The sequence below is a fragment of the Sander vitreus genome, chromosome 11 (genome assembly GCF_031162955.1).
Source record: "Sander vitreus isolate 19-12246 chromosome 11, sanVit1, whole genome shotgun sequence".
Lineage (NCBI taxonomy): Eukaryota > Metazoa > Chordata > Actinopteri > Perciformes > Percidae > Sander > Sander vitreus.
The window spans coordinates 1-104,111 of NC_135865.1; the positions used below are offsets into that span (position 1 = coordinate 1).

At 40.7% G+C, this 104,111-nt stretch overlaps 3 protein-coding genes and 1 pseudogene across 8 annotated transcripts; 2 read left to right on the forward strand and 2 right to left on the reverse strand.

Annotated features, from left to right (window-relative positions):
- Positions 1–22,649: 22,649 nt before the first annotated feature.
- Positions 22,650–58,010, reverse strand: LOC144525920 (actin-related protein 3-like). The gene is made up of 12 exons (XM_078262978.1): positions 57,841–58,010; positions 53,535–53,590; positions 53,068–53,192; positions 49,982–50,092; positions 49,509–49,604; positions 49,267–49,374; positions 48,336–48,479; positions 31,762–31,935; positions 31,134–31,226; positions 29,731–29,856; positions 26,914–26,997; positions 22,650–23,735 (listed from the first exon to the last, which is right to left on the reverse strand). The coding sequence occupies exons 1-12, from the start codon at positions 57,882–57,884 to the stop codon at positions 23,640–23,642; spliced, it is 1,257 nt and encodes a 418-aa protein (XP_078119104.1). The 5' UTR covers positions 57,885–58,010; the 3' UTR covers positions 22,650–23,639.
- Positions 58,011–58,123: 113 nt separating this feature from the next.
- On the forward strand, positions 58,124–61,542 carry LOC144525921 (uncharacterized). Of its 5 annotated transcripts, XM_078262980.1 has the most exons (5): positions 58,124–58,224; positions 58,694–58,799; positions 58,863–59,043; positions 59,398–59,555; positions 59,652–61,542. In XM_078262980.1, the coding sequence occupies exons 2-5, from the start codon at positions 58,797–58,799 to the stop codon at positions 60,429–60,431; spliced, it is 1,122 nt and encodes a 373-aa protein (XP_078119106.1). In that variant the 5' UTR covers positions 58,124–58,224; positions 58,694–58,796; the 3' UTR covers positions 60,432–61,542. The 5 variants fall into 5 exon arrangements, with proteins under 5 accessions (XP_078119106.1, XP_078119105.1, XP_078119108.1 ...); XM_078262979.1 differs by having other exon boundaries at positions 58,124–58,799; XM_078262982.1 differs by having other exon boundaries at positions 58,124–58,799; positions 58,992–59,043.
- A 715-nt stretch (positions 61,543–62,257) lies between these two features.
- On the forward strand, positions 62,258–75,564 carry ddx18 (DEAD (Asp-Glu-Ala-Asp) box polypeptide 18). The gene is made up of 14 exons (XM_078262985.1): positions 62,258–62,405; positions 62,850–63,023; positions 63,110–63,295; positions 64,717–64,852; positions 65,039–65,139; positions 71,700–71,899; positions 72,143–72,257; positions 73,051–73,190; positions 73,300–73,461; positions 73,574–73,726; positions 74,342–74,455; positions 74,637–74,693; positions 74,805–74,982; positions 75,126–75,564. The coding sequence occupies exons 1-14, from the start codon at positions 62,300–62,302 to the stop codon at positions 75,269–75,271; spliced, it is 1,968 nt and encodes a 655-aa protein (XP_078119111.1). The 5' UTR covers positions 62,258–62,299; the 3' UTR covers positions 75,272–75,564.
- On the reverse strand, positions 75,153–100,540 carry LOC144525923 (glycerol kinase 3-like; annotated as a pseudogene). Its single transcript, XR_013502712.1, has 19 exons — positions 100,352–100,540; positions 97,542–97,615; positions 94,836–94,942; positions 94,601–94,678; positions 93,303–93,382; positions 92,850–92,987; positions 92,023–92,132; positions 91,093–91,159; positions 87,410–87,445; positions 87,036–87,103; positions 86,173–86,215; positions 85,973–86,053; positions 85,738–85,816; positions 84,889–84,985; positions 84,198–84,282; positions 81,223–81,343; positions 79,129–79,272; positions 78,498–78,584; positions 75,153–78,329 (listed from the first exon to the last, which is right to left on the reverse strand). The product of XR_013502712.1 is annotated as a glycerol kinase 3-like (transcript).
- Positions 100,541–104,111: the final 3,571 nt, after the last annotated feature.

The following is a 104,111-nucleotide window of genomic DNA, read 5'->3' on the forward strand; positions in this document are numbered from 1 at the left end:
CCTGAAAACATATACCCTGAGCTGTGTGTAACATGAGATGTGATGATGGGGGTAGATGAATCCAGGTCCTGGGGTCAATCAATCAGTAACCCCATTTGCCTCCACAGAGACACGTCCTCTGGAATGTGCCCTCTAACCATATCACTCAGCCAAATGGAACCATGTTTGTTATAACAAATCAGATACTACACGCCCCCTACAAAACTTAACAAATTGAGCCCCTGCAGTATGGCTAACGTAGACTCACGAAAGTTGGTACACATATGAAGCATATCAAGACGTACAAAAAACGTCATTGGAAATATACCCTAAACCCAATAGAAAGTCCGCCATTTTGAATTGAAAGTTTGAAATCAGTGCGATTTCGGCCATTTCCACGTCGTACTTTAACAAACTCCTCCTAGAGATTTCATCCGATCAACTTCAAATTTGGTCTGTGCCATCTTGGCCGTGGCGGGGTGGCGATTTTGTGCATTTCGCCATCGAAACAGGAAGTGGGTGTAACTTTAGTGTACATTGTCCAATTGGCTCGAAATTCTTCAGGATTCATAAGAATCCAACCCTGACGACATCTACAGGCCGATATTTAATCAAAGTCATAGCGCCCCCTAGTGGCAACAGGAAGTAGGCCTAAACGTCAAGGTGCTATACTTTAACTCCTCCTCCTAGAGATTTCATCCGATGGACTTCAAATTCGATCTGTGTCATCTAAAGACCTTAAAGATGAAATGCCATTAAAAGAAAAAAAATTGGTCCAAGGGTGTGGCCGTGGCGGCCATTTTGATTGTTTAGCGATGAACGAGAAAGTGGCTGTAACTACAGTACACATTGACATATCTGCTTGAAATTTCCCACAATCAACAAGAGTCCAGGCCTAAGGACATATACAGGCCAAAATTGACTTTTGGTCATAGCGCCCCCCGCTGGCAACAGGAAATCAGCCTTATATGACAAACATCATCCGATTTACATGAAACTTAGAATGTGTGGTCTACTTGTGATACTGAGCCAACCCCTATACTTTAACCATGCCCATGTACTCAGATCACACCCCCTTTTATACCTTTTGAACTGTTTAAGGCAGAGTCTTGTGTGAGGTATCATTGAACTCAGCAGAGAGTAACTTTTTGATTGGTGATGGTTTGACCAGCCCCCTATGCGTTAGCCATGCCCCTTTTCATAACTAATGACCCGTTTAGTGTAGAGTCTCGTGTGAGGTATATGTGTACAGAGCTTTGAAAGATATTGACTGGATTGGCCTAATGGATTGCGAGGATGCAGATGCTGGCAGTGACTTATTTCTCTTGAAAGTCAAAGAGGTTATCCTCTCTTTCTCCACATGGGGGCGCCATGAGGGGAGAAAGAGGTCTAACTCTCTCCCCTGGCTCAACTCTGCCTGTTGAAAGCTAATGAAGCATAGGGATCAGTTACTGTCATCTTTAATAAACTGACTAGTATCAAACAGTGGTTATGTGACAACTTTCTGCTTCTGAACTCAGATAAAACAGAAACTCTAATTATCGCCCCTGAAAGTTGTATCCCTGAGATAAAGCAAGATATTGGGGACAGGAGCTTAGGTGTGGTTTTTGATTCAGCTATGTCGTTGGATCACCACTCTAAATTATTAGTTAGGAACTGTTTCTTCCAACTGAGAAATAGGCTTTTAATGCACATTAACAAACGAGCACACATCACACCTGTTTTAGCAGCACTTCACTGGTTACCAGTCCAGTATAGAATTCAATTTAAAACCCTGGTCATTACTTTTAGAGCCTTGCACGGTCAAGTTCCTTCATACATCTCTGATTTGATACAGCTACATACCCCCACCCGTAGTCTGAGATCATTAGGTCAGATGCTATTAGTGGTTCCCCGCACTAATTTTAAAACTAGAGGCGATCGGTCATTCCAAGCAGTGGCTCCTAGGCTGTGGAATGACTTGCCTCTCCCACTACGTTGTGTGGATTCTGTCGAATCTTTTAAAAAGCAGCTGAAGACTCTGCTGTTCAAGCAGGCTTTTACTTAGTCAAGGGGCTTTTATGGCTGTTTGTTATGTTTTCTATTTGTATTTCAATTTGCTTGTACTTGTATTGTGACTTCTTGTGTTGTATTGCATTTTATTGTGAAGCACTTTGTGATTTTTATCTGTGAAAGGTGCTATACAAATAAACTTTACTTACTACTTACTCAGAAAATCTATTAATTCTGGACTTAATATAGACAGACTTAACTTTACAGGAGCCTGAAATAAAGTGACGTCCGAATTACACAAGGCCAAAGCTAACTTTTTATTCAAATTATTGAAAACGTTAGAGGTAACAGTAAACAAATATGGCAGAACATAAATAAATTGACAGGGAAACAACCCAAGCAGGAAACTAAAGGCTTGGAATCAAGAATTAACAATCGGCTGGTGAGAGACGCTGTTGTCCTGGCACAAGAGCTTAATTCCTTATTCATTAAATCAATAGAAGATTTGGTGAAACAATTCACATCTTTCGAGGGTTCTGATCAGCAGGTTCCTATTCTATCTGACAATGCTCAGTCCAAATTTTACATCCAAGAAATCACAGAATCAGAAGTTATTGATATCATTATGGCTTTGAACAATTCTAAAGCCAAGGATATTTATGGGCTCAATACTAGCTTTATAAAATCACAATAAAGCTAGTACGATACTGCATTGGCTATGTTCATGGAAAAAATCAAATGTCAGCTAGATAAAAATAGATGTGTTGGTGCCGTATTCCTAGATTTAAAAAGAGCTTTCGACACCGTCAATCACAAGGTGCTGCTATCTAAATTGTCCCGTTTCAAATTTTTCTGCTCAAACTATTAATTGGATTCACTCATACCTGTCTCACAGAGACCAATGCACTGTGGTGGGCGGGACTAGTTCTGCTTACATGGGTTGTCCAGTAGGAGTCCCCCAAGGGTCCATACTGGGGCCCATTTTATTTTCATTATATATTAATGATTTACCTGAATACTGTTTACATGTTGATGTCCAGCTTTACGCCGACGACGCTGTAATTTTTACTGAAGCAAAAAATCCTGAGGAGGCAGCACGTGTGCTTTCAACAGCTCTTACACACACACACACACACACATACAAACATGGCTCAATAGATTGTGTCTTATCTTAAATGCAAAAAAACCTGTTTATATTTGTCGAAGGCAAGGCAGCTTTATTTGTATAGCACATTTCAGCAACAGGGCAATTCCAAAGTGCTTTACATAAAACATAAAGAGCAGGTAAAAATGATTAAAAAAAAAACATTTCTCCGACCACAGGTCGTTTTGGCTCAGGTTACTTGGTGTTTTCGTCACCCATTACAAGATTGCAGTAGTTCTACTAATCACTACGATGTTGCCGTCGCTGCAAAGCTTAGTTTAATCTTGGTAAACCTTGCTAAATCCGGAACAGTTAACAGTCTATTGATAAAGTTCACAGAAATATCTGACAAGTTCACAGACGTTGTCTTTCTTATTGACCTAGTTCACAGACTAAATCTGACCAGTTCACAGACGTGGTCCTTGCATGGATAATCTATTGTCACACCCGTGTTTTTTGAGAGGTAATATTTCAGACATATGTCCATTATCTGTATTTGAGGCTTTCAAATAGCTCTCATAGCTAGAATTTTTTCTCTTCCTCCTCTAAATCCTGTTTTTAATCTGTCACACCCGCGTTGGAGAAATTCTCAGAAATATGTCCGTTATCCGTTCAAAAATACCCCTAGATAAAAGACAAGAATAAAAGTTACAGTGCAGTATAAGAAATTAAACGTTAAAGAGCAGTTACAGAATGTCATACAGTGTCATCAATGCAATTTCAGTGTAACAAATGAACAGTTATTTAAAGAAAGGCAACATCAAAAAGATAGGTCTTTAGTTTTGATTTAAAAGAACAGAGTTGCTGCGGACCTGCAGTTTTCTGGGAGTTTGTTCCAGATATGTGGAGGATAAAAACTGAACGCTGCTTCCCCCTGTTCTGACTCTGGGGACAACAAGCAGACCTGTCCCAGACGACCTGAGAGGTCTGGGTGGGTCATAGCGTAGCAGCAGATCAGAAATGTATTTTGACCCTAAACCATTTAGTGATTTATAAACCAGCAAATGCATTTTGAAATCAGTTCTTTGAGGCACTGGAAGCCAGTGTAGAGACTTCAGTACTGGAGTGATGTGATCCACTTTCTTGGTCTTAGTGAGGACTCGAGCAGCAGCGTTCTGAATCAGCTGCCTGATTTTTTTTTTAGGGAGACCTGTAAAGACTCCGTTACAGTAGTCAAGTCTACTGAAGATAAAAGCATGGATAAGTTTTTCCAAATCCTGCTGAGATATAAGTCCTTTAACCCTTGATATATTTTTAAGGTGGTAATAGGCTGACTTTGTTATTGTCTTAATGTGGTTGTTAAAATTCAGTTCTGTGTCCATGACTATGTCACCCACAATTGTATGTTCACAATTGTTATGTTTGAAATCTTATTATATGTATTTTTCTGTGAAAGACACCAGGTTTACATGTATTTTCAGTTTATACTTTTACGAGTGTAATTATGCACTTACGCCACAAGGGGGATTATCGTTAGGTGAGCTTTAGTTGTAACAACGGCCGAGGCTTCCGTACCTCAGACAGAGGACAGCCTGCTGAACGAGCACAACTAAATTATCCCGTCTCTTCTTTTCCTGAATCAAAACAGGTTAGTGTGTGTTACTACACCAAAATATGTTTCGAAGCACTATAAAACCATTTGGAACATTATCTGAGAAAGTTTGAGGTAGAAAATGTGTGTTTGATTTGGGTTAAACTTGTAATTTCTGTACACTGGCAGAATTTTCCTAGCTCCGGTATGTAGCTAAACGAAGTCACAAGATGGCGGCTGTGATGTCATACTTTAGTTATTTCTACCACAACTCCTTGACATTGATAATATAAGTGTGTATTTGTAAAAAGTTATTGTTTATTAAGGTTTGATAAATGTGTTATGCAGGGTGAAAGGAGAAGCAAGTTAATATGCTTAACTACAGCTAGAATGTCATAGCACACATTAGGTTACAACAATGTTGGTAATATTCAGTACTGTGTGACTTAAAAACAGATTTGTCTGCAATATTCCTCTTCTTTTCCTTGTCCATCTGAAACCGATACTGGCTGTTTTGTTCCTGCCACCGGCCATTCACGCCCCCCCACTCCTCGTCTGCTCTTCCCCCCCAACCACAATAATTATTGGTGACTCCATCACCCAGGATATACGTTTTTTTAATGCTGTCACACACTGCTTTCCTGGAGCCAAAGTTGCAGACATCCTGGCTAAAGCTGTGGACCGGATACCCTCACTCCCGACCTCTATTAAAACGCATCGTGGTCCATTGTGGACATAACGACATGTCCTATCAGCAGAGTGAGCGCACAAAGAAAGACTGGCACTCTCATTGAAGCTTTAAAAAGCACTGGGAAGTTGGTTTTTATTTCGGGCCCACTTTCATCTCAAGGTTGCGGAGTATGCCTTTTTAGCAGACTACTCAACCTTAACAGCTAGCTCCAGCATACATGCAACATCCACAAGATAGGTTTTATTGACAATTTTAATCTGTTTTGGGAACGTGGCTCCCTGTTCAGCAGGGACTGGATTCATCCCAATAGACGCGGCAGCCAGATGCTATGTGAGAATTTGCGACACACCGTGCAGACCCAGAACTTTGACTGTTTGCACCCCGTAAAAACACACACACACACACTCTACCATAAGCTCTCACTCCTTTACAAATAACTGCTAACCCACAGACCAGCTATGGTTTTTTTTTTTCTTCCTGCTTCTTATAATGCAGACGCTTTGCTGCTTGCTCCTGCCTCTGCTTGCATATTTCTGCTGATAATCTTGCTTTTCCTCTGAGAGAAACTATGAGCAGCGGCTCTTGGATACTTATAAATCACTGGACTATACATTTTTTGTAGACATAGTAGGCTATTGCCATATTTCAACATTTTTCTGCGTGAGCGTGGCCTACCAATAGCTCAAGCCTGTCCTGAAGTGACTGTAGCTAAAGCTAATTAGCAGCAAGATGCCTCCCTTCTCCATGGAGGACTACTACAAACTCCTTCAGAAGATTGCAGTTCTGGAAACCAAAATTTACCGGTTAGAAGTAAACGTGGAAGTGAATGGATCATGTGGAAATGACACCACTTTACCATTGACCCAAAACAATGGACAAAAGCATGCCAACACACGGCTAACTAGCACCAGCAAGACTACAAACAAACAGCAGGGCTGTGGAATGGGTAATAAATCAGTGGTCAGTCAAGTGGTAGTCCTCCCTGGAACTCTTTTGGTGCAAAGCCTAAGAGTAAATCATTTTCCTGGGAAATGGGAGGACGACTAACGGGCAGGGCACAGTGCCCTGAGATTTGTGATACGACCGGCTGGCCTGCATTATCATCCAGGCAGAGCGCCTCTTCAACCCCTGTACTCAGTAGGACACAGCTGTGGACAGCTGCAAAAGGGAGAATTAGCAACAAAATGCCTCCCCAACACCTGAGTGTGCAGGTGGAGAACAGATTTGCTCCTCTGCTGCAGGACCCTGGACATGACCTGGATTGCGTCTCGTCGTCACACAGCAGGGTAAGGACTGAGAGCAATTCAAAAAGTAAAAAGCTATAGGGAAAGCTAACGACTGGGCACCAAACTGATTGTGGGTGACTGCTGTAAAAGACATAAAAAGCAGTAAAAACACCACAATACTCTGTTTTCACAAAGACATGGTGTCTGACTTGGCCCAAAGAATCCCGGATATCGTGGCAGCACACCCAACTGTGGAGAACATTATACTGCATATAGGGTCACATGATGTTGTAAAGCAAGAGTCTGAAGTGCTGAATCGTGACTTTATGAATCTGCTGAACACAGTTAGCTCCCTAACCGCGAAGGTGTTTATCAGTGGCCCTATACCGCCAGTCAGAAGAGGAGCTGAGAGATTCAGCAGACTGTTGGCACTGAACAGATGGCTCTCAACTACATGTACACTCTCTGCGGTTCATTGACAATTTTAACATTTTCTGGGACCGCAGACATCTTTTTAAAGCAGATGGACTTTTTCTTAACAAGCCAGGAGTAAAGCTGTTCACCTCTAGCCTACTTTACTTTCTACACCACACATCTAATAATAAATCAACACAAACAAAACAAGAGGAAGACAACAAAGTGCGGCAGTGATCCACCACAGCCCCCACCTGAGCAAAGATTTGACCAACAACATTTGAAACAAGCTTTAACTGATATGTGCTGGGCCCCCCTAACTTAAATTTTATGAGTGAGAATAGAGCGAATAAGAAAGGAGGTGGAGTCGCCATTTTGTTTAATGACTCGTTCCAATGTACTCGAATATCTTATGGAAACTTTGCTTCTTTTGAATATGTGGCTCTTCAGCTAAGGTCCCCCTCTTGACCTATATTTCTAATTATCTACAGGCCACCTAAATACTGTGCATCCTTCTTTGACGACTTTAGTGAACTGCTGTCTATAATCTGTATTAACTTTGACCGTGTAGTTATTGCTGGTGATTTCAACATTCATGTTGACAACCCCCAGGATAGAGGGACCAAAGAACTGTGTTGTATTTTTGAGAACCATGGACTGACTCAGCATGTGACGGAGCCCACACACAACAAGGGGCACATTCTGGACTTGATTATCTCGAAGGGTTTGAACATTTCCAAGGTTGTGGTGACTGATGCTGCTCTCTCTGATCACTCCTGTGTTTTCTTTAATGGCACTATCTCTGTGCACAAAAGTGTCCAAACAAAGTTAATAAGAAAACGGTATATCACTGGCAACACCAGTGAAACATTCATTCAGCTTTTCTCGTCCACACCCACCCTCTCAGGGGTCTCAGTCACTGAGCTTGTAGACAATTTCAATTGTAAAATTACAAATGTTATTGATGCCATTGCTCCCATAAGGTAAAAACTGTCGCTGATAAGAAAAGATCTCCATGGAGAAATGCCATACTGGTAAGAACAGAAAAAAAAGAGTGTTGAAAAGCAGAACGCAGGTGGCAAAAAACTAATCTCCAGGTCCACTACAACACCTATAAAGAGAGACTTCGCATTTATAATTTGACTGAAGAATGCAAATTCTCGGACATTATTGCCAAAAACAATAACTCATGTGCTTTGTTTGCTACTGTCAATAGGTTAACAAACCCTCCAGTACCAGTAGCATCTGAACTTTTATCCACCAAGGCCTGCAATGACTTTGCCACCTTCTTCAAAGACAAAATTCTGAAAATTAGACAAACAGTCAGTGCTTCCGTATTGAGTACAGGGTATGTGTTGTCACAATGTCCAGGCAAAACAAATTCCAATATGACCCAATTTCATATGATTAACCGTAAAAACCTGGCGGACATTATACAACATCTAAAAACCTCCTCCTGCTGCCTTGATATTCTACCAACGGGCCTTTTCAAAAATGTTTCAAATTGTTTGGCTACAGATCTTCTACAGATTGTAAACACGTCTCTTCTCTCAGGTGTCTTCCCACAGGCTCTGAAAACTGCAGTCATTAAGCCACTCTTAAAAAAGAACAATCTAGACACGTCACTAAATGAGCAACTTTAGGCCAATATCAAACCTTCCATTTTTAAGTAAAATCATTGAAAAAACGGTTTCTCAACAACTCAACCTTTTCTTGTCACTAAACAACAGTTTTGATGCCTTCCAGTTGGGTTTTCGACCACACCACAGCACTGAGACAGCTCTTGTTAAAGTCTTTAATGACATCCACTTAAACAGATAGTGGCAAAATTTCAGTCTTGTATTACTTGATCTCAGTGCTGCATTTGATACGGTCGACCATGACATATTACTAGACAGATTAGAAAACTGGGTTGGCATTTCTGGCTCAGTACTAAAGTTATTTGAGTCTCATTTAAAGAATAGGGACTACTTTGTGTCTATAGGGAATTATACATCTGAGCATACAAATATGACATGCGGAGTTCCCCAAGGCTCCATTTTGGGGCCTCTCCTGTTTAACATCTACATGCTTCCACTGGCTCAAATTATGGAAAACAATAAAATAAGCTACCATAGTTATGCGGATGACAAATTTATATAACCTTATCGCCAGGGGACTATAGTCCAATACAACAACTGACTGAACAAATTAACGACTGGATGTGCCAGAACTTTCTTAAATTAAATGATGAAAAAACTGAGGTGGTTGTTTTTGGAGCAAAGGAGGAACGATTAAAAGTCAGCACTCAGCTTCAAACAATGTTAAAAACAGACAAAGCCAGAAATCTTGGTGTAGTCATGGACTCAGACCTGAATTTTAACAGCCACATTAAGACAATTACAAAGTCAGCCTATTACCACCTTAAAAATATAAAGGGTTAAAGGACTTATATCTCAGCAGGATTTGGAAAAACTTGTCCATGCTTTTATCTTCAGTAGACTTGACTACTGTAACGGTGTCTTTACAGGTCTCCCTAAAAAAATTCAAATTAAAAAAATTAAAAAAAAATCAGACAGCTGCAGCTGATTCAGAATGCTGCTCGAGTCTCCACTAAGACCAAGAAAGTGGATCACATCACTCCAGTTCTGAAGTCTCTACACTGGCTTCCAGTGCCTTAAAGAATTGATTTCAAAATACTTTTGCTGGTTTATAAATCACTAAACAGTTTAGGGCCAAAATACATTTCTGATCTGCTACTACACCATGAACCACCCAGACCTCTCAGGTTGTCTGGGACAGGTCTGCTTGTTGTCCCCAGAGTCAGAACTAAACAGAGGGAAGCAGCGTTTAGTTTTTATGCTCCACATATCTGGAACAAACTCCCAGAAAACTGCAGGTCTGCTGCAACTCTGTTCTTTTAAATCAAGGCTGAAGACCTTTCTTTAAATAACTGTTCATTTCTTATACTGAAGTTGCATTGTTGACACTGTATGACAATCTATATAAGCATATAAAGAGAAATTCCTATTTTATCTGCTTTTATATATTTAACTGTTTTAACTGCTCTTCAAATGTTTAATTTCTTATACTGCACTGTAACTTTTATTCTTGTATTTTATGTTTAAAATTTTTAATCTGTTTTCATGTAAAGCACTTTGAATTTCCCTGTTGCTGAAATGTGCAATACAAATAAAGCTGCCTTGCCTTCAGCAGGCTGTGACAGTCTGCTCCGCTCAATCCTGGTTCTCCCGGGCTTCCCTTCCCTCCAGCGGGCCCAGCAGTACGGCCTGGGCCTCCAGCTGCTTGGTGTCGGTTTTGGCTCCCAGGAAGCAGGCAGTGAGCTCCAGATCCTGCAGCCGCAGACGGACTCTGCTGCCCAGCAACTAGTACGTGGGTTTTTTTTGTTTTTTTTCTTCGCTCCATGTCAACTCCGGGGCTCCGTGTTTTTCAGACAACAGCAGTGACCAGAGCTAGTTTGTGTCTGTTAGCTCATAGCTTTAGCGGCAGACTGTTGTACGTCCCGCTGTTGGAATCCTCTACAGTGAAATACAGTCACTACACCGTTTAGTTGTCAGCATTTTAGCCGTGTTTAATCCAGTTACTACTGTAGCTAACGGTAGGCTAACGTTACCTGCTGTGTAACGTGTTATTAGTGTTTACTAGCGTGACATGCAGCGATGTTTCTGTTGCCTCTAACGTCTGTTTTGGAATGTCAGATATTTAAGTGGCACCGTAATCCGCGTTGCTATTTCGTCCGGTAGATACCGGGCACCGGTGCCCTATTGGCACCAGATTTTAACATCCGCCGTTAACGTGAACAGAAAATTGCGTTGCCTGTATCTTTTCACGGCAAACTCACGTGTGAAAAGCGGTGGCACAACAGCTGAAATGGCTCCTTCATAGTATTCTTCAACAAAGGAGGAATGTAGCACAATATGGATGTTATAATTAGATAGTGACAATAAAATTAGTTTTGGTTAAAATCAACAAATTGTAATTAATCGTGATCAATATATTGATCAAAATAATTGTGATTATCATTTTGGCCATAATTGTACAGTACTGTGAATGCTAAAATAGTAAGTATTGTAAATGAAGATACAATATTATGGATAGGTACTGTAAATTCATATACAGTAATAGGGTACTACTGTAAATGGTTATACAGTAATAGGATAACTACTGTAAATGATGATACAGTAGTAAATGCATACTGTAAATGGTTATACAGTAATATGATAACCATGGTAAGTTAATTTACAGTAGTAAATAAATACTGTAAATGGTTATATAGTAATAGGATAACTACTGTAAATATACAGTAATTGTACTGTAAATACTTTTACAGTAAGTTACTGGCATCCTGCTGCCAGTAAGTTACTATAAAATCTACAATAGTCTTTTTACAGTGTAGATAGATAACTGCAGAGCGGACGGACTTCAACGTCTCGCACACGCAGGAGCATCATTAGCGGGAAATTCGAGTTATGCCATTTTGAGAGCAGAGTTCAGAGAAGACAAAGCTTAAGAGGTGAGTTTCTTTTTCATTATCAATAAGTTCTTACGAATTCATAACAGGATGGAGGAGGAGAGCGGAGAGGCGAGGCCTGCCGTAAAAAAAACAATAAAATTGTAATCATCAGCGATGGAAATTCCGTAGCCAAATTAACCCTATGAGGCATTTGGTGAAAAACTGACCCTGAACAGTTTATGTACAGGGTCAGTTTATACTCCTTGAGAGGCCCACCATATGGCATTAATGTCAGTAAAGAAACCCAGTTCTTTAAATCGGCCCCACTGGAGGTATCAGATGAGCTGAGGCAGCAGGCAGAGATGCTCCTTTGACCCACCCCTCTTGTCAGCCAAGAGCTCTGGGCTACTGACGGTGGAAGGGCAGGTGGTGGAAGGGAGTTTTTTTATTTTTTTATTAACTAATGTCAATTTCACCCTATAGGAGACAACTACTGAAGTAGAAATTGGAGTTTTTGGAGGAGATGCTGTCAGTGAGGGGAAAATCAAACTTTTTGACATTGCCGAAGACCTTTGGCATGGAATTGAACAAAAACTTATTGAATGCAAAAAGGTGCCCCTAAAGGTAACTGTTGAATTATGCAGAAATCGGGAAATAGAGGTGGGGGCCTTTGAGGGCAAGGTGGCTGAGTAGCCTATAGGCTAGTTATAATCTTTCCCTCCTTCGCTGTCTCTCTTTGTCACTCTGTCTTCCCCCTGTTCTTTATTGACCCTTTGGACTAATCAATTGTACCATTTAATCAAATGTTAAATTGTAATTTTTTTAAATATTGTAATTAGTTTTTGATTTGTGGGGAGATGGGTAATTTGTTTAAGAATATTTAAGGTTTTGTTAAGTTTTGCATGATTGTGTTTGTGTTTAATTGCTATAGACTGTTATTGTTTGTGCTGTTCAAATGTTTAATAAATGTCATTGTTTTGATTAATATTACTTCAATTTATTCATCCTACTGAAATATTTATATATTGGAAATCCCAATTTTTGCTATCAGGATCACCTGATCCATCTAACTTTTATGCCAGTTTTTTTAAAGGAAATTTCAGGATTACCAAATCCTGTTTACCAGAGCCTTAAATGGAACCAACAGTGTAGCCTACTGGCTTAGCAAAGAACAGGTAGGGAAAATACTGGTGGCCACAAATCGCCATTGTTTGTTTTTAATTCTAATAAACGGAAACATTTTACATTCCTTATTTTGTTATGTTAAATAACAAAACAAACAATACTATCCAATAGTATTGTATTAGATGTGACATGCTTCATATGTTTCAAATATATAGAAATGTATATATCATCAGTAAACATTGATTTTGTCAGTCCTTCCAGTTGCAGAGTTCGCTGGTGCTAGGTTAGCGCAAGTCAACAGTATCTGCGAGCCTGCCATTACACTCTTTATTTGCCTCCACAGTACACCCGAGGCAAATAAATTATAACGCCAGACTATCGATGTAAATGTCTGTTGATAGCATGTTAGAAATAAAACTACCCTTGCATCTCAATGATCGCATTACATTTTGAGGGACTTGTTTCTCAGCAGCTTACTTTGCTTACTTTGTTAGTAGTACTGTGCCGAAAAGTAAACGGAAGGTGTTTCTCAATGTCTCTGGCCTCTGCTTCCCTTCTCTCATCTGCCTCCCTCTGATATCCTCCTTGAGGAGTAGGAGGAATGGTTCCTCGCTCTGATAGTACACAATACTGCATCTAAACTTACTGTCAGCAGGCACAAGTCTGTCAGGTTTACATCCAAGGCTTACTTCAAAAATCACAAGTTACATTAAGATGTGCATTACAATTATGTCCATACATTAATACCCCAAAGTACAATATCTCCCACCTTGTACTTTAAATTTTTTTTGGCCTGGCCGTGGGTGACCCTCCCTCCGATCCCCATCTTCTCCACTGGCTAACGTTACTCGGTACGTAACGTTAGCTTAGACCTCACAAGGCCTTGTGTTATTGTTCATAAGATGTGACATGACTGACACATGCGGGTAGGCCAAGGTGAGAAGAGGGAGATTAGCTAAAGTTAGCCAATATATTAAAAAAAAGTCACATTAGCATTGGAATAGTATTTTTTATTTATTTTTTCTCTCTCTTTCTTACTATTAAAATTATATTTGACTTTCAGTTTTCGTTCCAACAGCCCTACTGTCTATCGATCTGTCAATTTGTCTGTCTGCCTGCCTACCTATCTTGGTCTTTGCAGGCTCAGTGGGAGCAGTAAAACTGGAAAGTCTCATCACCAAGACTTCCTTACTGAAGGATGTTAAACAGCTGTCTCCACAGCACCAGACTTTCTTCCTTGAAGCCTTCCACTCCCTCATCCTGCTTTTCACACCCAAGCACCCTGGGTTTTCATACCTTGGCATGTATAGCAGGTCAGTGCTGTGCAATGGAATAACAATGCCGTATTAGCTTCACTGTTAGCATGTGAAGCTAACACCAAAACTCATCAACTGCTCTGTGTAACCGAAGCTGCTCTTTTAACACCCCTGCTCTGCGCATTCACATATGAGATGATGCAGGGTACTTATTGTTTACATCTTACTTTATACACTTCAAGCTGTTACAGCTAGCTCAGTGGACAGCCTGAGACATGCACAATAAAAAAAAATTGCCTTCTGCATTTGTTTTGCTTTTCCCTCCATTGTACCGAACCGTGATGTCTGAACCGAGGTATGAACCGAACCTTGACTTCTGTGTACCGTTCCACCTCTACTAAACACTGTGGGTGTTTTCTAGTGACGTGATGTGTAGGCTGATCTAATTCAGAAAGTGCTTCTTACAGTTCTCAAAGAGACATCTGACCGACTTCCCATCTCTGATGTGCCACTTTAAATGGTTGTACAAGCAGGGTAAATTGTCAAACGTTTGCCTACATCAGACGCATGTGTGATTTCAAGGTGTAGAGTGTCCGAAAAGTACATGGACATGTCTGGAAACCACAACCAAACCTGAAATTTGCGAGATTACCATGTGTTTTTACATGCTGATAAATTCTCAGAAGCGTCGTTACATTTATATTACACGTTTTGCACACAAATGGCATGACCATTGTGGCAGAAAATGCTTACAGGCCTCACTAACGTTACACTAAATCCTGCAGCAGCCCACCACGAGGCACCTGCAGTAGCAACAGAATAGCCTAGCTACTACCAACCAGTTTACATTCACTTGAGCCTCACACGGGGATGAAACCACAAAATACTGAGAAATAAAAAATAAATAAGCAAGAAACTATACCAATATTACCGTATCAAAAACAAAAGCCAAGTAGTTAAATTGGACGTGGACGGTTCCACCTTCTAATGTTACTGCTAGCTGCTAGCTGTTAAGCTAGCTATCGCTAGCTAACTTCGCTAGCTAACTTCTCAAAGGATATCAGCTGAGCTACTTTATAACTGTTACCAAGGGTTGAAACGACCAAATGCAAATAAACATAGTTTAGTAATATTATGCAAATAGCATACCTAATGTTACACTGTATAAAAGTGACAATATTTAAAACAAGCTAGCTAGCTGCCGCTAGCTAACTATAGGTATACTAGATAGCTGAGTTGGCTAATGTTAAAGCACAAAATTCAGTTCATAATCAGAGCATATGTGTCATGGTTTGTCAGGAATGGCTTGGACCCAAATGCAGTTTAGATGATTTATTAAACAAAAATGAAGTAAATACCAAACGTGTCCAGAAAGCAACAGGCAAAAACTAATTCCAGAACAGGATCTCAAAAACTGGAACTCAGAGATAAAAAGTAGACTCCAGACACAAACACACAGCAAACAGAAACTTAATGCTCCCACACAAAACAAAGACAACACAGAGACTAAATACACAGGTTAACAAGGACCAACAAGAAACAGGTGACACAACAGGTGAAACAAATCAGGGCAGAACAATCAAACAGGTGGGAAAACAAAAGACAGGAAGTAAGCTAGATAGGACAAGGGAGACAAGACAGACTTCAAAATAAAACAGGAAACAGAACATCACGATCATGACAATATGTTCACATTTCAAACAAGAGTCCACAAATGGCTCACCTTATGGTTGCTCTGCGGGTCCAAGATGAATTGAAAACAGACTGATACAGACTACTGATAGATATTTTATCTCCTTCGACTAATGTAACTGTCAGCATCGCCTTTCTCTCTCGTCGTTCTTCTTCTCATTAGTTTTGCCTTTTCCCTCGTCGACGTTATCTCAACCGTTCACGCAGTGCACTTACCCTTTTTTTTAAAAACACACCTCATTCCTATTGGCCATTGTGCAAATGTATTACTGTAAATTGATAAACAGTACACAACTACTGTAAAAAAATAGACGTATTTTTCCCATAATGCTTGGCGGTTAGCAGTAATGTACTGCATTTAATCATTACAGTATATTGATGCCCTTATTGCAGTATAATACTGTTACAATTACGAAAAACCATTACAGTGTATTGTGTATCTATTGTCCTGAAACAGCTCAAAGTTAAGATTTTTTTAATTTATATAGGCTATGTCCTGATGTTTACTGACATGTACTTTCAATGAAATTGTAAGGTCTTTTAAACTAACTTTTTTAAACTAAGTATGCCGTAACGCTTCAACTGTTTCTTGCACCTCAGACGGGACACACACAACATTATCACGTATAAGTCTCTGGCGGCGTTTAGGAAGAGGAATAATCTTGGCAAATGCTATACATCTGGATACGAGATGCCTTTCCAATATGTTGAGATCTGACAGTTCAGGTGGAATGTCAGCAAGCATTAAGTTGTTGGCTACAGCGAGAGCTGGCATAGCTCCATCTTTAAGATGATCATGACAGGTGTAACAGATCCACTCACTCCTTCTCTCATCAGGCACCTTGCAGCGTTCATAGCCTTCATCACAAACAAGCACATACTTGCCTGTCAGGCATGCTGCAACTATATGTGGATTATTGACGTAACTTGACCTTGTGCAGGGGCGTACTTGATTTGGAAACGAGGCTTTATGGCAGACAGTGCAGACATAAGTGGGACCTGCCTTTATTTGTGATCTGGAAACAGATATGGCCTCTTTGATTAAAGAGTTGTCATTTTCTCCGTCACTCTCACATGTTTGTCGATTTATCTGTATTTCCTTTTTATTTTAATTGCATATCTCATTTTAAACAGACTTCTAAACGGAAGGTTCTTATATTGGTCACACATTCTTTGTCTCATTAGTTGTCTGTCTATCTCTAAAAGCTTGGTCATTTGCATAACACTGAGTCATATAGAGCTCAACAGTCCCGCCCCTCCTCTGAGAGACGTTGGGTTCCGTAAGTAAATTTCCCATTCATTTCTCCCATTGACGTCTGGAAAAATCCGTATAGAAAGAGTTTTAGACCATGCCTTAGGCTAACCAGACGGTACGTGACTCATAAGCATACAACGTATCATTTCGAGTAAAAACACGAACAGAAAATCCCCAAAAAGTCAAAGGTACAAGACATTTCAGAGCGAAGGAACTACTCATCCCATAAACCACCGCGCACCACTGAACAAAGGAAGCTAACGTTAGTTTAGCTAACAGCTAATTCAGCTAACCGCTAGCTGAGACAGCATGTAATAACTTTAAAAGACCCTCAAAATAAAACCTGAAAATAACCGTTAAATATATAACGACTTTTACGTCAGCTGTAGCCGGCTTTAGCCAGTGTTAAGTTTGAGTTAACGTTATTTTAGACTGAATCAAGCGGTCAGCTAGCGGTTAGCCGAATTAGCTGTTAGCTAGTGTCGTAAATCCTTGTGACGGATCGTGCAGGCAGACCCCCCCTCCTCACCAGCATGAGTTCCACCAATTAGAGGCATCACTATGGGATTGTGGGATTGTTCCAGATTGTGGGTAATGAAGTACTTATCCAAGACATCGCGAATAAAAGACATTTATCTCAAAACAAGGGTAGTGCCCCATGATTTTTGCCGTTTATATGAGCATGAGTCACCTTAACTACACCGGTGACCAAGGGATATACTAAATCTGTGGCTTCTTGTTTTGATATTGACTCGTTTTGACTGCCGAGGTGGTAGCGACCGGAAACAACAAGAGCTACGGTGAGTTGTTCAAAACCTTTCTTTTGAGTAAACTCTGGGTACACAATCAATGTTCTCAATGCTTTCGTTAAGGTGTAGAGCCCCTGGTGATACTTCGAGCAAAGTCTCATGTTGTGTCGAGCCTTCTTAGTGTTTTAAAAATAGCTATTTTGAGGCTAGCATAAAAGTGCCCCTATTACTCCCATTCAAAAGGCCATTTGACCGAAAAACGTAAATACGGTAAATCTTAAAAGTGGCGCTTCCGTCCTAAATATGCTTTTAAACTAAAGTTTGACTCGGGTACATTCACAAAAGGACCCTAGGTTGCATTTTGGCGAGAGTTACGCTTTAACACCGTTTCAATATCTTCAGCAAATTGAAAACCAATAGTTCAAATACCGATATAGTACACAGGAATACGGTTTATTTAGTATTTTAAGGCACTATGTACTGATGTTCAAATACTGTGCTTTTCTAAGAATAACTATGTTTTTTTTATGTGTATATTTAAGGTTTTGTAAATGCCAGATAGAATTTCTTCAACCATAATATATTCAGAGGTTTATTTTAAAAAGTCTAAAATTCTGAACTTTAAATTGAAGGCCTTAAAACATCTTAAAAACGGCCAGATTTTCATCCGATGTCTTAAATTTCATTTAGTCAGGTCTAAAAAAGTTCATTTCCAGAAATGCTGGCCACAGAAAGAAAAAGTATCGAGTCATAGCCTACAAAGCGGAGCAAAAGCCGTCTATCAGCAGTGATTGTTAGAGTGCATGTCGGAGAATAGCACTGACCGCGAGCATGCACGCCCGCTACACCTGGCGGAAAAGAGAGAAAAAGGAGACGCTGTCTCTCCGCGGGGAGAGAGGGCGCAGCAAGGGTTATTGAGGTAAAAGTCACATCAAATCCGCCTTGGTTGTTCACACTGCGGCCGCATTGAAAAAAATCTGATCTGGGTCTGATTCAGGACCACATATGGAAGTGGCCTGAATCTGATTTGAAAAAATTCAGATCTGGGCTACATTTGAGTGTTCACACTACTTCTGAAGAAGTCTGATCTGGTCACTTGACCCCAAAAAAATCTGATTTGCCTGCAGTCTGAACGTAGCCTATGTAAGTGTCTTAATTATTTATAGCATGACTCCATTCTCCTGTTCCAACATGCAAGGACATAGGGCACTCACTGCTCGAGTAGTACAATGGGAAGTTTAACATACTCTTTCACTAAGGTACTGGTGACATAATAGTAAATACTATACGCTAAAAATATTATACCTGTAGTACCTTTGGTAGAACAGGAGGTGGGAAAAAAAAAGCATGATCGGATGCTACAAGACTACACAGGAGCAGGAGGACATAAAATAAGCTGACAGAAGAGGAGTTTACCTGTTTTCTCCATCCTTTTGAGCTTGTCTGCTGGTCGTGCAGTTGAGGTGCTTTGAGTCAAAATGTCTGGTTGTTCTTCTACACCAAAAAAACATATAAAATCAGTAGTATGTACTTGCATGCAGACAGATACATTGATACCAAAACCCTTACTACTGATTCATTTATCAACTAGTCCACTGATAAAAAATTATGCTCAAACACTAACCCCCAAAACTCCTGGCTCCAGCTTTACATGCTGCATGCTCCTTTGCAGCGTGCAGATGTTAGGCAGTAGAATCTACATTTGCTGAAGGGTTTTTTAACCAGTGGTGCCAGCAGCAAATCTTATTTGTATTGCTTTTTTTTTTTAATTGTCTCCTTTCCCCACTGTATTCCTTTTTTCCTGTACTTGTTCTTGTTATGTCACTCATTGTTTAATAAAAAATACATTTCATTTATTCATCCAAGTGTAATGAGTTGTTATTCTTTAATATATGTGATACTTTGTGTATGGCTTAGTCTTAACATTATCATGGTTGTGTGGTCAACTCCTGCCTCATCAGAAGAAGTGGGCTGGACACTAAATGCTGAATGGACTGTTGCTACTCTGCTTTCTCAATCGTTCTCTGACCACGGGTAAGTGAATCGGAATTACAAGCAAAATCAAGGAAAATACAATAGTCCATGAATCATCTTTGACTTAGACTTAGTTTATTTTTGATGTTTTTGCATTGGCCTGGCGTTGAGCTTCAGGTCCCCGGTGACCCTCGCGTACTATGTGATGTCATTTAACATGAACTGGCACGGGGGGGTGTCCCAGACATGTCAGAACGAACGCGTTTGGACAGGCTAATACAAAATGTAAATAAACTAAAGCCCCTGCAACCCGAAGGACAATACAATACAGTAGCCTAGTGCTACTCATGCTAACACGGACGTGACGCTTTCCCTCCAAAACATAAAAACGTATAGCTTTCAGTTGTCACCCTAACACTCCAAATGTAAAACTGACATTTACAAATATGCAATAACAATCAAACAAGTACATGGGTATGTGTTTTTATTTATATTTACCATTCAATATCGCAATCGCTGCTGTCAGTCCTATAGTAGAACATGACAGCGCTGCATGTTTTGGAACTATACAGGCTTACATGCCACGTGACCACCCCGCTAGCGAGATCAAAGAGTGTCGCAACTCTTACTATCTCTATGGCTCTGGCTGTGTCTCCATAGTTCCATCTTTTATGAAGAAGCTGTAACACATGTTACATGGCAAATAATCTTCTGGATCTGCATGTTCTGAAGGCTGTCTGTAGGTTACTATCTCTGTCTTGTCCCTTCTGCAACACCTCAACCTTGTGAAAGTAATTGCCTTTCCTGCGAAGTTGCTCTAGTATTTGGCGACGTTTCTTTGACGTTGGTGGAAGACATTTAGCTAGGGCCACTTCTTTTTCATCACAATGTTTACACTGTAGATGCTGTGCCATTTTACTTTGTGGTTTTTTGCAGTATACACAGTAATGTTGCCTGTCCCACTTTCGTTTTTCTCCCTTGACACAGAATTTTACAGTAACCTGTGACATACCCTCATTTTCATCCATATTGTCAGCACTGCAATCAGGGTCCGTGGCAATGTTGTCTGTGTTGCTGAGCTCCTTATCTACATCAGTAAAGTGTTTGGTAGCTGAAGTTGTGTCAGCTTCACTGATTCTCAGTTTACCAGATTTCTTCTTGAAAGGTAACTTTGTGTTACAACCTTGAAAGCTGTTTTCATCTTCTGAGGAATCTAACTGTTATGGCTGTCACCGGCACCCTCGTGTGTGTGGATGTAATTGATTGTGCTTGATCTGAGATGCAAAGCAGGCTGTCCCATTCCGTGCTCTGGATTGGATGGACAAGAGAAGTCCCGCCCAGTTCCTGGAGGAGGACGCTGATTGGTATGGCATACCACCTCTACCTGTGCTGAATGAAGGCCACCTCCTGCTTAAATAGCCTGATTGATTGCAGCCCAGTGCAGCTGGACCTGGAAGAACCAGGTGAGAAAGTGGACATATGTTGTATGGGAAAAAACATTTAAAACACTTAAAATATTCCATTCACATTATATTTACATATGCATTTCATGGAGGACTAGGCTCTTAAGAAAAAGAGATGTTGGATTTTCTCCATCTGGTTCAGAGGCATTTTTAGATTAGATTATTCATCATTTAGCTGTATAACCATATCAGTTTCTATCAATGATGTAAATGAAAAAGTTGAAAATTAACAGCAAAAAAAAAAAACATGAATAATCCTGTCTAAAAATATGTTATGGCTTATTTTACCAGTTCAAGGTACTGTATGTGCAGGGGCGGAGCTCAAAATTCTGGGCCCTGTAGAAAGGCATTTTCTATGGGCCCCTCCCTGCATCGACAGCTATTAATTCTAGCATCTTTTTGGGCCCTCGGTACTCAGTCCCCTTTTTCCCCCCAGTCCGACGCCCCTGGGTATGTGTGCTGCAATAATCATGCTTTGTAGTTGCCATCTTTTTTCACAGCAGATGCCTTGAATCTGTTGATAGTTTGTCATAATTGCATGTCTCAATCTGTCTATTTATTTCCCCAAAACTCACAAGACGTCATGATTTATTTATTTAAAAGACATCAGGGTTTAAAAAAAAAAAAATCTGCTTAAGTGCTATCAACTTTTCATTAGGGGCTGAGCCCCCCCAAAGGATCCTAGAATCGCCCCTGAGAACAAACTGGAACTTTCCTGCATATGGTCTGGGAGTGTGAACAGGTGCATGAGGTTTGGAATAAAACAACATCAATAATATCTAATGTGATAGGATGTCGAATTCCTACTGACCTGATTGTTTTGTTACTTAATGACGAGTCTAAATTACACCTGCTTGGGAGACAGAAGAAAATTTGGCTAGCTGGTTCAACCGCAACCAAGAAAATGATAGCTCAGCGCTGGCTCCTCCCACCCACTCACTTTGTATAAAACAGTGGTTGGCGTATTTTTTAGACATAGTTATGCTTGAGCTCTCTACAGCAAGGATTACTATAGATCTATGGAAAAACGTAGCAGCACAAGTATCAGTCCTAATGACCTCAGCATCACAAGAATTAGATGAGAGCGACTAGGCAAGGTGTGATTTCTGTTTTTGTTTATTGTTTATTCGTTTGTTTATCTTTCCTCGAGATTGCAGAGTGTGGGAGAGGGTTGTTCTTGTTCAATTGTGTTTGTCTGTTCTGTATGTTTAAAAATATAAAAACAATATATTGAACAAAAAATGTATCTTAAAAACAAATTAACTCATGGGCCACATCAACTAAGGTGTTGGGCCGCAACATCTAATTTAGATCTTCAAGTAGGGAGATCAACTTTACAGGAAATATAATTGAATAGTAAAATCAATGAAAATAATTCTTCGGGTTGCAGTGGAGGAATCTGGACCTCTGTATTGCTAAAACCATTGCTACAGCCCTGATTAGCTTGAATACTTTATCAAGAAAAAAATTTAAAAAAATGTTTAGTTGCAACTTCTCAAATCTGAGAATTGCATTTCTTTTTCTTGATTCCTTTAGACTTTCCACCGTTTCAATTGTTCAGTCACTTACATACAGTATATTGTATACAATCACAACGGATTGAATAAACAGTGACATGTTTCAGATGAATGCAGCACTTACAAAATAAATAGCATCAGCAATTCAGCAGAAATAAAGCAAAAAGTAAAGACCAAGACTCAATTACTTAGAAACAAATGTAGCCTTTTATTGGAATGTTGCAAGGCATTAAATACACAAATCCCGTTCTTTTAATAATTTGGCATTTAATAATAAAAAACTTAGTCTAACAATACTGGTCTGACCGTCGTTCTTATTCAGTTTCATCTTTATAACCTCAGTAAGTCCTCTCTTCTCTTTAACTGCATCAGAGGTGGACTCCTGACATTGTGTGAAGTGAAAGCAGATGTGAAATAAATGTACTGTATGAAGAATTAAAGGGGAGACAGCAATGACATGTGGGAGAAAACACCTACTCAAACTCAAGAAAATAATGCGTATCAAAGCTGCATCATCTGTTGCTGATCCTGGTATCTATTCTTTTTTTTTACCCCTGATTTCCCAGATTTTACATATAAAAAACTTTTGTATGAAATATAAACAAGCTCTTACCGTGATACACAGACAATGTGCATTTGAAGCTGGGAAAAAAATGCAGAAAATAAAAAGGAGACAATAATATGTTCTAAACTTGTTAAATGATCTCAGCAGTCATTGGATCTTTGCCTGGACTCAAGTTTTATAAACATCAATAATATGTTCTGGTGTCAGGTAAATCACTATCAATGTTTTTATAATCATGCTAGACCTCCACCAATACCATTTTTTATAATTATCATCACCGCTCACTGCATGTTGCAACAGATCCAGCAATGCTCTTAAAACAGTTTTGGCTTACAAACCATTTTCCCTCATTTTAAAAAAAAAAAAAAAAAAAAAAAAAGAAGAAATATAGGAACATTCACAATAAATTTTCCAGCCGGTCTGTGTTTGGTCTGGTCATCTTTTTTTTTCTCCTTTGTGTATTCTGGATCGCCTTCTTGTCCCACACATCCATAGCTAAACAAGTAATTAAAAAGCACAGAAGCCCCACCGTCCCCCACCTCCTGAGCCTGTCCTTTACACAGCCCAACTTCAGCACCCCAACCCGCCACTGTTACACTTCGAAGGTCCAGAGTTAAGACATGACTCCAAACACAGGGTTGTGGCGACAGATGCTCGGCCCGATCTCTTCGTAGTCTTTTTTGGTGTGACAAACCTGGTAGAACTCAGGCTGTGGAAGCACAAATGAAGATGAAGGTGAGTACACACATACACCTACATAACAAGGCAAAAAAACAGAACACATCATTAAAAAAGGTGCATATATTTACATATCTATTATCTGCAGGTAATGTGTTGTTTTCTTTGTTCCGGCATGATGTTTTTTTAAAATTTATTTTAAACAAACTGCCGTTGCTGCTGTTGGGGAAAGTTGCACTTTCTTTGCGCCAAAGGATTTTCTCTGGTGGATCTTCTACCAGACGGCAGATGTTTATGGAAAGCATATGTAAAAGCTTTTAAAGGGTAACTTTGGTATTTTTTCAATCTGGACCCTATTTTCCCAAGTTTTTGTTATGATGGGAACAACAATCTTTGAAATTGCTTCAGTATTAAGAAAAACCGCTGCAGTCGGCAGTGTTTCTTAAAAAAACTGCTGTAACTTTAATGCGCCAGAGCACACCTTCAGTTTCTGTCCACTAAAAGTTCTGTTTTTGCCACTGACAGGCTCAGTTTAAGTGTCTGACAACATTATGAAAGGATCCCTACAGAGATAGAGTTTTAGTTAAAGAGTAAGATGCTTTTTGTTATAATGAAACTGCCCGGGAATCGCCAACGCACCAGACTCCATTTAAACAAACAGTAATTGTGTCATCGTAAAACACACTTCATTCAAAGTCGACAGAAACTAAATAAAACTAAAAGCCATCTTGGTTAGTCTCTCCACTTTTTCAACAATCACCACCCTGGTTTGGTGGAAATAAACCCTTAATTTTCACCCATTTACATGTAAAAAAAAATACTGGCAATACTGGCTCTATACACGCTAAAAGTATTATTTAAATGGAATCTGGTGAGTTTGGCGATGGCGATTTCTGAGCTATTTCATGTTAAACAAAAAGGATCTTACTCTTTAACAAAAAGGTCTTTCTCTGTAGAGATTTCCATAATGTTGTCAGACACTTAGAATAATAATAATCAGAGCCTGTCAGTGGTAAAAACAGCATTTCTAGTGCACGCAATCTGGCGGTGCAAAAATGCCCCAAGTGGTTAGATTACAGCCTTTATTGCTGTTTTGCTCAATACTGGACTCATTTCAAAAACATGTGTTCCCATCAGTCACTTGGACACAAAAGCATGCAATGCATACCATTGGTTTCATACGAAGGTTTCAGACATACTAAAAAATCTCACATACTGTTTTAGCTACTAAATACTATGTTAGTATGGAATTTTGGACGCAGCCAAAGATTAATGGGACTTATACTTCTAGAACCAGTGGCTCCTGAAATAGCTCCTCCCACTTCCCAACTCTATTCTCTATTTCTTTTGTTTCACGACAGCGACCCCTGTCTGTGCCTTTACCAGCGAGAATGATGTTTTTTGTCCACGTAGAGAAAAAATATCTTTACATATGACCATCAAATAATTTCATTTTTAACTGTTTCAATAGACCTCCCATTTATTTCAATGAGACTACTGCGTTGGCACAGCAAAGAAGTTGAACCTGGCTCAATTTTGTTACAACACAATGCACTGCACTGGCCAGTCACACCCATGTTTGTCCTCCTTTCAATATAATACAAACATTTTGAAAATCTAAAAATCACTTTGACATGATTGTTAAGTACAAAATCACTAATGGGTATTTAAGTTAAACTTTAGATAATGAAACTGTAAAACAGAGTTGCAATTAATAAAGTATCTTCATTTGTATGAAAATGTCATGAATGATTATTTCAGGTTCTTAAATATTTACACCAAATGTACAATTTGGGTGGACATATCTACAAATTAAACCACTCAGATGATGATAATGAACTACATTTCTACAAAGAATACAATTTTGGAAGCAGTTAATATAGAGCATAGAGTCTTCTGAGAGACCTGAGAGATACAAAAAACAGCAATTATTCTTATCAGGGACCAATTATATTAAATTTGAACATCAATTAGCCATTTGTGAATCAATGGTCAGAGACATTTGCTCATAGTCATATTTCATGCTGGTAAAATGATCCGCTTTGCACACAAATAACTCATCAAGGGGGGAATATTGAAATGTCGCAACCACCCACACAGCATTAACTTCTGCTCAGTAGGACTAAAATTAAATACACAGCAAATAAGGACTGAACAAAAACGTACTGCATGGCCTTCAATGTAACACAAGATGTAAGCCGTAGTGTTGGTGGTAGGGATGTAACGATACAATCAACTCACGATTCGATACACAATTTAAGTTCACAATACGATTTTCTCACGATTTTTTAAATTAAATGATGAAAAAATATTCCTTTTATTTATATAAACTGTGTAAAAACAACAGATGTGTCCTCTTATCATAACAACAAGCTTGCGGAGCCGGACCAAAATGCATCACTAAGTCCCGGTGTCCATGGTGTCTCACAGGTCAGCTAGGAACCTCTGTGTCTTCAGCTGCAGACTGAACGTTACATCCCAGTGTTGGAATCCTTTCCAGTGAAATACAGACACACTTTACACCGTTTAGCTGTCAGCATTTTAACTAGGGCTGCACGATATGAGGAAAATATGTGATATGCGTTAACCGTAACGACATAACTTGCGATAAATAAACATATTAAAGTGTACTCAGTTCTGCATTACTGCTGCTTTCAGTATTCTGCTAAAATACAAACAACTGTTTGTTGAATTTAAAACAAATGGTAAAGGTAATAATTTCCAAATTTTTTTATTGAATTGAATATAAAAAGGCACCACTAAAAAAAGAGAATGACAGTTAGATTTAAAGTGTTTTCTATTGATATTTTCTTTCAACTAACAACAAAATCTCTGAGTCTCTTTTGAGATGTGTCGCAGCCTTCACGATATGGTTATTGCGGCAGTTGATATTGCGATGACGATAAAAAAATTATATATTGTGTAGCGCTAATTTTAACCGTGTTTAAGCCAGCTAATGTTACTAGCTAAGGGCAAACATTAACCTGCTGTATGTTAACTAGCGTTACGCCGTAGGCGGTTAAGAAAACGTGATTCATTTTTTTATCTCAACCCGTTGTAATCTTTAATCATCTAAATCAATTTTGAACCGATTCACAATGCATCGTTACATCCCTAGTTGGTGAATCTTAAGGTAGATATCCTCCTGTCATAATGTATAACTAATACATGTTGATAAAGCAGTGTGGGTGCATGTTTGAAATACTTACAGTTGATGCTAACATTGATCCACCAAACCACACTGCATATCTCTGCATATGATGAGTGATAACTTGGACATCGATTGGTTTGGGCTGTGGAGGGAGGACAGAGAGAAGAATTGGGGATCGGTAACACTCCACCATCCTGCGAGCTACACTATGGGATGCAATAGTAATGGGATGACATGGGACAGAATGAGGGGGATTTTAAAGACATGACATGGGGGAATCTTAAAACTGTCCACGTTTCACAGATATTATCAACGTATGTTCTATGTAGCAGAGCCAAAATCACAATAACATAGTCTTTCAGGTTGACGATGTAATGCAAGTGTATGTGTCACTAACGATTATTTTCATTGTCGATTAATCTGTCGATTATTTTCTTGATGAATGGATCAGTTGTTTGGTCTATAAAATGTTGTGTTTTCCACAGCTGTTTTGTCCACAACTCAAAGATATTCAGTTTACTGTCACAGAGGAGTAAAGAAACTAGAAAATATATAGATTTAACAAGCTGGAAGCAGAGAATTAATTTAATTAATTTAATAGTTGACAACTAATTGATTCATCTTTGCAGCTCTAAAGACAACCATAGCAGATCTCTAATGGAACCATTTAAAATGTCACACTTAAACATAAAATGCACATGTATGTTTGCATACATACAGTGGGGCAAAAAAGTATTTAGTCAGCCACCAATTGTGCAAGTTCTCCCACTTAAAAAGATGAGAGGCCTGTAATTTTCATCATAGGTACACTTCAACTATGAGAGACAAAATGAGAAAAAAAAAATCCAGAAAATCACATTGTAGGGTTAGGGTTATTTTTAATGAATTTATTTGCAAATTCCTTGGGAAAATAAGTATTTGGTCACCTACAAACAAGCAGGATTTCTGGCTCTCACAGACCTGTAACTTCTTCTTTAAGAGGCTCCTCTGTCCTCCACTCGTTACCTGTATTAATGGCACCTGTTTGAACTTGTTATCAGTATAAAAGACACCTGTCCACAGCCTCAAACAGTCACACTCCAAACTCCACTATGGCCAAGACCAAAGAGCTGTCAAAGGACACCAGAAACAAAATTGTAGACCTGCACCAGGCTGGGAAGACTGAATCTGCAATAGGTAAGCAGCTTGGTGTGAAGAAATCAACTGTGGGAGAAATTATAAGAAAATGGAAGACATACAAGACCACTAATAATCTCCCTCGATCTGGGGCTCCACGCAAGATCTCACCCCATGGGGTCAAAATGATCACAAGAACGGTGAGCAAAAATCCCAGAACCACACGGGGGGGGGGACCTAGTGAATGACCTGCAGAGAGCTGGGACCAAAGTAACAAAGGCTACCATCAGTAACACACTACGCCGCCAGGGACTCAAATCCTGCAGTGCCAGACGTGTCCCCCTGCTTAAGCCAGTACATGTCCAGACCCGTCTGGAGTTTGCTAGAGAGCATTTGGATGATCCAGAAGAGGATTGGGAGAATGACATATGGTCAGCTAAAACCAAAATAGAACTTTTTGGTAAAAACTCAACTTGTAGTGTTTGGAGGGGAAAGAATGCTGAGTTGCATCCAAAGAACACCATACCTACTGTGAAGCATGGGGGTGGAAACATCATGCTTTGGGGCTGTTTTTCTGCAAAGGGACCAGGACGACTGATCCGTGTAAAGGAAAGAATGAATGGGGCCATGTATCGTGAGATTTTGAGTGAAAACCTCCTTCCATCAGCAAGGGCATTGAAGATGAAACATGGCTGGGTCAGCACGACAATGATCCCAAACACACCGCCCGGGCAACGAAGGAGTGGCTTCGTAAGAAGCATTTCAAGGTCCTGGAGTGGCCTAGCCAGTCTCCAGATCTCAACCCCATAGAAAATCTTTGGAGGGAGCTGAAAGTCCGTGTTGCCCAGCGACAGCCCCAAAACATCACTGCTCTAGAGGAGATCTGCATGGAGGAATGGGCCAAAAATACCAGCAACAGTGTGTGAAAACCTTGTGAAACGTTTGACCTGTCATTGCCAACAAAGAGTATATAACAAAGTATTGAGATGAACTTATTTTTATTTTTGTGTTGTTATTTTCCACCATAATTTGCAATTAAATTCATTAAAAATCCTACAATGTGATTTTCTGGATTTTTTTTTCTCATTTTGTCTCTCATAGTTGAAGTGTACCTATGAAGAAAATTACAATTTAAAAATTACATATTAAGTGGGAGAACTTGCACAATTGGTGGCTGACTAAATACTTTTGTGCCCCACTGTACTGAGGGCCCCCTGAACATCCTAAATTCCTAAAATTTGTTTTCATCCATGTCTAGGATATTTTGGGGACGGATTTTCTTTGTTGTAGACAAAAAACTGCTACATAACTTGTGAAAATCTGCATATTTTTCTATTTATTTTCTGGACTCTGATCAGCTACATTCACCGTCTGCTTCTTCCATGCCTGAGGTGGACTTACAGATGCCAGTCAGCTCAGCCTCAGGCTGGATGGCATTTAACATCTCACCACGATCAATCACAGGTACTGCCTTTACAGCGTTAACTGAGCAGGAGGCAGGAGAGACTAACTATACACTTCTTCCCTGAAGGTGAAACATTTTAACTGTATTCCATTTTAAGACTCCTCTGGGTTTATAATGAATACATTTTCTATTGAAAATCAACTAATGCAATGCATATCTTTGCCAACAATAATTGTAGTAAGAAAGGACAAACTTTTAAAGACATGTTCTCTCAGTTTCACTTCTCACACAGTAATTGAGTTTTTTTCGAGCAGTATCGATCTTTACAGCATAGAAATTATAGTATAGTCTCACCTTGAGTTTGCCTCCGCTCAGCTCCTCGCTCATCTTCAGTCGGGCATCAACCGTCCTCTTTAAGTCTCTCTGCAAACGCCGGCCAAAGTCCCTGAACATGGTGGAGCCTCCTGACAAAACAACGTTCTGGGGAAGAAACGGTGATGGGGATTACAAAGCTGCAGAATAAGGAACACATGCGGCTACTGGACAACATTCCACTTTTGTGTGTTAAGTGTGATGGCCACAACTCAGTGATGGGAAATATCACTCGCACTTAGTCCTTTTTTTGTCATTTCAGCCTCTAGTCAGTCAGGAAAAAAAGTACAGCAAGATGGGTATCGTCCAAATTATCAAGACTGACAAAAAGCCCCGACCAGACTTACCAAAGACAAAGCAATTTATCACTTAAAGTGCCCATATTATGAAAAAAAACACTTTTTCTGGGATTTGGGGTGTTCTTTTGTGTCTCTGGTGCTTCCACACGCATACAAACTTTGAAAAAAAAATCCATCCATGCTGTTTTGAGTGACATACGGGTTTCTGAATGTGTCCTGCCATCAGTCTCCAGGTGAGCTGTTCAAAATCGGCACGGCTTGTGACGTCACAAGCCGAAACGAGCTGGCTAACCACAACCGTTAGCTCGTAGCGTTAGCATGCTAACGCTAATGCTAACGCTAGCATGCTACCTCGTTCTCAATAGCAAAGCACTGCTACAACACACACAAGTTCACCATAATCTACAAAAGAACTACTTCCATGTGCGCCCTCATTTAGAAGTCTCCCAGCTAATCCTGCCTTGTAACTGACCGAAGTTGGAGAAACAACCTTTCTTTTACTGTCTATGGAGCTAGCTAGCTGACATGATCTACATCTGAGCTACTGCACATGTGCGAGTGCAATCAAAGATAGTACAGAAGAAGAAGAAAAGAGGTCTCACTCTGTAGCTAAAACAGAGACCAGGTGAAAAGAGGATCTGCAGCAGTGAGAGAGAGCTGTGCAGCACAACAAAAATATGTTTTTTTTTTGAAAATTAAACCATGTAAACCTATTCTGGTACAACCTTAAAATACAATTATGAACCTGAAAATGAGCATAATATGGGCGTTTTAAAACAAATTTGCTAAAATATAAAATTCTCATATGAACAAAAGACAATTCCTTCCTGTATGAAAAAAATAGCCAAGTCACATATAACAGGCCTATGAATCAGTTCACTGACAGGTCTGAATGTTATGTCAGAAATCGTGTGATAATTTCAGCTGTAGTCAAAGCAGGTGTTATTGAATGGTGCAAAGAATTACAGAAATCAGAGCTCATCAATCTGACACCAGACCGTCTTGTGGCTTGTGGATCCTTCAACAAATGTTCACACAGGCTCGTCACAAACAAGCGTGTTGTCACAATGGTGGATGTCCGCTTACCTTATAGAGAGGGCGCCTGACATCAATGGGGCAGTTCTGAATAACCTCGTCCACAACTTCAGAGATAGGTTGGGTGAAGTCAGGGTTGGCAAACTGGGATCGCAAGTAAACAAAGAAAACATGTTATGCTGTGCAGTGAATGACCCAAAGCTATAACAGTAATGATCACACACTAAGATGGGCCTGAGCAATGTGCAACAAAATATCATGGAGGTCAGAGACTTTGTGTATGGAAACAGCTGCCATAAAGGCGCACAACAGTGGAGAGGGGAGATAGCTAAAGGTGGGAAAGATAAATAGATCTGCACAACAAAACAGGGCTAAAAACTAACATTAAAATCCTTTTAACGGGAGCTATTTGGTGTCCAGATCGATTTATTATTTACATGCTATTGTGGTGGAATTGACAAAGGGAAAACTTAGATAAGATCAGATCATTCATAGGTCACAGGTCAGGGGACGAGAATATTTGGCCAGTCTCTAATAACCAAACCTCTTTATGTATGAATGGGTTTGTGTCTCTACAGATTGAGGCAGGCAACTGCATGATAAGGGAATAAGGGGCCTGCCACACTAGCATACATCTCAGAGAGAGATAGACTTAGACTTTGATCGGCAGTGCCCTGACCTCTGGGTGGAAGAAGATCTCAGGCCCCAGGAAGCGCTCGTAGCCCACATCGATGGTGAACTCCTTCTTGCTGATGGAATTGATGCCGGTGTACTGCTTGATCCACTTGGAGCCGTCCGTGTCGTACTTGCTGAATTCTTTGACTAGATCTGGGCACACGTAGCTGAACCGCTCCTGGTGGGCGGAGTAAAGTTGTATAATCAGCTTCAGCATAGCACAGCAAAAAGCAAGCTGACTGTGTGTTAGTAATGCTGGTATATATATATATATATATATATATCACATCAGATATTATTGATGTTGTTTTATTCCAGAACTCATGCACCTGTTCACACTCCCAGACCATATGCAGTAAAGTTCCAGTTTGTTTAGGTTGACAGAACGTGCAATAGGTAGTGGGAATGACTTTAGAGACGTATCTCCAATATGTCCTATGACTAGGGTTGGGTACCGAAACCCGGTTCCACTATGGAACAGGAACAGGACAAGACCCTGTAGCCTGGTGGTGGGGGAGGGAGACAGCCGCCCCAAATTGTCTGCCCTTTCAAACTCCTCCCTGTGTGTCCAGGCCTCTTGGACACCATCCGAGAGAGTTTTCTCCTGTGCAGGACATGCCATAAATCAGGAGAGGTGTTGTATCTCGCCAGAGAAGCAAATATGGTATATTTATATATAATAAAGTTTGAAGGTGGTTGGCATACCAACTCAACAACATTTATTTTGTTGTTACTTGTTATAACTGTTATTTGTTAAATTATTGTAGTTATGTGTTAGGTGACTTAGGTTTACTTATTATATATTTAAGTACTTTAAAACGCTAATATATTGTTCAATTTAAATAATTTTCAATTTAAAAAAACACTCCATAAAAAGCCTTTCTTTTATGTTATTTTTTAGTTTTTCAAGAATCGGTTTAGGAATCGGAATCGTTTTAAAAGTACCGGTTCGGCATCGGAATCGTAAAAATCCAAACGGTACCCAACCCTACCTATGACATATGTTGAAGTGGATCTGCTGGTGATTTGGGTTCTTGGAGCAATGGGAAACGTTGTCCCAAACTGTCTCCCAATTAATTGCATTCCCCTCAGGACTCAGCTCTCGTTCCCATTTCCTTGCTATTGGGAGTTCTCCTATAGATACTTGCAACAGTTTAGCATAGATCTTGGACGCTAATCCTCTCACAGGAAAATCAAACCATTTAATGACTGGGTGCGCCTCAAGACTGTTTCCCCATGGTACTCCATAACATTTTAGGGCTGCATCTTAAGCACAGATACAAGAAGAAGGATGTCCTGGGGACCTCAAAACTAGCTCTTAGGTATGTTGAGTTTTGAAGACCTTTCTCATTGAACAACTGGTTTATAGTATAAATACCTCTGTCACTCCACTGCTTACAAGCAACCAGACATTAAGTGTGTATTGTGCCAAATTGGGGTGTTCAAAAGCCACTTGTTGATGTAGCATAGTTGCTCCTCGACCGGTTTAAAGTTGGTCAATGTGTTGGTGATAATAGGGCCATAGGCTGGCATACACTTTTTTGGACACACACACATGTAAAGGCAAGGTCTTGCAGTCTTAGACTTCCAGTAAGGTTTTGCTCTATTTCTCTCCATGGGACTGCAGATGAGGGGTCCATCCACACTCTGAGGGCCCATAGCTGAAAGGCTCTGTAGTACACTTTAAGGTTGGGGAGGGCCAAGCCTCCCGTGTTTGAGGTACGTTGCAGGGTAGAGTATTTTAGCCTAGGTTGTTTATTATTCCAAATATATTGCCGAATTTAGGTATCAAGTTTCTTCCAGAAATTTATCGGTGGGGGTAAGGGGATCATTGTACTTAAGAAATTCACACAATGAACTATGTTCATTTTAACAACAGCAATGTTGGAGCGTAGTGATGCCGGCAGCGCAGACCAATTGGCCAGATCCCTTTGAACACTACTTAATATAGTTTTATAGTTACCCTGGACAACTCGCTGTAGGGATGCGTGTATGGTGATGCCCAAATATGTAATTTTGCTTTGGGTTGGTATTCTAACACTAATGGTTGATGCCACATGCCTGTTGTTCAATAAAAGAAGATAAGATTTATTCCAGTTAATTTTATAGCCGGAGATTGAGCCAAATTCATTGAAAATCTTAAGAATTTTTGGAATAGAGTCCTCAAGATCAGCAATATACAACAAAATATCATCTGCAAATAATGATATTGAGCTGCTACTGGATTTAATCTGGATATTACAAATTTTATTTTGCCTTATGGCTTGGGCTAACGTTTCAAGAGAGATTGCAAATAGCATGGGGGATAACGGACATCCCTGTCGCGAGCCCAGCTTAATGGGAAACGGCTGAGAGTGCAATCCATTGGTTGAGACTATGGCCGTGGGATTCGCATATAAAGTACGCACCATGTCAATGAATTTGGCCCCCAAACCAAGCCTCTCCATTACTTGCCACAAGTAGTTCCACTCTAGGCCTTTTCCACGTCCACTGATTAAACTGCTGCCGTTGTTAGAGTGCTTTGCAAAAACCTTCCAAGCAGAGAGCCAGGACTTTGGAATAAAGCTTGATATCAGTCCCGATGAGGCTAATTAATAATAAATTAATAATTTTTTAATGCTGATTTAAGTTCCTCTAAGGTTATCGGTTGAACCAGTTCTTCTGCCTCTTCTCGGTCGAAAAGAGGCAAGTTTAGTTCTTTTAGGAACTTCAGGCACTGTGTCAGATCTGGGTTGTAGGAGGACTCATAGAACTTTGAGTAAAAGGATTGAAAAGCGACGCTGATATCCTTAGGATTTGTTGAGATACCTCGGTCTGTGCAGATGCTGTTGATAGTAGCTCTGGATTAGCTTTGTTTTAATTTCAGAGCAAACAATTTGCTTGGTTTACAGCCATTAAAATAGTAATTTTGCCTCAATCTGTGCATTATGAACTCAGCTCTCTTTAGCAGATCATTCAGCTCTGTTCGACTTGTGACATGAAAGAGTTTGTGTAGATTTAGAAAAACAAGTCTTAAAGGAGAATTCAGGCCAATTTTGACGTTAATCTTGATCGCTATAAATATGCGTGTACTTTCGATTGAAATAAACCCGACCTGAATCGGTGCAGGCAACACGGAGAAGCTGCAGCTACGTGTATGAGCTTCCACTGAGCTAAAAGTTGTGTTAATCCATACCTTTGTTGATTTCCTGTTTTCTGGTGAAGTCCACACTAGTCGATTGTCGAACTCTACAATCCAATATTCCAAAATGTATTTTTTCCACAAAAAAACGATTTGCCGTGTTTATGTCCATACTAATGAGAGCAAGGCTGTAAACTGACACCACAGCTGAGCCAGCAGCAGCAGTTCAAAAGTTCAAGAGCTATTGAGCATGCGCATAGGTAACTATAGCAACGGTGGAGACTCAGACAGTGAGCTGAGAGAGAGACGGAGCTTGGAGTTAGATCAGAAGGAATATGAGAAAATGGTTGCTGAGTTTGTGCCTTTCCAAATTGCGGCAACCAAATTAAGAGATATTTGCGCTTGAGCTTTCACCGTCTACCCCTCCGCAACCGGGAGATTTTACAGTTGTGGCTGGTTGCACTTCACTTGATGTGCAAACTCCCTTGCAAACTTTACGTGAGAGAGACTACCATGTTTGCAGTCAACAAAAGCACAAACGGAATGTGTACTGTTATTTTATAAAACCACTGATAACAGCAGGTGTTAGCAATATATTATATAACTGTACAATTTACTTATTCTTACAATTTATTTATTCAACTTTACTTGTACAATATACATATTCTTACTTTTTCCTAATAGAACTGTGCAATTGTTTTTTTTAATTCCTAGTAATGACAATACGAAGTAATACTAGAAATCACAGTATTAGACTCAGAAAATGTCCTCTGCCTCTTTGAATCCCGTGTAACTTCCAGTGGGGTGCCATGCCAAGGCGCTCTCCTCTCAGAACCCACTCTAGAATCACTCGGTAGGCCACAAGTCTGCATTGGCGGGGGGCGCTTTGGTTATTTCACTAACAAAATGGCACATCTATTGCGCCATTCTACAAAAAGCAAATGTACCTAAGCAAGGACAGAGTCACGAAAGCCTGTTGTACTCACTCATTAGACAAATGGCCATCTGGTCCGTCCGGTTTAGGTTGCTTCTTCCAATTTATTTTGGGGACAAAAAACACTTCCAGAAAATCAGATGGGGAAACCTCTCTGTTTGGGCGAAACAATGTCCGTTATCTGGGGACCCATCCAGACCAGGCTGTATGAGATCCCATTCCTTACAGCACAGGCTTTCTTCCTCGGTGGTCATTGCGATACAGTTTCCACAGGAGCACCACCATGTCCCCGCACGTCGTGGCCTTGAAGCAGCAGCCTCTGCCTGCTCCTCTGTTTGTGCCCTTCTCTTGACAAGATCTTGTGACAATAACTCTTCTTCTGGTTCGAAAAGATAACCCCGACCATGAAACTCCAAAAACTCCTCTGTGTGTTCCACATCGGATTGGGATGATCTGAGTTGATATTCTAAAAACACTGACACAAACTCGTTATTATCCCAAAGCTCCGTCTCTCTCTTTCAGCTCACAGTCTGTGAGTCTCCACCGTTGCTATAGTTACCTATGCGCATGCTCAATAGCTCTTGAACTTTTGAACTGCTGCTGCTGGCTGAGCTGTAATGTCAGGTTACAGCCTTGCTCTCATTAGTATGGACATAAACACGGCAAATCATTTTTTTTGTGGAAAAAAATACGTTTTGGAATATTGGATTGTATAAGTTCGACTAGTGTGGACTTCACCAGAAAACAGGAAATCAACAGAGGTATGGATTAACACAATTTGTATGCCTTTCTGTCACAACTACTGCAGCCAGACTCGCTGTGTTCCCTCGGAAGGAATCACTGCACATGGGTAGGCCCTTGTAATGACATTTCTAACATGTTAAGAGGCTAAAAACACATTTAAAACTTGCCGCGACAGTTGCCGTTTTAGCTCAGTGGAAGCTCATACACGTAGCTGCAGCTTCTCCGTGTTGCCTGCACCGATTCAGGTCGGGTTTTTTTCAATCGAAAGTACACGCATATTTATAGCGATCAAGATTAACGTCAAAATTGGCCGGAATTCTCCTTTAAGAAAATGCTCTAACGATTTACAGCGTTCTTCCAACTCCGCTATCCTTGCCTCTCTTTTCCTCTTCAAATTGACCGCGAAGGAGGATGTAAAATCTCTAATAAATCCTTTAGTTGCTTGCCATGTATATGCAGGGTCAGAAACTGAGTTGGTATTAATTGATATAAATTCAGCCAGTTTGGTTCTAAATTATGTATCAAAAGCTGTGTTCTGGAGAAGGGAATTATATCACATATCAACATATTACAACGGAATGTGGTTATCAGCGCATTGTGATCAGACAGAATTGCTGGTTCTATTGCTATCATGGGGAACATTGTCTTAAGCTCACTGGAGCACAACATATAATAATATGATTGTGCATCCTCTAGATATCTGTAAGATGGTGGGATTCCACAACTGCTTTAAACATGTCCGATATGCGTTTTTGGGCTTTCGTGTGATTGACCCGTAATCTATCCTGATTTAAATCAGTACTGCATTCATGTCTCACCCTATGATTAGTGAATATTCGTTGAGAGAGAGCAATTCATTGGTTAGGCGTGGGAAAAAAACTATCATCATATGTAGCCGGTGCATATACCGAAACAAAGGCTATTTTCCTACTCCTTATCGTGTTACATATATAAGATATCCTGCCTGATAAGTCTTTACTGCTTTTGTCTACGGTGAGTGCACATTTCTGCGACAGCAACACGATGGAGCCCTTGGTTTTGGTGTCGTCACTAGATGAGGCAGCAACCTTAAAGTATTTATTTTGTAGACGATTTATATCTCTTTTACGTAAATGTGACTCCTGTATAAGCGCCACGTCTATGTTTTTCCTTCTTAAATAGTCCAGGAATTTAGCTTGTTTGATCGGCCCGTTTAGCCCCCTACTGTTAACTGAAAGGATTGAAAGCTCAGCCATCTTCAAAATTTACACGCATACGTGTCTCGAGTACCCTACCTGATTTTGCTGACAAATCTGTAGCAAAGGGTGAACTGTTAGCTCTGAGCAAGGTGTGAGAAAAAAAAACATAAAAAGTAAAATAATTCCCCTAACCCTCTGAGACTGCAGACCCCCTCCCCTATAAGATGCCTCAAACGCAGTTTGCGCAAAACTCCAGCTCAAAACTCCACTTCCAGTCTTAAGTCACAGGTTAATTGAAACAGGTCTAGTGAATTCTTATGTTAAACATGAACAATATTATAAACACCTTCGAACTATTTCTGGACTAAGCTATGTGAAAAACAGACCAATCTAGTTGGCACAATAAGCAGACGGTCCAGTATCGGTATCGGCTCCAATACTGCCTAAAACACTGGTATCGGAAAGTACTGGAGTTAATGCACCGATCCGATACCATGTAATAAAGCCCTAAAGAAAATCTACGTTAAAGTAGTTTATTTATGTTCTTTTTCCGTTATAACTGACTGTCAAACTGGATAATAGAAGAAAGTTCTGGGGCGTTCATCGTTTGTGTTTGTTCATGTTTCACAAAGAGTTTAACCTGAGCCAGGACGACAACAAAGATAGAAATCATATCACATCCATACAGGGATAGTAGTATACACTTGTTAAAACATAAGTGTGTCATAAAATATATGACACACTGGTATCGGATCGGTACTCGGTATCGGCCGATACGCAAGTTCAGGTATCGGAATCGGTATCGGGAAGCAAAAAATGCTATTGGACCATCTCTAAAGCAGACTATGAGCTGAACAGCCCCTATCCCTCATGTTCTTTCAGTCTATCTTAAATGTTAGCAAACAGACTGTAAACTGACCAGCCAGCATTTATCATGTATTTTCAGTCTGGTTAGGTGTCCCATTAAAAATCGGCTCCGAAACTTACAAACAGCATCCTTAGGATTACCAGCCAGTATTTATCATGTATTTTCATTCTGGTTGTCCCTTTAAAGGTTAGTTACGAAACTTACATAGCGCATCCTCAGGATTCATCATGGTCCCTTTTTTTCAGCCCGATTAAGTGTCCTCAAAAGTATAGATTGTAGACTGAGTAGCCAGCATTCATCATTTCTTACAGTCTGGTTAGATGTCCCTTCAACAGTTAGTTCCAAAACTTACACACAGTGTCCTCCAGTCAAACTCTTTACAGTGGCCCAAATACTGTTAGTCCACAGGTGCTGAGTCCTCAAGTCGCAGCCCTGGCATCAAACGCAAAGTCCCATTGCCGCCCTCCGGTTCCTCGCAGCGCGGGGTGATCCGTGCGTGTAGCGCATCCTCCTCCTCTTCTAATTCCAGCCAGAAAACACTGGCTCCGCGGCTGCAGCGAAGGCGAACTCTCTCCCTCCATGGCTCGCTCCCAGGGCAATGCGGCAGATGAACATGTCCGAGTTGCGTTGTCGGCCGCTGGATTGTAAATGTGACGCAGTCAGATTGGTCCAGTTCACATACCATGATTTCCTGCATCTCAGGTTCTGCCCCGATGTGTTGCTGCGAGGCATTAATTTTAGCCAGTTCTGCGCTGTAGATCACTGATTTAAGCACACTTCTCTCCTAACTTCTAACTCCAAGACCTCCAATCAGTTGCTCCGTTAGCCACCACTCTATTAGCCACCGACATGCTAGCAAATTTCTCTGAATGAGTAGATAGTTTAGGCAACAACAAGACCTGCTTTTTTGTGCCTGCAGGCATTTCGCCGAGTCAACGTGATAACAGACTAAACGATTTGGCGTCGAAGAAAAAGTAATAGACCTGGTTATTTAGTGAAATACGGAGGTGAGTGGCGGAGCTCAGTCTCTTGCAACCATAGCGGGCGCTGGTCACGTGCTTTTCTTGACTTGCATTTTTGGAAATATGTCAGGTCCGTATGTGTTTGTGTTATGTAGTGAATGTGAAAATGAACTGCTACCTCCTCTGTCAGCTCTAGCCACTGAAAAGAAATAAGCGGAGAAATCAGGCCAATTATAAAAACTGGTCAGTCTGACGTGGTGTTGCCTGAGCTCATTACTATTCATGAGCTCGCCCAGTTGCGCTGGGCAAAGGATGCTGATAACCAGGCTCTTATTGGCTTGCTGTTAGCCAATCAGAGTCAAGCAGCTTAGCTTGTTGAATATTAATGAGAACTGGCACAAATCAAGCTGAGTCTTCCTGCAGGCTTTCTATACCACGCTAGAATGGCTTGAAACAAGGTAACAAAGGCATTTTTTCCACAAAAAATGTTACAGAGTCCATGGTAGAACTTCAGACATTACCACAAAGTAATGAAATGCGTGTGGCAGGGCACCTTTAAAATTTGCTGTTTTGAATGCCCACTCTTTATCTAACAAGTAAGTTTTAATCAACGATTTTATTACCCTTTACCACCTAGATTTTATGCTTCTTACGGAGACATGGTTAGATAATAGCAGAAAAAACTCCTTATTGAAGCACCACCCCCAAATTTCAACTTTTTAAAATGTCTCCAGAGTCGGCAGAAAGGGTGGTGGTGTTGCTGCTATTTTCAAAGATACAATTCAATGTAAACAGATTTCACTAGGTGAATTCAAATCTTTTGAGTATTTGTGTACTGTGGTGAAAACCTCATCAAGCGTTTTATTAGTTACCTTATACAGGCCCCCAAAATACTGTACAAGCTTCATTGATGAATTTTCTGAAATTATGTTGATTATATGTACCGATTTTAATTCTTTTATCTTAACTGGTGACTTCAATATTCATATTGACAATCCTAATAATAACACTGCTAAAGATCTCTGTGCCCTGTTTGATACTTTCGAGCCGTCGCTGCATGTAAATGCCCTACTCACACGAAAGGCCATACATTGGATTTGGTGCTCAGTAAGGGTCTTAGCATTGCTGGTGTTAATGTTATGGATCTAGCTCTGTCTGACCAGTACTGCATTTTCTTTGATGCAGTAGTTTCTCCAATGATTCACACACAATCTAAATCGGTCAAAAAAAGGTATATTACTGACAACACCTTCTTATTGACATTCACCCGTCTTATTTTCATGGAATTGGTATCTAATAAATTAATTACAGCAGCAGGGTCTGTAGAAGATCATCTCAAACAGTTTAATTCTGAAATACTCGGGGTACTTGATGTCATTGCACCTGTTAGGACTAAAATAAGGTCTGGTAAACAGAAAGCCCCATGGAGAAATGCCCTGACTAGCTAATCAGAAGAAAGAATGCAGGAAGGCAGAACGAAGATGGCAAAAAATTAAAACACAGATTGATCATGAGATCTACAAAGATAAATTCTGTCAGTACAACACTGTACTACGCAGTACGAGGCAGTCCCACTTTTCTGGAATTATTAATGATAATATTAATAATACACATGTATTATTTGCCACTGTTGATAGGTTAACTAATCCCCCCCATGTAGTCGTGCCCTGACTTTGTCTCAATTAAACAATGTAAGGAGTTTGCCCAATTCTTCCAAAATAAAATTGAAAACATAAGATTCCGTATTAGCTCCACTCTGAGCAGAAACATTGACACTTTATCACCTCATACAAAAGTAATGGTCTCTATGTCTGAATTTATTGCTATTAATGACAAAACACTCGCAGAAATCGTGCAGGTTCTTAAGCCATCCCAGTGATCTCTAGACATCATGCCTGCTAGTTTCTTTAAAAATGTTTTCTGTTTGCAATGGATTTGTTGCTTATTGTAAATGGCTCGTTACTCACAGGCAGTTTCCCTGCATCCCTGAAAACTGCAATTATCAGACCCCTTATGAAAAAGAGAAATCTCGATGCCTCCGTACTTAACTACAGGCCTATCTCGAATCTGATGAAGACAGAGGTGATGACGCTCAATATCCCAAACGCCCCAAAAATACAAATAGAAGACACAAACCTACCCATGACCAACCATTTCACTTACCTAGGCAGCATTGTCAGCCATGATGGAGGAAAAGGCAACGAAATCACAAGCCGACTCAGCAAGGCCCGAAAAACCTTACAGAGACTAAACAACGTCTGGAAGTCTGCCCAGTACAGCACCAACACCAAGCTGAGACTTTACCAGAGCTGTGTCCCTGCTATACGGCTCTGAGTGCTGGCGAACAACTGAAAGCGATCTCTACAAACTGTCGACCTTCCACACCAAAAGCCTACATAAAATAAAGAGAATATTCTGGCCCAACACCATCTCCAATCAACATGACAACATAGCTACCATCATTATGAGAAGGCGATGGAAATGGATTGGACATGCAATACGTAGAGAGCAAGAAAACATCACGCAAACTGCCCTTCACTGGACACCAGATGGCAAACGTAAAAAAGGCCGACCCAAGAATACCTGGCGCAGGACGGTGTAGGGAGAGCTGAAGACCCTAAATCACACCTTTTAATCATGCTTTTATTACTTGTAGGGTAGACTACTGCAATGCGCTTCTTACTAATGCTCCTAATAAGACCATGAAACAGCTGCAACTCATCCAAAATGCTGCTACAAGAATACTCAAACACCAAGAGAGAGCACATTACCCCAATTCTCAAATCCCTGCACTGGCTTCCGGTTAAATTCAGAATCGATTTCAAGGCCTTACTTATTGCTTTCAAGTCTTTCAATGGTCTAGGCCCTAAATATAGGTCTCTCAGATCAGCAGGTACTGGTCAGTTGGTGGTGCCCAGAGTTCTTTCCAAGAGTGGTGAACAGCCTTCAGCCATTATGTTGCCCACTGCTGGAATCAGCTTCCACTGGATCTAAGGCAAGCACCAACTATAACCATTTCTGCAGAGCTTTCAATTAGTCTCGTTTGATGGTATTTTAATTACTTTATTATTTGTTTTTAAACTGTGTTATGCCTTTATAAAATGTTTCTGTCTTCTCATGTATCTCAATTATATATTTTTGTTGTTGTTGTTTCTGCCTGTAAAGCACTTTGAATGACCTCTGTTGAGAAAGTGCTCTATAAATAAATTTGCCTTGCCTTAAAATAAAGTCCTATCTATTGTGACCTGGAAAAATGGAGAGAAAAAAAATCATCTATAGTTTGGGGTTAATTATCAGAAACTAAACAAAGAAAGCTAAACAGAATCAGTGAGTTTATAAAGTAGACCAGCTGCATGCAACATGCAGACCAATAGTGCCACCTGGTGTCCTTACCCATCTAATTGTTCAAACCGAAGTAAAGAAATCCATAAGTCATCACTATCACTAACAAGACTGAAAAGGGACTGGCTAAAATAATGAGCTATGTTGACTACCAGCATGTCCAGATATCATGGACGTTTGCACAGTCACACACAACTCTATCTGTAAAATCTCAGTCCCCCACTGCGATCTCTAAGAAAATGTGTCTCCTATGCAATCCAATTGGTATTTTCATTAGGTGTTTTATTCAAATTCTGTGTGCAAAAAAACAACAAGCTTAAACATAAAATGTGTTCAGGATTTTGCTAAATATTTTTCATCAAGACAGTATAAGTTATATTACGCAGCAGGACTGTATACAAATTAAACACTAACACAAATCTACTTCACTTCATTTCAACCCCCTAAATAAGCAATATGATATGATATATTTATAGATTGCAGACATAAAGAAATCCCAGGGATAACAAGTTGAAGTGAAAACACACATTAACATAAACTTATTTCCAACATGGTCCAAGATGTTAAAGGGCCCATATTATGCTCATTTTCAGGTTCATTATTGTATTTTAAGGTTGTACCTGAATAGGTTTACATGATTTAATTTTCAAAAAACACCATATTTTTGTTGTACTGCACAGCTCTCTCTCACTGTTGCAGATCCTCTTTTCAGCTGGTCTCTGTTTTAGCTACAGAGTGAGACCTCTTTTCTTCTTCTTCTTCTGTACCGTCTTTGATTGCACTTGCACATGCGCAGTAGCTCAGATGTAGATCATGTCAGCTAGCTAGCTCCATAGACAGTAAAAGAGAGGCTGTTTCTACAACTTCAGTCAGTTACAAGGCAGGATTAGCTGGGAGACTTCTAAATGAGGGCGCACATGTAAGTAGTTCTTTTGTAGATTATGGTGAACTTGTGTGTGTTCTTCTCCGGGAACCATCACCTTATCGTGGTGGAGAGGTTTGTGTGTCCCTATGAACCTGAGGGCTGTGTTGTCTGGAGCTTTGTGCTCCTGGTAGGGTCTCCCAAGGCAAAGTGGTCTCAGGTGAGGGGCCAGACAAAGAATGGTTCAAAAATCCTATGAAAAATCGAGGAAGGGATGAAGTGACCCTGCCCGGAGGAAGCCCGGGGCCCCCGTCTGGAGCCAGGCCCAGATGGAGGGCTCGTCAGCGAGCGTCTGGTGGCCGGGTTTGCCACGGAGCCCGGCCAGGCACAGCCCGAAAAAGCTACGTGGCGGACATCTCTCCATCCCATGGGCCCACCACCTGTGGGAGGAACCGCTGGGGTCGGGGGCGCTGCCACATGGGTGGCAGTGAAGGTCAGGGGCCTCGACGGACCAGACCCGGGCAGCAGAGGCTGGCTTTGGGGACGTGGAATGTCACCTCTCTGTGGGGGAAGGAGCCGGAACTTGTGCGGGAGGTGGAGCGCTACCGGTTAGATCTGGTGGGGCTTACCTCTACGCACAGTCTTGGTTCTGGAACCATACTCCTGGATAGGGGTTGGACTATTTTCTTCTCCGGAGTTGCCCAGGGTGTGAGGCGGCGTGCGGGTGTGGGGATACTCACAAGCCCCCGGCTGAGCGCCGCTACGTTGGAGTTTAACCCGGTGGACGAGAGGGTCGCCTCCCTACGCCTGCGGGTTGTAGGGGGGAAAACTCTGACTGTTGTTTGTGCATATGCACCAAACAAGAGTTCGGAGTATTCGGCCTTCTTGGAGACTTTGAGTGGAGTCCTGCATGGGGCTCCAGTCGGGGACTCCATAGCTCTGCTGGGGGACTTCAATGCGCACGTGGGTAATGATGGAGACACATGGAGAGGCGTGATTGGGAGGAACGGCCTCCCTGATCTAAACCAGAGTGGTTGTTTGTTGTTGGACTTCTGTGCTAGTCATGGATTGTCTATAACGAACACCATGTTCGAACATAGGGATGCTCATAAGTGTACTTGGTACCAGAGCACCCTAGGCCAAAGGTCAATGATCAATTTTATAATCGTTTCATCTGATCTGAGGCCGTATATTTTGGACACTCGGGTGAAGAGAGGGGCGGAGCTGTCAACCGATCACCATCTGGTGGTGAGTTGGGTCAGGGGGTGGGGGAAGACTCTGGACAGACCTGGTAAGCCCAAACGGGTAGTGCGGGTAAATTGGGAACGTCTGGAGGAGGCCCCTGTCCGACAGACTTTCAACTCACACCTCCGGCGGAGCTTTTCGTGCATCCCTGTGGAGGCTGGGGGCATTGAACCCGAGTGGACAATGTTCAAAGTTTCCATTGCTGAAGCTGTGGTGAGGAGCTGTGGTCTTAGGGTCTTAGGTGCCTCAAGGGGCGGTAACCCACGAACACCGTGGTGGACACCGGTGGTCAGGGAAGCCGTCCGACTGAAGAAGGAGTCTTTCCGGGATATGTTATCCCAGACGACTCTGGAGGCAGTTGCAAGGTACCGAAGGGCCCGAAGGGCTGCAGCCTCTGCCGTGAAAGAGGCAAAGCAGCGTGTGTGGGAGAAGTTCGGAGAAGACATGGAGAAGGACTTTCGGTCAGCTCCAAGGTACTTCTGGAAAACCGTTCGCCACCTCAGGAGGGGGAAGCGGGGAACCATCCAAGCTGTGTACAGTAAGGATGGGACGCTGTTGACCTCAACTGAGGAGGTAATAGGGCGGTGGAAGGAGCACTTTGAGGAACTCCTAAATTCGACTAATACGCACTCTATGGGAGAGGCAGAGCTGGAGGATGAGGGGGGATTGACATCAATTTCCCTGGTGGAGGTTGCTGAGGTAGTTAAACAACTCCACAGTGGCAAAGCCCCAGGAATTGATGAGATCCGTCCAGAAATGCTTAAAGCTCTGGGTGTGGAGGGGTTGTCTTGGTTGACACGCCTCTTCAACATTGCGTGGAAGTCTGGGACGGTGCCTAAGGAGTGGCAGACCGGGGTGGTGGTTCCCCTTTTTAAAAAGGGGGACCAGAGGGTGTGTGCCAATTACAGGGGTATCATACTTCTCAGCCCCCCCGGTAAAGTCTACTCCAAGGTGCTGGAAAGGGGGTTCGGTCGATAGTCGAATCTCAGGTTGAAGAGGAACAATGCGGATTCCGTCCTGGTCGTGGAACAACGGACCAGATCTTTACTCTCGCAAGGATCCTGGAGGGAGCCTGGGAGTATGCCCAACCAGTCTACATGTGTTTTGTGGATCTGGAGAAGGCGTATGACCGGGTGCCCCGGGAGATACTGTGGGAGGTGCGGGGTGAGGGGGTCCCTTCTCAGGGCCATCCAATCTCTGTACGACCAAAGCGAGAGCTGTGTCCGGGTTCTCAGCAGTAAGTCGGACTCGTTTCAGGTGAGAGTTGGCCTCCGCCAGGGCTGCGCTTTGTCACCAATCCTGTTTGTAGTATTTATGGACAGGATATCGAGGCGTAGTCGGGGTGGAGAGAGGTTGCAGTTTGGTGGGCTGGGGATCTCATCGCTGCTTTTTGCAGATGATGTGGTCCTGATGGCATCATCGGCCTGTGACCTTCAGCACTCACTGGATCGGTTTGCAGCCGAGTGTGAAGCGGCTGGGATGAGGATTAGCACCTCTAAATCGGAGGCCATAGTTCTCAGCAGGAAACCGATGGCGTGCCTTCTCCAGGTAGGGAATGAGTCCTTACCCCAAGTGAAGGAGATCAAGTATATTGGGGTCTTGTTCGCGAGTGAGGTGACAATGGAGCGGGAGATTGGTCAGAGAATCGGCACAGCAGGTGCGGTATTACATTCAATTTATCGCACCATTGTGACGAAAAGAGAGCTGAGCCAGAAGGCAAAGCTCTCAATCTACCGGTCAGTTTTTGTTCCTACCCTCACCTATGGTCATGAAGGCTGGGTCATGACCGAAAGAACAAGATCCAGGGTACAAGCGGCCGAAATGGGTTTCCTCAGGAGGGTAGCTGGCGTCTCCCTTAGAGATAGGGTGAGAAGCTCAGTTATCCGTGAGGAGCTCGGAGTAGAGCCACAGTAGTGGCCTGGGAACGCCTCGGGATCCCCCAGTCGGAGCTGGTTAATGTGGCCCGGGAAAGGGAAGTTTGGGGTCCCCTGCTGGAGCTGCTACCCCCGCGACCCGACCCCGGATAAGCGGATGAAGATGGATGGATGGATTGTGTGTGTTGTAGCAGTGCTTTGCTATTGAGAACAAGGTAGCATGCTAGCGTTAGCACAAGCGTTAGCATGCTAACGCTACGAGCTAACGGTTGCGGTTAGCCAGCTCGCTTCGGCTTGTGACATCACAAGCCGTGCCGATTTTGAACAGCTCACCCAGAGACTGAAGGCAGGACACATTCAGAAACCGTATCTCACTCAAAACAGCATGGATGGATTTTTTTCAAAGTTTGTATGCGTGTGGAAGCACCAGAGACACAAAAGAACACCCCAAATCCCAGAAAAAGTGTTTTTTTCATAATATGGGCACTTTAAATGACAAATCAAATCATTCCTGGTAAAAAGAAAAGAAAGATGGCCTAAACAAGTCTGATGAAAAACAACTACAGTGTAAAGCATACAGTATGTGAAGCATAGTTTATCTGACTGTGTGCACTGTTAGAAACAGGCAGGTTTAATGGTCTTCCTGAAGAGCAAGACTTGAGACTTGTTATCTCTGACAAGGAGGTTATGTTTTCGGCTGGGTTTGTTTGTTTATCTGTCAGTAGGATTACAGAAAAACTAATTTTCATGAAACTTGGTGGAAGGGTGTAGCCTGGTCCAAGGAAGAAACCATTACATTTTGGAGTGAATCCGAATCACAGGACTGATACACAAATTATTTTTTCAGCGAGGGAGGACATTTGTGCTGCATTCAGTGTTGTAGAAATAATTGGAAAAATAAGAGCTTTCCCTGCTCATAGCTTAATCCCGACAGAAAGCCCCAGTGAATTTCAGCCTGCATGCATGTTTTTTTCAGCCTAACATTGTTGAAACAGAGCAGCTGATATTGGTAGAGAGAGAAACAAGTAAGCGGACTGTAAATGACAGCATAATGCAGTTAAGACTCTCACACTGAGCTGAAATGAAACACTGATGATAATATTCTTCTCATATGATATCAGCATAATATCATAGGGAAAGTCAGTATGTGCATCTTCTCCAGATGCTCTCAAGATAACAGAGAAAAGATTAATTTGCCAGTTGTCTGTCACACCACAATGTAAGCAGAAATTTCCAAACATCAGAGTAGCCATGGCCAGCAGCGCGCTGTGTGCCCGAGGGAACACACAATGCCACTGCACTGACCGCCAGTCTAACTGCCGTGAAACCAGAGGCCTATGTGTTGTATCCCACTGATGATACATGGAATTCCTTATGTGACTCCAGTCAGCACCTTCTTGGCAGAGGAAGTGGCTGATGGGAATTGTAGAATTGAACTGAAGACCAACCTTGACTGCCTTGGCCGTCTCCAGGGACTGCTCCGGTGGGATGCCCACCTCCCTCTCCCTCAGAAGCTGCTGTGTGAAGTAGGTGATATCTCGCCCTGCGATGGGAATGTGCTTTATACAGCTGCCAATGACATAACCTTCAGCCTGAGAGAAGCAAAAGAATAAATAGAGAAACAGACAGGAAGAATAAGTATCAAGGCTACAGTTGTTATAGCTTGATATTCTTAATCAGATCGACGTACTGCAAGGACATATCTCCATGCTGATGTGTTTGGCTCCTTTTTTTGAGCATGTTCAGCAGTGGCTACGGACATGCTGACTCAGTCAGCCAACCTCTAAATGTATTCTGCAAGCACATTTCCTAAAACTGAGTAATTCCTTCCAGCCTCTGAAACACTGTGGTCTACTTTGAAACATCAACACTATCCTGTTATTGAGCAGTACACAGATGGAAATGTATTTTCTTTTTTAAAGACACACACTGTTCTTGCACATGGCTGCCCCTGGTGTTTAATAACAGTAAAAAAAAAAGAAGAAGAAAATTCAATTAAATGCTGTTCTGAACAAAGCAAAATAAATGACCATGACTTTCTCAGAAATTAAAACAGCAAGGCCACCAAAGGAATATATATATATATATATATATATATATATATTTTTTAAAGTCATGTCAACTGTGATATTTTTACATGAGATGAATACGTATAAATATAAAAAATCTGTGAAAATGTACTGAAACTGGTATTTCACCACAGTAAATGTCCTTAAAGTTAAAGACCCTACATCCTCTGCCCCACTCCTGAATGGCCAGGGGAGCATACACATTCATGTTGATTGTTCAAGAACTAGGAAGTGCTGTTGTGTTTGAGAGAGCGAGCAGTTGATAGAGCTGTCTTCTGGAGAGGGTGCCTCTCTCGATCTGGAAACTCACCACAGGGATGACGTGGGTGACACCGTCTCCGCTGTCGATGACCGTGCCTGTCAGTGTCCTCTCTCCCACCTGTCTGGACGTCCAGGAGGCTGCCAGAGCAAGCACAGCCTGGCACACACATACGTTCAGAGAAATGTCACACTGATAATATCCTAACTGTATGTTCACATGTACACAGACTACAAGCATGCTGTAACAAATTCCTGTGTACTACTACTACCAGATGACCCAGTATATCTCACCTGCACAGCGATGTACAGGCCTGGTACATTGAAGGATTCAAACATGATCTCGGCTGTGTACTCTCGGTTTTCTGGTGTGTTCAGAGGAGGCTCTGTCTGCAGACGGAGATTAAATAGCACACACACACACACACACACACACACACACACACACACAGCCACAGTACAGTTATTCTGTAACAAAGTGTGGTTAAAAGCAGGTTTTCATTCACCGTTATGTATGAGGATGTAACTAGTGTACGAGCGTAATTAAGTAAGGAGCTTATGTGAGCCCACCACCACAGATAAAAATCTAAATCTAATAACTTGGGCTGCAAATAACAATTATTTGTGCCAACATGTTGTAGTTTACTAGCCCTTGGCCCATGAGCCGAAATGTTAATTTCACACTGAGAGAAGAAGTGTGATTTTTGAAAATGTCCATCAAGAGCAGGAATCCATTTTGGACTTGGGGACATTTTTAAGCCTCTTACCAGGAGGAAGTAGTGGTCCTCAGGCTCAGCCCTCAGGTACTTGAAGATGATCTGCTCCATGAAGCGCTCCATTAGGTCCCAGTCCTCCACAATCCCATGACGGATTGGCCACTGTTGGCACAAAGCTTCAGCTAGTTTGAACACTGCATTGAGTTATGAAGGCATAATTAAAGGCATAGGATGCAAAGCACACACACTGCAGCACGCATACTGTTAAATGAAACACTGCTTGCTGCTGTAAACTGAAAAAAAACTGTAATATTTTAAACTTCCTGTCTATATGGTTTCTCTAGCCACCTATGTTTTTGTGAGATCACTGCACAGTTGACTTCTAAACCCCTGAAGCTGAATATCTGCACTGCAGTCCAACATATAGGTTTGTTCATGCTTATATAACTGCAAAAAATGTTGCACGTGTAGATGCTCTATATGAGCTACAGCTCTTATTGGAAGTTACCATGCTGACTTTATTTATTCATTTCTGGTGACATAACAGTACTTTAATTATGAAATCTGACAACAGGTCCATCAACATAGGACAGTTTCCTCTCTGTTTGCAGGTTAACCCTGCAACAACAAAACTACTAAAATGCACAGCATGTAAGTTGTCTAATGACATCATGCAGTTGGTATGTAGATGGAGGTAGTTCAGTGAACAATGTCCCGAGCTTATTCAATAATGCTTCCTCGAGAATGACACTAGTTTGAGACTTTGAAGCTCCTTCCCAGGTGTCACCAATAACAGTCCTACTATATCTTATATTATGTCTGCATTCATATTAGGTGTTCCAGGGCCCTAAACTGTGTCCCAAAGCCATGCTAAATACTGACTGTATATAGTATATGTACTATATACTAATCTTATAGCATCCTGTTCTTGCAGTTAATATACAAGAAAATCAACATACCTAACCGTTTATACAAACAGAACACAACACAATAAGTGCACCATCAACGTCAATCAAACTGCAACTTTAGAATGGTTTTCCACCATATACAAAATATTTTTTTTGGCTGGACCGCCTCCAATGCTGTATCCAGTTCTTATTATAGATCCATGGCGTGTATGTGGAAGAGCTCAGCCCCGAGTAGGGGAGAGGTGTAGCGTAATGATAAATACTACAGTTTTAGCCGCGGCCCTGTTTAATACCGGGTTTCAGTACCCATCCCTAAATAAAAGGATTGTCCTTAATCATCGCGTTTCAGGCAGTCTTTTGCGATGCGTTTGTCAGGCATGTTCAGATGGTGTACATGGTCAGAACTACTACAGATGAACATTTAATATCTATATTCACATTAGACCTGTAACAATTTGGCCACAACTAAGCATATTGATCCTACACGGTCCAACCATATACTAAGTTTTGACCTAGTCTTGTTCCAGACGTGATTCGCTCACTCTTTTCCTGTGTATGTTGCATTGTAGGAGAATAGTGTAAATTCGTACACAGACGTATGTATACTTTATTTTGTCGCTTTTCAAGAGTGAACACACTGCAAACTTAAAACCAGCTTAAAATTAGTATGTGGTACAGAAGTGGAACACAGTTCTGGTGTTGTGCATGCAGGCTAACTGGCTAACTGGGTCACCTAAAGGGAGCAGAGCCCTCGTTGATGATATTAGCTGCACCTGTGCTTTTTCTGCTATGACAAGTCTACTGTGAGAGGCCTACTGCCTGTACCAAAGAGGAAACTTGAACAACTGTGTGTGCTGCTGTTGTATTATTTTTGTACACCTTTTATAATCTGGAGGGACTTTGTAAAAGATAACTCCAAATTTTGTTCATGTTCTATGACTTTGCTGGCAATTATTCTGAATTGTCAGCAAAGTCATAGAACATGAACGAAATTTGGAGTTATCTTTTACAAAGTCCTATTTTCAAAGTCTTATTTTCATCCAATCTCAATGTTATTCCATATAGTTGTTAGGGGTGGTACAGTTCATGAAAAAACACCCATACCGCTCGGTTCGGAGCGTGTGTGCGTCGCACGGTTCATCAGTACACTGTTAATGTGCACTAACCACTTACTGCTGTAGTGCCCACTTTCGACACCTATGTTAAAACACTTACTGGAAACGACGAGGGGGATGAGCGTGACGAACGCAACACATGGCAGCTGATTGGACGAACGCGTCACGTGGTTCTTGCTACTCCTGAATTTCAAAACAGACTCAAATGGCGTCTCGTTCTGAATACGATCTTGTATTTTACGAAAATAGTTTAGTAAACATTTTAAGCGAGAAATATGCCATACAGTTGTTGAATCTGTCTGTTTTTTTTAAATCGACAAAGGTCAGTTTAAAAGATTTTCGTCAGATTTTGAGAGAGTTTGTGGAGTGATGCTGCTACAGGTCACGTCACATGCAGAAATGTCAAGTGGGAGAGATAAGGAAGGCTGCCCGGAGTTGGAGGATGCGCTAGTGTCGTATAAGTCTGGTGTGTGGGAACATTTTGGATTTCATGTTACCTATGATGACAGCGAAAATAAAACAATAGATAGAACTGCCACTGTGTGCATGTATTGTGCAACATGCATTCAATATGCTAATTTTAGCTATATATCATATGCTGAAGTATATTTCTGGAGTGTTAAAGATTAAAAGAAAAAATAACAAGAACCGTACAGAACCGAAAACCATGACCCTAAAACCGTGATACGACCGAACCGTAGATTTTGTGAACCGTACCACCCCTAATAGTTGTGTCCAACTCACCTAATAGTTCCTACAAATAAAAAAATTCTAAATGATAATCAACGTCCTTTAAAAGCCCATATTGTTGGAGAAATACAGGTTGTTATTGGTCATTCCATTAAATATATAGCACGGATGTTTAAAATATTTTAAAGGTAAATTAGTTTATAAATGGATTCCCACACTGTGATCCTGTGAAAGTCTTTCTCCTCCTTGTTTGGGTAGAAGAAAAACATTCAGCAAAATGGCACCTTTAACCTGCTTCTTGTTTACGAATCACTAAATGCATTACATGTATGAATATATCGATTCTTTGAAGAAACAGAAAACTATCAAACATTGGCTTTGCCAGTGGCTTCTGTGGGTGTGCTGAGCTGTCAGGGTCATGTACCTTAGTGGAATATGACGGCTTGTCTACTGCTTCATCGCCGATGTAGAAATCCAAGTCATCCACCCCCTTCATCATCCTCCGCTGGGCCTGGTCCCCAACCTTGGCTGACTCTTTGATAGCGATACCTGACAAGAAAATAAAGAACTCAATAAAGAGCAACAGTGAGGATAAATCCTTTAAAGTTGTGTACATTGTATTCAGTACATTGTGTTAAAATGGTCAAGAATGATATTTTTTTTTCAGAACTGTGTTGCAAATTATAAAAACTAAAACTTCAAAATCGGATGTGGAAGAGACCTTTAGGTTTTAAACCATGACAGGTGTTGCGAGGAGAATCTCAAGCAAACTTCTTGTTAGAGCATATGACAAACATTTTCCTCTTTTCAAAGATGCATCATGGTCATTGTTAGAGTCACTGGCCTGCTTTGCTGGTGTGAGGTAAATTTAATGCCTGGTGAAATACTCACATGATGGAACGATAAACTGTGGCTCTGTGTTCCCGGCATATCCCAGTTTGGTGTAACTGCAAGAGAAAAGCATCACATTTCATTATATAGAGGCTGCATGTTCTAAACAGACCACCTGCTACTCTGCTGACAGGCACTTCTATGCATGAAAGTTTACTTCAGTAAAGATTATTTTTGGCTGCCATGTCCTGTACTATCGTTTTGATCAATGCCATCGCTGTCTTTTGGTGGATTGGGTGGGTGCCAAAAGCAGCAGCAGCAGTTCTGGAGCTAATGCTAATAGGAGGCCATTAAAAAGAGCCATTCATGTAGTATTGGGAAACTGAAGACTATTCATATTTGTCTAGGGGGGGGAAAAAGATCACTTCTGCATAAACTGAACTTCCTTAACCAAACTAGCTGTATGATGTAAAGATGTTTCTAAGAATCATTATGATTGGGCCACAACATTACCAACATTTCCACCTCCATGCTCATAACATTCAAGACACCTTCAGCTTTAGCATCAAAGACTTTAGACTTTACAGCCTTCTCCATGTCTCTGCTCTGTACAAATGGTGTTTTGTGGGGCACATGCTAACCAGATGTAGTCCCGACTGGGTTAGGCCTAGACAGAACTCTGATACTTCCTGCACACAGGGCCCAAGGGACTGATAGAGGACACTGCTGACGACTGCCAAAGCACTGTGGGCATAATAGGCTACATCCTGGTCATAATAGTGGCTACTTTGAATTTGAACTTTATAAAAGGAAGCAGGAATCAGCAGTCTTTAAAAGAAATGACCTCAGAATGTTATGAGGAAACTTTCAAATAGGCTCCATGTAGGTTATAACAATTAAAACTGTCCCAACTGTGTCTTTCTGGTTTGGTCATCTGCATAGTAAGTACCAATCTCCTGTACAACTTTTTAGATTCAACATGTAACAAGTTTATGAAAGCTTTTACATTTCCTGTCCTGGACACCAATCAAAGGTTTCTTTTTCCTGGATAAAACTCTTACAGTTGCACAGGAAATGGTGCATTTCATTTTAATGTAGGTAACAACAAACTAGTTGTTATTAGTGTAGAGTAACTACAGAAAGGAAGCAGAAATATGAGATTAAGAAGACACAGCACCTACAATGAGTGTCTCTTGATTAGTATCTCAGAAAAAAGGGAAATATTATGAGAGCTGAAAAGATATTCACAACGTAGATTTATGTCCTGCTTTCTTGTGTCGAATAACGTCACCCTCCCATAATGGGAACAGCAATAGAGTATGTTCAAATACAGTAGAAAACTGGGAGAAATAGTTGGCAGGTCCACTTTGTGAAGTATTGCTAAAAATAATAGCCTAATGTATTTCAATTTGTAAGGTCTAAATTCATACTGCCTTTATCATACTGCCGTAATATAGACCTGCCTTGTAACATAGGGAACTTCTCCCACTAGTGACTTAGAGTATCTTCTCATGTCTCTGGGTTTGATATAGGCCTGTTTGCAGGAGTTTGGTCATTGCTACTACTTTGCTTATTCATGAAATAAATGCCATCACCACTTTGACATACGGTTTGGACCCACCTCTTAAGTGAATTTGTCACTTTAATCCAAAAAAATAAAAAGCATGGATTGGCATTCAGGGAGAAGAACAGCAGTCTCATGAAAATAACAACATGGGCGGACAGAATGTAGCAGCAGCACTCTGAACACCTTCATACCACAAAGCAGTCCCAGCTTGTCTACCTCAGCCTGCCTGGACAAGCTTACAATACACCACTTCTCAAAGTGGACATCCTCGCACAGGACAGCTGGAGCTGAGCCCAACAACCAGCTGAACTACTGGAGTAAACCACTTTTTGTAAATTACGATACATATGTTAGTATCTTTTTTTGGGAATCTTACACATTGGTATCTTCAGCTCAATGAATCATCTAATTTTTGCTAAAGGATAATCTGTTGTCTAATGTAGGTCTACTTGTAATTTACTTATACCCATGGTGACTGTGGCTCATTAATTATTACAGCCTTATGTAGTGAAACTTCAACTGTTTGCTTAAGAATTAGCCCACCCAACCCTTTGACTGCACTAAAGCGTGATTTATGCTTCTGTGTTAAATCTACGCTGTGGCTACGTATGTAGATACGTGGAGACACCGACCCTACGCATCGTGCACGTTGCTCGGCTGTGGCTTGGTAGCGTTGCATTTCCCCCGACTCATTTCCAGGTTCTCCTTCTCCATAACATTCAACATCAAATCAAGGAGAGGGTTAACTTCTCCTGCTCCAGATTTCCCACCGTGGTCAGAAAGAACAGGGGAGACACTTTGTTTCTCTCACTATGCCTCTAGAGCCGGGACTCGCTCCGAAGGTTATCGCTGTCACTCTCTCACTCTCTCTTCCACACACAAGTATAAACTTCAGGCCACTTACATAGGCTACAGGGAAAGCTCTGTGTGGAGCCTCCGCACAACCATATATCACACTTAGGCTGCAAAACCTGAGATTTGTAATTTGGAAGCTTGAATGTGACAGTGCAATGCTAGTTTTGCACAAAAGACAACCTAACCGACACTTTACCCAAATCTGGATGAGGTTCTTTCATTGCAGGGTCAGGTAGTCTATTCTAATAATAGCAGCCAGGCTGCTTAGAAGGTTGATATGTAAAAGGAAGTGGAGTTGTCACTGTTTGGACTCAAAGACAGCTGTTGAACTCCCTCAGCACTTTACAACATCTGTCCATAGCTGCTACTCTCCAGCTTAGCTGCAAAGCTATGTCAAAGTTTCCATTTAAAACAACTAATCATGAACCAAATCTCAACCTAAACTGCACTCAGCCTAATGACCAAGCGCTATTTCTGCAAATAAAATGTCCTGTAGTCACTGATACTGGAACATGCGTTATGACTGTAAAGCTTGGCCAGAAAGTAGAAGCCATCTGCTTGATGAGTAGAAACTAGCGCTGGCCAACCTAATTCTCAGCTGCACTTTTACTCAGTTTAAGAGCTGTCCCAGTGCAGATCAGAAGCAGCAGTATGGTTAGCCGCCTTAGGGAAGGAGGGGGATGAGTGGAGAGGTATGCAATGTGAGTAGTAACGAGTTCAAGCCTCAACAAGCAAGCAATGCTGCAAACCACTTTTAGCTCCCAAAAGTAATTTAGCATACCTATCTTGCTAAGTATTTTTTTTTTTTGGGATAATCTGCATGTCTGCATTTGTTATAAGACATTCATCTCCTTCAAAGTGAGAATCACTCATAGAAAAGAATACATACAATGACTGTGTCGGTTCATGTATTTACAGTAATATAATGATGACGACTCAAGAATGTCTTCCATTATTTAAACCATTTAAAAAGAAAAAGCAATCAGGTGAAATTCTACCTTATTCCAGAAGCAGGGAAGGAGGTTTACACACCAATCCATACAAACACTGCTGCAGAAGGAGCTAAGAGAATATCTAGCCCTGTATTATTTTGTCTGCCCCTTAAAACAACATTGGCTGCTAAAGCAGACTCTTATTAGGTCAATACAATTGAGACAATTTCTTTAGGATAATAATCAGTAGCCTGGCAAAGAAGAGAAATTAGAGAAGTTAATCAAAAAAGCATGACTGGGATGCCGAGAAACGACCATATATGGACTAAAAAGCGTGAATGAGGAAGTGTAGGCTGAATAGGAAGTAGTATTGCGCCTGCTCAAATCCGGACTAACGAGCAAAAAGATTTCTGAATTGCACTAACGTTAGCTAATGGCACGGATATCTTCACGAGACACACCAATATGGAAAATCTAGCAAATTAACACAGAACGTTAGACTAAGATACTGGCATTAAGGCCTGCCAGCTCCAAATGAATGAAACCAGCTGTGAGGGAAGCCTTCCTCAGTCAGGTTTATGGCTTGCAACAGCATACATTGGTTGGGTTTTTGCATTCCATTAGACAGGAAGAAAACATAACGTTACCCTAGTGATGAATCCATGCAAATGAAGAAACTAGCTAACAAGCAGGAAAATGAGCATGACAAATATACTGACTCTGCACGGCAGCTCAAATGACCAGACTGGGTTTTTCTCGGAATAAAACCGGTAAAGAGTAATGATATGTCACGGTTAGCTGTTGGTTAGCATATTTTCTCACTGGCTAGCTGTCTGCATAATACACAGAGACAGACACATATATATATATATATATATATATACACACACACACACACACACACACACAGTTGCTGCTGCTGCTGCTGACACTGACAGTCCCTAACCGTACTCAGCCTCTCGATGACACCCGAGCCCCCTGTTTGCACGGCGGTTCGATTTGAACAGCTTACCCTGTGCCGCAGTCGACAACACACGCCGGTAATCGTCCAGCCATCTCTCCCCGAGTCTCTGTTGTTTACAAACGGTTAAATTTGAATGACAGCAGGCTGTGTCGGCAGTCGGCTGGAGGATATGGCAAGCCGTCCACAGGCGGAACCCCTGAGCCCGCACAGTGCCGTTTCCACTTCCGCACTCGGCGACTGGCAGGCAAGATGGCGGAGGCTGTGTGGAGCAAGAGAGCCAACGCAGGCAGGGCTTTGCAGCTATCAATCATCGAGAGAGACTTACTGTCTATGTTTGACATGAACTAACGTTAGGATGTAGTATTTATGATGAAATATTTCTATGATTATAATCTTGTATATTAATACGTACTAAGTATGAACTATATGAAGGTATTTGCTACCTAATTTATGTTTTTAGAGTGTTCTCGTGTGTTTGCTAAAATTATATCTACATTTTGTGGTTTATTTATTTATTAAGATGTTTTTCCAACATGGAAAATATACCGTGGTTTTAGTTTTTTTTGTAAATGAAACTTAAATGAAGATCGAAGATAAAAATCCATGATTACTTATTGATTATTATTATGGAGCGGAGATTCATTTCCGCTTTATCAACATAATTTAAATGGACACTCAAAAACAGTGTTATTATTGTTTGAATAATAATAATAATCCATCATGTACTATAAATATATTTTTCTAATTCATATAACATCATTATAAAAAAAATACCTGGCTATAGCCCAGCATATGCTAAGAGCAGTATAATAATGGTAAATATTAATAGTAAAAAAAAATATATAAATATTGATTATATTTATATTAATAAACTATATTACATATCGCTATATTACTCCAGATCAGTTGGTGGCAGTAATCGCGTCCGTAAATTTACATCCGGCGTAAAGCAAAACTAAAGAAGAAGAGATTATCTTGGGAGTGGGACGTTATCATCATCAACCATGGTAAGAGACTACTGGTGTAAATATAGCTTGTATTATAATAGATAACGAAAGTTTTCTCCACAGACTATGACACACTTTCGAGGTCAGATACGGGGCCCACACTGGGGCCCTACAATGGACAACATGCTGATAGATTTCTGGCGCAAACATGACTGCCTTTTTAATTCCTCGGTTGATTCTTACTATGACAAGGATTTGAAGACCAAGCTATGGACCGAGTTCGCGTTGTCCATCGGAAAGCCTGGTAAGGAAGATGAATGGCGAGACAGAAATACAGTGTAGTTAGTGCTGCATAGAAAACCTGAAGCAATACGCAAGCACGGGGAGTTAGCAGAGGTATGAACCCAGCTAAACTTTACTCATTTTTTGTATTTATGGAATTGGCGAACATGATGTTAAATAACTTTTACAGTCAGGGTTCAACATTAGCACCATCTACTAGCCAAATGCTGGTGCTTGTGAACGAAAAAGTTAATTTTGAACCCTGTTTACAATGTAGTATACACTATGGTTTATCCTTACTTCTTCATTACTACTATATTACTGCTGTTCAGTTACTATTCCGCATATTTTACTCAGGCATATTTTAACCTTGCAGTATCTGATGTCGAGAGAAGATCCAGATCGCTCCGGACTCAGTACGGGAGGGTGCTATGGCATCCGGAAAGGGTCAGCACTTTCCAGCAAAAGATGCTTAGAGAGAAACTTGATTTCTTGAGGCCTTACATAGTTCGCAGGCGAGGCGATTCATATCTGGTAAGATGAAAACGAATGCAGAAAAAAAGCCTGCAGATGCTTCCCTGCAGATCTTGATGGCACACTTTTACGTTTCTGCGTATAATCTTTTTGCAGGAGGATGAGAAGTTTGATGATCGGGATGAGGATGACGAGGAGTTGGAGACTGAAGGAAGCATTGACCACGAGATGGGAAGCTCATTTGGTAGCCCACTGGATGCTGATGTGACGGGGCAAGATCTGGATGATGAACCCCACCCGGCCTCCAGCCTGAACCCTGCTCCACTGCACTTTCCAAACCCGCCGCCTCAAGTTACAGATGTCATGTCTCTGAGCTGTCCCCACCGCCACAACGACGAGGGTTCTACTGATCAGCCTGCCCAAATAGCTGCACACAACATATCCAAACACAACATATTAAACCAGTTTGCAGAGGTTATGTTGGCCGACATGCGTCAGATTAAAGACCCTATGGTGCTAATGAGACTTCGCCGAGATATCACTGACTTGGTGTTCAAAGCAGTAGAGGAGGATGTGCAGAAACAATGCAATAAAGTCCCGCCCATGTCTAAACCGGGGGAGAGAGTGCAGTTCCACAGCTGCTCCATGCTCCAACAGGCATCCTCACAAACAAACTACTCTTGGAGGCAGAGGTTTCTGAAGAGAAGGAACAAGGGGTTTGAGATTGGAAGGAAGATACAGAGATGGGAGGAGATGAAACACGTGAGGCGAATGTCCAGGAGTCAGTTGGTGCAGCCCGGCATCCAGCAAGGCCCACCGCTGGAGGGGATGGGTGAAAACAGCTCTCCGGTTATTATTCAAGCTTCTGAGATCAAAAGAGAGACAGAGCCTGGGAACATGGTTAAGATTGAAGAGGAGACACTTTTATCTGCTTGACATTTTTGATACAGGGTTGCCACTGTTTTCCCTGATTACAGACATCTCAGTCAGTAAGTGTAGGTTAGAATGCTTCTTAAGACTTGGAACACTTAAATCAGTCATTCAACAGTAAATGATAACAGTAGCAAACAGATACTGCCAAGTATTGGTCTTGTAAATGATTCACCAGACAGAAGTCCTGACAGTTGTAACGTATTAGCTTAGTAGAACTATGTAGAGAATTTCGATCCATGTTGATGCTAGTAAAAGACAATGGGTATAGGATAAATAGGTATCGGAAGACTTAGGACACTACATTACCAAGGACAGCATATAACAGAAATCAAAGCAGAGAGACTTTTCTGCTTTTTCAAACACAAGATGTCTAGTTTCTAATGGATTACGCCTTTCAAAACAATTCAGACTAATTGATAGTTGGTCTGTAGTATTTAACATTGTTTTTTAACATGGGAGTAAGTTTTCAGCCCGAAAAGTGTTACGGATCATTCTGAGCTGTAAGCACAAGGTAGTGGATGCTGTATGACCCAACTCAAATAGATGACGCTTGATGCATTTGTTTGATGTTCTGCTCCTATAAAAAACTAAATATCTGTTTTCACTTTGTGTGTGTGTGTGTGTGTGTGTGTGTGTGTGTGTGTGTGTGTGTGTGAGGGAGTGTGTGAGGGAGAGAGAGAGAGAGAGAGAGAGAGTGTGTGTGTGTTTTGATTCTCAAAGTGAGGTCTGGGAACCCCCAAGGTTCCTTGGCACTCTGCCAGGGGTTCCGTGATTTTTTTAAATTTTTTAGATTCATTCAAGTTATGGTTATTTAATTTTTTTACAAAAAGCTTCATAGTTCAACAAAAATATTAAAATGTTTAAATCTAAAATAGTTAATGGATGACTTTCTGATCTAACAAATCTATAACGCTCAGAATCCGCAAATATATTTAATACATGTCCAATAGCGTTCTATTTTATTTTTCTTGTGTTGTTCTTTCACATAATATAAGACTATAATAGTGTTAAAAAAAAAAAGTCAAATTATTCCAAGGGATATACAGTACATGAGGGGGTCCCTGGTCTCTATCCTGTAAGGAGTCCTTGGCTGAATAAAAATGGACAACATCTGCTGTAGACAATGTGTTTTCTTCTTTCAATGGTGTCTGTAAGTTACAATGACTGTACATCCAGTATATGGTCTGTAAACCGTCTGTACATGGGAGGAAAATATTAACAGTTCCAACTATTGACAGCAGATGGTAGTGTTCTCTCTGAGTTTCTGTTGCACCAATATGGATTGTTTGTTTGATTCCTGCTTAATTTTGATTTAAGGATCAGCAGAACCACACCAATATTAGAGACTGACATTTCTAGAAGCATATGTCATTTCCGCGTCTCCCACAGAGTTGAAATTACCCCATGAATACTGTCCATGTGACTAAATTCCATTGACATATATATATAAGCTAAATTCACATTTTAATTTACACCAGCTAATTCTGTTAAAGTAAAATTCAGCGGTTCAGTTAACAAACCATTTAACAATCATTCATAATAACTTATACAAGATTTAAGATTACTGGTGCAAATCAAATTATGTTGTCAGTTAAAACAGAAAAAATGAAAAATTATACAGTTTATGGTTGTAGCTACGGTTTTGAGCGTTTCAACCCATCGTTTGAAAAAAAAAAAAACATTTGTTTTAAATGTATGCTATCGTTTTTTCGTTTACTGATGGCCGAAAGTATTTCCTCGAGAAATATGCCTGTTCCACCCGAGAACAACCATACAGCGAGGTCCTTTGTATTTTCACTCAGGCAATGCAGACGGGTACCCTGAAGGGTCCTGAAAACCACACATACACACATGTGCCGTTCACCGTTGCCATGGCGGACCTACAGATGAAGCTTCTCCGCAAGAAAATTCAGAAAAGAAATGATAAGAACAAAGAGCGCAAACTACTTAAGACCCAGAAAGATGACGAAGAGACCGGTATGTGCTGTAAATAGAACATATTGTTGTTGCTTGATTTCTTTGTTTCTGAAGCAGCGACGAACTTGCTAACCTAGCTAGCTAGCTACGTTAGCTCCTCACGGCATGGTTGTTTAAACCAGGAACTCAAGTCATATTTAAATATTGATATGTTATACTGTTGCATTTCACTGACGGACATAACGATAGCTGTCTTTAATTTATGACATTATATAACGGTTTGTATGTCACCAAACTCTGTCACAGATTATTGTTACGTAACCTTATAAGATTAGCAAAAAAATTGCCAGCTAACGTTAGCATGTAACACAAGTTCGCCTTTGAGATGTACATACAGCAGAATGCTGAAATAATCCTGAAGTACATCATAACAGCTAACAGTTATTTCACCAAGATGATTGGGTAAATGTGTATGTTTTGTTGCTGTGTGTCTGTGTTTGACAGTAAACTCCAACGGACCGGAAGAGGAATGTTCTGAGGAAGCAGCGACTCCTAAAACCGACAGCGAGCCCAAGAAGAAACAGAAGATGCAGACTGAAGGGATCACAACAGAGGAAACACCACTGAAGAAGAAGACAAAGAAGAAAAGGAAGCTTGCTGACACGGTTGAATCACCAGGTAACAGTAAGAGTAGTTTGCCAACTTGAAATTGACAAACTGCGTTTTTTTTGTGATAGCTGACATGTCATAACCCTGTATTCTAGTTGGGAAGAAGACCAAAACAGTGAAAGAAGCGGACGAAGAAGAAGAAGAGGAGGGAGCAGCATTAGCAGACGGAGAACATGTTACTGCCAAAACAGAGGAAGCTACAGATGAAGAAGAGGAGGACAAAACCGGAGATGATGATGATGAGGAGGAAGATCAACCCAAATTACCATCTGGCTTAACAGGTATTGAAGAAATGCATATGTGCTTACTGTAGACCTGGCTGGAGCAGGTTCATTACTTGTTTGGCTGTCCATTAGTTGAGTCCAGAAGATGATAAGCACATGTAGCATCAGGACAAGCTCTATAGCGAGGAAAAAAAGTCATATTTAGTAACATTGTATAAGTCTTAATTGAATGCTATCATGATAAATGGAAAGACTACATGGTTAAATAAATGGCGATAGTAAATGTACGACCTTTTAAGAGCGCTGTTCTACATTTATCATTTAAATATTATCTGTTCACCAAAAGAGTCAGTTTAATAAACCCCAAACAACTGTGAATGACAATTATAAAAAAAGGCCCTGGACACACACACACACACACACACACACACACAAGTATTTTCAATTACTCTGGCTGATTAAGACCTCCTCCTAGGACTACGTTGGTGTGTTTAGACTGATTGATTCTGAGATATCTTCTTCTTCTTGAGATATCCTGTTGCATTTGTTGGTGCACAACAAATGACACCTTTATCATTCTTTTTGGAAGATGAAATTCCCATTAAAGCTCCGACTCCACTGTTCACAAACTGCTCCAAACAGCTCTATTGTAGTCCAGCCTTTACTTCAGAGACAAACGTGGTCACTTTGGAACACACGTTATAATGCTCGCCTAGCTGCTAGCATGGCACTCCCTCATACTCTGCTTCTGACTGGCTAGTAGTCCTTACCTAGGTACTGCGCATGTGCGACTCCCAACAAAGATGGAACAGAAGTGAGATGTCTCACTCTGTAGCTAAAACTGAGAGCTCAACACACAGGGTGAAAAGAGGAGCTGCAGCAATGTGCAGTACAACAAAATGTATTTTTTTTTTTTTTTGAAAATTAAACCTATTCTGATATAACCTGTCAATACAATTATGAACCTGAAAAGGAGCATAATATGAGTACTTTAATGAATCCCCCCCCTGCAATATGGGGCAATAGAGTTAATCACACGGCATCTAATCAAATAGGTAAGTAATTGATTCACAACCAAATATCTAGTCATTTTCAACTCTGTCAAACTGTATAAAATAGGCAGCAGAATAATATATTCTGGCTTTACCGTACATCTACGGCAAGGGGGATGCTCATGCATTTGTTAACCAGATATGGTTGTTTGTAATTTCTTTATCCAACATTAAAACGTTATACCCTCCAGTCTACATATGCATACGTTCGCCTGATGTGTTTCCGTCATGAAACGGGTACAGAGACTCTTGTGGTTTTCTTTGGGAGGAGTCACCCGTGATTCTCCTGACAGGAGTATCTGCAAGGACACAATGGGTTGGACTAGTTTCTCATGGCTGTTAATCTTGCCTTCTGTTACCTTACCTGCTGTTTTCTTGTGCTTCATCTCAGCCTTTCTTTACATGGAATTTTAACTGATATTTCAGGAGCATTTGAAGACACATCCTTTGCCTCTCTCACTGAGCTGGTGAGTGACAGCACGCTGAAGGGAGTGAAGGAGATGGGCTTTGAACACATGACTGAGATCCAGCACAAAAGTATTCGTCCCCTGTTGGAGGGAAGGTAAGGCTTCTCTCCTGAGTTGGTTGTAACTGATGTACCATAATGTCAAACTGGGTTTAATGTATTTTGGCAATGGCCTTTAGAGGTCTGTTCATTTTAGAAATAATCATTATTAACTTTAGACCAGAATCACATTGTGACTGTGTGGGTACTAACAATGTTTCTGTTTGCTTTGCTTCTCTGTAGGGATGTCCTGGCTGCTGCCAAGACGGGTAGTGGAAAAACCTTGGCCTTCCTCATCCCGTCTATAGAGCTCATCTACAAACTTAAGTTCATGCCCAGGAACGGTAAGACTCCTGTTAATGTATCCTTTCTCCCCAGTGTTTTCTGGCTTTAGCACTGTATGGGCTGCTGAGTGAGAGGGAAACATTGCTTTTAGCTGAGGTATCAAACTGTTAGGGCTGCCCCCTGAAAGCCAATGAGTCAAATCATCCATCGGTGACCCCCAGTCAAAGTGAAATACGGTGGTCAAGTCGAGCAGAACTTTGTCTCCAAAGGGGCAATTGGTTTTGCAGCAGTGACCACACAGGATCAATACAACAATAAATAGCAAACATGTAAGAAAAAAAAAAAAATATATATCCAATTAAAACAATTTTAAAAAGCCATGTTTATCATGCGTGGTTGTGGTCAAGCTGATATGACCTTAAACTATTTAAGTTTAGCAGTGAGATGGCTGAGGGTATGAAGGAGTGTTTGTATCTGTTGGTTTTGACTAGCGGGTATTTGAAGCACGACCCAGAAGGCAGGGTCTGAAATTCTAGGTGCAGGAGGTGGGTAGCCTAGAAATCTAGACACACCCTAGCGGCAGCAAATGTAGTTTGCAGCCAGGGTCAGTCTAGCAACTCTCCGTTGGCTTGCAAGCTTGGAAAAACAAATTCTGGTCAGGCCAATCACATTGTGTATAGAGTCAGTGGGCGGGCTTAACATAAGGACGGCGGAGTTGCAACTGTTCCACGTGAATTCCCTGCTACTTAAAAACAAAGAAGATGGCTGCTGCTGCTGGCGAACAGCGGTCTTTCGAATCGGCTTTAGCCGCGACTCTGGAAGACTTGGAGTTCAGCACTGAAGTCCTTCTTAAAAAAGGAAGATGTGTTCGGAGTTTTGCCAACCGGATACGGCAAAAGTTTAATCTATCAACTAGCGTTGCTCTGGTTGGCTATGAGTGCAGAGGGAATTTGAAAGACAACCGTTTATCCCACTCCTCGGATTGAGCCAATGGTGAGTTCCCAGACCCAACATCTTGATGTGGGTCTGGCTTGTCAGGCTAGGGGGTGGGTGCTGTCAGACAGAATGGATTTGGCTTTCTTTAACAACTGTTTTGTTATACTAATCGGCCAGACTTTTCTGTTGAGTACCTGTGATGCAGCTACAGACCTTGATTACCTTTGTCAATGAATTCTTCTGTTTTAAATTGAGAGATGCATACCAGCAGATAAAAGAAAAGGTAAAAAACGACTCGATAAAAGATCTATAAAACAAGGTCATCAAATGCTCAGTGAGTTTGTGTACCACCAGATGTGGCTGAAGAGAAGTCCACAAACAATAGTCGGGCATGGTTTTTACTAACCTGTAAGTGCTTATAAATTAAATTGAGCAAAGTTATAGTTGCATCCGTTGGTTCGATAAGCAAACTGTAGCGTCGAGGTGATGCTCCGTTTTTGTCTAGGATTTCCTTTTTATCAACTTTTCAAATGACCTCATAACTAGTGAGGTCAGGACTACAGGCCTATAATGTGTGTGTGTGTATAGTCGTGAACAAATTAGGACACCCATGATGCGAAAGTTGACTAAAAAGAGGAATAAAAAAAAAAAAAAATCATCTTTAGGAAATTTATCTTAATGCCTTAATTAAAAAAATGAGGAAAAATCCAATCTTTAAGGACACCAATTTTCTTTGGTAATGAATAATGTAGCATAAATAAATGTTCTTCCTTAAAATACAGGGGGCATAAGTAAGTACACCCCTATGTTAAATTCCCATAGAGGCAGGCATATTTTTATTTTTAAAGGCCAGTTATTTCATGGATCCAGGATACTATGCATCCTGATAAAGTTCCCTTGGCCTTTGGAATTAAAATAGCTAAAACCATGCCAATATCTAGGTATGGTGAAGGGTATGTGATGATGTGGGGGCCAAGGGATCTTCATCAGGATGCATAGTGTCCTGGAGCCATGAAATAACTGGCCAGTTAAATAAATCAATCTCTCGAAAAAGTTGATTTCAGTAATTCCATTCAAAAAGTGAAACTTGTATAATGTATACATTCATTCCACACAGACTGATATATTCCAAGTGTTTTTCTTTTAATTGTGATGATTATAACTGACAACTAATTAAAAACACAAATTCAGTATCTCAGAAAATTTGAATATTAAGACCAATACAAAAAAGGACTTTTAGAAATGTTGGCCAACTGAAAAGTATGAACATGAAAAGTATGAGCATGTACAGCACTCAATACTTAGTTGGGGCTCCTTTTGCCTGAATTACTGCAGCAATGCGGCGTGGCATGGAGTCGATCAGTCTGTGGCACTGCTAAGGTGTTATGAGAGCCCAGGTTGCTCTGATAGTGGCCTTCAGCTCTTCTCTATTCTTCACAATACCCCATAGATTTTCTATAGGGTTAAGGTCAGGCGAGTTTGCTGGCCAATTAAGAACAGGGATACCATGGTCCTTAAACCAGGTACTGGTAGCTTTGGCACTGTGTGCAGGTGCCAAGTCCTGTTGCAAAATGAAATCTGCATCTCCATAAAGTTGGTCAGCAGCAGGAAGCATGAAGTGCTCTAAAACTTCCTGGTAGACAGCTGCGTTGACCCTGGACCTCAGAAAACACAGTGGACCAACACCAGCAGATGACATGGCACCCCAAACCATCACTGACTGTGGAAACTTTACACTGGACTTCAAGCAACGTGGATTCTGCGCCTTTCCTCTCTTCCTCCAGACTGTGGGACCTTGATTTCCAAAGGAAATGCAACATTTACTTTCATCAGAGAACATAACTTTGGACCACTCAGCAGTAGTCCAGTCCTTTTTGTCTTTAGCCCAGGCGAGACGCTTCTGACGCTGTGTCTTGTTCAGGAGTGGCTTGACACAAGGAATGCGACTGCGAATGTCTTGCATACGTCTGTGCGTGGTGGTTCTTCAAGTACTGACTCCAGCTGCAGTCCACTCTTTGTGAATCTCCCCCACATTTTTGAATGGGTTTTGTTTCACAATCCTCTCCAGGGGGCGGTTATCTCTATCTCACGCAAACCTCTCTATTAATGTGCTTGGACACAGAGCTCTCTGAACAGCCAGCCTCTTTAGCAATGACCTTTTGTGTCTTGCCCTCCTTGTGCGAGGTGTCAATGGTCGTCTTTTGGATGTGTGTGTGTATGTATGTATATGTGTGTGTGTGTGTGTGTGTGTGTGTATATATATATATATATATATATATATATATATATATATATATATATATATATATGTATATATATATATATATATGTATATGTATATGTATATGTATATATATATATATGTATATATATATGTATGTATATATATATATATATATATATATATATATATATATATATATATGTATATATATATATATATGATATGTATATATATATATATATATATATATATATATATATATAGAGTATATATATATGTATATATATATATATGTATATATATATATATATGTATGTATATATATATATATATATATATATGTATATATATATATATATGTATGTATATATGCATATATATGTATGTAGTATATGTATATATATGTATGTATGTATATGTATATATATATATATGTATGTATATATATAGATATGTATAGATATATATATATGTATATATATATGTATATATATATGTATATATATATGTATATATATATATATATGTATATATGTATATATGTGTGTATATATATATATGTATATATATATATATATATATATATATATATATATATATATATATAAATAAATAAATAATGTGGTAAACCAGAAGAATCCACTGTTGTAGGCATGCAAAATCCAATTGAATATGCCTGACATCAACAGCATGATCCCTGATCATCATCCTCACTACCGTTTTTAATCTTCACACGCATGCCTGAGCGTGTACCGCGTGCACGCCTGTGTCTCCTGCAGGTCCTCTTTCGGGGTAGGAAAACTGGCTCACGGCGAAACAATTCCTCCGGTACTGAAGCCAGAAACGGAGGAAGCCTCGATTTCTGTTGTCGACCATACTCAACATGAGGAATCCTCCGAAAAAAGTTACATATGTCATAAAGTGGCTGGCGCTCGTACACCAACAGCAATTGGGTATTTACAACCAGCAAAGACACCACTATAAACACAAACAACTGAGAGAAGACAGGGAGACGGCGTGCCATGACACCCGGCGCCATCTTGTACCTATGTATCTTAAGGTGTTTGCTCATCCAGGGTTTACTATTAAGATATATATTAACTATCTTTGCAGGGATAACAATGTCCTCACAATATGACACCCATGAGCTGACCACTTCTGTGAGTTTGAGGATTCAATAAACTCCTCCCATGCTGTGCAGTCCAGGCAGCCCTGCAACATCAGTGTTGCTTCCTTAGACCAGAGTTTCACTTTTTGGTGATCACTTTCCCCCTCTGTAGGCATGTGCGATATGCTGGAATGAGTTGCACACAGTTGTGATCTGCTGTGCCCAACGGGGGAAGTGGGATGGATTTGTAGGCTCTTTGATTGAGCCATAACACTGATCCAGTATCTTGCCATTTCTGGTGGGGCAAGACACATAGTTGTGAAAGCTCCTGAGAGACTTGTCCAGCGCTCAGTGGTTGAAGTCGCCCAGAATTAGGTTAGGAGGGTCGGGAGACACCAACTGTAGTTTCTGCACTGTCTGTTGGATCATTTCTGATGCAATACTCTGGTTTGCCTTCGGTTGAATGTAAACAGTCACAACAATTGGGCGCATAGAAACAGCAAGCATTAAATATCTTTGGTGCATAGTCTCTCTCTTACAAGGGCAGTTTTGCACCAATGTTCATTTATATGAAGACCTACACCGCGACTTAGAGGTCTTACCCGAACCCTGTAACACATGAGTGGAGCGCAGACAGAACTGATCATGATAGAAGTTTTTCAGTTCTGCACGGGTCCCAGCTTAAATAATAGACAGGCCCAGGGCGCCGCGAAGCGGCCAGGTCCTAGTGAGGGTAGCTGTAAAGCTTACAGACAGAGCCATGAACCACCTTTACCCGAGCCCTTCCAAGCGGACCTAGAGCCGGAGCAACGGAAGAAATGTGGGGAGACTGAGCACACTGCGTGGACTGCCACCCGTTGTGTACAAACATTTTCCGGGTTCATTATGAAACTGGCGAGCTGCATTTGACAATGTCAATGTGGTCGAAATCATCACTGAAACTCAGGCCAATGGATTTTTTTTGCCAGTTATATATGGAAAAAAACAATAGTCAAATCTTTGTATTGAACAGTAGGGGTGGGTGATGTATATCGTTTACGATAACATTGTCATTGTTGTGTTAACGATGTGCAAATTGACATTATCGAGTATTTAAATTACTTAGAAAAAAACAACCACACATTGGAACGCTACACATTCATTAATGTCAACAAAGATGGCGCCGCGCGATTGTGCTGCGGCTATTAGCTTTCCTCTCGGTGTATATTTATACAAGTACAGCCACACTGAACTAATCAATATAGGACTACGATACAACACAGCCGTTACGAGAGCCTTCCAGGCAGCTCATAACATCCCGGAGGACATAGCCAGACCGGGCGCTCCGTGGATTGTTGTCGGCAACTAGCAGGCCGAGCTAGCTACCGGCAGGCTCAAGAAAAAAACTGTGCATTTTTGTGCATAATGAATGGAGTACCAACAGCAAGATCGTTGCCCAGCACTGCTCACCAGACCTGGAAGCCCTGTCGGTAATATACAGGCCATTTTATTAACCACGAAAACAGCACACTGCCGTCTACATAGCCCCCAATGCTAACGTTAGCACAAGTTTGGCTCACTGCTAACCATAGTGAACAAACTGCAGCGCGATTACCCGGAGGGGATACATATCGTAGCAGGGGACTTTAACAAGGCGTCCTTAAAGTCTGTACTCCCCAGCTTTTTCCAGCATATAGATTGTGCTGCTAGAGGGAAGAACACACTAGACCATGTAGTATAATCTAACATCAAAGCATACAGAACTACGCCTCTCCCTCACCTGGGCCAGTCAGATCACATCCAACTACTCCTGATCCCAGCATAAATCCTGATCAGAAGGACTATACAGCCAAGTAGGACTATCAAAACCTGGCCTGACACTGCCCTCTCCCAGCTCCAGGACTGCTTCCAATAAGGACATGGCTGTGTGCAATAAGTTACAGAACAGAGCCCTTTGTTTATTGTTATGATTTCATCTTGCTTATATGTTGCACAATTTACATTACAGCAGAGGTGTACAACTGAATGTTTACTCAGAGTTCAATACACTACACTAGTTCAGTTAGTATTTTGTATGTCTTTGAATAGTTTTTACTTGAATACTTACATTTTAAAGAAAATAAATAAGAACTGTTTTCATTCAACATTGTGCCCATTATTATCATCAGTAACTCAGACTTTTAAAAACACATTTTTAAAGGATATCGTCTAATTATCGTTATTGTCAAAATTGCCAAAAATATCTATTTTTTGTCCATATCGCCCGCCCCTATTGAACAGCCAAATCCAATTTGGGTACAACCCTTACCGTAGAAACTTTACCATGTAGGTTGAGTGGAAGAGTTTTACTAATGTCCTCCTCTTCCTCCCAGGCACTGGTGTGGTGATCCTTTCACCCACACGCGAGTTGGCCATGCAGACCTATGGTGTGATGAAGGAGCTGATGACGCACCATGTGCACACCTTTGGGCTGATCATGGGGGGCAGCAACCGCTCCGCCGAGGCCCAGAGACTGGCCAATGGAGTCAACATCCTGGTGGCCACGCCTGGCCGCCTGCTGGACCACCTCCAGGTGAAAACACTACTACCAACAGGACTTTATCTTCATAATGAAATTATGAATCCAGACGTAGCATATTATATATTCATATTAGTAGTCATAACGCTGCATAGAATTTGTGGTATGACGTATTCATAAAACATAAGATCATTGTCTTATTGATGTGTTCCTACTAAAAATGCATTGTTTCTACAGCTCCAGCTTGTTGGTAATACTTGGATATGAATATTAAAAGAAAATACTTTTGTGCCTCAGAATACCCCTGGGTTTATGTACAAGAACCTACAGTGTCTGATTATTGATGAGGCCGACCGTATCTTAGAAGTGGGCTTCGAGGAGGAACTGAAGCAGATTATCAAACTGCTGCCAAGTACGTATCTACTGTTGCACAGCTTTTATTCCTCTTGTTAAAGGGGTTCTTCATGAATTTACTATTGCACTTAAATAAAATTTGGGGGACTGTAAGAGATGGATCTGTCAACTCAATACAGAAAGGCAGAGATATAGTCACTTTTAGTCCATAATATGCTCCTAAAAGACTTCCAATTTCTTTCCAATAATGCTACTTGATAATATCTTTCTTAGACCCCCTGCCTGCTAATAATGTAATTTATACTTTATTAATCACGCAAGGGGAAATTACAATGTTTTCACTCTGTTATTACACACATCACACACAGGCCTGAATTACACACATGCTTAGTACCTATACATGCACTAATGGAGAGATGTCAGAGTGAGGGGGCTGCCCATGGAAAGGCGCCCCGAGCAGTTGGGGGTTTGGTGCCTTGCTCAAGAGCACCATGGCAGTGCCCAGGAGGTGAACTGGCACCTCTCCAGCTACCAGTCCACCACCATACTTGGGTCCATACGGGGACTTGAACCAGAGACCCTCCGGTTCCCAACCCAACTCCTGAGCTACTGCCACCCCCTAAATGCCCACATTTCAATGTCCAATGTGGTTTCCCAGGCTTTCTGTTTGAAGTTTTCAAACCCAAGCAAAGATAACCGGTGACATCAGGGTTTATTTCCTCAAACAGAAAACGCTGCACAACTGTCTTCACCCTTTTAAATTATGTCAGTCTACGACAAAAGCACTCAAACCTCTGATCCACCCTGCTCTCTAAATCCCTGTTTAATGTTTCTGCCACCGTTGTCTCCAGAGAAGAGACAGACCATGCTGTTTTCAGCCACTCAGACCCGTAAGGTGGAGGACTTAGCTCGCATCTCCCTGAAGAAAGAGCCCCTCTACGTCGGTGTGGATGACAACAAAGACAATGCCACTGTCGATGGCCTGGAGCAGGTACTGTCTGCCACATTTCTGTCCAACCAATGTTCTACTGAAGGGTGGGCTGGCCTTGAAGCTCCTTGGCACACTAAAGTGTTGTAAAGTGATGTCTTGTGTGTTTCAGGGTTACGTGGTGTGCCCGTCAGAGAAGCGCTTCCTGCTGCTCTTCACCTTCCTGAAGAAGAACCGCAAGAAGAAGCTCATGGTCTTCTTCTCTTCCTGTATGTCTGTGAAATTCCACTATGAGCTACTCAACTACATCGACCTGCCTGTCATGGCCATCCATGTAAGACGTGTCACTGACTGCCGAGCATCATTGAGCCGTACGCCGCACCTCAGCCTCATCTACAAAGCCGGCTGTTTGTAAAACCCTGTTTCTTGCTCATTGTGATTCTCAGGGCAAGCAGAAGCAGACCAAACGTACCACCACCTTCTTCCAGTTCTGCAACGCTGACTCGGGCATCCTGCTGTGCACTGACGTGGCCGCCCGAGGCCTGGACATCCCCGAGGTGGACTGGATTGTCCAGTACGACCCCCCAGATGACCCCAAGGTATTGAAACTGCTTCTACATGATACAATGTGATAATGATTAAAAAATTACTACATCATAGGGCTGCATGATATGAGGAAAACATGTAATTGCGATTATTTTGACTGATATTGCGATTGCCATATGATTCACGATATGGAGGGAATGATCAGTTTTGTATCATTATTCTCACATTCACTGAAAATTCATTAGAATTTAAAATTATCATACTGTGATTTTTGCGAGGATCCGTACCAAACAAAGATTTTTTTTTTTTGATGGAGATGCCTCTCAGTATAGCTACATTTAAAATGTCTTATACAATTTACTCAGTTGTTCTTTTTTTCATTAGTTTGTTAAAGACAAGATTAGATTAGATTAAGTCTGTAGGATAGGATTTGTAAGCTGGGACATCTCTGCAGCTCCACAATACTTCATTCAGAATAGTTTGACACATATTTTGCCTTGTAACAAATATTGCAGTCCCCTGCCATTTGGATATTGCACTAGTCATATTGGGATTTCAATAAAATTGCGATTTAATTGTGCAGCTCTTGTGAATACTTGATTGCTAGTGAAGGTTCCCTTTTGTGTTTGAGTTAAGGACTGTGTTTAAGCTGGCCTTTGCATCCGCAGGAGTACATCCACCGGGTGGGCCGAACAGCCAGAGGCATCAACGGCAGAGGCCACGCTCTGCTCATCCTCCGGCCAGAGGAGCTCGGCTTCCTCCGCTTCCTGAAGCAGGCCAAGGTAACCATCTCAAACTCTGTTTTCATATACACAGTTGATTGCTAATTTTACTCTCTTTGCACAATTTACATTTTACAGTAATTTTTGATACATTTTCACAACCTTTAGCAATGTTGACCCTAACATGCACCATGTCTTTAAATGGGATTGGCCTCTATTCACACACCTTTTTATTGTCCAGGTCCCATTGAGTGAGTTCGACTTTTCCTGGAGTAAAATCTCTGATATCCAGTCCCAGGTAACAAATCTGCTTCTTATAGATGTGATGATGTCGCAGCAGCTTGTTATAAAAAATGAAATGCCAGCTGATTGCTCAGGTTCTAGTTTCAAACTGCCCCTTGTTCCCCAGCTCGAGAAGCTGATTGAGAAGAACTACTATCTCCACAAGTCAGCCCAAGAGGCCTACAAGTCCTATGTGAGGGCTTATGACTCGCACTCGCTCAAACAGATCTACAGCGTCAACACCCTCAACCTGCCCATGGTGGCGCTGTCCTTTGGCTTCAAAGTTCCTCCATATGTTGATCTGAGTATCCTTTGCTGTGATTCTCCACACTGTTGGTTTTGATGTGTTGAAAGTCTATTTGTCATTATTTGCACTCTGTTTTTCACTTAGAAATGTATGCTGAAAAAAACCCAATGTAGTTCTCCTTAACTCAGCTCTTCTCTCCAGACGTCCACAGCAGTAGAGGTGTGAAGATGCAGAAGCGAGGTGGCGGAGGTGGTTTTGGATACCAGAAGTCCAAGAACCCGCACAAATCCAGAATTTTTAAGCACGTCAACAAAGGAAAGAGTGACAGGAGGCAGTTCTCCCGCTGAGCCCCTTCCAGTAATCTCCTCTTGGACTGATTCCTCTTCTGAGGGTTGGAAGAACTGCCCTTTTTTATCCCATGGACTTCCTGCGTTCAACAGGGTGCTATGTAGTGTGCAGGGCCTATCATGTAGGCCCAGCTGTCCTCCGGAGTTGTGTCAAAGTATTTAGTAAATGTGCACATGCATCATTGTGAATGTTGTGTTAAAGAGGCCGCTGCATTCCACGGCCGACTTCCTGCTCACTTTTCTAACATGTTTTCATTTCACCTGAGTGGAATATTAAATCTCTATTGACTTTATTAAGTTTGCTTCATTTATATTATGTAGATGAATGAGGTGCTGGTGTACAATATTTTATTATACATCACATTATTACAGCATGTATACATTCCTGCAGAGCTGAAGGACTTACTATGCATCTTGTCAGACAAAACCACTGGCATGCACGCAAATAGGTCCTCGGATAATTAGGTACACATTACAAAGTCAATCACCAATCAGTTATTAGAAATACAGTAACTAAATGTTTTAAATCATGAAAAATCTAAATAAAAACATAACTTAATTTTGAGTTGTTTTATTCTAAATTAAAGTGAGCTCCCAAGATGTGTATGATAGCTCAGATCTAAAAAGCTTGTGCTTACATATGACGTGATATAAAATTTAAATTTACCATGTTGCTTTGACTTGGCACGATGGGACTGTAAGTGGGTTTCTCTTTAGTCTCAGCACTGATGTATTGATGAACATCTCTTCCTAAAAACAGTATTCCCCTTAAAAACCTGCATGGTTCCTACAGTAATCCTCTCCATACACAATACATTATAAAGTGCTGTTGTGAGCCTGCGAAGTTTTAGCTCACTCAAACAACAAAAAAAACTCGTAAAAATATAGGAAATTATTTTAACTCCAACCAAATGTGACTCCCCGATCAAACCCCACCACCTTTTTTTTTTCACCAAGAACTGAATTAGTCCCACTTATCTCGTACCTCCCAAAAGCACAAACGCAACACTATGTACAGAACAAATAGAAAAGAAAAAAAACAGTACAGTATCCCCTTTTTTTACAGTGCAATAGTTATTTCAGACTACGAACAAGAGTTCCCCTGTTTATTTTACAAGGTGAATAAGGCAAATCCATAATTAAGAGGGTTTAAGAACACTTTCCCTTTTTCAGAAAAGGAAGACTCAATAAATTCCATCAAAAATGGTTCCATAGTTGCTTCAAAAAGCTCCAGTTGCCAGTCTTTATTCCGGCTGGCACTTGAGGTTGACAAACAGTTTTTTCAGTCATGTCACAGTCATGGGGATACTACTTAGAAGTATGCATCACCCACAATGAATGCATACTGCACCATGAGCACATTTCCTCTTCCAGTTTTGCTCCATAGTAGGTTTTCATGTTCCCATGAAGGTACTGTACCACAGTCAGTGCTGGTGATCTTTGGGGTGAAAAGAAGATCATTCTCAGAGAGACCACAATACAGACAGATATATTTCTGGTTGAATACAAAGTGTAGAGGCAAAGCGGTTAGTTCAAGAAAATAATTACCCAAACATGGAAGCCCTCTGGGGCTGTTGCTCTGTCACTTAACATCTGACTGTTAAGTCCTGGTAGCGTGCAGAGGTTTCAAACGCAGCTGCGTGCCAAACTGGACCTGACTGCTCAGTTAAAGCAGGCCCAGATTCAGCTGAACTGCAGCTAAGCCCGATGCATTATAAAGATACCTTAAGATGTTTCAGAGGAAGCAGAATCATAAAGATCTGTGTAATTGTCTCATTTCAGACTTTTTTTTTCATTTTCCACTAGATTATATATTAAAACATCTTAATAACCTCAACATATGGACATCATCTTGGACACAAACCTTTCAGTTCACAGCTCTAAAACAGTTGTAAAAATGAGTTGGCTTGGATTATTTCCAGGTTGGACGCATTTTGGATGTATTTAGTATTTGACTCACACTTTGGTTACACTTTACTTGAAGCCATCTACATAGTGACATGACACTCATGAATGTGTCATAAACATTATAAATAAGTCAAACCTTTATGACATAACGCTTCTGTCATTAAGTGTCATTCGGTTTTTGTCATGACAAGTTAGAGTTAGGGTTCATGTGTCATGACAGTGTCATGTCACTCTTATGTAGATACCTTCAAGTTAAGGGTTACCGAAACTTTATTATAGTATTCGTCACATCAACAATCGTACAGTACAATGTAGTAAAATTCAATCTCTGCGTTTAACCCATCCTAAGCATTAGAAGCAGTGATCAGTCATACAGACATACCCTCACCTAAACCTCTCTTAATCTATGTCTGTTACTAGGTTTAAATTAAACCTCAGATACCATGGCATACCTCTAGGGTGTTTAAGTGACTTGTAAAGGACACAGCAACTAGGCCTACATTTAGACTAAACCACCTATCCAGATTAAACCTCTGCTGCAAGGACACTGCAATGGAGTTTAGACACCACGTGATGCAGACAAAAGAAAAACACAGGTTTAAACTTGTTTCTAACCTTAAATAGCCCTTTTTGTCAGCAGGAAGAAAGAAAAAAATGCAGTAACGTGTGAACACCCATGCAACATAAACACTAGGGCTGGACCGATATAGAGTTGATTCGTTTGACAATAATGTCATCCACAACTGATTTGATGGAGATGCCTCTCAGTATAGCTACATTTAAAATGTCTTATACAATTTACTCAGTTCTTTTTTTTATTAGTTTGTTAAAGACATCCTTATTTACCATTCAGCAGCTAAGGTAGATCTCTTCCTTAAAAAGCTGGTAAAAAACATGAATCAATGGAAACTTAAGTGTCCAATAATAAAAACATCTCTATTGGATATGAAAGATCTGCGTCGGTCGAACCCTTCAACAGCCACAGTCTTACAACCCTGCCACACCATGAACAAGTTAGTGTTTCAGCACTTCAAGCTGTCTGTCAAATGGCATGCAGCGGCTGTAAACGTCAGACCTTAGGGGTCTGCTCTGGTGGGGGGAGGGATGGGAGGAACCCCCCAGGGGGCGCCGTTCATCTTCTTTCCCAAACCTGTTCTCAAGAGATGGATCACAGTCAGACTTGAGAATCAGGAAAAACAGTGCTACAGAAACCACATTAAAAGCAATTCCTTTAAGTCACGGATTTATACAACTGCTGAAATAACGTCTTACTTCAGTCCTATTTTATCTGAACAGGACAAATATTGCAATTGTGTACCGTTGGCATTACAGCAAGGCTCTGTGGTCTCCCAGTTCATGGATCTCTGGACGGCTTTCTTCCAACGAGCAAAGCGAAACTCACTCTCTGTTTGCAAAGAGGACAGACAAGTCAGGTGAGGGGATATAGAGCAATTTCTTTTAGGGCTGGGCAATATATCGATATTATTGCGACATTGATAGATTAGACTAGATATCATAAATTTAGGATATTGTAATATCGTGATATGACAAGTGTTGTCTTTTCCTGGTTTTAAAGGCTGCATTACAGTAAAGTTTCCAGACTGTTCTAGCTATTTTAATATTTGCCTTTACCTCACAATTGGTGATTATTTATCTCATTGTGTTAATATTTTGTGAAAGCACCAATAGTCAACCCCCGCAATATCGACACTGATGTGTTTGGTCAAAAATATCGTGATATTTGATTTTCACCATATCGCCCAGCTTCTAATTTCTTTTCCCAGCACTTTTTTTTTCTCCAGATTTTTCAAAGACACACTGTGATGATGGCAACATCGACTAGATGGCAGCAAATGAGGTGTTAGCTGACTATCTTTGATAATCAGTTGCACATATCAAGTTGTTTCAAAGAGCGCCACACATTTCCTCTGGGTGTTTTTGTCCCTTACCGTCAGAGTTGATCTGAGGTTGATATTTCTCAGATGTAACGTGTGGGAGATGACTGGGGCTCAGGTTCCACACGCCCACCCCCTCTGCTGCCCCCGCTGCCATGGCTGCACCCAGAGCTGTGGTCTCCGACATGCTGGGGCGCACTGGACCAACATGAGCCCCACACGCAGGCAAAACATTCAAAATTAGGTACAATCACGAACACTGTGTTTGAGCTATGTTACTGGTTACTGGTTGCACGGCGTTTGTGGTTCGACTGCTCATGACTGGTTTCCAAGATGACGCCCAAATGTAAACACGAACGCTACAGTCTTTAAAATCTATCTTTTTAATAAACAAACTGTCTGTACACTTACAAAGTTCTCAATGCTTCGGTTTGCATGTAGGGACCCTCATCGGTCCGTGTAACGCTTATCAGTTAAATTTTCTAAGCACAAATTTGGACATTTGGAAAAACAGAAAAATGAGTTCAAATATCCAATTTTTTATTTTTTTCCCGCCTTGACAAATTCAAAAATTGGATCTTTAACCTGTCTTTCCAATTTTCTGTTTTTATTCAGAGGATCAGATATTTAGAAAATTACTAAATTGCATCTGGGCTGCAATTATTCAATACTGCAATGCTATTCTCTCCCTCTTTCTGCCTAGCTCCGCCCTGCCCCGCCCCCCACTCGAGCACAGCAGCCAGACCTAAAGACAGAATGAGAATGGACGACGTGTTGGAAGTCGAATATCCAAAAACATTCAGCGTTCACCGAGAGGTGAAACGCTTGTCAATATCCAGCACAGAATTGAATCAAGATCGCCTAGTGTCTATATTTAAAGTGTCATCCTCCGCCCATACACACGACCACTCGGAGGTGGAGTGGCAATCGGGAGAGTCAGGACTTTTCCCGGTGGGCCGGTAGTGTTTCGTATAACTGTCAGTTATAGCCTACATTGCAAGTTCTTAGCAACACCATCCACTGCCCGCGCTGGTCAAACTGTGCAGCCTCTGCTCAACCCGTGCAGCGGGCCGCAACAGCCTCTTATTTCAATAATGTCTAATGGTGGAAAGCCAAAATAGAAAAGGGAAAGGTGGTGCTGTGATGGTCAGACTCAAAAGAAAAAAAGGGATTGTGTTGCTGTGGGTTGTTCATTCATTCACCATCCGAACATTCATCTCCCCTCTTGTCAACAAGATTCGGAATTATATTCTCGTAATTATCCAGAGTCGACATGACTGCCCTGAGTCTTCTTGAATGCCCGCCTAAACACATCCAGACACACCCACGATAATAGCCAACCAATCGTTGGTAACTAGGTGGAATGAGGGAGAGAATATCATTGCAGTATTGAATAATTGGAGCCCAGACACAATTTTGTAATTTTCTAAATATCTGATCCTCTGAATAAAAACAAAGTTGGAAAAACAGGTTAAAGATCCAATTTTTTAATTTGTCAAGGCGGGAAAAAAAATTAAAAATTGGATATTTGAACCCATTTTTTTGTTTTTCCAAATGTCCGTTTGTGCTAAGAAAATTGAACTGATAAGCGTTACACGGATCCTCATTATGCTACCATTGAAGTGTGATGCTATTTTGAGCGTTGTTAGTGGTAGAAAATAGTGATTTACCAATTCCCCCGAAAGCAAGCGTTAGCAGGTAACCACCGGTTTTGCGGTAGCTTGTTAAAAGCTACAGACGCATTCGATTAGCATGAAAACATATCCCAGAGAACATTCAACTCAGTACACGTTATTAACCCATAGGTTCATTTTGCGCCGGAATTGTCCTTTAAAGTTGTTGTTTGTTGTAGGAGAGACAACTGTAGTGAAGCTGTTCATGCTGCCACAGTGTTTAATTTAAAAGTTCTCCACCAATGTAGCTTTGCACTCCTGTAACATTGTTTAACAAGAAAAGGGATTCAAATTGATGCAGCAGAACCAGAGAAATGGCCTGTGCTTTTGCCTAATATTTTCTCTGCATTAATTGATCAGCAGTTTGGATTGCATCTTTGCATGAATAGTACTGTGTATAACATAACTGACAAACACGTATATTTATTGTATGTGTATGTACGAGTACATGCGTCCGCTATGAGAGTCCTCTTACCTACGGGTATGCAGAGGATGTCGGCCTGCAGTTGCATCAGTAACCTGTTGGATGTCATGCCTCCATCCACCTGCAGCTGTGTCAGAGGGACGCCGCTGTCCTGGTTCATCGCATCAAGGATCTGATACACACAAAGTACCACTCACTTAAACACAAACCAATTTCAACCAATACCACTCACGCAAAAAACCTCAACCAGGGTCTTTTACGACAACATAACTATTGAAATAAAGTTGGAGCTTTGGTATTTTCAGTGTCTTCATTTCTATTAAGGGATTACATACATAGCATCAGTTGGTTGCAAACATTAAAAAACAAAAGATACAATTAACCTTCACTGCATCAATTTAAAAAGAAAATTAACCAAGCGTATTTCACATAAATGTAGCCATTATGACTTTGTATGAGGGATTTCAAGAAACCTTTTGAGTTTGCTTAGAAGACCGTAGAAGCTCAGCCGCACACAAGTAGACATGTATGAATATACAGAGGGGTTAGGTCATTTGGCAGCTTAAACCGGATGTAGATCCATATGCAGTTAGCCATGGTGGCTATTCCACGAGCGCTTCGAACGATTCATGTAAAAGTCAGGTTATTTTGGAAAGCTGTTGGAGGCTCCAGCTTGCTCTGAAATATGCGCAATACTTTTGTTTCCCTGAATCTTTTCAGCAGACGTGGCGAGTGCAAAGTTAGCACGAGCCATAGTGTTACAACCACCACATTTATGGGAAATACACCAGGTGGAAATATAACGGAATTATCCTTTAAGCAAATCCATGATATGACCATTTGATGTGACATGTCAAACAAGCAACAACAAAAAAAACATATGTATAATAAATGTGTAATGTATCTGCAGCTAGCTGTCACATCGGGCTAGGCCATATGGAGAAAATCAGATATCACGATATTTTTGACCAAATACATCGATGTGGATATTGCGAAGATATTGTAGGATTGACAATTGGTGCTTTCACAAAATATTTTTTTTTACAATGAGATTATAGATGAATAATCATCAACAATGTGGTAAACAGTTTCAAGTGAAATTGTATAGAAAAAATACAATGAAAAATACATGAATTTTTTCCCCCAGCTATATACTGACTGTGTTTACATGCATGCACAACAATAGTGTGATGTTGAGACAAATCTGCAATTCTTCAAATGATATTCCCTCAAAATGTTTCACCACAGATTTTCTGAGAAATATGAGTTGGCATGTGCTTGTTATTATCATCAATTTAGACAACGCAAATGTATATCACGATATCTTGATATATGATTTCATCATGATATGATTCCATCGAAAGACGATAAATTATCATATTGACTTATTGCCAAGCCCTAGGGTCAGTGTATATTTTGGTCATTCGATTTTCATTTCACGAACAGGTATTAAAAACGAATGGTTAAAATTGAAATACAAGTTTTTTTCCTTTTCATGGTCAAAAGGGGATGGGAGTAATTTAAAATATGCTTTGATTTTCATTTTCTATTTCATAAAAAATAAAATCACTCGAAAATAGAAACAAAAAAAGGCCAGTTTTTTCATATTCAGAGACCGGATGTTGTCATTTCCAGTGCAACAGCACCAGTGTTGCTTTCAGCCCAGAATAAACTTACATTGGAAACCTATACTCTTGATAATGCTTGGAGGGACTTTTATTTCATAATGTCACATTTATTTATTCCCCTCTCTCCCTGCCTTCCTCTGACTCTCTGTCTCTACCCGCCGCAGACAACTTCGCCCGAAGAGAGTCAGACTTGATTAGAACAAAGGAAATGCATATCTCTGTAAACTTGAATAGAATTGGCACTACCATGATAAATGACCTTTGTCTTGACCTGGAGTAACCTGACAATTCAGAGGTAACACCTTTTTTTTTGAGAGACATCTGACCAATAATGAAGGTTTTCATTTGAGGTACCACCCTCAACTTCTAGGGAATAAATGTGTGTGTCTGAGGTGATTTCAGGGCTGATTGATGTAATTCCTGAAGAAGAAGCATGTCATTTCAGTCCGCTGCTGGCAGTGTTGTTTAATGTTTTATTGTTGTATGACTGTTTGAATGTGACTCCCGAAGGGGAGGCATATTTTGCAGTCCACTGCTGGCAGTGTTTTAGTATTGTTTTGTCATGTCACAAGACTGTTTTTATGTCTCCATCAGGGAGAAACGTAGATCAGTCAGCTGCAGTGTAACATTTGCTCATTTACATCATGTTGTTCATTAAACCTTTTGCTTAACTTTCAATTGGACCAAGCCTCTCCTTCGTCCTCAGAAATCAAACGATCACGTCGTCTTTCAGTTTTTTCTTAACAAAATAAAACATCCGGTCTCAGAATTTGAATGGCATTTTTTCCATTTCTGTTTTCTAGTGATTTCATTTTTTGTTATATGAAATAGAAAATGAAAATCGAAGCATGTTTTACATTTTCACATTCCCGTTTGACCATGAAAAGGAAAAAAAACATCTTGTATTTCAATTTAAAATTTTGTATTTTAAAACGAAAATCAAATAACCAGTCGTTTTTTTTTTTAATACCTGTTAATGAAATTAAAATTGAATGAACCAAAACATACACTGACCCCCTAGTGGACAAGTACTGCTGTACCTTGCCGTCGTCGTTGCATGCACTTCTGTCATCACTTCCTTGGAAACAAAGGAACAAATCCCGCACTCTGCTCTTGTACTTGATACTCTTGATGAAGGTCCGGAGGGACCAAAACGTTATGCATGTAAATAAAAGGTGATGCTATAGCAAGAGCAGAGTGTGGGATTTGTTCCTCTGTTGCCAAGTTGATAATACCTTCTAACGCACGTGCACAGAAGAATTTTTGGATGTTGAAGTTGTTTCTTCAAAAGAAAGTCAATCACCTCCTTGAAATCAACCCATCCTCAACAAAAGAACCAGAATCCCTGCCTTGCCAGAACTAAACAGGGTGACGAAGAAGAGAGGATACACTGCTCACCTCTCGGGTCTGAAAGCAGACGGCCTCCAGGGCAGCAAAAGCCAAATGGTTCCTGTTGGTGAACTGAGTGAGCCCACAAATGATGCTGGGAAACAACCAGATGAAATGGATTAAAACACACAGTTATAATGTTGTCATTAAAGGACCAGTGTGTAGGATTGAGTGAGGTTGCAGATTGTAACCAACCAAATACCCCACCCCTCACCCCTCCTTTTCCAAGTGTGTTGAGAAAAGAAACATGACATGCCCTCTCTAGAGCCAGTGTTAGGTTTGTCCGTTCTGGGCTACTGTAGAAACATGGCCCTGCAACATGGTGGGCTCCGTGGAAGAGAACCCACTCCCTATGTAGATATGAAGGGCTCATTCTAAGCTAAAGCAAACTCAACGATTCTTAGTTTCAGGTAATTATACACTAATGATAATTATGAATATTATATTCAATTTCTGCCAATAGGCATCCACCTAAATCCTACACACTACTCCTTTAAGGCAGTTTATTGGATTACAATTAGGTCAGCTAATGGTGTATTTTCATGTTTTCATGTTGATGACAATCCATGGGTAAGAAACTACAAGAAAACTAACTCTAGAACAAGTATCACATGTTTACTAGATTTCAAATTTTCTCCTCATTTTTAGGGTCAAATCACAGTTGGTAGCTCAGTCGTGTTTGAACAGCTGATTGTCTCACCCTCGTGCACTGGGCTCCCAGTAGGGGGCATAGAGCCCGGAGAAAGCCGGCACAAAGTAGCAGCCGTAAGATGTGCCTGCTGCAGCTGCGAGCTTCTCTGAAATGACACAGGAGGAAGAATTGTCTGTCAAACTCAAATGTGTCGCTTTCTACATAATGTAACCAAAAGCAATTAAGCTGCTACATACAGATTTTGTTTATGAATGAGTCATGAATTTCACACCAAGTTATGTAAGATGTAGTCTGGATCAATGGAAGTACATTTCCAGGATAAAGCCTGATATTGTCCGTTCTCTGTGTACGTTCTCAAAATGGAGCTAGCGAGCTACACGCTGAAAATGGAAAGTTTTGAAGAAAATTTGAATCGTGCAACAACGTAGACCTGCTTGGTTCTTTGGGTGAATGATTGTAAAGATTTACAAAGAATATGTTTAGGGCATTTCCTCTCTAACTGGGACATTTTGGGACTGATTGGTGGGATTGCTGTGGACGAAGTACACACTGAGATACACTGGTAAGAGCTAATGAGGTTTAACCATCTATCAGCTCATTTAAATAGCTCACGTTACTGTACTGTGTCAACAGTTAACTTCATTTAATACTGTATGCGGCATTTCTTTTGCAGGGTGCAAATGTTCCTCTAAAACAAGTTCCTTCCCGAGACTATTTAGCAGAGCCACCGTTGCTGCGTCCGAAGTGATTGTGATTGGTTTAAAGAAATGCAAACAACCCAGAGCGTTTTTTTCTCCTATCCCAGAATGTATCTGTGGTGTAGCCAGACCTGATCCACAGAGCTGTGGAGACAGGTCTGGCAATACGAGACTAGGTAAGATGCAACAGTGTTAGTACCGATCTCTGAGGAAGACTGCACGATGCCCATGTTGTCCTTCAGCCACCGCACCACCGCCCCTGCGATGGCTACAGAACCCTGGGAGGAAGAAAGGAAAACAACGGACCCAAATCACATCAGAGCAGCAGGCAGGTGGAAATAAAAAAACAGGGTACACCATGGAGGACATTGTTGCAATGTGTAGGCTGATTTAGAAACCAAAATGAGACGGACTAATAAAAAGCTTTCACACACCTCGAGTGCATAGCAGGCAGGCTCGTCTTTTCCCAGTTTGTAAGCAACCGTGGTCAGCAGGCCGTGGTCTGACATCACAGGCTGACCACAATCACAAGAAAGAACATCATACAGTTTGGGAAGTAACAACAGCACAGAAGGCATGGAAGTCATTTAAAATGTTAGTAGCACATCATATTTTCTTGGGCATAATATCTTACCTTGGTCCCTGTATTTCTGAGCAGGAAGCAACCAGTCCCGTACCTTTACATAGCAAGGATAGAAAAAAGGAAAGGCAGATTAGAGATTGAATAATGGATGACTTTCTTCAAGGCTCATAGGAAAAATAACATCACTCACTTATAAGTTAACCCTATGTCTGAATGATGGAGATACTCACAATTCTCCATGGTTATTTATGCCTCATATGCCTTGGACGTTGATTAACAGGTTATGAAGGACGTAAGTAAGGAAAATACTTACTGTAACTCAATACCAATTTTCTACAATGCTCAAAACGTTTAGCTTTCTTTTTTTCTGCAAAACCCGCAGCCTTACTATCTATTTGTACATTAGGAATTTAATTGTGTTTCTCGCTAGATTTGGAAACTTTAAGAACCCTTTAGTGACATTTTTTAGTGACAAATCTTGGTGACTCTTTGGGCAGACCTTAGCTCCTCTCCCTTGAACAGAGCTACTTTTCTCTCAGTAAATGTGCCCTCATTTGCTGTGGCTCTCTGCAGCATGCCTCCACTCATGGGGAAAAGCCCAGCTTGTTCAGTCGACCAATCAGCAGCCAGATATAAACATCAATGAGCTGTGAATGTGCACACCTAACCCTGTGTGACGTAATCTCTTTCTCTCTCTTGAATCACGCTTTAGCTGCTTTCCACTGAAAACAGTTGATGTTTTACATGCATCAGACTGCCTTCAAGGTTATGTAATGTTGGTACCTCAGCTGGCATCTTGCTTCAACCCTAAAAAGGAAGGATTGATGAAAACCATAACCAGCATGACTTAAAGTGCAAAACCGCAGGCTAGCAGTAGCGAAGCGGTCATATGAAGGAAATGGGCAATGTCTTACGTGTTTTTGGCCTGGCCTTCCTGGAAGCACATCTGACCAACCAGTGCAGCCGACTGGTCGCCAAGACACTGAAAGAAACAAGGCCGCAGTTAGAGGGCCATGTATGCATTTACACACATGCTCACAAACACACAAAATTAAGCTTAACCTAAAACTAGAGCCTGAGTAATACTGCCTTTTTAAGACCGATATCAAATAATCCAGCAACAATATACCAGCTGAAATGACTTCAGCATAAAACATTTGATACAAATTATTTAAATTAGGTTATTAAAGCTTGTTAAAAATGTACTAAAAATCAATAAGAACATTTAAAAATAAATAAATACGTACAGCTAGCTATAACCAAGTACATAACATGCAAAAGTGCTTACCCCAGAGATTGGAATTCCTGCGAGAGAGCTGGATTTCTAGTTAGAAGACAGAAACACACACGTGTTTAGAATTCGGATGGATGACTGCAGGATAATGCTGACTGTTGTGTTTTTGTCTTACAAAAACACAGTTAATACTATTGAAAACATTTGGATCAAGCCAGAAGGTGCAACAGGACATAGAGGGTTTTCACCGACGTCACGTTCTGGGTGGTAACCTGGATGCATGGCCATAAACAACTGAATGGAGTAATGGAATATTGTGCACTTTGGATACTTTAATACTATGTCTAAACAACAGAAAAGCTCATCAAAACGTGTCCAAGATGCAAAGGCATGGAAGGACTTGGACCACAAAAAAAGGCGCGATATTTTGAGAAATTACAGTTTACTGGTGGTGCAGATCCCTACAAGTTGGCTCCCTCTTCTTGGATCCATGGCGACCCGGTGATTCTTCTTTCAGTTGCATATCCCGATATAGTCAACTACCTGTTTTTTTCGCCGAGCCCATACACAGCGGAAGACCTTAAATCCTACAAAAGTTTGGAGGCTTATAACCAGATGGTGTGTGGATGGGTGAGGGAGACGCAGTACCAAGTCATTAACGACCTTTGTGTTGTGAAGGCCAAAGTAAGTAATGCAATAACGTCTTTAATTAACCTAACCTTAACTGTATGATATCATTGTGATACTCAAGGTGTAGCCAAGTGACTCTCAATAGTTGTTTTTTTTCAATTCAAAGACCGAACAAGACAGTTTTCCCTCGTAGATCCTGGTTGAGCTTTGCCAACCACAAGCGCCTCCTTTCCTCTGGTAACTTCTGGCATTCCTCTCCCTGGTTTTTAATAACTTTTGGAAGTCGATAATATTCCAAATGTTTTTCTCGGTCTGACCTATTGGTACAACCTAAAACACGGCAATAATTAACCATTTTCCTTAACGCCGTTCGGGATCCATTTCAGTGCCTGTGCTTTGTTGTGATGCGGAGTACCTCCAACATGGCGACTTCGGGTCTGATGACGCGCCTGATGACACGCCGTGAAAACTCTCTATTGTAGGGAATCCAACATGTGAGATAGGCAAATACCTGTTTGTAGCCAAGAATGCAATAATCCCATGTAACACAAAAACATTCATGTAATAAGGGCAGCTTCACACATGACTCATTTGCTTTGTTCCGATTCAGGGTTTTTAAAGAAACAATTGTTGCATTTGTCCCTTGGTTCGTTTGTGTTCACACAGTAACGATTTCAACGGCGGTCCAAAGCAGTCTCAAAGTTGTAAACAAATGCGACGCAAGAGCAAACTGTTCTCTCATTGGAGAACCATTGGACAGTGATTGCTGTGGTCACATATGCCTGAACAAACTGATCTTTGGGGGGGTCAATGCTCCCAGTTGTGCTCCAAACGAGCCAGGTGTGAGAATACCCTTAGTATAATAGGAAATATTAACAGAATTGCACTTTTTATGTCACAGTGATCTACATAATAGGATTTTATTAGATTATTTTTTTTGGGCATTTTAGGCCTGTAATTTCACAGGACAGATGAAGACATGAAAGGGGAAAGAGGGTGAATGACATGCAGCAAAGAGCGGCTGCTGCGTCGAGGAGTAAACCTCTATATATGTGCGCCTGCTCTACCAACTGTGCTAACCTAGCCACAGGATTGTATTACTTTAACATGAATCATGAAATGTTCACTACTAAAAAAAAAAAAAAAAAAAAAAAAAAACACTGTGGCTGTAGTAATCCCAACCACAATTTAATGATTCAGTATATTATCAGTGCATATTTCCAGCTTATTGTAATAAGTCCCCATGATGTTATACATACTGCATCAACAGGAAAAGAGTCATCGCAGTCAGGGCAGAGCATTTTTATTGACCAATAGGGACTTGATTGCGTTACTATGTGCAATTACACCATCAGGTGTACAAGGGTTATCATCTTTGGAAAGTTATCACACTAACAGTTGTAACACCTTTGCCCGCTGCCAGTAAACAACAGCTCTGCAAAAAGTTTGTTTACATGTCTCTCTCTTGTTGACAGAATTTGACCATTTCAGTCCAAGAATGATTATGGTTAGGCTTTTCCACTAAAATGTGTTGTTGTAAACATCAGGATAATACAGTGAATCAAGAGTAGTAACAGCCAAAGAGTAAGACTGTCTCCTTTCTTATGAGGGCATCTCTTCTAGCATTATTATAAACATCGGTAGAGGAAGTGGGTAGAGGCTTTCCAACAGTAAATATCAAAGAACAACTATATTCTGAGGTAAAAGAACAAGACAAGGTTGAAAGCTAGTATAGTCATTGTGCTTAATTGTGGCCAAATTGTTACAGGGATACCCAACGGTATGCCTTTTCAATGACAATGTTATGTTAGTCCTGTTTATAAAAAGTAAACAAACTTTTTTGGGGGTCAATTCTTTCGGGACCTTGTGAATCGGAATCAAATCAGGAAATTCAGATTCAGGAAATCATACCCAGCCCTAGCAACAGCCAATAGGGAAGCTCCAACTCGACCGACGTCATCACTTACTCTGACCAATGGTGTGTAACTTCATCACTCAGGGACAGACTTTCATGTTTACAGCACTGGCCTCGCAGCCCAAAATTGGACGCATAAAACGGGGAAAACAAACAAAGCTGCCACGTTGCTGACCTCTGGACTGCAGGGTAAGGTGCATGTTACATAAAACAGCTTTCATGTAAGGCTGTGCTGTGGTCAGGAGATAAGATACGAGCAGTGGACACACACGGACACACACACACACACCTCTGTAATGACCACCATCTTTACCCTTTTAAAATCAGTATCTTTTCTAATTCATCTAGCAGTGATATGGGCTCCTCTACCTGTCCTGCAATCACACCATCTGCCAGTGTGTTAAGGAAACATGATGGGATCTTATCAGGCCATTTATCCAGGCCACAAAAAGGAATTTTTATTTTATTTTTATGAAATTTATTTTATTGTACTCCATTTAACTCTGACATTTGTCATAGTAGTCAATAACTCACTCAATAAAAACACTTTGTTGTAAGTAAAATAATAGTAAACTGCAAATATTTCCAAACTCATGTGATAAGACATACAACGGGCAAAAATCAGTCAAAGTAAAACCTTACACAAGCAAGCTGTATGCACGAGAACGTATGAATTTTGCTGCTGCTTAAAACTGTGGAAAATACAGTATTACCCTTTTTTTTTTTCTTTTTTTTTTAAAGCAGACCATTGCTACGATGGCTATTTGTACACATTGACAATAAACTCATCAATACCAATTCTTTAAATCATACTTCATGACTGTTTTTTTAAATACTCTTAATGAGACTTTTATTTGAAATATAAAATAAAAAATAATAATTCTCTCCAGCAGAAATTAAAAAGTAAATTCCAAAGGACAATAATAATTTAGCTGGAAGTCCTTTACTATTTCACTATCAACACCATCTGCACATTATCTGATGAATTACACACTGTATCTTATCAGGCAAGTTTTATGGTCACTACAGTGATTCAAATATTTTTATAAAAGCATTCACCAGAATATTTTATGGTTATAGTTAGCCTTGTTCTCGAACAAGGTCAGGTCTTATCAGGTCCATCTCGAAATACAAACAGTATTACTGAAACAGAACAGACCCAGCGCGTTTGAAAACCTTTAACTGAGCTTACCATCCAGCCGTATATTTCAGAGGAGCTTCGGACTTTGGGGAGGATTTCCATCGGGATGTCAAAGTACCTAGAAGTAGCACAATAGCAATCAGTCACGACAATGCAGGTTTATAATAGTGCAAACACAAAAAGGATTGTGTTTGAATTTTAGCGGCTGTGCAGTACAGGATGACTCGGTTTTAGGGGAATATGAGGCAAGGTTATTATAGTATTTTATTTTTAGTTAGTTTTCAGTGTGTTTGCTAGTTTTAGTTTAGTTTCAGTTTATCACAAAAAGGTTTAGTTTTAGTTTTTATATATTTAGTTTTTTGTTAGGGCCAGGTATAATGTTTTAGAAATATCCAGCTACATATGCATACAAAATACAGGGATGGAGAACTGGGTAGGAATGGCCATGTTTAAAGTTTAATCTGAACTACTTTAGTGTCCGAAGTGAAGCAATTATGGCACAGTGCCATCTCCTGGAATGGCACGTCTGTTCGGTGTCAGTGGTTCAACGTCACCAAAGTTGACAGAAATTCATGCTGTCTCTTTTTCGGTAGTGAAAAACTAAAACTCAAATGATTTCTGTTCATTTTATTTTTTATTTGTATTAGTCTTTAGTTTTAACCTGGCAATATAGTTTCAGTTTAGTTTTATCTTTAAAATGTTTGAGCTTTTACTCAGTTTCAGTTTACTAAAAATATTTTTTACTGCTTATTTTAGCTTTCGTTTAACCCTGGTTTGATGGTGGACATAGCATCACCGTCAATATAAAGCTGAGTCTTTAAAGTTAGCCTGTGGGGTTTTCTTGCACAGAAACAGTTTCCCATCTTCCCCATTTCCCAGTGAAACCCAGTGTGTGTACGCTTGAGGCCTGTTTGTTAAAACCAGTTGTTTACATGCTCATCAAATGGTCCACTGTGTGTGTGTGCGCACATGTTTTTTTACCTGCAGAGTTCAGGATCCCAGTCCATGCTGTGAATGTTGAAGAGCATGGTGCGACTAGCATTTGAGACGTCTGTACAGTGAACTCCTCCGTTCTTTCCCCCCGTCAGACACTGAGGAAAAACAACACTGGGCTAAGGCTACATCCACACTACTACATTTTCAATTTTAAACAGTGTTTTGAAAGAAAAACATTCTCCATCCACGCAAGTGTTTAGGCGCCGTTTTAGAAATGATCTCCATCCATATTAACACGTCTCAAAACGCATATCACATACATACACTAGGCATGGGCGTGCCGGTGTAAACAGGAAGCTGAGTTTCTGACATTACTCTGAAGTTAAAAGTCATTGATGTATGAAGTTGAAAATACAGGAAAGAAGAAAGAAAGAACAACAATGGTGAAAAGTAAGAGCAAGGATTTATTAGGAGCAAGGACGAGGTGGAACAGTTACTGAAAGGTGTGTAAGCTACCTAACCGATAAGACTGACTGACGTGCGTTGTCGTTTCCAAAGGTCTCCGTTTGTGCCGGTCCAGACTACAAAGCAACCCCGGAGCCGTCAAACCAAAACAGGGACAGCAGTGTTCTAAATGTCTCCGTTTTAGAGGATGGGACTCGGCGAAGTAGTGTGGACGTGAGGTGTAAAGATATTTGTTTTTAAACCAAAACCTAGAAGTGTAAATGTAGCCTAAGTGTGCATTAAAAAGGTTGCAAATCAAAAAGGGGTGTAGATTCAGTGAACATGGAAACTTATTTGATTGAAATGTGTTCTCTATATCGTGATTTTAAACAGCTGGTGCACAGCTGCAGGCTTTGAGCAGCTCTTACCCAGATGATCCAGGAGTCCACCGTGCCAAACATGGCGCGCTCATCCTGCACTGCTTGTCGCACTTCGTCCACATTGTCAATCAGCCATCGGAGCTTCACTGCACTGAAGTAGGTGCTGATGGGAAGGCCCGTCTTGTGCTGGAGAGAGAACAGTAGAAATACAGATTTTTGTTTGGTATAAAAGGAGCGTAAATATGCTCAAATATTAGAAAATCAAAAGGCAAATAACCCACACCGTTGAGTTCTCTTCTAAAGTGAAGCACTAGTAAGTGACCACCGTATGAATATACAAGACCTTTAGTCATTTAGACTCAAAGGATTCGATTCAGCCATACATATGTTTTCTATACATGCTTACCCTGATCACATTACTTGAGTTTATGAACAATGCAGCCTGAATCTAAGATCTGAAAGCTAAAAACAAATGAAGGATTTCTTGTCCATCTCCCTCACCTTGAGGTGGTTCTTGTTTTGGCCCGGAGCTTTGTTAATGAGACCCTCCACTGTCGACTGTGTGCGCAGGTCCAGCCAAACTACAGACAAAGCAGAGGACGGCTTACGCATGGGAACATAAAATATCTAGATTAGATGGAAATTTTTGTATGACTTTAAGCCAGTCACAAAAAAATTTATACTGACATTTAAGGCTTTCTACAGCCACCCTTAGCACCATTTCAGCATGGCTTCTAGAGCAGTGTTTCCCAACCTTTTTGTCTTTGTCTCTGTGTGTGTGTGTGTGTGTGTGTGTGTGTGTATAAAAGGTGTGAGAGATGTTTTGTTTGTGATTTTTTATCTGTTGATTGTTGGACGATGCAAGAACATTTTCTGTGTGAACAGACAAAGTTTTATCTTTATGACCCCATAAAACAATGAATGAAACTATAAGAGCGTTTGTCTCCACATAATCATCTGTTGAGTGGTTGATGGTTAGAATGTAACCACTGATGAACCATCAGAAAATAACTTTTAACCCCAAAGGTTCCTGAACTTTCAGAAAGTACTACCCCCCCGATCAGGGACTTTTTTGGGGAGAATTAAAGCCCTGAGAACTTAATTTAGACCCTGGTCACTGCAGGCGAAACGCAACGAGTTCCTCAGAAGGTTCCTAGTTCCAGGGGAAAGTTCCTGTGGTCCAAACATGTTTAACAGCAACCAAGAGGCATTCTGAACAGCTTGCGGATAAAGTAGCCTGTCAAGCTGGAACTAAAAGCCCTAGTAGGGGGAAGAATGAAAGCTTCTCTTTGCTGGTAATATCAGCACACATGCTTAGAGTGGGCGGGGACTGCATGTGCTCCACTCCTACACTGAATCACTGCCACATGACATGGTGGGTGGTGGGGCAGGGACAGACATGACGTAGGACACTATGATCTGATGCAACAACAGTCCTGTGCTGGGCTGTTTCCCAGATGACATAATCTCCTTATTTGCTCAATTAAAGATGTTACAGCTAAGAAGTATGGAGTGTGACACATCAGAAGTATGTAACCGAAGAAGTTGTTGCAAAGGGAATCTTTTTAATAACACTGGTTGAATTGTGTCTAAATTTGATCTAAGTCTGTCTACAAATAGGTTTAATTAAACCTTTCTATTTGTACACAACTTGCCCTATTGATATACGTTAACCATGTGAAGTACTTTCTTATAGTGTGTCTAAAGGGCCTTAATTTGAAATCATTATTACAGAATTTATGTGTAAACAAAATATTTTCGCAGTGATACTTGTTCATTCAGATGTAAAATGCACCCACCAATGGCGTTGTAGAGTGGCTCTCCGGTCTCTTTGTCCCAAACCAGGGTCGTCTCTCTCTGATTGGTCACCCCCACCGCTGAGAAAACAGCAACAACGTAAAAGCCAATATAACTCCCTCTTCCACCCATTCCTCTCTGTGAGGTGTGGTCAACAGTCTGCTTTCGTTCTCTCATTCAGCTACAGGTGTACAGTAGGTGGGGTTAACCTCCTCGCTATCAACAACAGTGTCCCACCTTTTATGTTGGAGATGTTGATGCTGAGCTGGCAGAGTTTCTCACAGGTCCTCTCCATGCACTCATACACAGACTGCATTATCTCTTTGGGGTCCTCCTCCACCCAGCTGGTCAAACACAAATACAGGCATGTAAATGTGTGCACAAACACATGTACAGTATGTTTTCTTGGTCCAGAGAGATACAAAGATGTTAACAAAATCATCACCATACAGTGTAGCTACAGTTATGTGAACAAATTAGGACACCCATGCTAAAGTTGACTAAAAAGAGGAATACAAAAAATCATCTTTTGGAAATTGATCTTAATGCCTTAATTAAAGAAATGAGGAAAAATCAAATCTTTAAGGACACCAATTTTCTTTGTGAATGAATAATGTAGCGTAAATAAATAAATGTTCTTCCTTAAAATACAGGGGACATAAGTCAGTACATCCTTATGTTAAATTCCCATAGAGGCAGGCAGACTTTTATTTTGAAAGGCCAGTTATTTCATAGATCCATGATACTATGATCCTGATAAAGTTCCCTTGGCCTTTGGAATTAAAATAGCCCCACATCATCACATACCCTTCACCATACCCCCACATCATCACATACCCTTCACCATACCTAGAGATTGGCATGGTTTTATTTCAGTTAGCCTAATAGCTGGTTTGATTTGCATTGAGAGATTATTTTATGGAAAGTAATCCATGCCAGTCTCTGGTATGTGACGATGTGGGGCTATTTTAATTCCAAAGGCCAAGGGAACTTTATCAGGATGCATAGTATCCTGGCTCCATGAAATAACTGGCCTTTCAAAATAAAAGTCAGCCTCTATGGGAATTTAACAGGGGTGTACTGACTTATGCCCCCTGTATTTTAAGGAAGAACATTTATTTACGATACATTATTCATTCACAAAGAAAATTGGTGTCTTTAAAGATTTGATTTTTCCTCATTTCTTTAATTAAGGCATTAAGATCAATTTCCAAAAGATGATTTTTGTATTCCTCTTTTTAGTCAACTTTAGCATGGGTGTCCTAATTTGTTCACATGACTGTATGTGTGGTGTTGCTACTTATCACAAGGCTGTATACTGTGTTAGTGGGTTTGGGGTTACAGGTTGAAAGCTTTAGCCGTTCGCAGGGTTCATGTGTGCGGTAAACATTTCCATGGTAACCGCGAGTTCCACCGATCAGAGACACTGCTGTTACGCTTAGGATTTTGGGTGGTGTAGTATTTCTCTATAAGATTGCGAATAAAACATGTTTTTAAAACAAGGTTGATTTCATACGGACTTCTAGCTTGTACAGGAGCAGAAACCTTTGTTTCACAACCTCGGAGCTCCAGGTCAGTCTACCTCGCATGGTTTAGACATTATGACTGATAATCAAAATCCTTATGGACAAAATCAATGGGATTTTTACTTCTGGAACCGCACTGTAGAGTAGACCATGTAGAGGAAACTGTTGATGGTTCCAACAGCTGCTCCTCTGGCTGATATAACCTTACAACATAACCCAAACTGATCACTGGTAGCTATAGCATATGTGCATTTAGACAAGAATATACTGAATTACACTTAGCTATAGTTTATGTTACAAAACATAGAGCAAAGATTTGAATTTATTAAATTGTAAGGTTCCTAATTTATAAGCAATGTCTATTATTTACGCAGCCTACAATGTTTCTGTCCCGGACTACAACAGGTTTGCTTTGTACAGGGTGTTCATTAGAGCTGCAAAGATTAATCGATAGTTGTCAAGCATTTAATTAATCGGCAACTACTTTAAGAATCGATTAATCAGTTTGAGTGTCTATTTATAAAAAGAAAAGTCAAGATTTCTCTGATCACAGCTTTTTAAATGTGAATGTTTACTGGTTTCTTTACTCCTCTGTGACAGTAAACTAAATATCTTTGAGTTGTCATCATGGGCTTCTGACATTTTTCACCCTTTTCTGACATTTTAGAGACCAAACTAATAATTGATTAATTGAGAAAATAATCTACAGATTAATTGACTATGAAAATATTTGTTAGTTGCAGCCCTAGTGTTCATCACCCAGGTTTGAAATGGAGTAGACAATAACATCTGAATATGTATCAACCAAGGCAACTTTTGTGCGTCCAATAACATAAGAGCTGGACCTTAGACTCAATTATGTTGTACACATCAAATGAAGTAAGAGATTAATCTGAAATGCTGTTAAATTGTAAACTCAGTAACCCAGTAAGCATTCAAAAGGGAAAAGGAAGGCACAGTTGTTACAATCTGCAACTCATGCATTTCTTTGTACATTAAATTAGTTAGTTTTCTGCCATCCTCAAAGACGTTCTGTAGAAAGGATGTTCAGCAAATAGCTAAAATACTGACTCTATCCACAATATTTACTATTTGTACAACCAGTTGTACCAGGAGAATATGGTTCTGTTGGTTTGAAGAGTTTCTTGGCAGCCCAGCATCTAAGAACATTGTGTTATTGTGAAGCAGAGCAGCAACGATTAGTCGATTCGTCAATTGACAGAATATTAACAGGCAAAATATTTTGATAATCGAATAATCGTTTTAGTCATTCATGCAGAAATGTCATGCATTTTCTATTTCTAGTTTCTTAAAAGTAAGGATGTGATGCTTTTATTTGTCAGACGTAATAGTAAACTGGATATCTTTAGGGGCTGAACTGTGTGACACAAAAAATACTGAAGTTCAAAGAACTCACCCCTCCTTGGGGAAACTCTGGTTGACCTCTACTTGGTGGTGACTCATCAGTTCAGCTGTTTTTGCGTTGAACACCTGTGGAGAAACTGAATTCATTAGAGACCAAGAATGAAAATAAAACAAAAGGCTGTTCCAGTGTGCTTGTAAAAAGAGAAAAAAGGTTAAAGTTTATTTGTAAGACAATACATATACATAAGTTAGTTGCAGCCCTATTTCTAACCACATTGCAACCTTGACAGACACAGATACAAGCAGGCTACCAGATGAACCCTTTGACACTCAAAGGAAAGAGGTAACATTCTGTAGAGGTCAGCCAGCTGGACAGCAAACAGGAACATCCTCACCCCATCTGAACAGAACAGACCTTATGACTGGGCCACTTAAAGTAGGACCCCATATGTCCAAAATCGCACCACAAGTATTCAAAGTCTACAAATCTGTCAACATCGTGTCCACTGAATACTTATGCCAACAAGTTCAATTAACACTATGTTCCCAATGATTTTGGTTGTCTTCTTGGCCCCAAAATGTTGACCCAGAATACAAGTCATGCATCATCTTAGCCAGAATGTTATCAATTCAAGTTTCCATGAGATCATTGTCAGGCTTTGACACTCAGCCCAAGTGGCATTTAGTTTGTGGTGCTAGCCAAGAAATAATTACATTTTGTAAAATTCTAAATAAAAGTGCTTTCACTTTCCAAATGTACGGACACACTCAAGAGACCTCATTCTGAGCAGTTGCCCCGACAAATCGTTTGTCTGTATTAGCACAGAAGGCAGATTTGATTGCAGATTAGAAGGCAGATTGCAAACTAGGTAAATCAACTTGAATCATCCAGTAATAAAGGCCAAAGATCCTTTACATGACACATGTTATACACTACATAGGCTATGTGTATAAACATGTCAGGGAAGGGGAATAAATAGTCAATCTACTGCAGAAAAAAACTTTGCCAAGGGCTTAATCATTATCATATATGACTAGAGACGTGTTATGACTTATCGTCATTTGGGTTCTGCAATGAATCTCACAAACAACCGGCCAGGTTTAACTTCTGGTCTTAATGACCTTTTCTGTGCCTAACCTAATCTCAACAGATCAGCATTCAGCCAGGGACCTTACAAAGGGTTCAAGGTCCATTGGAAAGAACTGGTTACCAATTAAGAAAACATCCAGAGCAGTGTTATGGCACCTGTTTGTTTGCTCTGGACATCTGTAACTTTTGAACACATAACACATACGTAGAGATGTTCCGATACTATTCTTTCCTTCCCCATACCCATTTCGATAACCTGAACTTGCGAATTTAAAATATTTATTTTTTAACAGTTGTACACTACTAACCCTGTAAAGACGTGATATGATTGCTATCATTGTTTGAATGGCCTGGATCAGGTTAAACCATTTTGAAAAACATGAACAAAAATGTCTTTTACTATCTAGTTTGAAACTCATAACAGTCATATCGGAAAAAGAACATATATAAACTACTTAAAAGTAGAATTTTTTCAAGGCTAAATTATGTGGCATTGGATCCTGCATTGACTTGCATACCTGCCGATACTGATACTAGCATTTTAGGCAGTATCAGAGGCTTTTCTGATACTGGTATTGGAATCGGAACAACTCTATAAATGTGTGATATGCTGCTGACAACAATATTGTCAGCAGCATAATGAAAAAGGTTGGGCTCCAAATGTTAAATATGCATTTGTGTATTGCTAAACAGATTATAGTTGCATTGCTCAAACACTCTTCTAAAAAATCTCAGGGTCTGAGATACTAATAGATTGAACTGTTCTCTAGTGTTAGTCCTTGAATAAAGACCTGTCAATCAATTAAGCAAAAGCAGCTTTTAATCTAGTGATTTGAATTTAGGATCAGACACCACAACGACGACTCCCTGTGGTCTCAGTTAGTTAAATAAAAAAAAGCTGTCAGATTTCATAGAAAGGTTTACCAGCTTCACCCATCGATCAAAAATCCTGTCCCTCTATTCTTTGAAAATCTAACCGCAAGTTGAACTTCTATCTCTGCAGAGCTCCAAACTGAGTCAGAATCTTCCAGCTGACCTACTTCAGGAAGCCCAATTGTATCCACAAAGGATCACTAAACCGGACTCATTTTGCTCAATGGTAACAAAGCAACAATTGGGAGAAATCTGGTGGGTTTCCACATGGCACAAGGACAGCTTTTAAAGTAATGTCTCAGCAGTATTCACGCAGGCACAACTAGAGAATGAATGGAATGATATTTAAAAGGTGAGTCCCTTAGCTGGTTAACATGAACTAAACTAAACAGAGGGATTCCAAACAGGTTTAGTGATTTAGTTCGCTTTGAAAGGGTTCATGAACTTTGGCTCCGTTTTCAGAAAATAATTTCTTGAGGGGGTACCAAGGGGTCCCGAGGAAAAAGATTATAATTTATTTTCAATATAATTCCATCTATTAGTAGGCTAACACAACAAATGTGTTGCATTTGTAGTTTAAGGAATAAACACAAACGCTGCTAGCTAATACATAACGACAATAATGTTACCGCATATCGAGGGGGTTAGCGTACCCCTCGCCGTGTGCAGCCTGAAGAAAAATAAAATAGCTTTATTCTTATGTTATCATATGTCCACTTGCAACAAGTTTGTTTTCAGTCGAAGGCTTCGTTATTAGTTATTAGCTATGTCCAGCAAATGCCGAAGGAAAGTTAAACACAGACGTTGCATTAATAGAGACCACTCGGTCTGGGTGAAATGTGTAAACATTTAATTAGGCTAATCATGAGACGTGTAGAGTGACTCTACACGTCACTCACCAGAAACCTCGTCGAGCTCGTGCCCTGGTCTATAGCAGCAACCAGCGGATCCATCATAAAACACTCAAAACAAGACGTTTAACACTACCAGCTTGTGGATATGAGCTTTGCTGGGATCCACGACACGAGTGTGGTTTTCTCGAGGTTGTGGTTTGACACAGCCAGCCCAGCCATAACACGGCTCTGTGGGTGTACACCGGAACCGGTCGGTGTTGACGCACTGACTGGCTGTCTGTCTAAAGGCGTCGCCACGCTCTGTCCAATCAGGTTTGGGGGCACGTTCTCCGAGGTCGCAGGGAACCACCCAACCATACAGTTGCTGGTCATATAATTAGAATATCATAAAAAAGTTGATTTATGTCAGTAATTCCATTCAAAAAGTGAAATTTGTATATTATATTCAATCATCACACACAGAGTGATATATTTCAAATGTTCATTTCTTTTAATTGTGATGATTATAACTGACAACTAGTGAAAATCCCAAATTCAGTATCTCCGAAAATTAGAATATTACTTAAGACCAATACAAAAGAGGATTTTTCGAAATGTTGACCAACTGAAAAGTATGAGCATGTACAGCACTCAATACTTAGTTGGGGCTCCTTTTGCCTGAATTACTGCAGCAATGCGGCGTGGCATGGAGTCGATCAGTCTGTGGTACTGCTAAGGTGTTATGAGAGCCCAGGTTGCTCTGATAGTGGCCTTCAGCTCTTCTGTATTCTTCACAATATCCCATAGATTTTCTATAGGGTTAAGGTCAGGCGAGTTTGCTGGCCAATTAAGAACAGGGATACCATGGTCCTTAAACCAGGTACTGGTAGCTTTGGCACTGTGTGCAGGTGCCAAGTCCTGTTGCAAAATGAAATCTGCATCTCCATAAAGTTGGTCAGCAGCAGGAAGCATGAAGTGCTCTAAAACTTCCTGAGTGAGCCGGTTGCGTTGACCTGGACCTCAGAAAACACAGTGGACCAACACCAGCAGATGACATGGCACCGAAACTCATCACTGACTGTGAAGCTTTACACTGGACTTCAAAGCAGCGTGGATTCTGTGCCTCATCCCTCTCTTCCTCAGACTGTGGGACCTTGATTTCAAAGAAATGCAAAATCTCGCTTTCATCAGAGGAACACAACTTTGGACCACTCAGCAGCAGATCCAGTCCTTTTGTGTCTGCCCAGGCGAGGCAGCTTTGGACCGCTATTGCCTTGTTCAGGAGTGGCTTGACACAGGAAATGCGACACGCTAAAACCAGGTCTTGCATATGTCTGTGCGTGGTGGTTCTTCAAAGTACTGACTCCAGTTGCAGATCCACTCTCACGTGATCACATTTTTTGAATGGGTTTTGTTTCACAATCCTCTCCGAGAGGCGGTTGTCTAGCCTTGTGCTACTTTTTCTGCCACCATCTTTTGCTTCCCTTAAGCCTCTCTGTTAAATGTGCTTGGACACTGGAGCTCTCTGACACAACCGGCCTGCGTTTAGCAGCTTGACCTTTGTGTCTTGCCACTCTTGTCCAAAGGTGTCAATGGTTGTCTTTTGGACAGCTGTCAAGTCAGCAGTCTTCCCCATGATTGTGTAGCCTAGAGAACTAGACTGAGAGACCATTTAAAGGCCTTTGCAGGTGTTTTGAGTTAATCAGCTGATTAGAGTATGGCACCAGGTGTCTTCAATATTGAACCTTGTCACAATATTCTAATTTTCTGAGATACTGAATTTGGGGTTTTCATTAGTTGTCAGTTCTAATCATCAAAAGTAAAAGAAATAAACACTTGAAATATATCAGTATGTGTGGAATGAATGTATACATTATACAAGTTTCACTTTTTGAATGGAATTATTGAAATAAATCAACTTTTTCATGATAATCTAATTATATGACCAGCACCTGTAGACAGTATCAAGTATTTAGTAGTTTTCAGTATCAAAGATCAAGACTCGTTCGAGAAAAATTACGCCTCGCCTGTAAAGTGGGCGAGAGCAGCAGGCGGCGGCAGCGGGAGGGGGACAAAAATCCGCTGTCAAGTTGGACACGTTTTCCATCAGCCTTCAAAGCATATAAAGGAAGTCACAAACATGCTTACATCCTGTTTGGTAATCTGTAGGCTACCTGTAGTTTGCAGACATGGTTGAGGAAATCGCATATGCGTTTTTGATGGCTAAGGAAATTGAATATGAAGAGATGCTCCTCCTTATCCACGAAGATCGACTTCAACAGAGAAGGTGATTTAACGCTAAATATTTCAAAGAACAGCGCACACATGGCCGCAGTTCATTTAACCTAACGTTAGTGGTTTAATTTTTCTGATAGCGTTCAGTAAAAGCACTTATCAGTTTTGATGAATGATCATGTAGCCTAATAATGAGTTTAGAAATGTTCCTACATTCTTGGCAAATTAAAATGCTTAAAAACGATGGAATAATAAAGGGATATATTATATATAATCTATAATAATTTTAATTGTTACGCTGTTTAAGACAGGGTTCGATTATTTCATATAAAGTATTAAATAGATGATTATCATTTGTCAGCAACAATATTAATTCAATAACTGCTCCAGAAAGCACAATGAGTTCTTAATAATTCTGTATAAAATCAGCTTCATTATCTCCTAGGTTGGTTCCAGAAATACCACATTTTGTTGAGGAAGTCGTACTTTTGTACAATGTGACTGCCTTTAAAGTCATTTCAGACTGTCAAGAGGACAAGTAGAGGTAAGTAGAGGTAGATTATCTGAAGCATTTTAGTAGGCTATTATCACTGATATTTGTAGCCTACATCAATGTGATCATTATTTCTTCTTTGCTATAGGATGTTATGACAACATTGGGACCATTCTACACAAACAGACAGCATACCAAGGTGCCTGTAACCCACGCTGTTCTTGCCTGCCTGTGGACTCTAGCCAACCAGGAGTCGTATAGGGGTGTTGCAGACCGATTTTAACATTTCAAAATCCACCATGTCAACCCATCTCCATCACTTCTGTTCCCTGGTCAACACACATCTGTCACATCACATTTCATGGCCTACAGGGGAAGCACTTCACACATCGCAATTACATTTTCAAACAGCCGGCTTTCCAAATACAGTCTGTGCTCTTGATGGATGTCACATTCCCATTGTTAAACCATTTTGCAACAACCCCATAGCCTATTAGAACAGGAAACAGTTTTACTCCATCATTCTCACTGGATTCTGTGACAGTGAGGACCGCTTTTGTCATGTCAATGTAGGACACCCTGGAAGTTGGCATGATGCAAGAGCATTTCGATACACTGATGTAGCACGGCAACTGGAATTGAATCCTCAGGCTGTGGTACCAGAGGGGATGCACATCATTGCTGATTCAGCCTACCCTTTGTCGCTACATTTGATGAAGCCCTACAGGGATAATGGGCACCTTACTGTTAGGCAAAGGCGCTTCAACAGAAAGCTCAATGCAGCTGTGTGGCCATTGAGCATGCATTTGGCATCCTAAAGTCAGTTCAGGAGGCTCAAGTGTCTACACATGAAGGAAGTGGAAAACATCAGTGCAGAAGTCACAACATGTTGCATTCTACACAACATTTGTTTAGATTCTGGTGACTGGGTTGATGAAGATGAGCAGGGTCTTCAACAGGACATTGAGGATCCACATCCAGCAATCATGATGCCTCTCATTACAGAGACATGATTTGTGCCCACCTTTAAAGATAAGATACACTTTAGTTTACAGTCATAGCCCCCCTTTTTTTCCTTCTTTCATTTACACGTTTTTG

Bases quoted from the DNA above. Each gene is read 5' to 3' on its own strand.
- LOC144525920 (XM_078262978.1), bottom strand. From the start codon at position 57,884: ATGGCTGGACGATTACCGGCGTGTGTTGTCGACTGCGGCACAGG. The intron at 31,227-31,761 runs GTCAGGGCACTG...TTGCGATCCCAG, and splicing joins AGATCTTCTTCCACCCAGAG to TTTGCCAACCCTGACTTCAC. The intron at 23,736-26,913 runs GTAAGTATTTCA...GTGCTTCCACAG, and splicing joins GATCAATGTTAGCATCAACT to CCTGAGTTCTACCAGGTTTG.
- LOC144525921 (XM_078262979.1), top strand. The intron at 59,044-59,397 runs GTAAGGAAGATG...TTAACCTTGCAG, and splicing joins GTTGTCCATCGGAAAGCCTG to TATCTGATGTCGAGAGAAGA. The intron at 59,556-59,651 runs GTAAGATGAAAA...ATCTTTTTGCAG, and splicing joins GGCGAGGCGATTCATATCTG to GAGGATGAGAAGTTTGATGA.
- ddx18 (XM_078262985.1), top strand. From the start codon at position 62,300: ATGGCGGACCTACAGATGAAGCTTCTCCGCAAGAAAATTCAGAAAAGA. The intron at 62,406-62,849 runs GTATGTGCTGTA...TGTGTTTGACAG, and splicing joins GAAAGATGACGAAGAGACCG to TAAACTCCAACGGACCGGAA. The intron at 63,024-63,109 runs GTAACAGTAAGA...CCTGTATTCTAG, and splicing joins TGACACGGTTGAATCACCAG to TTGGGAAGAAGACCAAAACA.